At 47.4% G+C, this 113,106-nt stretch overlaps 2 protein-coding genes and 1 long non-coding RNA gene across 56 annotated transcripts; 2 read left to right on the top strand and 1 right to left on the bottom strand.

Annotated features, from left to right (window-relative positions):
• The first annotated feature begins 3,800 nt into the window (after positions 1-3,800).
• On the top strand, positions 3,801-19,036 carry LOC123575511 (uncharacterized). The gene is made up of 2 exons (XR_006700771.3): positions 3,801-4,025; positions 18,914-19,036. It is a non-coding gene; the product is annotated as an uncharacterized lncRNA (long non-coding RNA).
• On the bottom strand, positions 11,956-62,804 carry FBH1 (F-box DNA helicase 1). 33 transcript variants are annotated; one of them, XM_074000927.1, is made up of 23 exons: positions 62,704-62,804; positions 57,843-57,973; positions 49,890-50,192; positions 49,490-49,645; positions 45,949-46,550; positions 43,508-43,638; positions 43,271-43,406; positions 41,470-41,660; positions 38,422-38,514; positions 37,989-38,080; positions 36,689-36,857; positions 35,810-36,032; positions 32,369-32,456; positions 32,200-32,286; positions 31,399-31,535; positions 28,232-28,331; positions 28,020-28,141; positions 25,896-25,971; positions 25,086-25,283; positions 24,119-24,244; positions 22,057-22,163; positions 13,002-13,133; positions 11,956-12,436 (listed from the first exon to the last, which is right to left on the bottom strand). In XM_074000927.1, the coding sequence occupies exons 3-23, from the start codon at positions 49,909-49,911 to the stop codon at positions 12,266-12,268; spliced, it is 3,159 nt and encodes a 1,052-aa protein (XP_073857028.1). In that variant the 5' UTR covers positions 49,912-50,192; positions 57,843-57,973; positions 62,704-62,804; the 3' UTR covers positions 11,956-12,265. The 33 variants fall into 33 exon arrangements, 19 of the variants coding, with proteins under 19 accessions (XP_073857028.1, XP_073857031.1, XP_045255438.2 ...); XM_074000930.1 differs by lacking the exons at positions 49,890-50,192; positions 57,843-57,973 and adding an exon at positions 61,777-61,942; XM_045399503.2 differs by lacking the exons at positions 49,890-50,192; positions 57,843-57,973 and adding an exon at positions 60,127-60,210.
• Positions 62,805-63,149: 345 nt separating this feature from the next.
• On the top strand, positions 63,150-92,738 carry ANKRD16 (ankyrin repeat domain 16). 22 transcript variants are annotated; one of them, XR_012417429.1, is made up of 8 exons: positions 63,150-64,008; positions 64,961-65,181; positions 67,242-67,298; positions 68,650-68,758; positions 69,559-69,720; positions 72,559-72,637; positions 74,946-75,136; positions 83,412-83,604. XR_012417429.1 is itself a non-coding variant. In XM_045399511.3 (8 exons), exons 1-7 carry the CDS (start codon positions 63,695-63,697, stop codon positions 75,101-75,103), a joined length of 1,086 nt encoding a protein of 361 aa, XP_045255446.2. In that variant the 5' UTR covers positions 63,150-63,694; the 3' UTR covers positions 75,104-75,136; positions 92,247-92,738. The 22 variants fall into 22 exon arrangements, 5 of the variants coding, with proteins under 5 accessions (XP_045255446.2, XP_005564628.3, XP_015311003.3 ...); XM_045399511.3 differs by lacking the exon at positions 83,412-83,604 and adding an exon at positions 92,247-92,738 and having other exon boundaries at positions 67,256-67,298; XM_005564571.5 differs by having other exon boundaries at positions 67,256-67,298.
• Positions 92,739-113,106: the final 20,368 nt, after the last annotated feature.

The following is a 113,106-nucleotide window of genomic DNA, read 5'->3' as shown; positions in this document are numbered from 1 at the left end:
TCCCAAGTAACTGCGATTACAAGCGTGCACCACCACACCTGGCTAATTTTTGTATTTTTGGCAGAGACAGCATTTCACCATGTTGACCAGGCTGGTCTCGAACACAGGTGATCCACCCGCCTTGGACTCCCAAAGTGCTGGGATTACAGGCTTGAGTCACCGCAGCTGGCCAAGAAATAAGACTCTTAACTTTCCCCTTTTCATTTTTTTTTTTTTAACCATTTACAACGTTCTTTATTCCCTTGTATAGATGCAGACTTCCATTTTCTTCCTGCCTGTCTAACTTTTTAACATATATCTTGTGGTGTGACTTTCCCTGTTTAAACCCTTCTCCAGACATTAGGAAGTGGGAGAGCAGGGACCAAAAGACACAGGGAAAGGACCCCCGTTTCTGACTTTCCACCCCTGTCGTCCACAAGGACCTCTTCCTCTTGGCTGAGGCTGCCCCCTGCTGGCTCGGAATTGCACAGCGCAGAGCGGAGTCCCGAGTACTGCGGGTTTGCCTCACCACGGGGCTGTGCTCCTTTGAGGCAGGACCAGCCCGACACAAATCACAGCCTCCCCCACACCTCACACTGCCGGGCACTAATCTAAACTCAATGTGTGCATATTTTAGGGAATATTAGGCACTATATTACCCGGGGGTTTAGTTGACACTTTACTCCCCTCAGTGACTGTAAATCCACCCATTCTAATGGCACTGTTCTTAGCTATTCAGGATGAAACACCCACTCCTCTCCTGAAACCTTCCGTCCCTCATCCTGACTCGCAGTTCACAGAGGAAAGTGCCATACCCGAGGTCCTCTGTCAATTACAAGGCTAAAATGCACTAAAAGAATCACCAAGGATGGCAGGGCACAGTGGCTCATGCCTGTAATCCCAGCACTTTGGGAGGCCAAGGCGGGTGGATCACCTGAGGTCAGGAGTCTGGCCAACATGGTGAAACCCCGTCTCCACTAAAAACACAAAAATTAGCCGGCCATGGTGGTGGGCGCCTGTAATCCCAGCTACTTGGGAGGCTGAGGCAGGAGAATCACTTGAACCCTGGGGGTGGAGGTTGCAGTGAGCCGAGATCACACCCCTGCACTCCAGTCTGGGCGACAGAGTGAGACTCCAATTCAACAACAACAACAAAAAACACCAAGGAGAAATGTTCCACACAAAGGAGGAGAAAGAATGGGAATGCAGAATTCCACTGGGGCTCCTCTATCCTGTTGGGGTGCCTTATCACGCACTGACACAGAGGGGCTGACCTCCCCTCTCCCTGCTCCCGCCGCGCGTGGGCACCTGGCCTGGGCGTGGCCTCCAGGGCCTCTCAGCTAGACTACAAAGCTGTTGAATACAGAGAATTAAGAGCACAGTGCTCACAGGGCAGTGCCCAGCAGTGGCCTCAGAAGCACTGACCGGCTGCTGGGCCTCCTGTTCCTGGGCTCTCCAGGCGACTTTGGGTCCTAACCATTTTCCAAACCTAAGCCTCCCATTTCCCGGGACTCTATGAGCCCCTCGTATCTTTCCAATACGTTTCTTTTTTCTTTGTAACAGATTCGGTTTTCATTACTTGTCACTGAAAAGTTCCTAGCTGATATGAAATTCGGTACCAGGAGTGGGTATTGCAAATTATGGAGAAGAGGGGAGATAAGGAACGTCTGCGGTTGGTTATCTGCCTTAGAGAGGAGAGAAAAGAGCAAATGTTCTGATGATATGCAGAGACAGGGACGGAGCAGCCCAGGAAGTTCGGTAATTAGTTCGCCAAGAGGTGCCTGGGATGTCATGCCCGCTGCAAGCCCGGCTCTTGGAGACTGTTGCTTCCATCCTGAGATCGTATGGCTACGAGAAATCTGAGGCCATAGGCGGGTGACTGCTTTTAATGGCGCTGAAAAACTTAGAGAATTAGAAGTTCAAATCTCTAAAGTCTGAATTCAAGCCACAGACTGAAACCTAAAGACTTCCTAGAACAACATGGAATTTCATCCCTTACAGATGCAAGGCCAGGATGTCTGAAAACCCGTCTTAAGAGTCTGAGCCTTTCGCTGGTTGCGGTGGTTCATGCCTGTAATCCCAACACTGTGGGAGGCCAAGGCAGGTGGATCGCTTGAGTCCAGGAGTTCAAGACCAGCCCAAACGACATGGTGGAAACCCTGTCTCTACAAAAAACACGAAAACTATCCAGGTGTGGTGGCATATGCCTGTAGTCCCAGCTACTCAAGAGGCTGAGGTGGGAGAATTGCTTGAGCCCAGGAGGTAGCAGTGAGCCGAGATCATGCCATATAGCACTCCAGCCCGGACAACAGAGGAGACACTGTCTCAAAAAAAAAAAAAAAAAAGAGTCTAAGCTGTCAAGTTGAAGAACATTAGCTGAATCCATGGCCCCAGCAGGTTTCCCAGCTGGAAGGGAGAGCACTGATTGGAGAAGGGTGAGGTTCCTGTACTGGATTAAAAACGTAGTGGGACATTGGGAGGACTGATAGGATCCCCCAACCTCCCTTGCCCTCAGAAGCAGCCCTCTGTTCTGCCTCTGAGTGCTGCAACATTTCCTCCTGCTCGAGGGGTCATCTTGCAAAAGGAAGTCTGTTCTGCTGATGATTTTCTCCCCCTGCCCCTTCCGCATGGGGAGAAAACTTTGCTGAGAATCCCAATTAGACCCTCAGGATCCCAGGATTCAGCCCGTTCAGTGGGAACAACAGCTCCCAAGGCTGGGCTGGGCCCTGCTGCAAGCACCTCCACCCCCACGTCCCACCTGCGGCCTCCTCACAGGCCAAGCCCATAGCCAACGCCCAATGCCCCTGTCCTTCCTTCACAGTCTCCTACAGCCAACTCACCTTCCAGAACCAGATCAAGTTTACCTTCTCCAGGAGCCTCTGTTTTTTCAGTTTTGGGTTTTGTTTTGTTTTGTTTTTTGAGACAGAGTCTCACTCTGTTGCCCAGGCTGGAGTGCAGTGGCACGATCTTGGCTAACTGCACCCTCTGTCTCCCGAGTTCAAGCAATTCTCCTGCCTCAGCTTCCTGAGTAGCTGGGACTACAGGTGCGTGCCACCACGCCCATCTAATTTTTGCATTTTTAGTAGAGACAGGGCTTCACCATGTTGTCCAGGCTGATCTCAAACTCCTGATCTCAAGTGATCCACCCATCTTGGCCTCCCAAAGTGCTGGGATTACAGGCGTGAGCCACCGTACCCAGCCCCAGAGCCTCTGCCAATGACTCAATTATACAAAATCATTTGCCTCTGAGCCTTCATAACACTTATTATCTGCTCTATGCATGTGGCATCTGCAAAATACTGTCTTTGTGCAGTGGAAAGAGGATAGAACTTAAAAGCCTGAGTGTCGAACATCCATTCTACCCTTTGCTGGCCCTGTCACTTGGAGGCACTACGTGCACTGACATTGCCTCGTCTTCGCAGTGGGGATGACGGCACATGCACTCCCTTCCCAGAGGCGTGAGGGTTACAGGAGACCCTGGCGTCAGTCTCTCCCCTCACTAGCCACTAGAGATCCTGACAGTGAAGCCTGGTACTAATCCTCAAGAAGCTCACAGCCTGGTCAAAAAGAGAAGCATACCAGAACAAACACGAAGCAAAACCTTATGCCACAAGCTAGTAGATAATCACAAGCACACACACTAATGGGACACGAGCCCCATAAAGGCAGAGATGGCTCCAAGGCCTGGAGGCTTGAGGAATGCAGGACGTGAGCTGGAAGGATGGGTGGAATTTCAATAAATGGGCAGGGAGCATTCTAAATAGGGGAGGGATGGAGACAAAAACACAAACAGGAAATTGAGCGACATGTTCAGGAAAGACAGAGCATGGCCGCTGGGCAGCCAGGTCAACCGGCGGCAAGGCAGGGGTTGGCCAGGGAAGCACCGCGCCGCCCCTGCACACCCTGCATCCTCGGGTCCTGGGAGGGCTGCTCAGTAACTGGAAGGAAAATGAAACTGAAAAAGAGCAAAGGTCCCGTAGGGCCGTCAGCCCCAAGTCTCCGCTCGGCAAAACCGCTCCCTCCTGGTGGACGCCCTCACCGTGAAGGTCAGTGCTTCTCTTTCCAAAGCTGTGTCTTCATTCCTCTGGGCAGAGAGCCAAGAGTCCTAGTTACAGAAGTGTGTAACTGGGTGCCATGGCTCACCTGCAGTCCCAGCTACTCAGGAGTCTGAGGTGGGAGGATCGCTTGAGCCCAGGAGCGTGAGGCTGCAGTGAGCAGTGATTGCGTGACTGCACTCCAGCCTGGGCGACAGACTGGGATTCTTGTCTCCAAAATAATTTTAAAATGGGGTGTAATCTTCTTGGAGTCAATGCCACCCAGAGGGTACTCAAATTGCTGCCAGCCTTCCTGGGCTGCAGGGGCTGCGGGTATTTTCCAAGTGTTCCGGGAAGGCTTGGTGGCTCCAGAGGCGCCTGAGGGGCCAGCACAGGTGGGGAGCGGAGAAGGAACTCTGGGTGCCCATCCCCGTCCTGAGTGATCACAGCAGCTGCATTTGTTAACTGGAAGTAAAATTAGGCCTAAAGAATTCTATGGCTAAGAACATCTGAAAGCCTTCCATGCTATTAAATATTTATTTTATTGTTCATCCTGGACTCCATAGGCAGATGCTTTAAAAAAAGAAAAGAAAAAAGTGATCTTTTAGAAGAATTCTAACTCCAACTCTTCACATAGCTATGGGTTTGAGATTGAACTTGAGTTTTCATCCAAGCTCTGCTCTGTGATACTGAGCACAGAGGGCCCAGCCCAGTGACTCTTCAGAGCCTGTTTCTTCATCTGCACAAGGCAGCTGTCATCTGCCTCCCAGGTTTGCTGTGGGGACTGAAGGAATTCACATACACAAAGATCCGATAGCATCTACCTTCAGGAGGCTCCTAATAAACATTGACTTCACGTCCTAAATGAGATCTATTTACTTACAGGGTAATCAGCACCTGCCCCTTCCTTCTCGAATACATTCCCACTTTTTTAGGATTTATTCTTTCATCCAGCCGTATGCATCATGGAAAGCTGACCTCATCCCAAGCTCCAGGACATAAAACCCTGATGATTTGAAGCCATTCTTCCTTACAATGATTGGCTTAGGAGTGGGCAGGTCGCCCAGTTCTGACCAACAATATGTGAGTCAGCTGGAGAAGCCTGTGGGAAAGGCTTTCTTGCTCCCGTTCCCAGACAAAACCAGGTCCAGCTGCTTGTTCTCATGGTCCAACAACAAGCTGCAGACAGAGTGGGGAAGAAGGCAGTTGATTTCTGTAGCCAGTTACAGGGAGAAGGTCAGAGTAACTCACCATACTAATTTAAAGTTGTAAGTTTTTTTTTTTCAGTGCTTATATACATTTAAACCATATACCTTTGTGCAGGAGTACACCTCCAAGCTGAGGTATATTCCTCTGTTTAATCTGTCACTAGGGTCTGGGGTCTGGAAAATTACTTCAGAGCCTTGGAACGATTACTTCATTTTTTTCTTACTTGTTTTAGAGACAGGGTCTCACTATGTTGCCCAGGCTGGTCTTTGAACTCCTGGACTCAAGCAATCCTCCCTCAGCCTCCCAAAGTGCTGGGATTGTGGCCGTGAGTCGCTGCTCCTGGCCCAATTACTTCATTTAAAGTGGATCCTGGTACAAGGTGTACAAGAACGCCTCCATTATTTTAATTAAACTCTAAGGTTTGGGAGAAAGCCCAGGCGGGGTCTTAATGGACTTGTTTTTACACTCTAGCCTTTGTCCTAAGGCGCCAGTTTCTCCAATTTTCCATGTTTAACTTGTATATTCCTCAGAGTTATAATAAGGTCTTCCTTCCAAGGGCTGCAGGTGGCTGGCCAGGAGAAGCCTGCCCAGCGACACTGCCCAGCGACGCTGAGGCACCAAACATGAGCAGAGGAGGAAGGAACGCCTGGGAGCAGCTGAGCTGAGCCCCTGCCACCAGCCTCCTCCGCACGCCCGCGGAATCAGCACTTTCTGCTTCCCGCCCCGCCCCTGAGAGTCTTGCTCTGGGGCCACTCACAGCCAATTAAGTGGGGTTGTTGTAAGAGAGTCTAAAATACATGGAGCTGGCCGAGGACGTGGGGCCGACCCCATTGTGTGTGTGTGAGGCCATGATTAAAGTGTTACCTGTCACCAGGTGTCGCCAATTCATGGGGAAGCTCTCTCCATGTGACCTCCAGGCTACTTACTTTTTATTTTATTGTTCATCCTGGACTCCAAAGGCTGATGCTATTTTTTTTTTAATGTGATCCTTTGGAAGAGTTTTAACTACAACTCTTCACTAGTGGTAGTGGAAATACCATGGGTATTAAAAACTAAAGCATTTCCTAATCTGTGGGGTCCAGATTAGGAAGACATGTATTAGGAAAATGATTACTTAAAAAACAAAAAAAAAATTCAGGCAGGGCACAATGGCTCACGCCTGTAATCCCAGCACTTTGGGAGGTTGAGGCAGGTGGATCACCTGAGGTCAGGAGTTCAAGACCAGCCTGGCCAACATGGTGAAACCTCATCTCTACCAAAAATACAAAAATTAGCCGGGTGTGGGGGCACATGGTTGTAATTCCAGCTACTCGGGAGGCTGAGACAGGAGAATCGCTTGAACCCAGGAGGCGGAGGTTGCAGTGAGCGGAGATCTCGCCACTGCACTGCAGGCTGGGTGACAGAGTGAGGCTCCATCTCAAAAAAAAAAAAAAAATCAATCAGAACCACTGAATTGTACATTTAAAAAAGGAAGAAGAGAAAAATTCAGGATGTCAGCACTGTGCTGGCCGCTTCCTGGTGATTTCCTTTAAAAGACGGGCGTAAGGTGACAGAGGCCAGCCTGGAAGTGGACAGGAAACCCCAGCCTTTCCGCTGTGGTCCAACTTGGACTGACGCCCTCATGGCAGCCAGAGAGCCCTGCAGGGTTGAGGCAGGAGTGTGGCCGGGGTGAGTCTTCATTGTAAGACTGCAGGTCCCTCTACATGAGAGCGAGTTGGGCTGGGGCAGAGGCACATAGCAACATACACAACTGGTCCAGGAGGCAGAACGGTGGAGGGTCGCGGGCGGGTGGGTGGTGCGTTCTGAAGGTTGCGTGAAGAGAGCTTCCCAGTGAACTGGCATGAAGAAAAGTATCAGCCGGATGATGGTGCCGTTTCCGGAGGCGGGGAAGGGTGCATGGAGGAGGCAGCAGAGCTCGGAAGGAAGTCAGGGCCTGTGTCTGGGACATGGCAGGGCTGAGATGTCACGAAGACAGCAAATGGAGTGATCGATTGGCAACCTTGGCGTTTGAGCGGGAAGCCCCCGTCCCTCCGTCTAACCTACCTCTCAGGCCAGGCCGCTAGGGATAAAACACACACAGGTCCCCGGTAAGGAGGAACACAGGGGACGGCACCCCCTGGGCCCTCTTGGAGAACCTGTCCTTAAGTAGGCTGGGCAGAGGCAGAGCCCCTGCTGGCTAAGGGACCCCTGCCCCCACACCAACCCAGCTGTGCAGAGGTGCCTTGGTGAGGGGTGTGTGTAGCACCATCTTCATGTCTGGGCAAGGAGCTGGAGGAACCCTGCCTGCCTCGGTTCAGACGTCTCTACCGCTCCCACTCACTGCAAATCTAGAGTGATCAGCTTCCAGGCTCTCAGTGTACCCCACATTGCTAAAGTCAGGGGTTCAGGGTGACTAGGAAGGACTGAAGGCCTGGGGTCAGACGTGAAGATACATGTTAAATTGCTAATAGTCTGATTCTAGAGGTATCAAAGTCCCTTTGTGATCCAGTGAGTTGCTCCCAGACCCAGACCAGACACCACTGCAGGAAGGAAGCTGGGCAGGCAGCGTGACGGTAACCAGCTTCCCAGGCAGGAAGGTCCCATAGGGTTGCTGCACTGCCTTAGGTTGATTAAGCTGTGTCTGAGTCCACCATGTGACGTCTCTGCTCTCAAGCCTGGGCTGCTAAAGGAAAAACACCAACTAAAAGGATGGTGTTTGATTTCAACTGGGAGGGTGCTGCCCAGCACATCTGTGTTTTCCATCACTTTCCACTCCATTACCTTCTATGTCCATCCCAAATGCTCGACCCAGCACTTTGGGAAACTGAGGCAGGAGGGCAGCTTGACCCTAGGAGTTTCAGACCAGCCTGGGCAACAGAGCGAGATCTTATCTCTACAAAAAATCAGCAAAAATTAGCCGGGCATGGTGGCATGCACCTGTAGTCCCAGCTACTTGAGGGACTGAGGTGGGAGGGTCACCTGGGCCTGGAGGTCAAGGCTGCAGTGAACTGTCATTGCACCACTGCACTCCAGCCTGAGTGACAGAGTAAGACCCTGTCTCAAAAAAACAAAATTATTGGGTGAGAGTAACCTAAACTTGTTCCCTTACCACTTACAATGTACCCCTTTCTCCTTCATCTCTCCCGTCCCAATCCTCTCACCTGGCTTCCATCTCTCCTTTCTGAATTTGCTTCCTCTCAACACATAACCCTGCACAAACCTCTCTCAAAAACCCCTCCCTAAGTCCACATCATCCCCTACCCACTTCTTGCCTCTGGCCAGCCTTGCTTCCTGAGTGAGAACTAGTCTACGCAGTGTCCGTATCTTCCCCTCCCACTGGTATTTTACAGTTCTATCACACAGACACATCGTTTAGAGCCAATAGTCATGTAAGACACCTACCAAAAAGCCCCTCCACCTGCCCATTCCCTCTCCCAAAAGGAAACATTTAGAAATCTTTCTGCTGAGTGTCTCAGTGCGTGTTGTCTCTCTGAGATGTCTCTAAATGATGGGCTTGCGTGGGCTTCTGCTTCCATGGTCGAGTTTCAGGCGCTGTAACTGACTTCCTGCCACTGAGGCTGAGATTCGGCTCGTTCACGCCACATGTGCACACAGCTCCTACCTACAGTGCATGCTCACCCTTATGAAGGCCACAAAAGCAGGCACACTCCACTGAGTTGGCGAGGTCGGGGGTCAACTACAGTTCTCTCCTATACAACTTGTTGCCTTCCAGAGGCCTAATCACTGCCTTTTCCCCCCAGGCTATGTCCGCACTCTGTCACCCAGGCTGGAGGTCAGTGGTGCAATCATGGCTCACAGCAGCCTCAACCTCCCAGGCTCAAGCCATCCTCCCACCCCAGTGTCCCAAGGAGCTGGGAACAAGGCATGTGCCACCACGCCTAATTTTTTTTTATTTTTTGTAGAGATGGGGACTGCCTATGAGGCCCAGGCTGGTCTTGAACAATCCTCCCCTCTCAGCTTCCCAAAGTGCTGTGATTACAAGTGTGAGCCACCACGCCTGGCCAATGTGGGCCTATTTTCACCCATTATCCTGAGCATTTAATGAGTCATTTCAATCCAGAAACCCTTACCATCAGTTTCAGGTAATTTTCATAATTTAAAAAAATGTTTCGGCCAGGCGCGCTGGCTCATGCCTGTAATCCCAGCACTTTGGGAGGCCAAGGCAGGCAGATCACAAGGTTGGAAAATTGAGACCATCCTAGCCAACACAGTGAAACTTCATCTCTACTAAAAATGCAAAAAATTAGCCAGGTGTGGTGGCATGCCTGTAGTCCCAGCTTTTCAAGATGCTGAGGCATGAGAATCGCTTGAACCCGGGAGGTGGAGGCTGCAGTGAGCCAAGATCACGCCACTGCACTCCAGCCTGGGCGGCAGAGAGAGATGCCATCTAAAAAAAATTTTTAAATTGACTCTGTTGTCCATTGTCCATTTTCTTTTCCTGCAATTCCCATTTACAGATGCTCAGCTTCTTAAACTGGTTCCCTAGTTTTGTTTTTGTTTTTTAGAGACAGGCTCTCGCTGTCACCGAGGCTGGAGTGCGGTGGCACAATCTCAGCTCACTGCAACCTCCACCTCCCGGGCTCAAGCCATTCTCCAGCCTCCGCCTCCCGAGCAGCTGGGATCACAGTCGCGCGCCACTACACCCAGCTCATTTTTTGTAGATGGGTTTTGCCATGTTGGCCAGGTTGGTCTTGAACTCCCAAGTTCAAAGCGATTCACCTACCTCAGCCTTCCAAAGTGCTGGGATGACAGGCGTGAGCCACCACGTCCAGCCTCTAACTACTTCTCAATCTTTGTTTTTGTTCTACTTTCTAGATTCTCAGCTTATTCTTGTAACAGTTCTACTGGCTTTCTTTCATATTTTTTTCTCCAAATTTTTTTTTTTTTTTTTGAGATGAAGTCTTACTGTGCGTCCCAGGTTCAAGCGATTCTCCTGCCTCAGCCTCCTGAGTAGCTGGGATCACAGGCGCCCACCACCACACCCGGCTAATTTGTGTATTTTTAGTAGAGACAGGGTTTCACCACGTTGGCCCAGGCTGGTCTCGAAATCCTGATCTCAGACGATCCACCCACCTCGGCCTCCCAAAGTGCTGGGATTTCAGGCGCGAGCCACTGCGCCCGGCCCCAAATATTCTTTTATACGTATCTATCCTGCTACTCCATGGAATGCACTACCTCCTCTCATTCTCAGAATGTGTTAAAGATATTTAGATGTTTTCTTCTCCCTGTATAGACAGTTTGCTCCAAGTTGATTCTTCGGTTTTGACCTCTAGCCTTCATCTTAGGGGCCGGGTCATCTTCAGATGTTTGATGCTCCCCAGGATGGCTGCTACCTCCTTCTTGTTGTCTTTGCCCTTAAGGGTTAAAACACACACACACACACACACACACACACACACACACACACACACACAAACCTTTTACTGCCCTTATAGTATGGTTTCAGAAAGAAACCATAAATGAACACACACATCTTAGCCCTCAAATTTTTCACTCACATTTTAGGCCACAGTGGTCGGCTTCTCCCCCTCACTGAAACTGATCAGCTAATGTCAACTGACCTTGACAGTGCCGGTTAAACACCTGCCCACCCTTGTTTATTTGGTCTCTACTGCACTGGATGCTGAAGATCCCCTTTTCCTGGACTCCCCCTCTCCGGAGCTCAGTGGTGCTCCACCATGAGGCTCCTCTGGATCAGCTGTCGCTCTTCTTAAACCCTCTTCCTCTCTTCACCCCAAGCCTCGTGTGTGCCGGCTTTGCTTCTCAGATCTCTGCTCTTCTCATTCTCTATCCTCTCCCGGATTAACTCGGCGAAACCCTTCAAACTGCACCACCACCCACACACCGACAACTCTGAAGTCCCCAGGTCCAGCCAGGCCCTTTGCTGCAGGACAGATGTGTTCACCCAACAGCCTCGTGGATGGTTCCACTCAACATGCTGAAAAACAAACTCATCACTGCGTTTACACAAACCTGCTTTAGTTTCCATTTTCCCTGTCTCAATGAAGACGACCTCTACCACAGAGTGTCCCTGTCATGATCCCAGTACTCCAGAAATCCGACCGATTCTACCTTCTAAACATCGAGAGCAGAAGTTTCCAAACTTAGCATGCATGAGCACCACTTGTCAGGCTTGTTAGGTACCAACAGCTGGGCCTCAACCCTGAAGTTTCTGATCCTGCAGGCCTGATGTGGGGACTGGACATTTTTATTTCTAACAAGTTCCCAGGCGATATTGCCACTGCTTACTGGAATCACACTTTGAGAACCACCAATCCTCACATCCGTTCCCTCCTCACCAGGCCCCACAGGTGCTGTGGTCCAGCCCATCTGGAGTCATTTCTTGCTGAGATTATGATCCTGTTAGCCTTGTAATTTATCTGACCTCCTTAAAACATTATTATTAATTATTATTATTATTATTTTGAGACAGGGTCTCGCTCTGTCACCCAGGCTGGAGTACAGTGAACTGTAAGGTGACCACGGCTCGCAGCCTCAACTTTGAGCTCCAGCAGTCCTCCTGCCTTGGCTGGATTCAGGGCTGGGGCTACAGGCGTGAGCCACTGCTCCCGGCCAAAGTCTCAATTTTGATGCCCCAATTCCCACCCAAGACGTCACGTCTCATGCTCTGCTTCCTGTGTCATGTGAACGGTGACAGTGCTGTAGGAAACAGTAAACGGGAAAAAGGGCAGGCTCAGAACAACAGTGCTGACGCAGTCATCACACAGCGGTGTGCCAGTGCTATGATGCCTGTTTAATTGAAACCTTGTAATAAAAGTTTAAATACATAAAATGTTTTTTTTTTTTATCAAAAGAACATCCCCCACTTCCCCGACCAGATACGTCTGGGGTGGAGGCAAGTGGAGACTGGCTGTCTGTAGGGAGTGGAGAAATGGCAGGTCCAGCTTGGGCTGGTGTCCTCTTCCTCAGAAAGTGCTGTGGGTGAACCCAGAGTCTCAGGGAGCGGGAGCCCCCTCGCTGGCTTTCTTCACGCGGGGTCCTCGGCAAGCTGCTCTGCACTGCGGAGAACGTGCGCCTTGGCCTCAGAAGACGAGGAAGAGCAGAGCCTCGTGCCGGGGCAGCACGATGTTCTCCACGGTGCGCTCCATGGCGCGCACCTGCTCCGGGGAGGCCGTCAGGAACGCCAGGGGCCCGATGCGCTGCTCCGCGCAGGAGTGGCAGAGGTAGCCCCCCTTGTTTTCCTTCCTGTTGCTCTGTGGTGATGGACAAGAAAGAGAGCTAAGGAGAACCACCAAAGAACATGGATTTTCCAGCAAAAAGCATGGAGTTACATCTGCCCAGGGACAACGCATTTGAATTACAGTTACATCTGCCCATCACAGCTGCCCAGGGACAACGCATTTGAATTCTGATGTTTTCAAAGGGGTGCACACCCTCAGAATAACACCTCCCACAGCACCACCATCTAGGTGGCCTCAACACCCCCAAATTCCCTGAGTGCAGAAACAGCCATTTATCCAGTTGAGATAAACAACCAAGAAAAGCTGTGTTGGGACCCCAGGGAACAGCTCTCCCTCTAAGCGTGTGTCACAACCCAGCCTCCCAGACCTATGGCTTCAGCACGGCCAGGCAGCATCACGTGCCCTGACCTCTGACCCCGGGGCCGACCGCACACTTCTCGTGCCTCTCGTATGAAAAGCCCCTAATAAAGGATCACACAGCTCTCTCTTATCTCCCCACCTACAACGCAGAGAAGCATAAAGCTCACTAGCAAAACTCGCAAATGGCTGAATTAAGTCCCACAGACAGCAGACATACATAGGTGATGGGCAGCTTCTTCATGGTGAGGACGGTGTCGACAGGGATGGCATTGCTGCACTGTCCCACGCAGCAGCGCACCACGCCTGTTTTTAAGACGCTGCTTGTCAGCTCTGCTTGCAAGAAGTACTCCTGAGAAGGAAAGAGTGAGAAAGAGAACCATGGCGATACCTCCGCTAGGGTCTGCTGGGAACACAGTGAGAACCCTTTAGATGCGCTCTAAGTCCCAGAAAGAGAAAAACACCGACTGCCCTGTTCTCCCTTAGTTTCTCTAACTTTTCCCTGCCTCCAAAGCTACCGACAGTCCAACTGACAGTCTGATTGCCTTTTAAATATATATATATATATTTAACGGATAAACATGCAAAACTATTGCCTCTAATGACATTTCCAGAATATTTCTGGATTTTATTTTATGCTAAGGCATCCCCAGCTCAATCTTTAGAAAATTATTTGTATAGTCACATTACAACCCAGGTAGGCAACACAGAGGACCTGAAGAAAACTTGCCCCAAACATCCCTGTACATTTCCACCGTCCCGTGTACTGGCTGTGCTAGTGAGCAAATGATACCCTCGCTAAGCCTGTCTTTATCCATAAATGCAGATGGCACGGTGCCAGCTAAAGGTGGCTGCTAAGGAGAAGACACCCCTCAATTCATGCAAGGCACTCATGCCTGGCAGGAAAGGAGCACCCAGAGGAAGCGCTAGTGACCTCCCGGGCTGGAAACACCACAAGGACAGGGCACTGTCAGCTTCGCTGCTGCCCCGTGGGGCTCCACGTCACCGGCTGATCCGCTAGCAGGACCGCACACACCTGCTGCCCAGCAAAGGACAGTTTCGTATTTTCTGGATTACGACCAGCTACTGATCTAATTATTCTACAATCTGTGTCCTACATTTTGATTTCTTTGGTCTTTACTCTTAGAGGGCCTGCCTACTAGGTATGAAAAAGAACCGAAAACCACCATGCAAACAATCAAGTTATGGCCAACAAGTACTAACAGCTGACGAAGTGAAATCATGTCTGAAGTCACAGATTTTGCGGAAGTCCCTTCGACTGTCATCTCCATTTCCTTCCCCAGGGACAGCCAGGACCATGAACCTGGCGAGGTGCCTCCAACCCACTGTGAAATAGCTTCTTGTTTACACACGTGTCCAAGGACACAGGTCTCCTTTTACAGGTGTCTATTTACATGAATGTTCCACTTCTGGCTTCCTCCTCACCTAGTTGTTCTAAAATGCTGTAGGGGACTCAGTCACAGCACTCTCTTGTATTTTATTTACCCATTCCCTTGCTGTGGTTACTCGGTTGTTTCCAAACTACTTCCAACAATGCAACAATGAACATCCTTGTACCTGACTCCCTGTCCACTCCAGAAGTTTCTCCAGGGCTGGGCTCTCAAACCGTTTTTGATGCAGTTACCATTATAATGCTATACACATATAATGCTATTCCACACATATGGAAGAAAAGTTTCACAAAACATGATTTAACCTAACATGCAGTGTTCTCTGATTTCTTTAGATTTTATGCCATTTCACTCTTTTTAAGCCTCTCATAACCCACTAGATTAACTGTTTTTATTTATATAAATTTAAGGGATAGGGGTCACACCTGTAGTCCCAGCACTTTGGGAGACTGAGGTGGGAGGATCGCTTGAGCCCAGGAGTTCGAGATCAGCCTGGGCAATACGGCAAAACCCTGTCTCTACCAAAAATACAAAAATTAGCCAGGCATAGTGGTGCACACCTGTAGTCTCAGCTTCTGGGGAGGCTGAGGTTACAGTGAGCTGAGATTGTGCCACCGCACTCCAGCCTGGGCAACAGAGCAAGACCCTATATCTAAACAAACAAACAAAAAGAATCTAAGATTCTGTGAGACCAAGAAGCTGTCTTTGGCCAGATGTAGTGGCTCAAGCCTGTAATCTCAGCACTTTGGGAGGCCGAGGCGAACTGATCACTTGAGGTCAGAAGTTTGAGACCAGCCTGGTCAATATGGGTGAAACCCCATCTCTACTAAAAATACAAAAATTAGCCAGGCATGGTAGTGCACGCCTGTAATCTCAGCTACTCTGAGGCTGAGGCCTGAGAATCATTTGAGCCCGGGAGGCGGTGAGCCGAGCAAGATGGCACCATTGCACTCTAGCCTGGGCTACAGAGGGAGACTCCGTCACAGAAAAAAAAAAAGCTGTCTTTGAAACATAACTTCATGTCACTTAACACCTCAACAATGTAATAATTTCCTTCACTTTCCCAAAACTTAAAGAAACAAATGAACAAAACGGCTTCTGGTGATTCTATTAGCTGTATTTTCTAAGGGGAGGGGTCAGAGAAAAAGAAGGTTGCCCTGTTCTTGGGAGATGAAGAGACAGCATTCTAGGCAGCACAGGAAGCAATGGCTCGCTTTTTATCTCCAAAACACCCCCACCCACGGCTTCACTATTTTCAACACGCTTTCCTAGCCCCTGAACTACTGCCCAACTCGGGATCTTCATTATCCCCATGGCCTTCCCTCCTGGACAGACTGAATTCAACACTTCTAAAACAGAATATCCCCAAATTTATTCACAGGCTGTGATCAACAACAACAAAAAAGGCCGGACATGGTGGCTTACGCCAGTAATCCCATGGGAGGCTGAGGCAGGTGGATCACTTTAAGTCAGGAGTTCGAGACCAGCCTGGCCAACATGGTGAAACTTCGTCTCTACCAAAAAAAAAAAAAAAAAAAAAACCAAAAAAAAAATTAGGCAGGTATGGTGGTGCACACCTGTACTACCAGTTACTGGGGAGGCTGAGACAGGAGAACCACTTGAACCCCAGGAAGCAGAGGTTGCAGTGAGCCAAGATCATACCACTGCCCTCCAGCCTGGGCGACACAGTGAGACTCTTGTTTTTTTTGTTGTTGTTGGTTTGCTTGTTTTTTAAAAAGCAGAGTGCATCCACCTCTCACAAGGTCTTAAAGCCTTAAAAAATCTGTTCCCATAAATAAACAGATTTTCTGCGACTTCCTCGCAGGACGCCTGAGGCCAGACAGCCCAGCCCAGTCTCAGTAACCCGGAAGTATTTCTCTAGATTCTGTATTCTTTTCTTCTCTGGGGAAAACAAAATGTACGCAGCAACCAACTGACAACCTTCCAATTAGCTTTAAAAAGTCTACTTCGCTTTTTGTTTTTGTTTTTTGAGACAGAGTCTCGCTTTGTTGCCCAGACTGAAGTGCAGTGGCACGATCTCAGCCTACTGCAACCTCTGCCTCCCGGTTCAAGTGATTCTCCCGCCTCACCCTCCTGAGTAGCTGGGATTACAGGCATACGCCACTACGCCTAGCTAATTTTTGTATTTTTAGTAGAGACAGGGTTTCACCATGTTGGTCAGGCTGGTCTTGAACTCCTGACATCAAGTGATCCGCCCTACTAAGCATCCCAAAGTGCTGGGATTACAGGTGTGAGCTACTGCACTGGGCCTATTTCACTCTTATGCATACAACTGGTGGAACTCTAAAGTGGTAACAATCTCCATGAAGAAATTGGCCATATCTAGAAAAGTCACACTTGGCCAGGTGCAGTGGCTCATCCCTGTAATCCTAGCACTTTGGGAGGCCGAGGCAGGGCGGATCACTTGAGCTCATGAGTTCAAGAAGAGCCTAGGCAACAGGCAAAACCCCGTCTCTACAAAAAAATACAGAATTAGCCAGGTGTGGTGACACATGCCTGTAGTCCCAGCTGCTCGGGAGGCTGAGGTGGGAGGATGGCTTGAGCCTGGGAGGCGGAGGTTGCAGTGAGCCAAGATTGTGCCGCCATTCTCCAGCCTGGGTGACAGAGCCAGACCTTGTCTCAAAAACAAAACAAAACAAAAACAAAACAACAACTGAAAAGTCACACTTGCATTTATCTTTATCCAGCAATTCCACTTCTAGAAATGCATGCTGAAGATGCACTGGCAAAAACATAAATGACCTGTGCATAAGATTGTGCAATGCGGCATTATTAATGAAAGCAAAAGGCTGGAAGTGACCATGTCCATGAGCGAGGATGGCATAAATCACGGTGCATCAACACAGAACACTACGCAGCTGATGAAAGGGCGAGAGAGCTCTGTGAGCTGATAAAGAGGGATTTCTTCATTTGGGTAGGACAATAAATAAAAGAATAAAAGGCCAAAAAATAAAAGAGTAAAAAATAAATAAAAGAGTGATTCCCATGAGTGCTTCTAAGTGACAAAGCAAAGTACACAACAGTGTATCTGAAATGCTACCTTTTGTGGAAAAGGAGAATACGAAAATACCTACGAATTTGCTAATACTTGCATAAAGAAACACTGAAGGATTAATCGCTAATTGTTGAAAATAACTACCAATGGTGGAGGCAGAGAACAGTCTGAAGTGAAGAGGGGGTAATGAGACTTCTCTCAGCACAAAGTTTTGACTTTGTTTTGTTTTGTTTTTTGTTTTTGTTTTTTGATACAGGGTCTCACTCTGTAACCCAGGCTGGAGTGCAGTGGCGCAATCTCAGCTCGCTGCAATCTCTGCCTCCTGGGTTCAAGCAATTCTCCCACCTCAGCCTCCCAAGTAGCTGGGGCTACAGGTGTGCACCACCACGACTAGCTAATTTTTCTGTATTTTTTGGTAGAGACAGGGTTTCGCCATGTTGGCCAGGCTGATCTCTAACTCCTGACTTCAAGTGATCTGCCTGCCTCAGCCCTGCAAAGTGCTGGGATTACAGGAGTGAGCCACCATGCTCAGGCACAAGGTTTTGACTTTGAAAACATTAACAGGCCTTACACATCAAAAAAGACCACTAAATCAAAAAGAAGCAAAGCAATCTCTGTAGATATTATAAATAAAATACATTTCTAACTGCAAATTAAGTTGGTAATAAAACCACAAAAGCAAAAAGGACTTACTTTAAGTAGCTTCAGAACATGATAAATAAATCATTAATGGAGAAATGGAGCTGTTAGGAAATCTTCAAGTCCAGTCAGTATTCCATTAATACCGGCATTATTTTGAAGATTATTTTTAAATACATGGAATAGTATCAATAAGTAATTAATAAATACTGTTATGAACCAAGATTTCAGTGTATGAGAAAAGATTCAAGTGTAAGAAAAGTAAAATTCCTTTTGTGTTAAATGTGAACTAGATTATGGAACACAATTCATGAGGGCTGAATGTGTTAAGGGCTAAAGCCTCTGATAATGCAGATACAGTGCAGTTTTTGAAACCCAGGAGAATGAAGAGAACATGTGTAAAAAGTATCATTTTTCAGCACTTACTGATGGCAGTGCATACCTGGTTAAAAAATAAATAACAAAGGCGCAGCTGTGCAACAAAGCAAGGTAGTGCCTATCTGTTGAGATGGCAGTTACCCTCAGAAAGCGGGGGCGGTGGGGGGGTGCTACGATGGCCAGGGGCCACCAGGACAGCTCTGTGATGGCTAGCAGATCCCATCTTCTCATCTGGTGGATGCTCGCAACATCATCATTTTAAACTGCATTATGCTGTTTTTTATATTTGTGTTATATTTAACAACAAAATATTGAAATTTGCCTGGTGTCACACCTGTAATCCCAGAACTTTGGGAGGCTGAGGCGGGAGGATCACTTAAGCCCAGGAGTTCAAGACCAGCCTGGGCAACATAGTGAGACACTGTCTCTACAAAACAAAAGAACAAACAAACAAACAAACACCAGCCAGGTGTGATGGTGCACGTCTGTGTTCCCAGCTACTTGGGAGGCTGAGGTGGGAGGACTGAGCCTAAGCCCAGGAGGTTGAGGCTGTAGTGAGCCATGATCGTGCCACTGCACTAAAGCCTGGGCAACAGAGTGAGGCCCTGTCTCTTTCAAACAAAGTTTAAAAACTGGGATTGGAATTATCAGTATGAATCACTGGTTTTTTTCTTTCTTTTCAAAAAGACACATTTCCTAGCTGTGCCTCTTCAAAAGATGAGCAATCAGCATCACTAACAGTGAAAAACCAACCCGCTCCCGGGAGCCTCCTTATGTGGCAAAGCACACAGCCCGCTCCGGCCTGTGGAGGTAAGCCTGCCAGAGACGCAGGCTTGAATCTAATCAAGCCTCGACAGCTAACTTCCAGTTACTGGAAAGCCAGGACAGGCAATGGCAGAACAAGTTACACAACCACGCCAGGAAGCAAACTAAGAATGGGAACGCTCTATAGGATGAATGAGCCAGTTTCTGCAATGAGACAAGAGCATGGGAGAAGTGGGGAGGGAGTCCTGCACAGCTCTCTATTAAGTAACTTAAGAGACAAGCAATCAAATGTTGGTTTGGACTCTGACTTGAACAAATCAACTGTAAAAAAGCATTTCTGAGACAATCATAAAAGCATAAGTATGGATTGGGTAGTAGAGGCCACATATTGTAATATAAAATATGAAAATGGCACGGTAGTTATGGAAAAAAAAAGTACCTATTTCTTGGAGATGTGTACATATAGGTATATGTACATGAGTATTTGTATATGAGTGTTCAGTGTGTTGCTTTCTTTACTTTTTAATGTCTTAAAATTTTCATAAGCAAAAATGAAAAGTCCCGTGTAGCCCATGTTTGTGAGATGGTATCACTGCTCGGTAATACCCTGCACACTTCTACCAATTGACAACATGGTTTTGTTACAGGCCTGACCACTTCTGTAACACGACTTCCATGAGAAAACCATACTAGAGGGTCTAAAAAAGCACTTATAAATCAAAGTTTATGCAAAAATGTTTGTATAGGTAGAGTTCATTTGTACATAATGATTTATTATGCTTAACTCCTGGGGATACTGGTTTAGAGATTTTTTAAGGTCACACTTTTCTTTAAACCAGAGGTCAGCAAAGTACACATGGGCCACATCCAAACAATGCCCGTTTCTGTGAATCCATTTTATTGGAACACAGCCACACTTGTTCGCTAATGTACTGTCAACAGGGACTCTCGCATTACAGCAGCGGGGCTGGGTAGCTGCAACAGAGATCATGTGACTTACACAGCCTGAAATCTTTGCTGCCTGGCCCTTTGCAGAAAAGTCTACAGACGATCCATGTGCCAGTAAAGATGCAACCAAAGAAAAAGGGCTTCAGTTCTAAGCTCTGACACTTAAGCTGTTGCACTCAGTGAAGCCCAGGTAAAAAGCTGCTTTGGGAAAAATGCATCAGATTTCAAATTCTGGAAACATTCCTATGGCCAAGTCAGTCTACCTAACAGAGGCCTGGAGGAAAAATGACAAAGGAGACACAAAAAATGTGATAAATATGCAAGCTAATCAGTTTTATGCAAGAAGCTTCTGCCCTCTGATGAGTCATTGTAGAGTATTTATTTGCAAAGCTTCTCCCTTTTAAGTTTTGATATTATCTTCCTCAAAAATGTGAAGAGAAATCCTATTTGTTCACTTTCTTGTCCGTCTCCCCACCTGGATGGGCTCTATGGGGGCAGGAATTTCCCTGCCCACTGTTATGCCCCAGTACCCAGAAAGGTGCTTGGCAAGTGTTAGGCCCTCGATAAATATTCCATTATGAGCATCAGGGATCTACTACACTTAATACCTCTGAGAGTTGAATATCATTTACTCAAAAGTGGTGACCGCCCACCCTGCCTGCACCCTGTGGTTCAACCCCAGAGCACGTACGGCAGTACGGCATGGCTCACCCCATGACAGTAGGCAATATGGAACTGAGAATAAACCATCCTGCTACACACAATCTTTGTTTTGGAGACAGCTAAGCAAGAAAGAGTATTTATATTAACTTTTACACTTAAGTTTTAGGTTTCAGGCTTAAATATCTTGGGTTCAGGGAGAGATGGACTAAGTAGTAACTATTAGCTCAAATTTCTGTTCTAGTTTCTGATGGGTTGAAAAGACTAAATGGTTTATACTCCAGCTGTTTAGGCAGAAAAAGAGATAAAAATAAGTAGAGTGTGAGAAGGTGGTGTGTGGGAAGGGTAAAGAGTGAGTGCTGACCAGCTCACTTTTCCACATGTCTGTGACAAAGGCCAGGTACCTGAACACTTACTCTCCCCGGCAACGATGTGTTCTTCTGGAAAGTCTATTGGTAGCAGCAGCAGATGCCATTTCAAAACGGACTAGAGTGAGAGGGAGGAAGGCTGGGTGCACAAAACCTTCCTGGCATTTTTTCCCTATGAATATTGAGTATAGGGGCCAAGCAAGGTGGCTAACACCTGTAACTCCAGCACTTTGGGAGGCTGAGGCAGAAGGATCACGTTAGCCAGGAGTTCGAGATCAGCCTGGGCAATATAGCAAGAACCCATCTCTAGAAAAAAAATTAAAAACTAGTCAGGTGTGGTGGCATGCGCCTGTAGTCCCAGTGACTCAGGAGGCTGAGGTAAGATAATCACTTAAGCCCAGGAGTTTGACGAGGTTACAGTGAGTGATGACTGTGCCACTGCACTCCAGCCTGGGTGACACAGTGAGATCCTGTCTCAGACCAAAAAAAAAAAAAAAAAGAACTAATTGAGTAAGGGAGAAATTAAGAAATACATGACCACTGCCGGTATCTTTTTTTTGAGACAGAGTCTCGCTCTGTCGCCCAGGTTAGAATGCAGTGACGCCATCTTGGGTCCCTGCAACCTCTGCCTCCCAGGTTCAAGTGATTCTCCTGCCTCAGCCTCCCGAGTAGCTGGAATTACAAATGCACACCACCACACCTGGCTAATTTTTGTATTTTTAGTAGAGAAGGGGTTTCACCATGTTGGCCAGGCTGGTCTCAAACCCCTGACCTCAAGTGATCCGCCCGCCTCAGCCTCTCAAAGTGCTGGGATTACAGGCGTGAGCCACTGTGCCTGGCCCACTGCTGGTATCTTAAACAGAGTTTTTTAAACTGAATTAGGAAATGACTTAGAAAAGAACCACATTTTTGTTTCCTTGGTTAGAACACTTCTTATACTGGTCGTCGGCCTTTGCACATGCAAGCAGCGTTTCTCTTCCAACCGAGGATCCTGATCCGAAGGCCTCTGAAGGCTCCAGGTCAGCCCCTCATGCAGACTAAATAACATTCAATGGCATCAAGTTAGCTCATGCTGCCCGTTCCACTTACCCCAGCCAAAGTCAAAATGTTTTCCAATGATTTGGTCATGATGAGACGTTTCTTGGCTCGAGTTACTGCAACATACAGTAAATTCCATTCATCCTCAGAAAATGACTCTAAACAAAGTAAAGGGGAAAAAATTCAACTAAAAAGCCTTACAAAAGCTTACAAAACCTTATGTCTCATCTAAATGTTTACTAGCCCCCATCCATTCCCTGCAGAAAACCACTCAACATTTGTTGGCTGTAAATACAAAATTTTCCTACAAATGCCAGTTCCAAAAACAAACCAAATCCCAGCAGACTAGTGGCACAAAATACTGGGTTTTATTTAGTCCTGCTACGTAAATCCTGGGAATGTGTTAATTGGTTATTCGACACCCACAATGTGCCAGATGGCTGTTTACAGTCATTATGCCAGTTCTCACAAAAAACCCATGAGACAGCTGGGGAAACCGAGGCTTAGACAGGTTAAGTCACTCCTACAAACAAGACCTTGGCTAATCAAGGGCCTGGGAGCTGGACCGAGTCTGCTTGTCTCCTTCCATTTCTTTACACTGCCTCTGGACTACCAGACTCCCATTTGGAAATGCCTGACACTGTCACGGGACAACAAGGAAGACACACAGGTGTGCTGTGTGCTGTGTGTCTGTGCTGCCCAACCGCACATCTCATCTCCCATCTCGATTCACCACACAATGGCAGGAACTCAACAAAGAGCAGCAGATCCAACGGCGTGCAAAAAGCTGCGGAACTGTACACTTTGGATGGGGGGGTTGTGTGGCATGTAAATTACATGTTCCCCAAAAAATTACATTTGTAAACATGTAAACCAGAAGGGCGAAAAAGGTGGTACTATAGTAAACTTCTCCATGGCCGCCTCCCTTCCTCTCTCCACTCCAAATCATGTTCTATATTCGCCAGCAGTCACGAATGCTGTGGTTTCCATTTTCAGCATGCCAATGTGTGCTAGGCCCCAAATTTCCAACCTACAGTTAACAGACAGCTTTGTTTGTTTGTACATAAATTTCAAACGGTTTTATCCTAAGATTTAAAATCAAAGCAAAAGCACTGATGCTCAGAGTACAAATTTATTACAAAGCAGCCTTGAGTACAAATTTATTACAAAGCAGACAAGGCCAGGCATGGTGGCTCACACCTATAATCCCAGCACTTTGGGAGACCGAGGCGGGTGGATCACCTGAGGTCAGGAGATCGAGACCAGCCTGGCCAAAGTGGCGAAACCCCGTCTCTACTAAAAAACAAAAATTAGCCGGGCATGGTGGCACGCGCCTGTAGTCCCAACTACTCTGAGGCAGGAGAATCGCTTGAACCCGGAAGGTGGACATTGCAGTGAGCCGAGATCGTACCACTGCGCTTCAGCCTGGGTGACAGAGTGAGACTCCATCTCAAAATAATAATAACAACAACAATAGCAACAACAACAACAAAGCAGACAAATGTCTGTGGTGGCTCACGCCTGCAATCCCAACACTTTGGGAGGCTGATGTGGGAGGATTGCTTGAGCCCAGGAGTTTGAGACCAGCCTGAGCAACATAGTGAGACCCCCGTCTGTACCAAAAAAACAAAAAACAAAAAAAAAAACAGACAAATGATACAGAATGCTTACTACTTCTCCTTTTGTGACTTTCTTATCTCTTTAATAAATGAAGAGGAATTAATTAAAGGAATTACTTGGTAAGCAAGTAAACTATACGTTAAAGCTTTCATGAGGCTGGAGACTCAAAGCCTGATGGTGAAAAACCTGGAGCTGAGAGCAGCGTGGGGCTCACAGGTGGAGCTGAGAGCAGCGCGGGGCTCACAGGGCCACCACAAACATCATCACCCCACACGCAGCCCCCAGAGGGGTGCGCCTTGGGGAAGTTTTGTTTTTTAAAAAACCACAGTATAAGAATCAAAAGTTTAAGACTAGGAGGTGTTTTGTGGTTTTGTTTTTCCAGAAGTGCCCTACCAGGAGGCCACAGCATCCAACAAACAACAAGGCAGTGAAAAGGAACAATTCAGTCACCACTCACTACAACAGCACCTGACACTACCCGGCCACCTCTTACCAACTCTGAAGTGGGGAAGCTGGGGCAGGTTATGCCGGGCACAAGGCACTTTCACAAAATCATCCAAAACATGCACAGTGTCAAACTCCAGACCTTTGGCTTTGTGCACAGTGCCCAGAATGTACTCTAGGATAAAAACACAGCACACGTTAGACGGGGCTTCAAAGGCAAAGAAACGAGATGACAAAAACATACATGCTTCCCACTTGACTCTGAACTCAAACAGTTCTTGCCTAAGCGCAGTTTTGTGGGAAAAGGGGGAAAGAGGAAACAACTGTCGGGAACAGAAAAAAGAAAAAGACGAGGAGAGAAGTTGAAAATTAGTTGCAGGAGTTAGTGCCTCTCAGAATCACACCCCAGAGGCCAGAGTGGCTCTACCCACCCTCTGGATCTAACACATGAAGGGACAGAGCCCAGAAAAGGGCTGCACGGCTTGCCTGACATTACACGTGGCAGACCTGGGACTAGAAAATCCCATTCTATGGGCTTGAAAGTAGAACAGAAATAAAGAGCCCCTGAGGAAGAACCAGAACCCTGCTCCCCTCTCCCTTAAGCAATAAAGCCATCTTTGCTCAAAGATATTTCACACAGGGAAGAAAACAGCAGAAGAGGCCAGGCGCGGTGGCTCACATCTGTAATTCCAGCACTTTGGGAGGTCGAGGTGGGTGGATTACCTGAGGTTGGGAGTTCGAGACCAGCCTGGCCAACATGGCGAGACTCCATCTCTACTAAAAATACAAAAACTAGCCAGGCGTGGTGGCGGGGGCCTGTAGTCCCAGCTCCTCAGGAGGCTGAGGCAGAAGAATTGCTTGAACCCAGGAGGGGGACACTGCAGTGAGCCAAGATCATGCCACTGCACTCCAGCCTGGGCAACAGAGCAAGACTCTGTCTCAAAACAAAAAAAAACAGCAGCAGACCATCTGCTCCTCCTCTTAGGGGGAAGGTAAAAACCAACTGTTTCCCTTACCTGCAAAGTCCAAATCTTCTATATGGCATTTTTCTATCCTTTGCACCAGCTCTGGAATCCTGATGTTATACTTTTCAACAACTGCAATCTTGGCTTCGAGCTCCTTGTCCTCAGCAGCGGTCACATACCTCTTGAAGCCACTAAAGCCTTCTTTGTGCACCCATCTTCTGATAAATCTGTCTTTAATGACGAGGTTTTCTAAGGAGAACACACGCACAGGTTAAGGTGACACAAGCTCCACTCACAGATGGTGGCAGGTACTGCATGTTCCTAAGCAGCCGCACAAGAGCGGACGGTCTTAAAGTGGGGAGACCCAGGTTCCAGGCCTGACTGCATCACTAACTCGCTGTGTGTCCCTGGGCAAGTCAATGCAGTGCGGTGGCCTCTCCGTCTCCGACTGAGGAGCAAAACCCTAGGCTCAAGATCCTCACCTACTTCACAGGGATTTGAAATAGCGCAGTCAACAGGAAAAGAAAAGCGCTCTAGAAATGTCTGACACTATCACTTGGGGCCCACGTGGAAGTGTACAACGTATAAAGTGGCCCAGGCAGACAGAAAGATGCAGGGGAAGACAGCCTATGGGACCAGTGTTGGAAAGAGACTGAGGCTCCTGTGGGGAGGATCTGGAAAAGTCTGTCAGTATCTATGAAAACAGGAGGCCTGAGGCACCCCCCTCTTCATGGGAAGAGAGCTCTAGCTCTCCCTTCTCTGGAGGGAAACGAGTCCCTGACTCAGACCGGGCCTGCTTCTTTCTCGTCCCTGTCCCTTGGGTGCTTCCTTCCAATGCACCAAGGCCAGGCGGGTACTCACGTTTCCTCCGTTCTTCCTCTGGCTGAAGAAGGATCCAAATATCAATGATTCTGTCCAATCCAAATGATTTAATCCCCTGAAAAAGTTTTTTGGTGGGATTTTTGTTTTTTTGTTGTGTTTTGTTTTGCTTGTTGTTGCTTTAACAAAACAAAATAAAGCAAATACAGGGATGGGGTTTTGAAATGAGATGGTTTCTTGGAAATGGATCTTGAGTTACACCCAAAGCACAGGCGGCAAGCAGGAAACTTCATGAAGCAGAAAGCGCGAGGCTGCCACGTGGCCTGAACACTCCCAGGGACCACATTCTAAGATACCGCTGCTACCTCAAACTCCTCCTACTCTTTTTAAAAAGGCAAGATCTATAGCTGCACGCTGCTTTCGCATCAATAAAAAGGCAAGTTAAGCACCTTCCAGGAACATGAGACGATTCTAAAGAATGCAAACAGTGCCTGAATACAAAGTGCTTGGCATGCACATTTACCACTGTTTCTTGTGAGAAAAGAACTACAGGCTGGGCACGGTGGCTCACACCTGTAATCCCCGCATTTTGGGAGGCTGAGGTGGGTGGATTACTTGAGGCCAGGAGTTCAAGACCAGCCTGGCCAACATAGTGAAACCCGTCTCTACCAAAAATACAAAAATTAGCCGGTAAACATGTAAACATTAGCCGGCAGACACCTATAGTCTTAGCTAGTCAGGAGGCCAAGGCACGAGAATCTCTCAAACTGGGAGGTGGAGGTTACAGCGAACCGAGATCCCGCCATCGCACTCCAGCCTGGGTGACAGAGCAAGACTCTGTCTCAAAAAAAAAGAAACTACAGAATGTCTCTAGGTCCAGATTCTTCTACATTTTAACAGGTCAGCTCCTGGAGGAGACAGCCTGACTGTGCCCTGTTTAGCCCAGATCTACGCTAAGCACTGGCTGGGCTCTGGCACTCACACAGCACCAGGCCCCATACAGAAGACAGATACGACCAGGGCCTCACACTCCAAGGGCTTGACATCTTTTAGGGAGGGACACGTAAAACACTCACATAAAACAGCGGACAGAATAACACAGTTGACATTATAACCCACAATCAGATGTGTGGTCACGTGTAATGACACATGGTACAGGTGATAAGTGGATTTAAGAGAGGTAGAGAGAACCACTTGCTTTACATCATGCCAGTGTGGATGATATTCCAAAAATACTACTCTCTTACAACAATGACTATGGCTAAATTATGTTATTATTTACCACACCAAATACTACAAGGTCATTAAAACAGTAATGAAGGAAAATATGCCTATGTGTTGAGTGAAAAACAGCATCCATTTCTAGGTACCCTATACTTGCAATTATGCAAAAATACACATCTATAAGGACAAAGACAAAAATAGCAAAAATGAGAACTATAATATGAAATACTGGGATTATGTGTTCTTTTTTAGGTTCCAAAATTTCTATACCATTGTTATATAGTCTTTATAAATAAACTTAAAACATCTTTTGATTAGGATTCATTGCTATATTCATTGAGTGCCTAATGCATAGTAGGCTCTTGAAAACATTTCCATAAATGAATGAGGGAATATCTTTTTGTCATATAACTTTGCTTCAGGGTTAAAAATGCTGTAAACATGCCACTGAATCCTTCTAACTCCCTGTGAAACAGGTAAGGCAAGGCATTATTTTACCTCAGAGTGGAGAGAATGAGGCACACAGAAGCTGTGACTTGCCCCCAGCCACACGCGGTTAGTGACCAGTCAGAACTAGAGCCTATGTGTGTACTCCGCGTGTTGTCAGCTCAGCTGTTCTCACACTAACGACAACACACAACCAGAAAAGCTTCCAGTAACCCGCGGCCTCACTGGCATTGTCAAGGGAAGAAGGGCATTCATTGTTTAAAGAGTGGAAACTAAGGTCCCCAGCCCTTCTTGTGTCTGCCTTTCCAGGAATGTTTCACTGTCATAATCGGAATGGCCTGGGATACAGACCAGCCATGGTGCAGCCCGGTGGAAAGAGTCAAAAACCCAAATGCTTTCTTGCATGATAATCCCAATGAGGGCGAACATTTTCACTGGGTATGTTCATCTACAACGTTTCTGTGCATCAAGTGGTCAACAGAAATGTACTCTTACCCCAATCAAATGTATCCTTGAAGGGACTTCCCCTTCCGTCACCCGTACGGCCTCATCAAACACGTTGGCGTTGGTCCGGGACAACAAGGCCACTTGCCCCTTTGCGTCACCTCTAATGCCACCTTTAGGGAGAGAGCACAAACTCTATGGCAAATCGAAATAAAGACGAAAACTTTTGTAACATAAAAGAGAAAAGTAACTCAAAGCCTTACTCTGATGGTTTCCTCCAACCAAAGTCTTTTTCCTGACTCTCTTGCAAACATCCAAGATAGTAGCTCCCACATAAGCTATTTCAACACCAAACCGAAAACTCTGGAAAACAGCAAGACAGAGGGAGTCAGAAGCCCGCCCTGCAGTGTGTCCGTGCGTTTCCATCACTGCCACCACAGCCCGGGCAGGCCAGACCCGACAAGTTCTTCCTGACCCCCCGCACGGAAAGCGAACTTCACAGGCTCACTTTCTAGGCCCTTCACAACCCGGCAGTCTTTATTTTCCGTTATTCTCAACACAAATAGTAAAGTTTTCTTTTAAGCAAATCTACCCTTTTCTCCAAATCAAATCTAGTGAAGTCTAAATCATACAAAAGATTAAGATAGGGTAAGGAGGGCTTCTCCCCTTGCCTTTGAGATCCCTCTCCACACTACCTTTAAAACCACTGCCCTGCACCAACCAGCCATGGCAGAAGCACTAGCACCTGCACATTGCCCACGCTGCCCTGCCTCAGCCCACGCTGCTTTCTGTCTGACTTGCATCTACCAAAGTCACTTCCTAACCTTCAAAACTCAGCCCAAGACCCTGCTTCCTTCACCCCTCCAGCTGACAAGGTATCATTCTTCCCTACACTCAGAGTGTGTATGGCCTGTTTTCATGCACACACAACTTCAGGTGCTTTGGTGAATAGCAAATGAAAACTAGACTTTAAACAAACACTACTTTGTTACTATATAACTACTCTGAGTGAACCATAACTGAAATTATAACATAAATATCCATGAGTTCATATTTAGATAAATGATTGAATATTTAAATAGATGGGATAGAAGAAACAAATCTCCTTTGCAGAAGAATTCCAAATAATTTATGAAGATTCGTGGACACTTACTCCTTGAGTGTATAGAGACTTCCTTCCAAAGCATCCAGTAGGGAAAGGATGAAAAAAAAGAGGAACTCTACAGTGGAGAAACCTGACAAACACTACATCAGCCAGGTGGTCAAGGTCAACCTCAAGTCATGAGCCATGGTGACAGCATGCACCTCGACAGCATGTGATGAAAATGGAGCTTCACCTCTGTGGTCTTCCTCCCAGAACCCAGAACTCTAGCCTAACCATGAGAAAAGACATTAGACAAATCCCAGCACAGGGGCAGCCTACAAATGCCTAACTGGAACTTCTGGAAACTGTGAAAGTCACATCAGAAATAGAGAAAGTCTGAGCAACTGTCACAGCCAAGAAGAGCCTCATGACACATGGCTACATGTAATGTGGGATCCTGGATGGGATCCTGAAGTCACAAAAGACATTATTTCAAAACTAAGGAAATGCAAATGAACCATGGACTTCAGCCTATTAATAATGTATCAATGTTGGTTCATTATCGTGACAAGTGTTCCACATGAATATAAGACGATAAGATGTTAGTAATGGGAAACTGAGTACAGGACATATGAGAACTCTCCTCTCGATTTTTCTGGAAATCTGAAACTATTCTAAAAAAATATTGTCTATTAAAAGAACAAAACACTTCTGCACTGATGCTACCCTAAATCACCACAGCAGCAGGAGCTCAAGGGAAGCGTAACAGAGGCAACTACGGAACTTTCAATAACATCACAAAACACAGCACAGTTGATACTTTCATCCAAGTGAGACATCTCTTCTTTTTTTTTTAAGAGACGGAGTCTTGCTCTGTCGCCCAGGGTGGAGTGCAGTGGCGCGATCTCGGCTCACTGCAAGCTCCACCTCCCAGGTTCGCGCCATTCTCCTACCTCAGTCTCTGGAGTAGCTGGGACTACAGGCGCCCGCCACAGCACCCAGCTAATTTTCTATATTTTTAGTAGAGACAGGGTTTCACCATGTTAGCCAGGATGGTCTCGATCTCCTGACCTCATGATCCGCCTGCCTCGGCCTCCCAAAGTGCTGGGATTACAGGCGTGAGCCACCATGCCCGGCCGAGACATCTCTTCTAAGTAGAAATGAGTTTCTTAAAAGCAGTGGTTCTCAAACTTCTGGTCTCAGGATGCTTCACAATTAAAAATCACACTTAAAAAGCCTCCAAAGAGCTTTTATTTACGTGAGCTCTATCTATCTATATTTATCATATTAGAAATTTTAATTCATTTAAAAATAACGATTCAAAACTATTTTTTTTTAAAGACAGAGTCTCACTGTGTCGCCCAGGCTGGAGTACAATGGTGCAATCTCGGCTCACTGCAACCTCTACCTCCTGGGTTCAAGTGATTCTCCTGCCTCAGCCTCTCGAGTAGCTGACACTACAGGCGTGAGCCACCACGCCTGGCTAATTTTTGTATTTTTAGTAGAGACAGGGTTTTACCATGTTGGCCAGGCTGGTATTGAACTCCTGACCTCAAGTGATCTGTCCTTCTTGGCCTCCCAAAATGCTGGGATTACAGGCATAAGCCACCATGCCCAGCCAAAAGCCTCTTATGTGACGACATCAAGAACATATTTTTTGAAATATATTTCCCAGAACAAAGAAAAAAATTCACCAAGAAGAATGGCACCATGTTCCATTTTTGCAAATCTCTTCCATGCCTGGCGTAACAGAAGACTGCTGGCTTCCTGTGTTCACATCTGCATTGTCTGCTGTGATATGCTGTCTTGGTTGACACACATGAAGAAAATTCAACCCCACGCAGACATGTGATTGGAAAGGAAGGCGCGCATAATAAACTTTTCGCATAATCGAGGACACTGTGAGTTGTCATGTTCATTATGGGAGAGTTTGCCAAAATTTTAATTTCACTTGAAAGCAAAGATGTTATTTTTGACAACAAACACTGTCAGTTATTTTCCCTGAAGTCGCAGCTTGTTTCATTCGTCTTTGAAAAAGTGCCAAATACACAAGTCTGAACAACCAGCGCTGGTCTAACAACTGTTCTAAGCACAAACATACAAGGCGGCAGCAGCCGTCAGTTCACAGTTCAGCCGCAGCAGCTCTTCCTCAGATGACCGCTGTGCACGCACCTCTTATGAAAACAGTCTGACTTGGCAGACCCCGAAAACCACACTTTGAGAACCACTACTTAGAAGCAAGGATTTGCTAGCTCTGGTGAGCCTGGCATACCACCTTGCACAGGGCCCAGCACGTAAGACACTGGGAGGGAGAAGAAATGGCTCCGATGCAGAGCGTGCACTTACCTGCGTGAGATAGAAGACGTGGGTGTGGGGCACTGTGAACAGGGCGTTGACCGCACCCCGGAAGGTATAGATCTGCTGGTGCGGGTCCCCTACAAAGATTTTCCCACATGGCTGAGACAGAACTATGTTCATGATAGCTGTAACCAATGAGAGGAAAAGTGAGAAACCTTGAGGCCTCCACCCCAGGCAGCAAAAAGAAAAGGACAAAACACTTCCGTGAAGCTAAGCCAGGGCACCCTGGACCTCAAGGTCGCCTTTTCCTGCAGGACAGGCACACTCCATCAAAAGCAGCTATTTTATAATGGACAAAAGAAACAGTTTCTGGTCCTAGGAATGCAGATTATGTTTCGCCCTGGATGAACTGTTGGAACCTAAGAAAACAACACAGGCAAATCTAAAATGAGGCAAATTGTCTTTAATGTTACAGCACTCGAAACTGACCTACAAAGTCAGACTCATTAACACTGTCTGTTCTCTCTTAGCCACTTGAGAAACAAACAACACAAGCTTTTCCCTCTCAATGGACGATCTCTTCCCACTGAGCATGAATCTAGGTCCCTATCGTCTGCGGGTCTACAACTTGGTCAACATGTTAAGAATAACCTAAGTAAAACCTATGGTGACAGAGAAATCTGCTTGGGTGAGGGCAAGGGGCAGCCTGAAATCCTAAGGTGATTAAGAAGATCCTCTTCTTTATCACAAATAAGAATAATCAACTTAGTTCACACAGGTGTCCTCTTACATAATCATAGTGCTGTTTCTACGTATTTGAGACTACTGATGTCCTGAACAGCGTATCACCTGGTGTGCAGTCCTGAGCCTCATCCACAAAGATGGCGTCAAAAGAGGCCAGCAAAGGCTTACTCAGCTGCCAGAGTTTCAAGTAGCCTAAAATAAGGAGAGAGGCAGGAGTTGTAACTCCAGGAAGGCAGTCCCACTTGCCAGTCCCCGCCATCCGGCAGCTGCCTACCGTCATGAGTCATCTGGTACGCCTCTTCTGTGCACTCCCCCAGCTTCCGCATGTTATCCCAGAGGCGGCTTGCTTCAAGGACACCATTCTAGGAAGGAAGGTATATGGTAACCCAGAGTTTGAGACCCTGGCAAAGGCAGCACCCTGCAGTCACACTTTCAATTCCTATACAGCAGTGGAGCCAGGGCATCATCACAGAAGGGGGACCGCAGGCACCTCCCTAACCTCCTGGGTCTCCTCAACAGCCTCTCCACGCCACAGAGGGTCTCCAGTGCTGAGACAGGAAGCAGCCGGGCCATGCCACGCCCATGACAGGGCAGAGGTCACAACAGTTAGGTGAACCAGAAAAGGCCAAATTGTTTTTCTAGATTTATGACTGATTCTTAATTCATAAAAACAATGGCAAATGAAAAAGACTTGATAAAAAGAAGAAACAGACTTTCCCAGTAGCAAAATCTACTCCATAGAACCAATAACCCAAGAAAATCAGAAGAGAGATTCCAGCCTTCAGTTAAGATCAGACTTGAGGTCCAGAAACCCCAGTGACAAGCTCTTATAAACTCAGGCAGGTCGTTCCATGTCTGCCTTCTCGTTAAATGGGAGGACTATTCTGAGGCTTAAGTGAGATGGTCACCGGTATCCTCCACAGGAGAAAATATCCAACAATTCACAGCCATCCCCATGGGCCCACAGCCTCACCCTCCCACCCTCAACCTCCTACGAACAGCTCTGAAAAAGTGAAAGAAGAAATAATGCTGTCCCATACTCCCTGTTTCCCCATCCTCAGATCCCAAACACTTCCCATTTCCCCCATCCTCAGATCCCGAACACTTCCCCTGTTCCCCATCCTCAGATCCCTAACACTTCCCACTTCCCCCATCCTCAGATCCCTAACACTTCCCACTTCCCCCATCCTCAGATCCCTAACACTATCCCTGTTCCCCATCCTCAGATCCCTAACACTATCCCTGTTCCCCATCCTCAGATCCCTAACACTTCCCATTTCCCCCATCCTCAGATCCCTAACACTTCCCGTTTCCCCCATCCTCAGATCCCTAACACTTTCCGTTTCCCCCATCCTCAGATCCCTAACACTTCCCATTTCCCCCATCCTCAGATCCCTAACAGTTCCCGTTTCCCCCATCCTCAGATCCCTAACACTTCCCGTTTCCCATCCTCAGATCCCTAACACTTTCCCTGTTCCCCATCCTCAGATCCCTAACACTTCCCCTGTTTCCCCATCCTCAGATCCCTAACACTTCCCATTTCCCCATCCTCAGATCCCCAACACTTCCCCTGTTCCCCATCCTCAGATCCCTAACACTTCCCCTGTTCCCCATCCTCAGATCCTTAACACTTCCCCTGTTTACCCATCCTCAGATCCCTAACACTTCCCCTGTTTCCCCATCCTCAGATCCCTAATACTTCCCCTGTTCCCCAATCCTCAGATCCCCAACACTTGCCCTGTTCCCCTATCCTCAGATCCCTAATACTTCCCGTTTCCCCCATCCTCAGATCCCTAACACTTCCCATTTTGCCCATCCTCAGATCCCTAACACTTTCCGTTTCCCCCATCCTCAGATCCCTAACACTTCCCATTTCCCCCCTCCTCAGATCCCTAACACTTCCCACTTCCCCCATCCTCAGATCCCTAATACTTCCTGTTTCCCCATCCTCAGATCCCTAACACTTCCCGTTTCCCCATCCTCAGATCCCTAACACTTCCCATTTCCCCCAACCTCAGATCCCTAACACTTCCCGTTTCCCCATCCTCAGATCCCTAACACTTCCCGTTTCCCCATCCTCAGATCCCTAACACTTCCCATTTCCCCATCCTCAGATCCCTAACACTTCCCATTTCCCCATCCTCAGATCCCTAACACTTCCCGTTTCCCCCAACCTCAGATCCCTAACACTTCCCGTTTCCCCATCCTCAGATCCCTAACACTTCCCCCGTTCCCCATCCTCAGATCCCTAACACTTCCCGTTTCCCCATCCTCAGATCCCTAACACTTCCCCTGTTCCCCATCCTCAGATCCCTAACACTTCCCCTGTTTCCCCATCCTCAGATCCCTAACATTTCCCGTTTCCCCATCCTCAGATCCCTAATACTTCCCCTGTTCCCCTATCCTCAGATCCCCAACACTTCCCCTGCTCCCCTATCCTCAGATCCCTAACACTTCCCGTTTCCCCATCCTCAGATCCCTAACACTTCCCATTTCCCCCATCCTCAGATCCCTAACACTTCCCGTTTCCCCATCCTCAGATCCCCAACACTTCCTGTTTCCCCTATCCTCAGATCCCTAACACTTCCCGTTTCCCCATCCTTAGATCCCTAACACTTCCCATTTCCCCCAACCTCAGATCCCTAACACTTCCCGTTTCCCCATCCTCAGATCCCTAACACTTCCCCTGTTCCCCATCCTCAGATCCCTAACACTTCCCGTTTCCCCATCCTCAGATCCCTAACATTTCCCGTTTCCCCATCCTCAGATCCCTAATACTTCCCCTGTTCCCCTATCCTCAGATCCCCAACACTTCCCGTTCCCCTATCCTCAGATCCCTAACACTTCCCGTTTCCCCATCCTCAGATCCCTAACACTTCCCATTTCCCCCATCCTCAGATCCCTAACACTTCCCGTTTCCCCATCCTCAGATCCCCAACACTTCCCGTTTCCCCCATCCTCAGATCCCTAACACTTTCCGTTTCCCCCATCCTCAGATCCCTAACACTTCCCGTTTCCCCATCCTCAGATCCCTAACACTTCCCATTTCCCCCATCCTCAGATCCCTAATACTTCCTCTATTCCCCTATCCTCAGATCCCTAACACTTTCCGTTTCCCCATCCTCAGATCCCTAACACTTCCCATTTCCCCCATCCTCAGATCCCTAACACTTCCCGTTTCCCCATCCTCAGATCCCCAACACTTCCCGTTTCCCCCATCCTCAGATCCCTAACACTTTCCGTTTCCCCATCCTCAGATCCCTAACACTTCCCGTTTCCCCATCCTCAGATCCCTAACACTTCCCATTTCCCCCATCCTCAGATCCCTAATACTTCCTCTATTCCCCTATCCTCAGATCCCTAACACTTTCCGTTTCCCCATCCTCAGATCCCTAACACTTCCCATTTCCCCCATCCTCAGATCCCTAACACTTCCCGTTTCCCCATCCTCAGATCCCCAACACTTCCCGTTTCCCCCATCCTCAGATCCCTAACACTTTCCGTTTCCCCCATCCTCAGATCCCTAACACTTCCCGTTTCCCCATCCTCAGATCCCTAACACTTCCCATTTCCCCCATCCTCAGATCCCTAATACTTCCTCTATTCCCCTATCCTCAGATCCCTAACACTTTCCGTTTCCCCATCCTCAGATCCCTAACACTTCCTGTTTCCCCCATTCTCAGATCCCTAACACTTCATACACTTAGACACTCACCAGTTTTTCACTCTGCTCAACCATGACTCTCTGTCCTTGGCTGTTCTTACACCAAATAGGCACGTGATCAATGGTCAGCTCTTCGTCAGCGGAGGCAAAGAAGTTCTCCAGAGTCTTACACACGAGCTTGGCTCTTATGAATCCACCCTTCCCTTCAGCAAGGACGGAGTTGACCATGAAAGGTGTTAACTTGAAGAGATTCAACTTCTTCTTCGACTGGTACCTGCAATACCCATCCCCAATGAACAGCACGTGGCTTTCCTGGCTCGGTGCTATTTAACATCTCCTCCACTCTAACGTCACCAGGAGGTAGCTTCAAGTGCCACGCACAGGCGAGACCAAATGTTTTAAAGCAAGAAAGTTCTGCATGGTCCTTTTCTGACTGGAAACCGCTTTCAGGACTCCCATGTACCAAACCAGAAGAGGAACCAGCTTACAGCAGACACGGCTATTCCACCATGAAGCTGGGCTCCAGGAGGTCCCCAGAGGGACACTCGGAGTTCCCTGATGCCTCTACATCCAGGAGACCTGAGGCAAGTGTGCCTCGGACAAGTCTTCCTCACTCCCTTCCAAGGAAAGCCTACAACTGATCAGGATTTGTGAGACTGAACTTTAAGCGAGTAATTCTGACTTTCTGTGCCTCAGTTCCATGACAACACCCCTCTCGGCAAGACGGCATTATATGTAAACAATATGTTGCTACAGGATAAAAGTACAAAAGACTAAACCTATGTTTTTATTTCCTGCCTGTAAGTGGAGATAACAGCGCTACACTTCTCAGGGTCACTGTGGTGTAAGTTCACATGTAATCGTCAGGGGAAAACAGTAAGACGCGGCCGTGCCAGCAGCAACGGCGCCACTAGTGACAGCAGTACTCACTTCCGCCCTATGTGCCCGTAGGCCATGGAATGGAAGGTTTTGCAGATGACGTTGCTGGGGAAGACGCGTTCGGCCTGCTTTGCGATGCTCTTGTTGAACGTCACATACAGAAACCTGCTCTGAGACCACTTCTCTGCGTACTTGACCAGGGTTGAGGTCTTCCCAGTACCTGGGGAAGCCAGGAGGAAAGGAGGTGACCCTCTGACCAGACAAGACATGCCCAGGGATCCCCAATCAGGCCTTGTCCAGGCTTATCACACCTCTGTCTTGACAGCAGGACAGTGACAAGTTTTTCAGTGCTGATAAAAGTAGTGCCACAAAAAGAGCAGCAGATTCGAAGCTGGGTGAAGGCGGGCTGGGATCTTAGCTCAGGTAGGCTCCAGCCTAGGGACAAAGGACAGGCGGACCCCTTGACCTCATGAGCTTCAGTTTGCTTCTCAGAAATAAGTGGGTATCCCTTAGAGGTAGGGTTCCTGAGGGCAAAAATGCCCCTCAGGACAGGAGGCGAGGGTTAGGGAGGGGAAAGCATGTCTCCGGAGAGAGGCAAGTCCAGCTTTGAATTCTGCCTCCACCACGAATCCACTTATTCAACCTGGGGCAAGGCTCTCTGTGCTTCAATTTCTTCCTCTATAAAATAAGAATAACTAAGCAACCTCATGGAATGCTATCAGGATCAGCACCATGCCAGGCACACTGCAGGCATTTAATACATTGTCGTTGTTGTTAGCAGGGTATTTAGCCACAAAAGGAGCAGGAAGGGATTACAGGTAGAAAAAAATAGCAAATAGCATGAGCAAAGGCTGTGATGAAAGAATAAGCAAGTACTTCAGGAGGCTGTAAGTGGATCGGTGTGGCTGACTGAGGCAGGATAATTGTAGATAATATATTTATGAATGTACGTTAAAACTGAATCCAAGGCAGACCCTCTAGATGTCACCCCACAAAACTAGGGAGTTACTGAAACCCTGGGCTGGAGATGAACATGCCCTCCCTCTCCAGAAGCCGTCAGTGCCTCAGCAAACATCACAATGCTGGGCTCAATCCCGGGGGCATCTACCCCACCAACTAACTGCTGTGAACGACCCGTCAACAGGAATTCTACTGTGGATGTTCATGGAGTGGTCCGGGGAAGCAAGGATTCCTTGGTCAATTGCTTTTGAGATTGATTATTTGATCTGTTATCAAATGGTTAGTTGGATGACCTATCAGAGCAAAGATGCCCTGGCGGGTAGCGGGAAGGGGCTGTAGGGAGAAAAGGCGGAAAACCACCGCCTGGGGAGCCTGATGTGGGCGCCCTCACCTGCAAACGCCATGATTTTCACCACCTGGAGAGGTTCCATCTTATGATTCAGAATCAGCTGTTGTTCATGCGTAAGTTGGATGGTTTTCTTGCTATAATCATGACAGAAGAGAAATGAGAAAAACAGAAAGACATGAAAAGTCCAGGGGATGGATAGGCTGTCCAAAAACCAAACAGACAAATACGATATACAAAAGCTGACCAGAAAAAGGCCTCCCCTTACGGGAATAAAAATGTTCTAAAGCTAGATTATAATGCTGACGCACACTCAGGCAATTTCACTGAATTGCACTCTTAGGATGGGTGAATTTTACGCAATGCACATTATGCCTCAATGACGTTGCTAAAGTGAAGCGAAACATCTCCCTCCCTAAGTATAAGGAAGAGTCAAGGACAGAAGACAAAACACATGCTGACCGACATATACACATACCCTGGCCAGACAGATGGCTCCTCTTTAACTTTTGTGGCCTGAGTGCAGGAATTCTCCTGAAGATATAGGCAATAGAAAATGTTGTAGTGAATCCTAACAGAAAAAAAAGTAGATTTAGAAAGTTTCAAATTCAAGTCACAATCTGTATCTTATTTTTCCTCAGATGGATTTAAACTCCTTCCCATTTCTAAAAAGAAAATACCTACCACCATTTAATGGAAAAAAGAAAGAAAAGGATTTAAATATATCTATGGCTGGCAAAGCATTCTCAGATAACACAGTCCTGGGAAAGGTGTAGTTTCTATGTATATCACCAAGAGGAGGAAGAGACCAGGACAGGCTCTTCAGGGAATGACGGGCACCAGCGGTGACTTTAAGAGCTAAACAACCAGAAAAGCTGTAAGGACCAGTGGAAGGCAAAGGGAAACACTGCTCCTAGCACTGAGACTCTTGTTTGAATGATACTCACTATACCTGCGGATAAAAACACCAGCCTCTTTCTAAACCTCAGTGGCTCTGCTGTCTACTTCTTATGACATGACATTGCTTTAGAAGCATGAACGCATTCTATCTTTTAAGGTCCCAAGAAAAGGGACTACGCTACGGATAACAAGATCTGATTACTAAGGACCTGAAAACAACAGCCTCCAAGTCACCAAGAGGGACCAAAGATGACAAAGTTCAATCAGCAGAGGCACAGGACATTGTCAGACTCGTCAGACTCAGCTGGCACATGCCATTCCAAAGCCTCTCCAAATCTCCTCTCGACTGTGGGGGAGACCAGGGGGTGAGCCTGGACTCACTCCCCCAACAATCGAGTGCACTGCTCCCCACCCCCAGAGCGAGAAGAGCCTGTCTCCAAGCCTCGACCTCTCCACTGCTCCCCACCCCCAGAGCGAGAAGAGCCTGTCTCCAAGCCTCGACCTCTCCAATGCAACAAATACCTTTAATAATCCAACATTTCACATGTGATTATATTATCTCCCAGAAAAAACAGGAAGACACATAGAAACGCAACAAAGATCAACATACATACTGCCATGGACTGAAGTGCGTCCCTTGAAAGTCCCGTGTTGAAGCGCTACCCAATGTGGTGTGTGCAATAAGGAAGTAGTTAATGTTAGGTGAGAGTACAAGGGCAGGGCCCTGATCCAGAGGCATTAGGGTCCTCCTAAGAGGAGATGCCAGAGTGTTCTCTCCACCCTGTGGGGATGCGGCAAGAAGGCAGCCATCAGCAAACTCTTGGACACTTCTGGGGAATCTTGTTCCCTCCTGGTACCTTGCCACTGATGCCTGGGCACCAGTCACTCCCCTGGTGCCACCAGCCACCTTCCTCTCGGGGCTTGCAACTTCCAGGGGCCAGTCTCCCTGGAGAAGGCACCCCCTCCCCCGCCCCACCCCCGACGGTTTCTGCTTCTCCAGGATGGCTGCACAGTCGAGCTACCTGTCCCCATCACTCCAACTCAGGGACAAGGCCCTCCCCAGCTGCCCAGCACACCCTGAGTTTTAGTCTACATTTTTTTTTTTTTAGAGCCTCACTCTGTCGCTCAGGTTGGAGTACAGTGGAATGATCTCGTCTCACTGCAGGCTCTGCCTCCTGGGTTCAAGTGATTTTCGTGCCTTAGCCTCCCGAGTAACCGGGGAATAGAGACACGCACCACCAAAAATTTCCGGCTAATTTTTTTTTTTTTTTTTAAGACGGAGTCTCACTCTGTCGCCCAGGCTGGAGTGCGGTGGCCAGATCTCGGCTCACTGCAAGCTCCGCCTCCTGGGTTTACGCCATTCTCCTGCCTCAGCCTCCCGAGTACCTGGGACTACAGGCGCCCGCCACCTCGCCTGGCTAGTTTTTTTGTATTTTTTAGTAGAGACAGGGTTTCACCGTGTTAGCTAGGATGATCTCGATCTCCTGACCTCGTGATCCGCCCGCCTCGGCCTCCCAAAGTGCTGGGATTACAGGCTTGAGCCCAACGCACCCGGCCTAATTTTTGTATTTTTAATAGAGATGGGGTTTCTCCTTGGTGGCCAGGCTGGTCTTTAGCTCCTGGCCTCAAGCGAACTGCCTGCCTCGCCTCCCGAAGTGCTGGATTACAGGTGTGAGCCACCGAGCCTGGCTTTATTCTACCTTCTAATCCGGGCCTATAAGATCCCTCAACTGCTCCTGTCCGTCCTTCACAATCTTGTGTTCCCTCCCACCCTTGCCATACTGCACTTTTTCTCTTCCTCACATGTCCCAAGTTCATTCCCATCTTCAGGCCCTTAAGGCATCTACACCTTCTCCTAAACTGCTCTCCCCATAGTTGTGAAACGGCGGCTCCTCCTCCACACTCAGGTTTCACTCAGACACTACCTGCTCAGAGAAGCTTTTTCCACCCCTCTAAAGCAGCATTCCCCCCATAGCACTCTGTTCTAGTTTCTCTGCAGTGCTCATTACTCACTAAAATGCCTTTTCACACATTCACTTACACAGGACCTGTCTTCCCTCACTAGATCAGGAATCTGCTCTAAGCTGTGGACCGGCTCGTGGACAACTATCGGACATGCACAGGTGTTCAGTGTTTGTCAGATGCACACGACTCCCCAGGCACTCCCCACCCTGCTGAGGAAACCATCGGGGCCCCTGTGAATCAGCAGCCCACACGCAACAGCCTCTCCCACGTGATAAGAGGGACGAGTCTTCTCCATCCCACAAGTGGGAAACGGAGGAAGCAGAGCCTAACATTTTCCTAGGGAAGTGAGGCCACAGGTGAGTAAGGAAGGCTTCTCTTGGCGAGGGGCTTCCCCTAAGGCTGCAGGACCCATGATGGTAAAATCGGCCTTGGTGGTATCTTGCAGCCACCTAGAACTGTACGTTCATAACGCACTCTTACCAGCCTTTCCACATCAAACTCTCCACCCCTGGCTCCTGCAGAAGATGACACTGAGGTGGAGCAGGGTGGGTCCCACAGCCTGCCGCCTGCTAATACCGCTAAGTGGCAGGGCTGGACCTGCTGCCGCATCTGGGACTCTCCCGTTATCACAGCATCCCCTCCCCTCCTCCCGGGGCATTACCTATTGCTGATGTTAATCCCCTTCTCCCTCATGGCGTAGAGAAGCACGGCTATGCAGTACAGGGTCTCGGTGACATCTGGCATGGTCACCGTGGAGCTGGGTCTCCGGAGGCAGAAGAGCAGTTGCTGGATGTCATTCACACTGCTGGAGAGGAGCACCACAGCCGCCACCAGGGCCCAGACGTTGACACCCTGCAAGCCAGGTGCACAGGGAAGGAGGGACAGCCCAAACACAGGCCATGGTTAATACGAATCACAGCAGGAAGGAGCCGAGCCGGGGGTCCAGCTGCTGGCTACAGACTGTCTGGATTGAATCCAAATTTTCCAAGTGGTATTTGGGAAACAGAGGAGCCCTTCCGTTCGCCCTGGACTCCTTCTCATCACTTTCGGATTTGAGATCTTAGTTTTCTTTAATTAAATAACATGGATGAAGTATCTAACATAGAACCTTGGATAGAGAGACAGTCTAAAAATATGAGCTCCCTGTCATCTCACCACCCTACTCTCCAGGCCACGGGGGCTCTCAGGCCCATAACGTTTGGCGGGGCCAGAGAAAAACAGCCAGCAGGGGGCGCCCACCCAAGAGGCAAGAGAGACGCAGACACAGGAGAGGGCTGCTCGCAGGCTGTAGGGGAAATAAAGTCTGGCAATTCTCCAGCATGATGGTGTTAACTTGCTATTTATTATTAGTAATAACTTTTCATGGTAAGTTAAATAAATATGAAATTACGGAAAGTTTATTCTGTGAAGACAGCATGCTCCTCTTAGCAATGTCTCCATAAATGTTCACTTACACAGAAAGTTAATAGTGGACACAGGTTTTTTGTTTTTTTGAGATGAAGTCTCACTCTCACACAGGCTGGAGTGCAGTTGCACGATCTCAGCTCACTGCAACCTCCGCTGGCCAGGTTCAAGCAATTTTCTTGTCTCAGCCTCCAGAGTAGCCATGACTACAGGTACATGCCACCATGCTCGGCTAATTTTTTTATTTTTGGTAGAGACAGGGCTTCACCATGTTGGCCAGGCTGGTCTTGAACTCCTGACCTCAGGTGATCCACCCACCTTGGCCCCCCAAAGTGCTGGGATAACAGGTGTGAGCCACCACACCCAGCCTTTACCATTCTTAAGTTACTACACGTCTCTGTGTTAAAGAACACATTCCAAGAAAGGAATGTCCCATCCCCTCTCACTTCAACCATCCTATGAAAGAAGACCCACTCCACCATCATCAGCAATCATCTTCTTCAAGATAAAGAGAAATGCAGTTGCCTGGGTTCCCAGCGCTCTGTGGCCAGCAAAACACACGCAGAGGTTGCACGTAGCCTCGAAGATTAAATCTGGGAACCCCTGAACTGGAAGACGAGCAACAGGGCTGAGATTCAAGGAGACTGAGGGTTATTTCCAGCTTCTCATTACTTCATTGTGTGACTATAGCAAGACCCTTAATTTTTCTGTCCCTTTCAAATAAGCCAAGTTGTCAATAATGGGGTGGGCTGTCTTGTAAAGAAATCCTATTATTAAAAGTGTTCAGAGGCTAAATGACCACTTTTCAGAAATATTTCAGAGAGGATTCCTCAACCAAATGGGAAATCAGACTAAATGATTTTTTAAAATTTCCTCTAAATCTAAGACTCTATAATTATATGGCCTTTTATTTCTCCATTGGGAACGATGACAACATGAATGCTTCAAAGCATTCAGAGATTAAATACAGATATTAAAAATAAATATAAAGTCATCCTCAATTGAAGCTTCCTCCAGTGAAATAAGATGCCGCCTTCTCCCGCAGCCTCCAGACCTACCCCGGCAGCAGTGTAGAGGTCAGGGAGGTGTTGCCGCACACACGCCTCAGCCTCAGGGAGGAGGGGGTGGTCCCTCAGACTCCACAGCACCCTCTCGGGATCCACACTCGGGGAGCACTTAGTGGTGGCCGTGTATCTGTAAGACATTCATGGGAGAGGCCATCAGTAGGGTGACCATAAGCACTGATGTACAAGGAAGACTTCAAAGACGCCTTCCTTACAACAGGTGAAGCTCACCGTATGAGGTTCAGCACACACAGGTCTGACTCCTTTTCTATGCCACAGTTAGACAGGATGCCGTCCACTTTGCTGACAGCTTGCTCTTCGTTCATCAGGTATCGATGGTACAGCTTCTTCCAAGGAACGAACTATGTAGTTAAAAAACAAAATAACATGAGGCAAAGGCCATTAGAAAGCAGATTAATGAGGTAGGCAGATCACCTGAGGTCAGAAGTTCGAGACCAGCCTGGCCAACATGGCAAAGCCCTGTCTTTACTGAAAAAACAATAGAAAAATTAGCCAGGCATGGTGGCATACGCCTGTAGTCCCAGCTACTCAGGAAGCTGAGGCAGGAGAATCACTTGAACCCGGGAGGCGGAGGTTACAGTAAGCCAAGATCAAGCCACTGCAGTGCACGTTAGCCTGGGTGATAGAGTAAGACTCCATCTCAGGAAAAAAAAAAAAAAAAAAAAAAAAAAAAGAAAGAAAGAAAAAAAGCAGATTAAACCACAAACATAGAGATAACCTTTTACCAGTGAAAAGCAATCACAGCTCACAATTCAAAAGCCAGGCAAATCAGCCAGAAATGGTACAGACATTTTTATTGGAAACTAGGAGAACTGGGTCTTGATCTTGGTTCTAACACTAACTTGTTATAGTTATAGAATCTGGGAAAAGCTATAGCTTCAGTTTCCCTATCTGAAACATTAGTACACATAGCTCAGAGTTTCAATGAGAACAAAATAATATGAGAGCTGTGGCTCTACCAATATCAGACAAAACAGATTTTAAGTCAATTTTGTCTGTTAAATACTGTTATAAGAGACAAAGGACATAACAAAAGGGTCAATTCACCAAGAAGGTACAATAACTATAAATATATATGCAGCAAACATTAGAGCTCCTAAATATAGGAAACAACCCCTGACAGAACCAAAGGTAGAAACAAACAGCAACACAATAACAGAAGGAGATTTCAACACCGCCATTTCAATGATGAATGGAACAACCAGACAGAAGATAAATAAGGAAACAGAGGATCTGAACAACACTATGGACTAAGTGGGCTGAACAAACATATACAGAATACTCCACCTAACAACAGCAAAATATACGTTCCTCTCAAGGACACTTGAAACATTCTCCAGGATAGATCACCCTTTAGGCCACCAAACAAGTTTCAACAAACTTAAAAACCACTGAAGTTATTATACAAAGTTTCTTTTTAAATCACAATGGAATGTAACCAGAAATCAACAGCAGAAGGAAAACTGAAAAACCCACAAATACATGGAAATTAAACAACATACTCTTGGCCAGGCACTGTGGTTTATGCCTATAATCCCTGCACTTTGGGAGGCTAAGACAGGCGAATCACTTGAGGCCAGGAGTTTGAGACCATCCTGGACTACAAGGTGAAACCCCATCTCTCCTAAAAATACAAAAGTTAGCCGCGCATGGTGGCGCGTGTCTGTAATCCCAGCTGCTTGGGAGGCTGAGGCACAAGAATCACTTGAACTCAGGAGGTGGAGATTGAAGTGAGCCAAAATCAAGCCACTGCACTCCAGCCTGGGTGACAGAGACTCTGTCTCAAAACAAAACAGAAACAAACAAACAAAAAACCACATTCTTAAAACAACCAATGGGTCAAAGAAGAAATCACAAAGAAAATTAGAAAATATCTTGAGACAAATGAAAATGAAAACATAACATAGCAAAACTTATGAAACGCAATGAATGCTGTTGTGCTGTTTTAAGAGAGCGGTTTATAGCTATAAATGCTTACATTAAAACAAACAAACAAACAAACAAAAACGGGCTGGACGTAGTGGCTCACGCCTGTAATCCCAGCAGTTGGGAGGCTGATGGCAGGCAGATCACTTGAAGTTAGGAGTTTCAGAGACCAGCCTGGCCAACGTGGTAAAACCCCGTCTCTACTGAAAATACAAAAATTAGCCAGGTGTGGTGGTGCACACCTGTAATCCCAGCTGCTGGGGAGGCTGAGGCAGGAGAATCACTTGAACCCAGAAGGCAGAGGTTGCAGTGAGTCGAGATCGTGCCACTGCCCTTCAGCCTGGGTGACAGCAGGAAACTCTGTCTCAAAAAAAAAAAAGAAAAACACGAAGTCAAGGGAGATATGAGGAAGGAACCCTCCAGGTGGGCGGCGTGGGAGGATGAGAGCAACCCAGGGAGGGGAAGGAATGTGCAGTCTGTGGTCAGGACACAGCAGATGAGCTGTAGATGGAACCCAGGGAAGCCGTGTTGAGTGGAAGTGAGCAAAGAGGCTGGAGTCATAGGGTGGGGCAGACACGGAAGGCCTTAAATGCCTCTAAGGAGTTTGAATGTCTTCTGAAGGCAAATGGAAACCATTTCTGAAAAGATCCTCTGATTAGAAGCATACATTAAGCAAAGTTACATGCTTTTAGAGGAAACATCTCCCAACTCCAGCACTCACTCACCAGAGGGTCACTGATGATCTCCCTCCACAGGTGGCACACCAAGCTCAGGTTCCAATAGAGGTCTTCCACCGGGAGGAAGGCAAACACGTGCCTCAGGACCTCACTAGGCAGGCTACAAATGTGGCTTGGTGCTTCCTGGCAGGGCAAGGTCCCAAGAAGCCCATAGTATGAGTCAGGAATGGGATCAGGACCCATGTCCCCAGCATCTTGGTCGGTTTCTCCAGACTCCTCAGAGAGTCGAGACGTACTGTCCTCTGCTTCTTGCCTGGCCTCCCTAGGCCTTGTGCATGGCACAATCAAATGGTGCCGCGGAGCTTTCTTAGAAACTCCATCCCACCGGCTGGTTCCGGTAGCCTGGTTACTCTCTTCCTCAGAGGACCGAGACCGCTTCCTGGAGGGCGGGGCAGACCCTGATGAGCCCAGCCATGCTTCTCCACTGCCTTCCTGAGGCAGTGCACAGCTGCTCTCTGCAGGAAAGATCATGTCACCCTCAGAGTCCTGACAGCTGTCCTGGCCAACAGAATTGCTTTTGGCCATGTCATTGGTGCACGGCCGCTTGCCTGCTAGGAAGAACTCAGGGATACATCTTTGACGTCCCTGACCTGTAGAGATAACCCAAACAGGATGGACAAGAAATGAACGATGACTGTTGACCTGCTATTAACCCAAATAAGACACACTAATTTTCAATTATCTATGTTAACAGAGGAAAGAGATAAAAACACATGTATGGGCCAGCTGATTATATAAATAACTAATTCAAACGATATTTATATTTGGCTCTATCATATAACCAGACACACATTTGCAAAGAGACAGAGACCAGTCTTCGCATGGTGTGATGGCCAACAATACTCCCTGCAGTAAATACAAGTACAGAGAAACAGGCTACGCAGGGAACATCTGAATGTACAGACAAAAAGGAGGTGACTGCTCACAACCACACCACCACTCACAAAGTGCCCCGCTCCCACTCACAACAGAAAGCCTACATGTGCTTAAGCAGAAATTCACATGCTTGGGGTTATCAGGATTCTGAAAATCTCACTCTTCTCATTTGACAGTGCTAAAACTTTTATTTTTATTTCTTTTTTATTTATGTATTTATTTATTTTTGAGATGGAGTCTCGCTCTGTTGCCCAGGCTGGAGTGCAGTGGCATGATCTTGGCTCACTGCAACCTCCACCTCCCAGGTTCAATCTATTCTCCTGCCTCAGCCTCCCAAGTAGCTGGGACTATAGGCGTATGCCACCATGCCTGGCTAATTTTTGTATTTTAGTAGAGATGGAGTTTTGCCGTGTTGGCCAGGCTGGCCTAGAATTCCTGACCTCAAGTAACCCACTCGCCTCGGCCTCCCAAAGTGCTGGGATTACAGGTGTGAGCCACTGTGCCCAGCTTTTATTCATATTTCTTCCTGTGAAGGTGACACATTAATTTATTTTAAAATAAAAAGGCAGGACTCAGATTTCTCTTTATAGTATTAGAATGGTACCTAATCTCTTCTACATGTTTGTTCAGTGAGCATTTACTAAGCACCAATGATTCTGAGACAAATGTAAAGTGAAAAATGGTTACATTTCCTGACCTCACAGGTTTTTCAGGAACATAGGGAAGCCTAAATGGTGATTTCATACATCCCACAGCATTTTCAAACTCATAAAAATAATTTTTAAATGCCAAAGAAGTAAACACCTTATCAATAATACATAGTTCCTTTCTAAATGGCTGTAACCAAAATACTCACTTTGGAAGAGAATGGACTGAAACTTGGTTTAGCCTTGAACAAAATTTATGAAACTGAAACAGATATTTTTCTATATTAGTAAAAAATATATATATATGTGTAAAACTGTTAACTCTTTCTTGGGCAATTTGATAGAAACCCAGAGTTTTCACATCACTATTACTACAGGTTAAATCCATATGATCAGGGTTAAATCCTAAAAATTTCTTTTTTAAAAAATATCATTATTATTATTTTAAATAGAGACGGGGTCTCACCATGTTGCCCAGGCTGATCTGGCACTTCTGGGCTCAAGCAATTCTCCCACTTCAACCTCCCAAAGTACTGGGATTACAAATAAGGCATGAGCTACTGCTCCCAGCCAAATCCTGGTATCTTCCAATTGTTGAATCCAGTCACACCCACAGTCATTGAGACCTTACCACCTGCTCAGGGCCACCTCACAAGTCCTTGTCAGTAAAGAACTCAAAATAGAGAAGAAACAGACTTCTGTATATGGAACAAACTCAGTATCAAACAGGATATAAGTAAGTTTCAAACTGCCTCATAGAGTTGGTTATAGTAGCTCCCACAGCAGGAAACATACAATAGTTAAAGACAACCAGGCTGGGAGAGGTGGCTCGCACCTGTAATCCTGGCAGTTTGAGAGGCGGAAGCAGGTGGGTCTCTTGAGCCCAGGAGTTTGAGACCAGCCTGGGCAACATAGCAAAACCCTGTCTCTACAAAAAAAAAAAAAAAAATACAAAAATTAGCTGGGCATGGTGGCACGTGCCTGTAAGTCCCAGCTACTTGGGAGGCTGAGGTGACAGGCAGAGGCTGCAGTGAGCTGAAAAGGTGCCACTGCACTCCTGGATGACAGAGCAAGACCCTGCCTCAAAAAAAAAAAAAAAAAAAAAAAAAAAAAGGACAACCAGATAATATTTGAGTTGGATTCTGAAATTAGTTGTATCAAAGGGAAATAAGGCAATCTAGATTTATTAACTAAAGTAGGAATTCATTTGGTACCTAGGGGGGACATTCCAGTTGATTCAGCAGAGATAAAACCTGAAGTCAAGGAGCAGGGTTACTGTAGTAGTCCAGGTACTAGGTGACAAAGAGCTCAGGATGAAGGAACATTTTGGAGGAAAAATAATGACACATGGACCTAGTGACAGATTGGACAGAGAAGATGAACAAAGAGTCAACTAATCTCAATGTTTCTGGATTGGAATAGGAGTGACACTGGCCCATGTCTTCTATCACTTTACACAAGCTAATAGGATTCATTCCATCACACTTTTCCGGAGCTTTTAGGAACTATGATAATAGGACAGAATTTTCATGGAAAACTCAGCGGGGTGCAGTGGCTCACGCCTATAATCCCAGTACTTTGAGAGGCCGAGGCGGATGGATCACCTGAGGTCAGGAGTTCGAGACCAGCCTGACCAACATGGAGAAACCCCGTCTCTACTAAAAAAAAACAAAATTAGCTGGGGATGGTGGCATGCACCTGTAATCCCAGCTACTCAGGAGGCTGAGGCAGGAGAATCACTTGAACCCAGGAGGCAGAGGTTGCAGTGAGTTGAGATTGCACCATTGCACTCCAGCCTGGGCAACAAGAGTGAAACTCCGTCTCAAAAAAAAAAAAAAAAAAAATTTTTTTTTCATGGAAAAGTCACAAATAATAAAGTGTCAAGCTATTGCATCAAGACTACAAAGTCACAGCAGCAACATTTATAAATACTTTTAAACTAGGAGATATTCAAAGGACCCACACACTACAGGTTTTGAAATGCAAGAGTTTTGGAGGAGACATACCCCTACTCCCTCTTTTTGTTCTGGGTTTAGGATAGAGACCATGGTTCGGATCTCTGTTTGTCCATCTCTGACCGAAGGGCTGGGTCACAGCCAAGTGACTCCGAGCCAAATGCTGGCAGTCGATGGCAGTAAGATGCTTCCGCTTAAACCGTCTCACTGTTTCATACCAGCAGGTAGAAGAAAGGGGATATTCATTAGTTATCGCAGATTCTACAAGCTAGCCAACACATTATACTCATGTTTCTGTATAGTGACACAATTTTGTCAACACCCCAGCCAACCCTTCCCCCTTCCCCTTGCCCACCAACTTTGTCCTTTCCGTTTCTTAGCGTTTTTCTTTCTTAGAATTGAAGAATCCTAAGTGACATTTTAAGATCTTAAGATTTTTTTTTCTACTTACACTTTCTAGAAGCTTTGGTCATGAAATGCTCATTTAAGAAAAAGTTGTGGCTGGGTGCACTGGCTCACGCCTGTAATCCCAGAACTTTGGGAGGCGGAGGTGGGTGGATCACTTGAGGCCAGGAGTTGGAGATCGGCCTGGCCAACGTGGCAAAACCCTCTCTCTACTAAAAATACAAAAATTAGCTGGGCCTTGTGGTGCAGGACTGCAATGCTAGCTACTCAGGAGGCTGAGGCGAAACAGTAGCTTGAACCCAAGAGGTGGACGTTGCAGTGAGCCAAGATCGCACTACTGCACTGCAATCTGGGCAACACAGCAAAAAAAGAAGTTGTCATTAGTGGATATACTGAGGTTTGGCATCTTTTCCTTAACTTTATCCAGGCCATTTATATTTTTTTTATAATAATCAAAAGTATTTAAGAATAGGCTATTTTTTTTAATAACAAAAAACTTTTATAACTTTTTTTGTTAAATTGTTAAAATTTTTTAATTATAGTAAAAAGCACATAACATGAAAAGCACATAACTAGAAGCAAAACATCGTGATAATACAGGCTGCAATTTCCCTGAGAGAAGGACCAAAGGGCACACATCTCTCAGCTCCCCCGAGCACCTCAGTATTGAGAACAGACTTGAAAGGACAACAGCGACTCCCCCAGCCCCAAATGCAAGAGAAGCCAATTCCTTTTCAGGACCTTTAGAGGAGAAAACTTCGTATCTTCCCTTAGCAAAACACTACAGCAGCAATTAAGCCTAGAATTTTGTTTCAACGGTTCTGAAATACTTGGTTTTGTAGTACTCATCTTCTTTCAGGTAATTCTTGTCCATGTGTAACCAAGATTCTCCATGCTTCTGCATCTGTTCCTGCATGTGGCATTAAACATGCAGTAACAGATGCAGAAGCCTCCTTATGGCATTAGACACTAAAATATAAAGATGTACTTCTTAAAAATAAAAAGTAGGCCAGGTGCAGTGGCTCATGCCTGTAAGCCCAGCACTTTGAGAGGCCAAGGCAGGTGGTTCACTTGAGGTCTAGAGTTCACGACCAGACTGGCAACACGGTGAAACCCCATCTCTACTAATAATATAAAGATCAGCCAGGTGTGGTGGCAGGCACCTGTAATCCCAGCTGTTCAGGAGGCTGAGGCCCAAGAATCACTTGAACCCGGGAGGTGGAGGTTGCAGTGACCCAAGATTGTGCCATTGCACTCCAGCCTGGACAACAGAGTAAAACTCTATCACAAAAAAAAAAAAAAAAAAAAAAAAAAAGAATTAAAGTTAGCCTTTATAGGAGATGGTCAAAAGAGAATAAAATCAGGTTCTATCGGTATCATATTTTCACAGGTCCTAAAAATACTCCACTAGGCTGGGCACAGTGTCTCACACCTGTAATTCCAGCACTTTGGGAGGCTGAGGCGGGTGGATCACGTGACGTCAGGAGTTCAAGACCAGCCTGGCCAACATAGTGAAACCCCGTCTCTATTAAAAATAGAAAAAATTAGCTGGGCATGGTGGCATGCGCCCAGGAGGCTGAGGCAGGAGAATCGCTTGAACGCGGAAGGCAGAGGTTGCAGTGAGCCGAGGTCATGCCATTGCACTCCAGCCAGGGCAACAAGAGCGAAACTCCGTTTCAAAAAAAAAAGAATACTCCACCACTAAACTACGGTATCAAATGCCAGAATCTCACTCAACATTTCTTTTCTTTCTTCTTTTTTTGAAACCGAGTCTCCCTCTGTTGCTTAGGCTAGAGTGCAGTGACACAATCTTGGCTCACTGCAACCTTCACCTCTTAAGTTCAAGTGATCTTCTTGCCCCGGCCTCCCAAGTAGCTGGGACTACAGGCCCCCGCCACCACACCCAGCTAACTTTTGTATCTTTAGTAGAGACAGGGTTTTACCATGTTGGCCAGGCTGGTCTCAAACTCCTGGCCTCAAGTGATCCGCCCACCTTGGCCTCCCAAAGTACTAGGATTACAGATGTGAGCCACTGTGCCCAGCTCAACATTTCCTTTAAGCTTGAAAATACATAAAACCAAGACCCCAGTGAGTTTAGTTGATACCGTTTACAATATTTTCTCATTATTCCTCCCTAGCTAATTCAGAAATCACACTTCCAAATTTCAGTTAACTTTTTCAAGGTTTAATAGCAGCTTTTTAAAAAAAACTTCATATTTTAAGACTTTTCCAAAATCAATTCAACACACAAAACCAGTTCTGCGAGCCCCTCGGAAAGGATGCTGGAGATCTTCTAACCACCTGACCTTAGAAGCTGGGTGCAACTCCACAAGTGTCAGGCCCCAGCACGCACAAATGCGCTCACTCTCACGAAGCAGCACAGCACAGCACGGTGAGTGGGCGGAGGGCCTGGCAAGAGAGCTGGGCTGGTGCCCTCAGCTGGCCACTTGGTAGCTCTATGGCTTCAGGGCACTTCAGGTCTCTAAGTCTGATAGGTCTACGGCCATCCCACCCTGAACGTGCATGATCTCGTCTAAGTCTGAGAGGTGTCACCAGGAACAGATGAGAAAAAATGCTCAAAACTGTCTGTCAAATTATCCAACTGCAGGCACACAAACTTACCTGTTCCCTCTATTTAACGAGGTTTATGTGAGTAGCTTGCATAAGACGTTGAAGTATCTTTCAAATTATAAAGATGCCGCCTAATAGCAAAGCAGGAAGTGTACTAGCAGCCCAATTACAGCCAATTCTGTATTACTGGAAACACCCTTCTAAACTAACCAGTAACATGGCTCGCTTATTATGGACAGAAAACCAAACACCCCTCCACTTTGATGGTTTTGTGCTGGTTTGTGCTGGTTCTGTAATGTTGCTGACCAGTTTATCTAGAGTAAAACAACAGCACATCGTCTTATTCACACAGTAACAAACTATGAATGTGAAGTGTTTCTACATTAAAAACCAAATTTGAAGTTTTCTACATTGGAAAGAAAACATAAAGTCTTATTGTTCTCTTTTTAAAAAATAAGACATTAAATTTTATTTCCTCTGTTCAAAACCCTTCGTATTACAAATATATCCCAAGGACTATTTTGCCTGAATGGGGACCTCTGGGCATATCGGCAAAAGAAATACGGGACAGCAGCAACATGGCTTCTAGAACACCCGAAAATCCTGGGTGAGGTGTCCCGCACACGGCTCAACAGCAGGAGTGGCTGCAGGATTCCCAGCAGCAAATCCACAGGCCCTACAGATCCAAGAGACTGGACTCATGCCTGCTTTTCTCTCTCCTCAAACAGTCCCAATTGCTTCAGAGCTGGTCAGTACAGTATCTATAATTAGAACTGGAGACACTATGTGTCCTGCTGAAGGGTAAGGAAAAAAGGAAAAAATAAAATAAAATAAATAACTGGAGACACTCACTAAAGAAAGTTACCAATAGTGAATATCTCACTTAAATAGGAGGTGAACATCTACTGCCAAACTGGCCTGCAGAGGAAAAGCTTTCATGGATAAAATCATGAAGGAAAAAAAAAAAATCACAAAGCAGCAAGATCAACGTCAAACCACTCAAATCTGAGACCCGGGACCTCAGGCCAGCTGCAGGCCTGCTTAGCTGAATGGTGTGTCAGGTCCCAGAAGGCTTCTGAAAGTCAATGAAAAGGCACATAACCAGCGAGAAAATTAGGCTCAGTTGAAGGGTCTGACGCCCACCCAAATCTATGACGGCCTTCTACACTTGGCTTTTGGAAATAGCTACAAACAGAGGCTGGCAGATTTGTATAGAAGAGGTACTTACACATGCAGGGTGAACCCTGGAACGTTTTTCGTGAAGTATGTAAGAATGGCTTTATTGAAGCCTTCTGCAGCCACCTCACTGTAACAACAGTGCATTGATAATGACCATCAACTATAGGGAGATGTCTCAATCAAATGCCTGAGAGTCAAAAAGACAGTACGCATGCCCCAAGGTAAGCAGCTAGCCCACCTTGTTCACTGCCGTAACTCTGTATGTAGACAGCGTGGAGCCAGACACATAGTCTGTGCCATGGATTCAATGTTCATGTTCCTGAAAATCCACACACTGAAATCCTCACCCCCAAGGTGATGGCATGAAGAGGTGGGGCTCTGGGCCAGGCATGGTGGCTCACGCCTGTAATCCCAGCACTTTGAGAGGCCAAGGCAGGTGGATCACTTGAGGTCTAGAGTTCAAGACCATCCTGGCAACACGGTGAAACCCCATCTTTCCTAAAAATATAAAAATTAGCCAGGTGTGGTGGCAGGCACCTGTAACCCCAGCTACTCAGGAGGCTGAGGCCCCAGAATCACTTGAACCTGGGAGGTGGAGGCTGCAGTGACCCAAGATTGTGCCACTGCACTCCAGCCTGGGCAATGGAGAGAGACTGTGTCTCAAAAAAAAAAAAAAAAAAAAGTGGGATTCTAGGAAGTGATAAGGTCACGAGGGTGAAGTCCCCACAAACGGGATTAGTGCCCTTATAAGCGAGGTCCCAGAGAGCTCCCTTACTCCTGCCAACATATGAGGACACAAAGAGAAGGTGCCGTCTATGAACCAGGAAGCGGCCCTCACCAGACACCAAATCTGCTGGCACCTTGATCTTGGACTTCCAGCCTCCACATCTGGGAGAGACAGACTTCTGCTTATAAGCGGCCCAGTTATGGTATTTTGTTATACCAGCCCGAATGGACTGAGGCAGCACACGTTCTGTGAATACTGAGTGGGTCAAGGAGGGTGAGGAGCAGGGAGAAGAGTTCAGCTGGGAGGTCCAGGAGCCTATACTCTAATCCCTAGGCATATATTGTAGAACTGCTCCCACAGGGAGACCTCCCTGGTACCTCACAACAGACTGATGACAGAACATCAAAAATGTTCAGTCCCAAAAGGAACTGCTTTGGAAAAGGTAATATGAACATGATAGATTTTTATTTATGTATTTATCTCAGAAAATACATCTGAATCCAAAATGCTTGTTGCAAAGATTAAGTGTTTGCAAAAATCCAACAAAGACACAGGAGTAACAGAAAGCGCTAATGGGAGCGTTGGAACACTGTGTTCTGCTTCGAGGGAGTTCCAGTATATTCCAGTATGTTCTGGCATGAAGCCCCCCTGGGAGGAGTTAAGGTTCAGCCCTGGGGGAGGGGCGCTTAGACTGGCGATCTGGCCTCTGTGCACTAAGACGAGTAACCTATATCACATATCTGGAATGGCGTTACCAGCCATAGCTTGGCTGGGGGAAGAGCTGGTACTTTCATTGGATTTTTATTAACACTTTTATTGGATCCCCCACCCCTTGGACTTATTGGATATATGTATCAAAAATCACTTTACTGACGTCAGCTGGAGGTCAGGAAAACTAAACTGTATCTCTGGCTTCAGAGACAGATGCTGTGATGCCCTGAACTGGGAGTCAGGAGCCCTGTGTCCACCTCCTGCGCAAGAGCCCTGTGTCCACCTCCTCTGCAATTGCAGGCATTACACTTAATGTTCCCTTAAAGCCCCTCCGAGGCTGTGGGGTGCAGGAGAAGACCCACACTTGGCAGGTATATTCATCGCCAAAGCCTTGCTTATGAAAATGAGGATTATAATAACCTGCCACGCTGAATTCAGAGAATGAGACAATATATATGCAAGTACTCGAGCCACTCACATTGAGGGTGACAACACCTATCTCTAAATCTATGTCAACACCTAGCAACAGAAGCGTCAGAAGAACTGTGTGACTACCACACCAATCTGAGTGTCTCCTAAATCTGAGGCACATCAGTTTTGTTTTAACAGCATTAATGTTCTTGCTAAATGGTTAAAAATAAAACCAAAACACTACACTGGAATTCTAATCACCCTTCTATTCTGTTCTTCCTAATATACCTTTTTAAAAAGCAGTTCAAAAATAATTTTATCAAAATAAAGATGCTCAAATGCTACTTCTTCCATAAAAATCCTCCTTCCCTGAGTCACCCAAAGCTCATGGTATGCCTCCCTCCCTACATAGCAAGTGCACTTTACACCTCCCATAAAGGGCATTTACTGTTAGAAGCTGCTTGTGATTCTTTAGGGAGTGAAGTTATCTGTTGTGAACAACCACAGATAAAGGGAAGCTGTGTCTAAACTAGGGGTTCTTGTGGGTGCAGAGAGATTAGAATCACTTATGGGGCTTTGCAAACTCTACAAGGCCCCCAGAGTTGTTGAAATTGGTCTCCCACACACCAAATTGGGCATCTGTGCCCCCACCCTTGGACACTGTCTTCCACAATTACCAACAGAAACGTGTTAGAGCCCTCAGGTGTCACGGCAGAAAAACCAGAACATACACAAACCATTTTGTCAAATGAATATTCCCCAGGCTTAAGTAAGCTCATTCCCACACTGCCTTTTCTGAGACGGCTTTCTAACTGTGTGACTTCTCTGTCCTCCATCCCAGGGGTCCCCATTCTAGGACCCACCTCTTTGATAACCCTCAGCTTTTAGCCCTACCTCAGCAATTCCTGGCCTTTGCTGACTTCGAAGTGGTCAGATGTGGAGTTTAGCCCTCCACCACCCCTCAAATCTCTTCACCTTGATGACAGCCTATCCCCTTCCAGCCCACGCTGACCCACTCCACGCCCTGGTGAGGTCCCCGATGGAGAGGAGACCCTTATCAGTCTCCCCTGAATGAGTCCTTACAAGAACTCTACTACTGGGAACTGAAAGGAAGGAACCACGTCTATCCCCTCATCCCTCTAAGTGCACAAGCGGGAAACAAGAGACACTCCCGCACTCACGGAACGAGAACTGCGTGTCTGCCACTCCTCTCCTATGCTTTCGTTTGCCTGCCTTCTTTTTTTAATCTTCTTTATTGAAAACAACTTACAAAACAAGTCACAGAAAGTGAAACTGAGTGTTTCAGGTTTTGCTGCAAAGCATGTTGTTGCTCTTCTCCCTGAGCACACAGCCAGGCCATACTTCCCCGTCCTGTGTGCAGGTGGACGTTGCCTTATCGCCGGCTGCCAGCCAATGCAGTGGGAACAGCAGCAGTGCACACCTCTTCCAGACCTGCCCTTCACTCTTCTCCTCTTCCTCTTAACTGGGAAGCTGATTCCCAGGACATCCTTAGAAGCCGGGTGTTCGAAATAGAAGAGCCTCCAGCAGCCTCAATCCTCAGACTACTGCTTTAAAGAGAACCCTCCCCACACCTACACACACAAACTCCAACCACCACCATGACCTGCAGCCTCCTTAGATTGCTATGGGATTGAAAAATAAACTTCTACTGTGAGGCCATTACATGTCTGGATCTATTTGTTAATGCAGCAAAGCTTACCCTAACCATTCAGGATCATTTGAAATGGATACCAAATAATTTCCTTTCTTCCCCTACCTTTACTAGTCAGCATTCATACCAAAAGGTCCTTTAAAACTTATAGATTACAGACCTAAATGGACAAGATGAAGACAATAAGTACTTAGAATTCCTGGAAGGAAAAAATTGTTATTAAATAATTGCTTTTAGGCCGGGCGCGGTGGCTCAAGCCTGTAATCCCAGCACTTTGGGAGGCCGAGACGGGCGGATCACGAGGTCAGGAGATTGAGACCATCCTGGCTAACACAGTGAAACCCCGTCTCTACTAAAAAATACAAAAAACTAGCCGGGCGAGGTGGCGGGCGCCTGTAGTCCCAGCTACTCGGGAGGCTGAGGCAGGAGAATGGCGTGAACCCGGGAGACGGAGCTTGCAGTGAGCCGAGATCCGGCCACTGCACTCCAGCCTGGGCGACAGAGCGAGACTCCGTCTCCAGAAAAAAAAAAAATAAAAATAATAATAATAATAATAATAATTGCTTTTAAAAAAAATCAATTTGACTCTCTAGTACAAGATACCTGACTGGAGAAACTGCTATAATACCATACCCAACTTTAACAAATATCCACAGAGGGTAGTGTTGCCCTCTGGACAATTTCGGAGTCAGCTAACCACCCTGGTCAGTTTCCCACACGCCTCTTACTTTCAGGGTGCTCCATGAAGATCAGCAAGTGGGCACTTGTCCTCTGGCATCTCCTGTGGAGATGGCCCAGGGGTCCTGCAATGTGGCCCATTATCACAATGACTCAGGCACTCCACAGGTCCAATGGCAGCCTGTGAAATGGGAATGGCCCAGTTTCAACAGTTAACTGTGTTATCTCTCAACTCCAGCACCATAAAAGTATTCACTCAAGGCAGGAAGCACTTCGCAGGAATAAAACCACCCCACACATCCGAGATACTTGTAACAATTCTTTGGCTAAGTGTGCATTTAACATGTCTTATACAAATTATTGTTTTAATATAATTGCGATGTATTACATTTTATATTAGTAACAATTATTTGTATAAGTCTGTATTTAATACATCTTCCATCCCAGACTAAAAGCTCTCTGTTCTAGTGGGAAGGAGTACAGAGGTACTTACACTCAGCATGCAACATACATTGCTTCATAAATAATTGCTGATTAAACGAATAAATGCACAGCTGCAGCACTTCTTCTACAGTGTAGGCTGTCTTCCTTGGTTTTGAAGCTCTCCACTATCCGATAGCTCCTAAGTGCTTTACAGCTTTTGCAGTTCTTTCCTATATTCTCATTTGAGCCTCAAAGCAATCCTATAATTGTGCCATGATTAAACTGGGGCTCCGGGAGGACTCGCCTGAATTCATCTCGTAGCTCATGAGTGACGGCGCCAATGCAAGAACCCGGGTCTCCTGACTCCCCTAGTCCAGTGCACTTCCTACGGTGATATTCTTTTCTCTGCATCTAGAAACCTTGAAAGCAGCTTCTGAAAACCTCAAGTTTAATTTCCATATTACATTTTTAAAAAAATCATTGTGAAATGTCAGAACCAAAGAAATTGAAAAGTATTTGGAAAACATAACTATAAGGAAAATACCACTAAATGCCATAGACCTGAAATGGAAAAACTTCAAAATATTGTGTCCCCATTAGCTCTAAAAGAAACAAATACAGAAAGCAAGCAAAATAGAGCTCCAGCTCCTTTCCCGGGTATTCACTGACGCACAGCCAGGCTACCACAGCCTGCTTCTCCAGAAATCCACAAGTTCCCAGGTAGTAAGCTCAATCTCCCCGGGATCCTCTCACATCTGAGACACCTATGACTCCCTTGGAGACAGCACTCGTGTATGACAGCCAACAAGGATGGGCGGGGCTTTCCAGTCTATGTTTTTCCTAAGGAAAGGAAGGAATGTGTGAAAAACATGAGAAAGATCACTACTTATGGTCTAGAATATAATTTTATATATTTGAAGGGTTTTTTCTACAGTCAATTCATTCCACAACTACTTTTACGTATCTGCTATGTCTCAGATTCATTATAAACTCTGTGAGGGCTTTGTCTTGTGGTATCCTTGGTGTTAAATGCTATTTTAGACATTAGTGATACAAAACTGAATAAGCCTACCCATAAGGCGGCTACCAAAACAAACACAAGTTACTAAACATCAAGCAATATAACAACCACATAAATGCATGCATGAAGTGTTGTGATAGTAAAGAAACGTAAACAGAGTTAGGCAAGTTGAAAAAGGCTTTATGAAGAGTTGAGCCTTGAAAGAATTGTGGGATTCAGTAAGGCGGAAGAAAACAATGTGTGCAAAAATACAGAGGCATGTGGCAGGAAAGCTGGGCTTCATCAAAACAAGAGGTTCCCTGATGAGGAATGACAGGAGACAAGGCTGGAAAAGGAATTTGGAGCCACAGACTACAAAAGTCCTTACACATAATGATAAAGAAACTGGGCTTCAAAAAAAGAAACTGGACTTTATCCAGTAGGAGCTTCAAGATATCATCCAATTATTATTATTATTATTTTTTTTTTTGAGACGGAGGCTCACTCTGTCTGTGGTCCAGGCTGGGGTGCAGTGGCACAATCTCCACTCACTGCAACCTCTGCCTCTCAGGTTCAAGTGATTCTCCTGCTTCAGCCTCCCCAGTAGCTGCAACTACAGGTGCATGCCGCCACACCCAGCTAATTTTTTGTATTTTAGTAGTAGAGATAGGGTTTCACCGCGTTGCCCAGGCTGGCCTAGAACTCCTGAGCTCAGGGATTCCACCCGCCTTGGCCTCCCAAAGTGGTAGGATTACAGGCGTCAGCCACCACACCCGGCCTCATCCAATTTTTAAAGCAGGGTCATTACACAATCAAATTTACACTTTAGGGCAGTGACTCGGGAAAGAGGATAGAAGGTGGAGAGACATGGAGATTGTCAGGAAAACAAGTCAGAAAGCCCCCATACCAACCTATATGAGAGCTGGCAAAGGCCTGAGAGCAGCAGACCCTGGGCAGAGGACAGGTGAGTAAGAGCATAGCTTTGTTTGACAAGACTGAAAGAGAAACATAAAAGATAAAAAGCAACAAGGATAACTGGCATTTCTAGTAGAATGTTAAAAAAGATGTTAATGTCATTAACCATGTTAAGGAATAAAAGACAAACAGTGTTTGTGTTTTAATCACTTCTTCCTCCCGGAGTGAGAGGGAGGCCGAAAGTCCCAGTTTTAAAAATAATTTTTTAAGTTATCTGTGGAATACCATGTTTATGCTCCAGGAGGTCCTCTGAAATCTGAGACTGGTCTTCAAAAGGCATGTGAATGACAGTTACAGATATAAGATTTGAGATGCTTTCTAAAAGTAGGTAATTTCACAGCCAGAAAGGCAAAGACAGAATCCAAATTCAGTTTCCAAATAAAATCAGCCTACGAGGGATAGAGGAATGAGACAAGCAGAGAAACGATGATGGCAACAAACCCAAAATTGGAATTCTAAATCTAATACCAATAGTGGTGTCCACACACACTCACAAATCAGGAAACCTGTCAAATGATCAGTGTACCGATGGGCATGCTGAATAGCATACTCATGAAAAACAACAGGAGGAAAAGGAAAGCGAGACAGGGAGCAAGTCAGTGCCAATGACCATTATGTGTGTTGTGACAGTAAAGGCCAGACCACAACCTCCAAAAGCCTGCACAAAAGAAATGAGCAGCCCAACTGGAAAACAGCAAGACCCAGGAAACAGCTCCATCCATTAGCTTACTGTTCAGATCCCACCCCTCTAGACCAAGCTTTTGCCCCAGAAAATTACAGGAGTTGCGGGACAGATTCACATACATTATCATTTAGTTATCCAAAGGGGGATACAGACCAAAATAAGTTCATAGAGAAGACAGAAGAGGCAAACTGAATGTGCAACACCAATGAAGTAACCAATTATCCTGGGTTCAAATATTCCAACCTAGCCAGGCATGGTGGCTCACATCTGTAATCCCAGCATTTGGGAGACTGAGCTGGGTGAATCACTTGAGGCCAGGAGTTTAAAGACCAGCCTGGCCAACATGGTGAAACCCTGTCTCTACTAAAAATACAAAAAAATACAAAAAAATCAGCCAAGCATGGTGGCACACGCCTGTAATCTCAGCTACTTGGGAGGTTAAGGCAGGAGAATCACTTGAACCCAGGAGGCAGAGGTTGCAGTAAGCCGAGATCGTGTCACTGCACTCCAGCATGAGCAACAGAGCAAGACTCTGTCTCAAAAATATATATATATTCCAACCTATTGTGAACCCATGTATCTCAACTATGTTTAAAAAACAGGGAAACTAGAGACGTAATGCAAGAGAAGATAGAGTCATCTGAAACTAGGAGGGTGGTGGGGGTAAAAGCAAAAAGTATGAAACTACCAGATGCCTCAACTTCCAATTTGCACTAACTTCAACGGCAGCAGTCAGAACCTTGCTTGGCACGCCCTACACTTTTGTGCATTTCAAACAACTTTTATGCCTTTTTCTTTTTTTTTTTTTTTTTGAGTGACAAGGCACGATAGAACAATAACCTCAGCAAAGCTGACACTTGGACTAGTTCTGTCTCCAGCGGCTTATCCGCATCACTGTTACCTTAACGAAACTCAATCTGCTCAGGAGTAAAACGGACTTATCTTCATAGGCCCATTCCAGAAGTCTTTTCATTTATCTCCGCTCATTTTACCACAGGGGCAGACGCTGACGGACGCTCACCACATGCTACCATCCTGCTTTCCAGAAGACTTTATCACCTGTAATTCTGTAAGAAAGTCACTGACTTCCTTAGGCCTCCACTTCCCCACCTGTAAAACCCTACTGATGCCTTACACGGTTGTCTTTGGACCACAAAGTGCAATAAAAAATGTAAATGGTACTCGTTTTTAGGCCTGGCAAATAGGAGCGACTCCCATTCTACTCCCTAAAGGAATTGAAAACACGGAGAGGTTAAGTGACTGGCACCTAATCAGATTGGGTAAGGAACCCAATACCTACTGATCTCTTCCATCACCCACAGCCTACCCAGCTCTCGCCGTGCCCTCCACCAGCGCCAGACCTCCCATATCGCCTTAGGCTTCCCATGCTCAGGTGAGGGACAGAGAGGCTACCGATGACACAGGGGCAGAGGGCAGCGAAAAATGACTTGCCCAAGGTCAAAACGTCACAGTAGACGGGAAAGCTGGCCTGCCAGCAGCCGAGCCCACGTCCTCGCGCGTGCCCCTCCAGCCCCGAGGACCCACACGCTGAGCCTTCTTGGCCTTGGGGGGCAGCGCGGGGGCCGCTCCCGAACGAGCTCAGTGAGCGCCCTGGCCTCCCCCACGCACCCCCGCCGTGCCCTCCACCTGCCCACGGCCCGGGTGGCAGAGCCCCCACGCCCGCGCTTGCCCGAGCCCAGCCTCGCGCCCCCCGGACCCCCGCTGCCCCACCCCGGGCCCGGACCCCCAGCGCAGGACACCGAAGGTTAAGTTTTCCACACGGCGGAGCCCCTCCCACACTCCCTGCCACGTCTGCTGCCTCACGCACTGTGGCGCTCCGGACCCGGGCCCCGCCGCCGCCGCCGCCGCCGCCGGGCCCGCGCCGCCGGCCGCCCAGCCCAGCGTCCCCCAGCAGCTAGCTCCTCCTCTGGCCGGGACCTGGAACCCGAGACGCCCGCCGACTTCCTCCGCGAGCTCCGCCCCGCCGCAGTCCCGGGAAGCGCCCGCCGCCGGAGCCAGACAGACGGCCATTGTGACCAATCGGGACACGAGACCGGAGGGGGCGTGCTGACAGACGGCCCCTAAGGCCAATCGAAATGCGCAATCGATGGGGGCGCGGCCACTGCTACCGGGCCACGCCCCATCTGCGCTTCCGCTCGGGCCGGGGCGGAGCGGGGAAACTTTCCCAGAGTTCCTTCGAGCTGCCTGGGTTCCCGCGGAGTCGCGGCTGTCGAAGGGCGGGGACTGGGGCGGAGCGCAGGAACGCCGGTCCCCAGTGGCTGGAGGCTAGGGCGGCCCTGAGGACGCGCGTGGGGCAGGTCACGCTTGGCCCGGCTGCCTCAGGAGCCACCCTGCCCGGTGCGGGGCGAGGCTGTGCGCGCCCTGCCGGACCCTCCGCTTCGGGTCTTTGCGGTGTAACGGCGCGTCCCACTCCTTCACGTGTTCAGTCCTGAATCGGCCCCGGCAGCTCCAGGACGGCGGACTCGAGTACTCTCGGATCCCCAGGCCCCTCCGCGCTCACCCCGGACCGCCCCGCCCCTGAAGAAAAACCGCCCGGTGCCCGGGACCGCGGCTTCTCCCATGCGGGGCAGGCCGGGGTTGTGAGGGGCCAGCCGGCCTGCGGACTAGGCCGGGGGCGTGAGGAGGCAGGTCTGCCGGGGACAAGGCCGGGGGCGTGAGAGGCGATTCTGCCGGGTCCGGGGCGCGCGGGGCAGGTTGCGCGAAGAGGCGGAAAGTTCCACTCGCCCTCGGCCTCTCCCTGCCCGGCCGCCGGTGTCCCGCCCGCCGCCGTCCCGCACAGCCTGGCCCGACCCGCGGCGATGGCCCAGCCTGGGGACCCGCGGCGCCTCTACAGGCTGGTGCAGGAGGGCCGGCTGCGCGCCCTGCAGGAGGAGCTGCAGGCGGCCGGGGGCTGCCCGGGGCCAGCCGGGGAGACCCTCCTGCACTGCGCCGCGCGCCACGGGCATCGGGACGTGCTAGCCTATCTGGCCGAGGCCTGGGGCATGGACATCGAGGCCACCAATCGAGACTACAAGAGGCCTCTGCACGAGGCGGCCTCCATGGGCCACCGAGACTGCGTGCGCTACCTGCTGGGCCGGGGGGCAGCGGTCGACTGCCTGAAGAAGGCCGACTGGTAGGTGTGGAGACACCCAGCCTCGTCTCTACCCGCAGAGTCGTAGCGAGTTCCTTGTGCTTCTCCATCCCCTCGGACACCATAGCTATTTTCAGCTCCTAGTCTCACCCCAGGCCTGCCCAGCGGCAGGGACCTCCTGCCCAACTTTCCCTTAAAACGCAGTTGACCTGCAGAGTCTGTCGTTCTTGCCCTTGTTGGTTAACTGACCCGGCCAGTCACCTCCCTTTCTAGAGCACAGAATAATGTAGAATATAACCAAACAGAATGTTACCAAACAATGAAGTGTGTGCACTGTACAGATAGCTCCTGGATGCGACGTTCTGGAGACATTTAGCTCAGTTACTTCTGCATCAATGCATGGTTTCAGTTGACATTGCTCCAATCAATATCCAGAATTCCTGAGTTATTCACGCACTTGTGTGTGTAGAGCACTGTGCAGCTGTATCACATACGTGCAGCCTTGGATAACCACCACAGTCAAACCACACCATCACACAAGCCAATTGCATTTCATTTGTTAGATTGACGCTGATTTCAGTACTCACTAGGTCAGGTTCGTTAGAGGGTGTGAACCTCTTTAGGAACATGGGGAAGTACGTCTTCCCCACTGGGGCAGGGGAATAGACCCGGTTGTTTTGAGGGTTGTCTGTGGGTTTTCTTAGCTCTGCCCCAATTCACTGCTCTCCTGTGAACTAGCTCATAAGCAGCTTTGTCTCCCAGGCACCCTCTCCTCTAGGTACACATTCGTTACAATCATTTTCCCCTTATTATTTCTCCCAGGGTCCTCACAGAAGGCACAGAGGTCGCCGGTCAAAGCTGTTTCCTGCCTGCCAGAGCCCCAACCCTCTAGGTTTCCTATCTGTGCCAAGGTTGTGTGTGTTTTGAAGACCTGGCCCCTGGCTTCTAATGTCTCAGCTGCTTCCATCTGACAGCTTCTCCTGGTTGGCCTTAGGACTCCTCTGATGATGGCCTGCACAAGGAAGAACCTGGGGGTGATCCAGGAGCTGGTGGAACATGGCGCCAATCCACTCCTGAAGAACAAAGATGGCTGGAACAGTTTCCACATTGCCAGTCGAGAAGGCGACCCTCTGATCCTCCAGTACCTGCTCACTGTTTGCCCAGATGCCTGGAAGACAGAGAGCAAAATTAGAAGGACTCCTCTGCACACTGCAGGTACAGCCTACAGCTCTGCAGGCGTGCAGTACACACATGTGGCTGCTTCACCCAGCACTGCCCAACCTCATCTTGTTCAGGTTACCTTCTGGGGAAAAGAGGATTTTGGAAAACAGAAGGCAGAGAATAAGAACATCTGGGTGGAGGAGGGGGTGGGGGGTGCGCAGGTGCAGTGGCTCACGCCTGTAATCCCAACACTTTGGGATGCTGGAGGCAGGTGGATCACCTGAGGTCAGGAGTTCAAGACCAGTCTGGCCAACATGGTGAAACCCCATCTCTACTAAAAATACAAAAATTAGCCGGGCATGGTTGCGGCTCCCTGTAATCCCAGCTACTCGGGAGCTCTAGAGTCTGAGGCCAGAGAATGACTTGAACCCAGGAGGCAGAGGTAGTACTGAGCGAAGATTGCACTACATTACACTACAGCCTGGGCAATAAGAGCAAACCTCCATCTCAAAAAAGAAGAGCATTTAGGGGCCTTTTGGCATATAATCAATTTCTAAAACTAACATAACTTGGCTAGCATGCTGTTGTATTAGTTTATTTTTCGTATGTATCTGTGTTATCCTCCCTAGATTATTTGCCCATGAGCTGGTTCTGTGGTACATAGTCTTTGGCCTTGGGCAAGGAAATCAGTCTCTCTCTTGAGCAAGTTTCCTCATCCACCAAATAATGTCAGTGATGGTATGTCTCAGGGTTGTGGTAGAGTTTAAAGAGCGTGATGTATGTAAATCCTTTAGAAGATGCTTGGCACATAGCACGAAGTAACTGGTTAGTGCTATTTTCTTTATCATGTTTACATCGTTACTCTTGAAGGAGGGAAATATATGTCCTCATAGCCTTAGTAACACCTACCATAGTGCTATACATTTAAATAAATATAGTACTCATAATTAAATGCCTTGGCCCAATAACATCTAATGTAAATTTGGGTTACAGTTTTTATTATTTGGAGTAGTGATTCTTAACTCTGAATTAGCTATTTGTAGATTATTTTAAATTAGTAAAAAGTTTCTATTTGCTCATTTGTTTGAAGAAAGTAAAAAGAAAAGCAATTAGTAAAAAGTAAAACTACTGTAATTTCAGAAATTAGATATTAAGGAGCTCAAGAGTCTAGATAAAAAAATTCAGAAAATAACTTGTAGCTTTCTAGATAGTACACTGATTAGGATACAGGGCTTTTAGTTTCTCTAAAAATCATCACTTGTGACATTTTATAGTGTTGCTTTTTGTTTTTTGTTTTTTGGTTTTTTTTTGACAGGGTCATGCTCTGCCGCCCAGGCTGGAATATAGTGGTGTGATCTCGGCTCACTGCAACCTCTGCCTTGTAGGTTCAAGTGATTCACGTGCCTAAGTCTCCTGAGTAGCTGGGATTACTGGCGCGTGCCACCACGCCCAGCTAATTTTCATATTTTTAGTAGAGACGGGTTTAACCATGTTGGCCAGGCTGGTCTCGAACTCCTGACCTCAGGTGATCCACCCACCTCGGCCCCCCAAAGTGCTGGGATTACAGGCATGAGCCACAGTTGGCAATTAGGGACCAAGGAATCCTTTCTAAAGCTTTGCAAGTAAGTAGAAAACTTTTTTTTAGCTCATAAATTATTTGACCAGTTTCTCCCCTGGAGAAACAATCAGCACTCCATCATTCACCCAAAGTAGGGGAAGACAAATAGTCATAACCTTTGAGTATAGTTACTTTTGGTAGGGGAATTAAATCCAGGCTATTTTGTCATGGATTACTATTACAATATTTTGCATTTCCTGGGCAAAAATGGACTAGCCTTGGGGATTCGCAGCACAGAAGCGTAAGTTTAGGATTGAAAGTTTCCCGTGAAAGTGCACGTAAAGATAAGATAATCAAGTGTTGACTGCATACATATAAAGTGAAAACATTATTGTTTACCACTTTATCCAGTTAAATATTTATTTGTGTAGGGCAGTAACAGTGTACCCTATTTAATGACTCCTTCTTGTAAGCTATCACTAATAGAATGGGGCAGAGAGCAAAGCGAGGAGGCAGGAAGTATTTTATGTGTGCACTATAAAGCTCTAATTGTCAGCTTTCTCCTCCCAGCAATGCATGGCCATTTAGAGGCAGTCAAGGTGCTTCTTAAGAGGTAAGAACAATACAACAAGTTGGGGAAAATATTTGCTAACTATGACAAAGAGTTATTATCAGTGCTACGTAAAGAGCTCAGACACATTTTTAAGAAAGAAATTAGGCTTTCAAAAGAAAAATAAACAAAAGACATAAGCAGTTAAAGAATATAAAAAATAAAGATCTGGGGAAATGTTTTCAGTGGCAAAATCATCCATTTTTCTATTTTTTTCAACAAGCATTTATACAAATTCATTTAGCGCTTAATATAAAGTAAGCCCTGTACCAGGTGCGGGGGCCACAACAGAACAAGACACATGTAGTTTCTACCCTCCTGGAACTCACAGACTGGCAGGAAAGACGCACCATGAAGGAGTCCCGAAAGTCCGGTGTGCATTACAAGGACTTGCAGGATCCTTACAGAACAAATAATGGGAAGACCCAATTTGGCTTAAGAGTAAAGAATCTCAGCGCCAGTGTTTAAGCTGTGACCTGAAGGAGAAAAAGAAATTAGCTGAAAGCGGGAGGCAAGGGAGCATTCCAGACAGCAATAACAGCACCCACGGATGCTCCCAGCCAGGAAAACGTGTGGTAGATTGAAGAAACCGAAAGACGCCTAGAATATGCTGAAGCCTGAACATTGAAGGGGAGGGTGAATGCTATCAGCCACATTGAGGATTTTCCCTTTTTTTTTTTTTTTTTTTTTTAAGTTTTTGAGATGGAGTTTCCCTCTTGTTGCCCAGACTGGACTGCAGCGGCGCAATCTCAGCTCACTGCAACCTCCACCTCCCAGGCTCAAGCGATTCTCCTGCCTCAACCTCTTAAGTAGCTGGGATTGCAGGTGCACACCACCACACCCAGCTAATTTTTTATATTTTTGGTAGAGACAGGGTTTCACCATGTTGGCCAGGCTGGTCTTGAACTCCTGACCTCAGGTGATCCACCCACCTCGGTCTCCCAAAGTGCTGGGATTACAGTCGTGAGCCACCGTGCCCAGCTTGGACACAGATGTCTTAAATATTTTGGCTGTGGAATTGAGGGATGGGGGTAATCAATTGATTAGGAAGGATGAGAGAAAGGTAGTGGCAAGGGATGACTTCAGGGCCTCTGGTGCAGGAAGCTGAAGAGACCAAGTGCTGTCAAATGGGATGGAGAAGGTTAGAGGAACAACGGGTCTGCTGGGGAAGACTATCATGCTCCTGAAGGCTTAGTGCTCAGTTCGGACACTGAGGTGGGGGAGAATAGAGAGAGCTCCACGCTCACAGGCCATTTCCACACATGCAGTCCACCTGCAGATGATCAGGTGTCAACTGTCCCTTGGGTTTGAGGTGGTGAATTTTCTCAGCTCTTACTTGGGGTTTTGGCTCTAGGTGCCAATATGAACCAGACTACAGAGACAACTGTGGCGTCACCCCCTTGATGGATGCAATCCAGTGTGGTCACATCGATGTCGCTAGGCTGCTCCTTGATGAACATGGGGTATAAAAATGGTTGTGTTTTTATTCTTTTGGTTCTTCTTACACATTTTAGGTCACAGGATAAACAGAGCACATCGTTGCTCAGATCCCAGGTTCCATTCTCCAGCCCTTCCAAACTCTCTCTGCGACTTGGTGACCTCTTTAAGCACCAGTGTTCCCATCTGTAAAATGGAGAGAAATTTAGTTTCTTCAGAAAGTTGTAGGAGGATTAAATAATATAATATACATAAAGCAGTTGGCAAAATATTCAGTAAATGGTAGCTGTTTTATAGCAATAATAACAACAAATTGTCTCTGCTGAGAGTGCTTTTGGCACCATAGCCTGGAACATTGAATCATAACCATCTTTTTGATTAGAGAGCCCTTTTTTGAGAGCAGGGCACGATGGCTCATGCCTGTAATCCCAGCACTTTGGGAGGCCAAAGCAGGTGGGTAACCTAAGGTCAGGAATTTGAAACTAGCCTGGCCAGCATGTTAAAACCCATCTCTACTGAAAATATAAAAATTAGCCAGGTGTAGTGGCACACACCTGAGGCTGAGGCAGGAGACTTGGTTGAATGAAGGAGATGGAGGTTGCAGTGAGCCAAGATTGCACCACTGCACTCTAGCCTGAGCAACAGAGTGAGACTTTGTCTCAAAAAAAAAAGAGTCCTTTGAGGATGAGACAAAAGCTACATATCCTCCACCCAGAGAGCTATCCGTAAACAGCTCAGTGTTGCTGAAGCGCCAGCAGGTGCCCAGATCTGAGTTGCCCTGTTTCTTATCTTTGACCTTTGCTCCTTTCTCTCCTCTGCCCACTAGGCTTGCCTTTCAGCAGAAGACAGCCTGGGTGCCCACGCTCTGCACAGGGCAGCTGTCACAGGGCAGAACAAAGCCATCCGATTCTTGGTCTCTGAACTTGGCATCGATGTAGATGTGAGAGCCACATCAACCCACCTCACAGCACTTCATTATGCAGCTAAGGTTTGTTACTTCTTACAACATTGTCCCAGCTTCCCCGAGGCTTGCCTTACTCCATTGATGGGTAGCTCCGTAGCCTGGTTTCTTTGGCCCCATCTCTGTGGAGGAAATTGCCCATGATATTCTTCTGAAATGGTCAGGATTCTGAAGCAGTTTATCTCTTCAAACAGAAACCTAACTTGAATTTGTTTCTAGGCAAAAACTTACTTAAAAAAAAAACTTTTACTCCATAAAGTGCCTCCCCGCTCACACACAGGTTTTTGTTTTCAGGAATAATGTTATTTGAAGCCATAAATACCCATTGTATGAAATTCTTGGCTCTCCGTTCTTATACTGGATTCCAGAAGTTAAGAACTCTTCAGCCAGGGCAAGAGAATTGCATTTACTAGGCTCTCTGGGGTGTGAAATATTGAAGATAAACAAACATTTTCAGTGGAAAAGTAGCTATTTTAAATGCTAGGAGCATTTTGCATATTATCCTTAACATTATCTATTGGCTCTATGCCTTTACTTATTTTTTGTTTTTTTGTTTATTTGTTTTTGTTTTTGCTTTTGTTTTGAGATGGAGTCTTGCTCTGTTGCCCAGGCTGGATTACAGGTGCGTGCCACCATGCCTGGCTAATTTTTGTATTCTTAGTAGAGACGGAGTTTCACCATGTTGGCCAGGCTGGTCTTGAACTCTTGACCTCATGATCCACCCACCTCGGCCTTCCAAAGTGCTGGGATTACAGGTGTAAGCCACTACGCCTGGCCTACTTGTTTTTCTAATCAATTACATTCTCCTGCCTGATGTCTTGCTTTCGAGCAGCTGGGTAGATACACATGGATGTGCTCTGTGGCCACAGGGTCCTCCCATAGGAAGAGTGAACCTGGAACCTTAATTGTAGTCTCATCACATAGTAGCAGACTAACTGGCTAGACAAAGAGTGTATAAATTATTTCATAGGCCGAGCGTGGTGACTCACTCCTGTAATCCCAGCACTTTGGGAGGCCGAGGCAGGTGGATCATGAGGTCAGGAGATCAAGACCATCCTGGCTAACATGGTGAAACCCCATCTCTACTAAAAATACAAAAAATTAGCTGGACATGGTGACAGGTGCCTGTAGTCCCAGCTACTAGGAAGGCTGAGATAGGAGAATGGCATGAACCTGGGAGAAGGAGCTTGCAGGGAGCCGAGATCGCGGCCACTGCACTCCAGCCTGGGCAACAGAGCAAGAAAAAAAAAAAAAGATCAAGACCATCCTGGCCAACATGGTGAAACCCTGTCTCTGCTAAAAAACTTACAAAAAAATTTAGGCTGGGTGTGGTGACGCATGCCGGTAGTCCCAGCAACTAAGGAGGCTGAGGCAGAAGGATCACTTGAACCCAGGAGGGAGAGGTTGCAGTGAGCCAAGATCATGCCACTGCACCCCACCCAGACTACATCTCAAGACTACATCTCAAATATATATATTTATTTATTTTATAAATAATATTTTATTTTACAAAATATAATAATTCCTACTAGCTGTAATAGGAATTCCCATTTATGAGAGGTTATGATCTTTTCTAGTTTATCTGTGCCCTAAAGATTTTAACGAAGGGCCGGGCGCAGTGGCTCAAGCCTGTAATCCCAGCACTTTGGGAGGCCGAGACGGGCGGATCACGAGGTCAGGAGATCCAGACCTCCTGGCTAACACGGTGAAACCCCGTCTCTACTAAAAAATACAAAAAACTAGCCGGGCGAAGTGGCGGGCACCTGTAGTCCCAGCTACTCGGGAGGCTGAGGCAGGAGAATGGCGTAAACCCGGGAGGCGGAGCTTGCAGTGAGCTGAGATCCGGCCACTGCACTCCAGCCTGGGCGACAGAGCCAGACTCAGTCTCAAAAAAAAAAAAAAAAAAAAAAAAGATTTTAACGAAGAGTGTATTTGCTTGGGAAATTTTAGAGTTTTGGGGTTCTGTATAAATCACAAGATTTGTACTGCTCACAATGATGGAAACTAACTGCATTGGGTCAGTAATTTGGCCCACAGAGTTGATCATCTATATTCTAATAATTAAATGTCACCAAAATGTTTATTTAATGATTTATACTAGAATTGAGAATGATACACTATCTTACTTTAGATATGAAAATTTGGCCAGTCACAGTGGCTCACACCTCTAATCCCAACACTTTGGGAGGCTGAGGTGGGAGGATCCCTTGAGCCCAGGAGTTTGCAATCAGTCTGGACAACATAGTGAGACTTTGTCTCTACAAAAAAAAAAGAATAAATTAGGGGAAAAAAGATATGAAAATTCACTTTTAGCAGTTGACTGTTTTAGAAAAGGTGCCTAATGTATGTTAGAGTCTGGGTTTAAAGTGTGAAAGGAAAATAAAAACTTAAGATCCCCAAGTCACTCTGCCAAAAGAAAAAAAAATTAAACTGAAAGCTGAGTCATACGGAAAGCTGCCTTTCCTTTTGTTCCTAAGCAGATAGCTACAGATAAAGGGTTAAATATTTCCACAGGTAGCTACTTTATATTCACCTTATCTTATGTAAAGTGCCAATTTACTGAGCAGAAGGAGATATTTAATGTATCATTGCCTATTCCCCCCACCTACTCCTTTTATCCTGCAGCGTGGATTCAGTAATGTGACCGTACCCTCCCCTCCTTTTCACTCCAGCCCTCTTCCCCTTTAAATATTGAAGCCCTCAAAATCATCTTTGGAGAGAGACACAGATCTGTCTCTCGGGTATGTCCTTAACCTTGGCAAAATAAACTTCTAAATTGATTGAGGCCTGTCTCAGATACTTTTTGGTTTGCAAAAGGTTTTCTTTTATCCCCCTCACAGTGATAACAAATTTGTTTCAATTCAGGAAGGACATACAAGTACAATTCAGACTCTCTTATCCTTGGGAGCTGACATCAATTCTAAAGATGAAAAAAATCGATCAGGTACCGTTTAATTTTGTATATGCCTTGGAAATTAGTAAACTGAGTATAACCAATACACTTTTATATTTAAAACATTGATTTTATATTCTTCCTTTTTTTTTTTTTTTTTGTGGTGGTTTTTTTTTTTTTTTTTTTTTTTTTGAGACGGAGTCTCGCTGTGTCACCCAGGCTGGAGTGCAGTGGCCGGATCTCAGCTCACTGCAAGCTCTGCCTCCTGGGTTTTTACGCCATTCTCCTGCCTCAGCCTCCCGAGTAGCCGGGACTACAGGCGCCCGCCACCTCGCCCGGCTAGTTTTTTGTATTTTTTAGTAGAGACGGGGTTTCACCGTGTTAGCCAGGATGGTCTCGAACTCCTGACCTCATGATCCGCCCGTCTCGGCCTCCCAAAGTGCTGGGATTACAGGCTTCAGCCACCGCGCCCGGCCGTGTGGTGGTATTGTTGAGACAGAGTTTCCCTCTGTTGCCCAGGCTGGAGTGCAGTGGCGCACCATTTCAGCTCACTGCAACGTGCATCTCCTGGCTCAAGTGATTCTCGTGCCTCAGCCTCCTGAGTAGCTGGAATTACAGGCATGCACCACGATGCCTGGCCAATTTTTATATTTTTAGTACAGACAGGGTTTCCCTGTGTTGGCCAGGCTAGTCTTGAACTCCTGACCTCAAACAATCTACCTGCCTTGGCCTCCCAAAGTGCTGGGATTACAGGCATGAGCCACTGCGACCAGCCTTAATATTATTCTTCTAATAGCTCAGCTACTTTTCCTTAAAATATCTGTTTCTCTTCATATAATTGTTATTATAGCAGTGATGATGACTGCCACTCATTACAACTGCTGTTGTTAACCTTTGTTATTATTTTAAACCATAACAATATATGCGTCATAAAAGCAGTTTCTTTCTAATCCATGATGACACTTGCTAGCCAGGTATTGTATCAGTTCTTCGCAGGTCATCCATTTTGGAGTATATTTAGGAACTATATTCACTATTATTTTTTTTTTATTTAGAATATTCAGAAACATTCTGAGAGCGAATTCTTTAGACTGGGACTTTAAAATAAACCCTCTAACATTTTGTGAGCCAAAGACCATCTTGCAAGGGTTTAGTGGAATCTTTTTTTTTTTTTTTTTTTTGTCACGCTGTTACCCAGTCGGGAGGGTAGTGGCATGGTCTTGGCTCACTGCAACCTCTGCCTCCCAAGTTCAAGCGATTCTTCTGCCTCCCAAGTAGCTGGGACTACGGGTGCCCACCACCATGCCCAGCCAATTTTTGTATTTTTAGTAGAGACAAGGTTTCACCATGTTGGCCAGGCTGGTCTCAAACTCCTGACCTCAAGTGATCTGCCCACCTCGGCCTCCCAAAGTGCAGGGATTACAGGTATGAGCCACTGCACTTGGCCTAGTGAGATCTTTCTGATGCTTCAAAGACTTGCAGGAACCTACCTAGTCCCTCTAGGGCTGGAAAGGGCAGCTGCTCTGCCCAGGAAGGGACACCGCTTCTCTGCTGGAGGGAAGGCAGCAGAACCACCAGTGCCCCTGAACTCAGCACACCAGGAACCTCAGTATTGATTTCTATACCCAGAGTGGGAAGCTTGTTCAACAGTGTTTTTTTGGTTACATGATTATTTGTGGTGATAGTTTTATTTACAAAGCAAATTCAATAAACCTTTTAGAAAGTTTTTTGTACCATTTTAAGTGTGTTTCTAGAGCATTCCGGAGTATGGAGAGGATGTCTCCTATATCTTGTTAACTTGCTCTGTTGCTTCTTGTTTTAGATCAGTTTCTTTTTCTTTTTCTTTTTCTTTTTCTTTTTTTTGAGACAGTCTTGCTCTGTCACCCAGGCTGGAGTGCAGTGCTTACTGCAACCTCCACCTCCCAGGTTCAAGTGATTTTCCTGCCTCAGCCTCCTGAGTAGCTGGGATTACAAGCACGCACCACCACGCCTGGCTAATTTTTTAATTTTAGTAGAGATGGGGTTTCACCATGTTGGTCAGGCTGGTTTCACACTCTTGACCTCGTGATCTGCCCACCTCAGCCTCCCAAAGTGCTGGGATTACAGGCGTGAGCCACCGCGCCCGGCCTAGATCAATTTCTTAAATCCTCTCTAACTGGTTTTGTTATCTTTAAAACTATTTTCAACCCAATCAGGTTAAAAAGAAAAATATTTTGATCTAGTGTAGGTGAAGTTGTGAAAATGAATTATGGAAGATATTGAAAGAATCGATATTCTTATTGGGCACTATCAACTCACAAGGTCAGTATTGCTCCAGGGGTTGTGTTTTTAAGTCCACATGATTTTTGTCACCCCTCAGCCCTGCATCTGGCCTGTGCAGGTCAGCATTTGGCCTGTGCCAAGTTTCTCCTACAGTCGGGACTAAAGGATTCTGAAGACGTCACGGGCACCCTGGCTCAGCAGCTCCCAAGGAGAGCAGATGTCCTTCAGGGCTCTGGCCACAGCGCAATGACATAAGGATGTTTCCAAGAGGAGGCAATAAAGCGCATGGTAATTCATACCCTGCTTCTTAAGTCAGTCACAGATTCAGCGAAACGAGTTGGAAGCCAGTTTTCCATCTCCTCCTCTTCCTCCCTTCCCTCCTCCTGCATGTTCCCCTCCTGCTGAGGAGTTCCCAGTGATCAGGGGGCTGAATTCCCAGCTCCATGACAGGCACATTATGGAGTCCTGGGCACAGTCATAATCTTCCCGTAGTCCATATTTCACTGTTTGTATTCTTAAAGTAGAATAGATAATGTTTGTGAGATCAGATTGTGGGATCCTTAGAGAAGCACGCACCATGCATGAATATAATGAATATAATATAGTATGCACACTTTCACAAATATATGAAATATAATAACTGCTGCATGGTAAGGCTATGATAATAATAACAAAAATATCACATACATTGCTATTAACTTGAGCCATAAAATGTAGTTGACCTGTTTAATTTCTTCCTTCATAAGCTTTTACTTGGCCATTACAATGGTTCACTTTTGGTTTCGTAGCCAAGAAGGACATACTTATAATCTGTTTACACAGGCATTTACAAGAAATTAATAAAGATTTTGATATATTCTAAGCACTGCTCGTTAAGCTATCAAGTTTTAATCTTGAGGGTTTTTGTTTGTTTTAATAGATAAATTCAGTATTGGCCCCCTTCAAGTAATAAATACATGTAGAAAATGTAACTAAGGACCAGGCATGGTGGCCTGTGCCTGTAATCTCAGCACTTCGGGAGGCTGAGGCAGACAGATCACTTGAGGCCAGGAGTTCAAGACCAGCCTGGCCAACATGATAAAACCTCATCTCTACCAAAAATACAAAAATTAGCCAGGTGTGCTGGTGCATGCCTGTAGGCCCAGCTACCAGGGAGGCTGAGGCCCGAGAATTGCCTGAACCCAGCCGACAGAGGTTGCAGTGAGCCGAGATTGCGCCACTGCACTCCAGCCTGGGCAACGGAGCGAGACTCCGTCTCAAAAAAAGAAAGAAAATGTAACTAAGATATTTACAAAATTTCTGTTAAACTGAGTTGAAGAATGGGGTTTTGTCTTTAAAACCCATTTTCTGTCCTGTGCCGTCCACTCACAGAAGCCTCTGACTGTTAAGGAATGAAACACTTGACATTTAGCTTTAAAAGATATTGTAGCCTCTTAAATGGAGTAAAGATAGGATGAGTCCTCAGGGATTTAGATTCTTTTTCTACATTTTTCCTTTTCTTTTCCTTTTTTGATCCTTTTCTCTGAATTGCAAAGAATAATTATTATTTTAGATCAGGCTTCTTAATCATTATATGCATCAGTCGCAAGCAACATTGAACCCTCTTGTTGAGTGTGATCCAGCAAGTGCTTATTGCACACCCACCTTATTCTCAGTGTTGGGCTCGGTTTGGCACAGAGCAAGAATTTCCTGTTCGTCTTAATTATTCCCAGATGGTATCAGCAGATTCCTGTTTCTAACCACCAAATCAGTGTTCTGGTAGAAACACTCCTGTCTTGTGACCTCTAAATTACACACACTCTCCATCTGCACTGATTTGAGATGAGTTACCACTTTCCTGTTGTTCCAGAGATGCCTGCATCAATGCCCTCTGGGGCTGAAGATGGTTCTGTTATGTGGATATTTCACGTGTACAGATGGGACTGAAAGATCAGTCTGGGGCTGCCCTCTTTCCCCTCAGCACACACATGAGCAGCTTTGCGTTTGCAGCAGCTGCATGCACTATCAGTTTCCATTTGGCTTTGCTTCTGCCCTTACAAACAGCTTATGATGACAACACAGCATATTACACTGTTGTCCCCGGTTTTCCGAGATTCCATGCACCTTTGTAATAGAAACCATGGTTACCGGATGCCACTGCTGAAACTACTAGACACCCAGAGATGGCAGTGATTATAAGAACATTAATCGTGGGTTGGGCATGGTAGCTCATGCCTGTAATCCCAGCACTTTGGGAGGCCGAGGCAGGTGGATCACCTGAGGTCAGGAGTTCAAGACCTGCCTGGCCAACATGGTGAAACCCCATCTCTTCTAAAAATATGAAAATTAGCCCGGCATGGTGGCATGCACCTGTAATCCCAGCTACTTGGGAGGCTGAGGCAGGAGAATCACTTTAACCCAGGAGGGGGAGCTTGCAGTGAGCCAAGATCGTGCCACTGTACTCCAGCCTGGGCGACAAGAGCGAGACTCCATCTCAAAACAAAACAAAATTACCCTGGCATGGTGGCAGTCGCCTGTAATCCCAGCTACTTGGGAGGCTAAGGCAGAAGAATCGCTTGAACCTGGGAGGCAGAGGTTGCAGTGAGCCGAGATTGCACCACTGCACTCCAGCCTGGGTGACAGAGCGAGACTCCATCTCAAAAAAAAAAAAAAAAAAAATTGCAGCAAAGAGAGTAGCAATAATAGAATAATAACCAGATGTTTCCGTAACAATAATATATGAAGAATGCTCTGACAATGATGATAATATTTTTCTATTACTCCCTGATTATAGTTACTTTCCTCACCTCCTTTGGGTCTTTACCTACAAGCCACCTTCTCAGTGAGGCCTGCCCAGGCCACCCTATCTAAAATTGTATCCTTTCTTCAACATTTGATATCTTCTTTCCCCAATTTATTTTTTCTTCTTAGCATTTGCTATTAGCAAATGTACCATATAATTTATTTATTTTGTTCATTGTTTTTCTCCCCCACTGGTATGCAGGCTCCTTGGACTGATTTTTGTCTTTTAAATTTAAAAGTATTATATAGTTAATGAATGTGCGATAAAAGCCCTTTGTGTGCATCGAGCACTTACTATATGCAAGATAGTGCTAAACCCTTACCTAGATTGTCTCATTTTGTCCTCTGACTCTTGCACCCTGCAGCCCCTTCTCATTGTTATTCCCTCTGGAGCATCTTTTCCCATACACACGTTCAGGAAGAGTCTCTACTTGATACCCTCAGTTGGTAGGCACCACCCACCCCCCTGCAGTCCTGCGTCATTGTTGCTGCTCTGTGCAGACTCTTCCTTTCAGATACCAGCGACGTCCTAATTGCCATATCAAGTGATGTACTTTTAGCCCTTAGGTTACTGACCCTTTCAGTTCACTTACTGATCACTGCCCCCTTCTGGAGTCTTGCCACATGCAATATGCACTCCTGGATTTTTCCTTCTGCCTTTTCCATCTCTGCCTCTGCACTCCTCTGTCAGGCCGACCCTCCATGCTCATGTGTACCAGCTTCTGTCTCCAGCATCTCCCTCATTCTGGGTTTTCTCTTGAAGCATTGTTGTCCAGGACTCGGGTTTCAGCGACACCCTAATGTCAGTAACACTCAGATCTCTCTAGCCCTTACTTTCCACCACCTGTTTACATTTCTGCATGGATGTTCTGAGGCCGTCTCATATTCAGTTTATTCAAAACCCAGCCTTCCCCACAACCCACTGACGTACAGGCCTGCATTCCTGCCTTGGTTGATGGCACCACAGCTCACCCCACCGTGTTGGAAAACTGGGGGTCAGTCGTGACTGCTCCCTCTTCGGGGGTCCCTGCGGAGGCCTGCTGCTGGGCGGCTCTCTAATCTGCCTGTTCCACACCATCCCTACTGTCACTCCTAGAGAGTGGCAGCCATGTCTTAAACATGCCTCTCCACATCCTCAAATCCACCCTCCACACGGCTGCCAGGGCGTTCTCACTAATGTGACCAAGGGCATTGATTGCCAATTGTGGCTTAACGTGCCTCCCAGAGCACGTACTACACTTTTGCCAGGATTTCTGATTGCCTCAACTAACGCCCAGTTCTGCCAGGGCTATCAGCTGGTCCTAAAAGCACACCCGCTCCCATGGTGAGTGTGTGTTATTAAAAGAAGCTCAATCAAAGCAGAAGTCTCGGCCGGGCGCGGTGGCTCACGCCTGTAATCCCAGTATTATGGGAGGCCGAGGCGGGCAGATCACGAGGTCAGGAGATCGAGACCATCCTGGCCAACATGGTGAAATCCCATCTGTACTAAAAATACAAAAATTAGCTGGGCGTGGTGGCACACGCCTGTAATCCCAGCAACTTGGGAGGCTGAGGCAGGAGAATCGCTGGAACCCCGGAGTCGGAGGTTGCAGTGAGCCAAGATCGCCACTGCACTCCAGCCTGGCAACAGAGTGAGACCCCGCCTCAAAAAAAAAGTCGCTGAAAAGAGATGGAAAGAGGTAAAAGTTGTAATGACTTGAAAATAGCGAGGACCGGCCGGGCGCGGTGGCTCAAGCCTGTAATCCCAGCACTTTGGGAGGCCGAGACGGGCGGATCACGAGGTCAGGAGATCGAGAGCATCCTGGCTAACACCGTGAAACCCCGTCTCTACTAAAAATACAAAAAACTAGCCGGGCGAGGTGGCGGGCGCCTGTAGTCCCAGCTACTCTGGAGGCTGAGGCAGGAGAATGGCGTAAACCCGGGAGGCGGAGCTTGCAGTGAGCTGAGATCCAGCCACTGCACTCCAGCCCGGGCTACAGAGCAAGACTCCGTCTCAAAAAAAAAAAAAAAAAGAAAGAAAATAGCGAGGACCTAACATATATTACCACAACAATTTATACCAGAAAATACACAAGACAAGATGGAAAGGATCACAGAATGGAAACGAGATGGCAAGTCAGGCTAAAGCCTGAGGGAACTATAGGGAGGGTGCTCAGACAGTGAGAAGAGGGAGGAGCAAGCACTGAATTGAATTTAACCTGGGACGTTGCTAGAATTCACCAGCAGGTGGCAGACCAGAAAAATGTCCCTTTTAATCTCTGACTTTTGTTTGTAAAGCCTATTGTAAAATACAGAAGATAGTAAAGGAGAAAACAAAAATAATCTATAGTTCCATCAGCCAGATGGAACCACTCTTATTTCCCCTTAGTCTTTCAAAATGCATATAGGGCTGAGCACAGTGGCCCATACCTATAATCCCAGCACTTTGGGAGGCCGAGGCAGGCCTTGAGGTCAGGAGTTCGAGACTAGCCTGGCTAACATGGTGAAACCCCATCTCTACTAAACATACAAAAAGTGGCCAGCCATCCTGGGCACGGTGGCTCACGCCTGTAATCCTAGCACTTTAGGAGGCCGAGGCAGGCGGATCATGGTGTCTGGAGATCGAGACCATCCTGGCTAACACAGTGAAACCCTGTCTCTACTAAAAATACAAAAAAGTTAGCTGGGCGTGGTGGTATGTGTCTATAGTTCCAGCTACTTGGGAGGCTGAGGCAGGAGAATTGCTTGTATCCAGGAGGCGGAGGTTGCAGTGAGCTGAGATCATGCCACTGCACTCCAGCCTGGGCAACAGAGCAAGACTCCATCTCCAAAAAAAAAAAAAAAATTTAGCCGGGTGTGGTGGGGCACGCCTGTAGTCCCAGCTACTTGGGAGGCTGAGGCATAGAATCGCTTGAACCCAGGAGGCAGAGGCTGCAGTGAGCCGAGATCACACCGCTGCACTCCAACCTTGGCAAGAGAGTGAGACTCCGTCCAAGAAATAAAAAATAAAATGTGGGGCCAGGTGCAGTGGCTCACACCTGCAATCCCAGCGCTTTGGGAGGCCAAGGAGGGCAGATCACGAGGTCAGGAGATTGAGACCATCTTGGCTGACACAGTGAAACCCCATCTCTACTAAAAATAGAAAAAATTAGCCAGGTGTGGTGGCGGGCACCTGTAGTCCCAGCTACTCAGGAGGCTGAGGCAGGAGAATGGCATGAACCCAGGAAGCAGAGCTTGCAGTGAGCCGAGATTGCACCACTGCACTGCAGCCTGGGCAACAAAGTGAGACTGTCTCAAAATAAATGAATAAAAAATAAATAAAATGCATACAGTTGAGCTGATGCTGTATATGCAGTTTTTCACTTAACTTTGTTTATTCATTTTGGAGACAGTCTTGCTCTGTCACCCAGGCGGGGGTGCAGTGGCACAATCTCAGCTCACTGCAGCCTGCATCTCCTGAGTTCAAGCAATTCTCATACCTCAGCCTCCTATGTAGCTGGGATTACAGGCGCCCTCCACCACGCCTGGCTAATTTTTGTATTTTTAGTAGAGACAGGGTTTCACTATTTTGACCAGGCTGGTCTCGAACTCCTGACCTCGAGTGATCGGCCCACCTCAGCCTCCCAAAGTGCTAGGTTTACAGGTGTGAGCACTATGCTTGGCTCTCTAACTTTACATTACAAGCAAATCCTAATGCTCTTTAAAACTTTGTGAATGTCGTGTTTCATGGCCGTCTTATGCTCCATCGTATTGCTGTCCGTATTGAGTCGTGTGTGTTGCCTCTTTCGTTGGTTTCCATTTTGTTTTTAAGATGTAGACAGAGTAATCAGTAGAGCTCTGTCAAATTCAACTGGAGGCAAGGGTGGCAGGTTGAGGACAGAAACGGCTGTTGGATTTGATTACCCGAGGTTGGGCCGCGCGAGTGGGTGGGAGACATGGGCTGCACGGGGACCTGAGCAACTCTGCGCCCTTGGCTGCGTTGTGTGATGAAGGAAAGGAAAGAAGAAAGCGGTTTGACAGGACAGTAGTTTTCTCCGAGAGGATGAGTGAGGGGATGAGCGTGTGGCATGTTTACAGACTGGGAAATGAGCCCAGAGAGGGAGGAAGCCAGCAGGGAGGAAGGGAGGGCTCTGTGGGAAGGCCCTTCGGAAGTCGTGGAAAGTAGGCTTAGAAGCCCTTGGGAAGCTCAGTTCCAGATGAAGAAGGAGCATTTCCTTCTCAGAGGCATGGAGGAAAGAAGCAGGGCAAGGAGGAAGAAGAAGTCCAAGGCAGAGCCCACATGGGTGCCTCATTGAATGCCAGTATCTTGGAGGGTGGGGGATTTGTGGAGCACGTTCAATGGATAATAATGTAGACTTATATTTGGCAGTTTTTACACTTTTTAAAATTATACTCTTTCAGTTGGAAAGAGTGATGTGATTTTTTGTTTGTTTGTTTTGTTTTTGAGACAGAGTCTAGCTATGTTGCCCAGGCTGGAGTGCAGTGGTGCGATCTCGGCTCACAGCAACCTCCACCTCCCGGGTTCAAGCGATTCTCCTGCCTCAGCCTCCTGAGTAGCTGGGATTACAGGCACGCGCCTCCACACCCGGCTAATTTTTCTATTTTTAGTAGAGACGGGGTTTCTCCATGTTGCTCAGGCTGGTCTCGAACTCCCGACCTCAGGTGATCCACCCACCTTGGCCTCCCAAAGTGCTAGGATTACAGGTGTGAGCCACCACGCCCGGCCACGTGACGTGATTTTTATCAAGAATGAAACGAGATGGGAGTGAGGGCTGGCCACTGCCAATCCTGGTAATGACAGGGACTTGATTGGCCTGTGTGATTAACCTACCCTGCGGCATTCGCAGAACCTGCCTCCCTCCACCGTGCTGAAAACGTGATTGACTTGATACTGAGGACAGGCCTGGGCGCTCCTGGGAAAGCACGGGGAGTGGATGCATTTATGAGCCCATGCCCTGTGCAGCTTCTGGCCTGAGCACAGCAACAGGAGGGGCCTGCAGGCATTTTGACCAACATGACACCTCTCCTGGCTTCACCATAAGTGAACCAGGTCTCTTGTTCCCTCTTCCTACTCTGGAAGGCCCAACGCATCCTCAAGGGGAGTGACACCATGGGGGTATTTGAAACAACATTTTAAAAATAGCAATGGCTGGGCACCGTGGCTCACCCCTGTAATCCCAACACTTTGGGAGGCCAAGGCAGGCGGATCACTTGAGGTCAGGAGTTTGAGACCAGCCTGGGCAACATGGTGAGACCCTGCCTCTACAAAAAATACAAAAAATTAGCTGGGCGTGGTGTGCCTGTAGTCCCAGCTACTAAGGAAGCTGAGGTGGGAGAATTGCTTGAGCCCAGGAGGTCAAGACTGCAGTGAGCTATGATTGCACTACTGTATTCCAGCCTGGGTGACAGAGCAAAACCCTGTTTCAAAAAAAAAAAAAAGCAGTAGGGAGGGAATGAGGGCTGGCTGGTGCCCAGGTAGAGTCGCAGGGAGGAGAGGCCCAGAGCCAAAGCTTACCTCACTGTGTGGGTGCACTGGGGGCCTCTGCAAAGCTGATCTCACCGCATGGGTGCACTGGGGGCCTCTGTGAAGGGGTCAGTGAGGAGCTGGACAAAGAGCAGGTTTGAGAGAGAATGGGAAGGCAGGACCTGGAGCTGGAAAATGAAGCAGTGGAGAGGGATGTGGATCGATGTTTTTTGTTTCTTTTTTTAATGGAGCAGATTTTTTTTTAATGTTTTTTTAATGTTTCTTTTTTTAATGTTTTTTTAATGTTTCTTTTAATGTTTCTTTTTTTAATGTTTACAGATTGCTGAGAAAATGGTCCAACAGACAGGAAGTGAGGAGGAGGAATGAGTCTAATGTCCCTATGAAGCATCTAGAGTCTTGTTAAAATGCAGATTCCTTCAAATGTAGGAATCCTGAAAAAAAGAAAAATGCAGATTCTCAGAGGGAGAGAGTCCAGGGGTGTGGGGGCCAGTCAATAAAACTATCTACTGGATACCATGTTGTCTGAGTGATGCGATCCTTACTGCAGACCTCAGCATCACATGATATACACAGGCAACAAACCTGCACATGTATCCCCTATATTTAAAATAAAAGTTGAAATTAGAAACTTTTAAAGATGCAGATTCCCACCCACCCACCCCTCCGCCCCGGCAACCCCCAGCTGCTTCCAGCTAGTTCCCAGGGGCGGCCATGGCTGCTGCATTGAATAGCTTCTTGTGCACAAGGGCAAATATTCGTGTTTGCCCTGCCAGTTCCTCTCCAGCCTCAAGAGGGAAAGCCAAGCAGAAGGGCGCTGAGCAGGAGCTGAGGTACTTGGTGCTGGGAGACACCGAGCTGTCTTCTAGGTGCTTGGACTCTTCAGTGAAATAGGAACGCAGGTGATTGACCGAGAGTGAGGACACAGTATAAGAGGTCTGAGGAGTTAGCGAAGGATGTGAAATAGTCCGTTAGGGAAGCAAAGGTCTGGGCAGTGCTTCTCAGGCCCCCACCTTGCTGGAGACAGGTGGCTGGGCAGCCCCAGAGGGTTGGGCCTGTAGGTCCAGGGTGGAGTCTAGGAATTTGCATTTCTTTTGTTCTTTTCCTTTTTGTGATGGTTTTACTGAGGTATAATTGGTACACAAAGCTGCACATCCTTGATATGTACAGTTAATTCAGACATATTTGTGCACCTAGGAAACTATCACCACAGCCAAGGCAGTAAACACATCCCTCACCTCCAAAAACAGGATATCCAATCTTTTGGCTCCCCTGGGGCACATTGGAAGAAAAATAATTGTCTTGGGCCACACATAAACTACACTATCACTAAGGATAGCTGATGAGCTTTAAAAAAAAGAAAAGCGCAAAAAATCTCAATGTTTTAAGAAAGTTTACAAATTTGGGTTGGGCCGCATTCAAAGCCACCTGGGCCACAAGTTGTACAAACTTGTCCAAAAGTTTCTTCTCACCCCTTCACTTTTTTTGTCTTTTTGTGGTATTGTGTCTGGAATTTATTCCTTCTGGTGGGTTCTTGGTCTTGCTGACTTCAAGAATGAAGCCACAGATCTCACAGTGTTACAGTCTTAAAGATGGCATGTCCAGAGTTGTACATTCCTCCTGGTGGGTTCGTGGTCTTGCTGACTTCAGGAATGAAGCCGCAGACCCTCGCGGTGAGTGTTACAGCTCTTAAAGGTGGCGTGGACCCAAAGAATGAGCAGCAGCAAGATTTATTATGACGAGTGAAAGAACAAAGCTTCCACAGCATGGAAGGGGACCAGAGTGGGTTGCTGCTGCTGTCTGGGGGTGGCCAGCTTTTATTTTTCCCTTATTTGTCCCCGCCCACATCCTGCTGATTGGTTCATTTTACAGAGTGCTGATAGGTGCGTTTATAAGCCTTTAGCTAGACACAAAGCGCTGATTGGTGCATTTTTAGATTGCTGATTGGTGCATTTACAATCCATCAGCTAGACACACAGCATTGATTGGTGCATTTTTTACAGAGTGCTGATTGGTGCATTTACAATCCTTTAGCTAGACAAAAAACTTCTCTTTCTAGAGTCCCCACTTGACCCAGGAAGTCCAGCTGGCGTCACCTCTCAATCCGCCCTCTGAACAGGACACCCCAGCTGCTGTTGGAAATTGGGCAATGACCACTCTAGCTACTTCCTGTTGGATAGGGGTGACAAAGGGGCCCTGCAGTTGTAGTGTCCTCCAAAGGGGATCCCTTTAGGCCAGACAAAGGGCCAGCGGGTTGGTCCAGGGGTCCTCAGTAGAAGTTGTTAGTTGAGCTCATTTGGGGTTCCATTTGTAAGACCATCTGTAGCTTGATGGCCTCAATCCTAGAGGAAATAAATTTGACAAGGAGGTTAAAAATACAGTGCCTGGGCCGGGCGCGGTGGCTCAAGCCTGTAATGCCAGCACTTTGGGAGGCCGAGGCGGGTGGATCACGAGGTCAGGAGATCGAGACTATCCTGGCTAACATGGTGAAACCCCGTCTCTACTAAAAATACAAAAAAAAAAACTAGCCGGGCGTGGTGGCGGGCGCCTGTAGTCTCAGCTACTTGGGAGGCTGAGGCGGGAGAATGGCGTGAACCTGGGAGGCAGAGCTTGCAGTGAGCCGAGATCACGCCACTGCACTCCAGCCTGGGAGACACAGCGAGACTCCGTCTCAAAAAAAAAAAAAAAAAAAAATACAGTGCCTGAAGGTGAGTAATAGCAAGCTGGCTCCCCTAGAAAGGGGAGAAGTCATGTCACCCAACTCCAGAGGTTGGTATAAGAGTTTGAAAGGCATTGTCTGATTTCAGAAGCCTTTTCCTGTAAACACCAGGCGGCATCTCGTACTGTCCCTGACTGGTTAGTGTAAAAGCAACACTCTTCCCCTAAGAAGGTGCAGAGTCCTCCTTTCTCAGCAGTGAGGAGGTCTAGGCCTCAGTGGTTTTGGAGAGTCACTGTCGCCAAAGAGTCTATTTGGGATTGTAGTTACTATTCTTACTGGATAGATTTTATTATTTCTTGCAAACTGGGAAATCCTGTGAAAGTGTGTGGTAGTAGGATAATGAAGTAGATAAATCTGCTATTCTGGTTCCTGTAGCAGTGGCCATTCCTAACCCTATAAGTAAGGGTATTAGTTGTATGGCTCTGAGCTGAAGGAGTTGAGCTTGGAGGGGCATTGATAGGGTCTGATTTCCATAAGATTAGAAGTTAGGATAATACTTCTTACACTGTTAACTTTTAGCAAACTTTCCTTTTGTTGAAAAACTTATAAGTTTGGGATTTTAATTTTTCTTTGCTATTAATAAAACCTCGTTCAGTCCATAGTAACTTAGAATTGGTATAGATGGCTCCTTCCTGATTCTGTAAGTACTTTAAAGTTTGGCTGAGTGCAAACAGCTCCCACTTTTGAGCAGAGTAATTATTAGGCAATTTTCCTAACTGCTTCTACAAGAGTTTCCTTATCACTTACTGAATACCCGTTGTGTCTTTTTTCCTTAATCTCTGGGGAGGAACCACAGGGGAGGAACCATCTATCATCCTGTCCTGAAGGGAGTTCCTCCTAGGTCCGGTTGGACCTTTGTATGGTAATTAGTTAAGATTTAGATCCCTTGTGAGGAAACCTGCTGGGTTAATGATTTTTGATAGGAAGGCAATGGGTTGTCAGTGGCCTCAGTGCTTTCAGGCTACGCCCTTGCTTACACTGAAAACAAGGTGGTATTGGAGTGTTGTAGGGTAACAGAGAAGACCTTCAATTATCAATTATAGGTTTTAAATTTACCCTGGCTTTTAAAGGAATAGAGGACACTGTTTTTTCTTTACTACTTCCATCTCTCTTTCCTTCTCTTTGACTTCTTTGTCTCCCTCTCTCCTTCTGACTCCCTCTTTGTCTGTCTCTTCCTCTCTTTCTTGACTTTCTTTCTCTCTCTCTCTCTGACTCTTCTTTTTCTGTCTCTTCCTCTCTCTCCTCTCTTTGACTTTCTGCCTCTCTGTCGCTTCCTCTCTCTGTCTCCCTTTTTGACTCCTTCTTTGTCTCTGTCTCTTCCTCCCTCTCTCTCTCTGTCTCTTTCTCTCTTTCCTTTCTGCTGGTCTTTCCCTGCCTCTTCCAGCCGCTTATGCTGCTGTTCTCCCCTCTCCTTCCCCTTTTTGATGGCTTCGGCAGCGTAAGACCGCCACCTCCTTGGGTTTTTGCACTGCATGCAGTAACTCCGTGATTTCCTTGTGGTATTTAATGGGGGCTCCCCAGAGGTTAGGAACCCCCTTTCTTTCCATATTGCAGCATGGGCATGTAGGATTAGATAAGCATACTTGCTCTCTGTATACACATTTATTCTTTTTCACTTTCCCAGTTCTAAGGCTCGGGTAAGTGCCACCAGATCTGCTAACTGGGCGCTGCACCCTGGGGGAAGTGGCTTACTTTCAAGTAAGGTTACATCATTAACTATGGCATAACCTGCCCTTCGTATCCCATTCTCCACAAATGAACTTTCATCGGTATATAGGTTAAGGTCAGGATTAACTAAGGGGACTTCTAAGAGATCCTCCCAGGTGGCATAAGTCTGGACTATAATTTGTTGGCAGTCATGCTCGATTGGTTCCCTATCCTCTGGGAGAAAAGTGGCAGGGTTGAGGGCCACACACATACGTATTTGAAGCACTGGTCCCTCAAGGAGTAGTGCCTGGTATCTAAGTAGGTGGTTGTCTGATAGCCATAAACTTCCTTTGGCACCTGGTATGCCATTACATCATGAGTGGTGCAGACAGTGAGATCCTTTCCTTGTATTATTTTGATAGCCACTGACACTAAGATGGCCACCGCCGCAACTACCGGTAAACAGTGAGGCCAGCCTTTTGCTATTACATCAATTTCCTTACTTAGGTATGCCACTGGTTGTGGGGTTGTCCCACGAGTCTGAGTAAGGACCCCAAGAGCTATTCCTGCTCTCTCAGTGATGTATAAAGAGAAGTGTTGTCCTGTGGGGAGGCTTAAGGCTGGAGCTTGAGTTTGTTCCTTCCAATGCCCAGACTTCAGGGTTGATTTCCTCCTCAAGCAGGGGACAACAAATAGGTAACTTGTCCCCCATATTCATGTAGATAATAGCTTCAGCTTTGGCTAATATATCCCTCTCTAATAAGGGTATGGGACTTTCAGGCATAGCAAGAAAATCATGTGAAAAGAGCAAAGTCTCCCAATTACAACTGAGGAGGTGGGAGAAATACCTGGTTATAGGCCGTCCCAAGATTCCTTGGATGGTAACAGACCTTGAGGACAGCTGTCCGGGACAGGAGATTAACACTGAGAAAGCCACGCCAGTGGCCAGGAGGAAGTCGATTTCCTGGCCCTCAAAATGTACCCTGGGCTCAGTGAGAGTGATGACATGAGCTGGCGCTTGCCCCGGGCACTCTCAGTCCTGTTGTTGGATCATCTGGTTGAGGGCTTCTGGCCCGGAGAACCTTTGTCCTCTGGGGCAGTGCACCTTCCGGTGATTGCCTCAGCATAGTGGACATGGGCGAGGGGGCAGCTTGTTTCTTGTTGGACAATCTTTTTTAAGGTGTCCTTGCAAGCCACACTGGTAACGAGCCCTACCAGGTGATGGCCTGCTCCATTTTCTGTCCTCTCTGAACCACGAAGGTTTATTTGTCTAAGGGCCATGACTAAGGCTGCAGCCTTTCTCTGATCTCGCTTTTCCTTTTCGGCCTGTTCCTCTCGGTCCCTATTATAGAACATCAAGGTTGCCAGGTTTAATAAAATGCCTCCAGATTTTGTTCAGGGCCCCGGGCTCGCTTTTGGAGCTTTCTCCTGATATCTGTGGCTGACTGGATAATAAACTTATCTTTTAGGATCAATTGACCCTCGAGTGAGTCGGGTGACAGGGGAGTATATTTTCTTTTTTTTTTTTTGAGACGGAGTCTCACTCTGCTGCCCAGGCTAGAGTGCAGTGGCCGGATCTCAGCTCACTGCAAGCTCCGCCTCCCGGGTTTACGCCATTCTCCTGCCTCAGCCTCCCGAGTAGCTGGGACTACAGGCGCCCGCCACGTCGCCCGGCTAGTTTTTTGTATTTTTTTAGTAGAGACGGGGTTTCACCGTGTTAGCCAGGATGGTCTCGATCTCCCGACCTCGTGATCCGCCCGTCTCGGCCTCCCAAAGTGCTGGGATTACAGGCTTGAGCCACCGCGCCCGGCCCGGGGAGTATATTTTCTTAAGGCCTCCCTTAGTCGCTCGAGGAAGGCAGAAGGATTTTCTTCCTTTCCCTGAGTTATGGTGGACATCATCAAATAATTCATAGGCTTTTTCCTAATTCTCCTTAGTCCTTCTAGAACACAGATCAGCAGATGTTTATGACTCCAGTCCCCATGATCTGAGTCGAGGTCCCAGTGGGGATCCATACTGGGGACGGCTTGCTGACCAGTAGGGAATTTGTCCCTTTCTTCAGCTGTCATTCTGTCATTTACTTGACTAAGATACTGAAACTAGGCCGCATAAAACTTAGAAACTAGGCCTCATAAAAAAGAACTTAAAAAAATTAACACCTGGTGGCTCTGGATAGGGTCCCACCCTGCCTCAATAGGGTCCCACCCTGATAGGGTCCCACCCTGCCAATTCCGGGAAACAACCTCATGGGATCCCACCCTGCCAATTCCGGGGGTCCCACCCTGCCTCGAAGTTCCCGGAATCAACAACTCCAGAAAAAAAAAACCTCATAAGGTCCTGCTCTAACCAATTAGCATAAGACACCTTGCTCAGGCCATAGCTAGACCCAATCATTTTGCACCTTAAGCTTTGTTTGAATTTCGCGCCATAAGCTGTGTTTGAACTTGTGTTTGCCTATATAAACAGCCTGTAACAAGCAGTCGGGGTCCCAGGGCCAACTTAGAGCTTGGGACCCTAGCGCGCTAGTAATAAATAACTCTCTGCTGTGAATCTCGTGTCGGTGATCCTTCGCGGCGACCCCTGCCCAGGAAGGAATCGACAGTTCGGTTCCAACAATACCAGGTATCTCCAAACTCTCGGGCTGCAGCCAAAGCCGCATTCTTTTCATTAAAGGCCAGGGTTTGATCTAATGACATCTCTCTAAGTGAGATTGAAGGTTTGCCCTAGACACTGTAAGACATCTATGTACCTATCGGGATCATCTGAAAACTTCCCCAGGTCTACCTTGATCTGCTTTAAATCAGAGAGGGAGAAGGGGACATGTACCTGGGTTGGGCCAAATTCCCCTCCCACTACAGCTTGAAGGGGACATAACCGATAGTGGGGGTGGGGGAGGTTGTGGTCCCTTGGAGATTTCTTTGCTTGTTTCCTTCTGGGCGGGCGAGATTAGAGGAGGCTTATCATTAATAGGGGAGCTATAGGGAAGCTAGGATATGGAGGTCAGCTGAGAGGTCCTCTTGTGGGATGTAAATTGCAAGCTTTGCATAGTTGTGGATTCTCCTTCGATGAAAAGAAAACTTGGACATAAGTATTTCACTCCATCTGCCGTCCCTCTTACAGAAAAGGTCAAGCTGCAGGATAGTATTGTAATTCATACTTCCCTCAGGTGGCCATTTTTCACCATCAGAGAGAGAATACTGGGGCCAGGCTGTAGTGCAGAAAAAAATGAGCTGCCTCTTTTTCAGGGTTTGTGGGTCAAATTGGTCCCAGTGTAGGATGCATTTCAAGGGTGAGCCTGTTGATGCCTGAGTGTTTCCCATTGGGGTCACCAAAATGTGTCCAGAATTTATTCCTTCTGGTGTGTTCTTGGTCTCGCTGACTTCAAGAATGAAGCCGCGGACCTCGCGGTGAGTGTTACAGTCTTAAAGATGGCGCATCTAGAGTTCGTTCCTCCCAGTGGGTTCGTGGTCTTGCTGACTTCAGGAAGCCACAGACCCTCACCACGAGTGTTACAGCTCTTAAAGTTGGCACAGACCCAAAGAGTGAGCAGCAGCAAGATTTATTATGAAAAGCGAAAGAACAAAGCTTCCACAGCGTGGGAGGGGACCCGAGTGGGTTGCTGCTGCTGGCTGGGGGTGACCAGCTTTTATTCTCTTATTTGTCCCCACCCACGTCCTGCAGATTGGTCCATTTTACAGAGTGCTGATTGGTGCGTTTACAATCCTTTAGACACAAAGCACTGATGGGTGCTTTTTTTTTTTTTTTTTTTTTTGAGACGGAGTCTCGCTCTGTCGCCCAGGCTGGAGTGCAGTGGCGGGATCTCAGCTCACTGCAAGCTCCGCCTCCCGGGTTTACGCCATTCTCCGGCCTCAGCCTCCCGAGTAGCTGGGACTACAGGCGCCGGCCACCTCGCCCGTCTAGTTTTTTTTGTATTTTTTTAGTAGAGACGGGGTTTCACCGCTTTAGCCAGGATGGTCTCGATCTCCTGACCTCGTGATCCGCCCGTCTCGGCCTCCCAGAGTGCTGGGATTACAGGCTTGAGCCACCGCGCCCGGCAACATTTTTACAGAGTTCTGATTGGTGCATTTACAATCCTTTAGCTAGACAGAAAAGTTCTCCAAGTCCCCACTGGACCCAGGAAGTCCAGCTGGCTTCACCTCTCAGTATGAACCTTTAATATGAGCTCTGCCTTCTAACTTTGTGAGCGCACAGCACAGTAACATTCACTGCAGGCCTCGTGCTGCCCACCCATCTGGAGGACTGATTCTTCTGGCACAGGGGAAACGATCTGAATTGAGGGCAGCTCCCCTTTCCCTCTCCTATGGGATCTGCTTGTCTCCCAAGTTCCCAGGTAATGCTGGTGTGGACACTGCATTGGGGAGGCCTCGTGTTGAAAGCCCATGGAGTCAGGGACATGGCAGTATCACCGGCTGTATGGGGCAGCTGAGGGTCCACGGTCCCTCAGCTGCTCCGGGACAGTAGGTGGAAAGTCAGAATTCACTAAGATGGGGACTTTTCCAGGCAAACAAAGCAGAAGGGTCGTTTAGCACAGTGTCTGGTACGGGGGAAATGCCCAAAACAAACAGCTTGTTACTATCTAGCGCCAGCCTCACCTTCCCTCCTGCCTTCCAACCGCGCATGGGACCCTCCCTCTCTGACTGTGCAGCATGTAGAGCCAGGGCCTGTGGCCAGCAGCCCTGAGTCCAGCTGTGGGGACTTGCGCTAGCTGCTTGCCCTCTCTGAGCTTCAGTTTCATCTGTAAACTAAGATGATAATAACTTTCTTCACAGAGTTGCCGGGAGCCTGAGCACCTTTTGCTTTTCGGCTCAGAGAAGGCAAAGTGCAACTTGCTTCAGTCATCCTGAACCTGAGTTCAACCGACTGCTGCCGCCTATGACCCCAGTGAGATCCAAGTCGTATATCTGAGGTGTGTCAGTGGCGAAGTCGGTGCCACATCTGCACTGGCCCCCAAGGTCAGCTCCCTAGGTCTGTCTCCAAAAATGGTTGCTGATGACATCACCAACCATTGACTGGAAGAGTCTGAGGATGACAGTGAAACTGACCAGCCACAACAGACAGGCCCAGACTGAGGTGGTGCCTTCTGCCTCTGCCCTGATCGTCACAACCTTCGGGAACCACCAACAGACAGAAAGAAACACAAAAACATGAAACACAGTGGAAGCACCACTTTTGAGGAGATTGTCAACATTGCCCAACAGATGCAGCACCAGTCTTTAGCCAGAGAACTCTCTGGAACCATTAAAGAATTCCTGGGGGCTGGGCGCGGTGGCTCATGCCTGTAATCCCAGCACTTTGGGAGGCTGAGGCGAGAGGATCGAGAGAGATCGAGACCGTCCTGGCTAACACGGTGAAACCCCATCTCTACTAAAAATACAAAAAAATTACCTGGGCGTGGTGGCGGGTGCGGGTAATCCCAGCTACTCGGGAGGCTGAGGCAGGAGAATGGCGTGAACCCCAGAGGCGGAGCTTGTAGTGAGCGGAGATCGCGCCACTGCACTCCAGCCTGGGTGACAGAGCGAGACTCCCTCTCAAAAAAAAAAAAAAAAAAAAAAAAAAAGAATTCCTGGTCATGGACTGCCCAGTCTGTGAGCTGCAATGTTCATGGTATCACAGATGATACCAACAGTGAAGCAGTGGTTAAAGAGTGAAAAGGAAAATATTTTCACAAAGGGTTATCTGATAACCAAAAAAATAAATAAATAAAAAAGACATTGCATCTAAGCCACTTAGCACCGTGTCTGGCATGTAATAAATAATAAATGTCAATGATTCTCAAAGAACCCAGGAGTAGAAAAAGCATTTAATAAAAATTAGCTCTTGGCATAATCTCTTCATCCTCGCCCAGCAGAGCCTCAGACGTCTTCCAGATTCACAAAAATTAATTTCTCCACCCCTGTTCCTGCTTTGCACTTTGTAGCAATTACCACATGGTTTGTCTAATGTTAGAACTATTTATATAAGTGGTAGTCAAGGCCACTGAGTCATGCATCCCTGGAGGTCAGTTACTATTTATTTTTTTGAGACAGAGTGGCTCTGTCGCCCAGGCTGGAGTGCAGTGGTACAATCTCGGCTCAGTGCAACCTCCACCCCCTGGGTTCAAGTGATTCTTCTGCCTCAGCCTTCCAAGTAGCTGGAATTATAGGCTCCCACCACCGCGCTCTGCTGATTTTTGTATTTTTAGTAGAGACTGGGTTTTGCCATGTTGACCAGGTGGGTCTCAAACTCGTGACCTCAGGTGATCCACTTGTCTCGGCCTCCCAAAGTGCTGGGATTACAGGTGTGAGCCACTGCACCCAGCCTGAGTCAGTTACTATATCTTACCTTACAAACCCCAGAAGGCTGCACACAGCTCCTGCACGTGGTACACCTTCAAGGAATTACCCATGGATTTGAATAAGGTTATATATGATGTAACACTCATGTGCTTTATTTCATTTTTAGTGAGTTTATATTCTAAAATATTTACTCCTGGTGAAAAATAATTCAGACAGTACAAATAAAGATTATTCCAAATAGGATCATATAATACTCTTGCAACTTTTTAAACTGAGTGCATTGTTTCTCATTAGTTCTTTTTGTTTTGTTATTTTCATGTTCTCATTAGTTCTTAACAATCTACCTCATTCTTTTTAACTTTGCATAATGTTGCATTCTTTCTGACATTCCATCTTTCAGATGTGCCACAATCTTTCTAAGCTGTTCCCTGGTTCTGGACATTGTAGGACATTCTAGGGTTTTTTAAGTTATTATAAAGAGCAGTGGCATGGATACATCTTTGTGTCCTTCTGGGAATGACTGAAAGATAGATTCCTAGAAGCGGATCAGAGGATCTGTCCCTTTTTTTAGGTTGCCAACTGTATCAGTTACAGTTCAGTTAGCAGCGACTAGCATTCACTGCAGCCAGCTTATGCAGGAGGAGATTTGTTACAGGGTCCTGATGGTGCACAGAATTGTCAGGAAGGCTGGAAAACAAATCTCGTTGAACTTTCAGGGACGGTATCAAGGGCTGTACTTCAGACCTGGGCCTCAAAAAGAAGTTCCTTTTCAATCAGGAAAATCTTTGCCAGTCTAGGAAGCTGCTGCCTCCGCTTCCAACTCCAGAAGCTTGCTGTCTTCATCTGCTGCAGTCGAGAGGCCAAAATGATCAGAACGCTGCACAGAAAATCATTTGCAGCCATTGTTAGTGGAAGCAGAAATACGGCTTTCGCTTCTGCCTTCCGAAACTCAAGCAATTAGCAGAATCCAAGTCACATCTCAAAATCCGAACCTACGGGAGCCCGGGGCATGTAGCTGGTAACTTCCCTGTGTCTGCAGTGTGGGGCTCACATGCCCAGGAGGCTGGGATGGGTCTCGAGCGCCACAGACATCCACGTCACTCGCTTTTGCCAAGGTTTCTTCCCAGGCATACCCATCACCAAAGCTGTGTGGTATCACTCCTTTTTTTTTTTTTTTTTTTTTTGAGACGGAGTCTCACTCTGTCGTCCAGGCTGAAGTGCTGGGGCGCAATCTCAGCTCACTGCAACCTCCGTCACCTGGGTTCAAGTGATTCTCCTGCCTCAGCCTCCCAAGTAGCTGGGATTACAGGTGCCCACCACCACCCCCGGCTGATTTTTTTGTATTTTTAGTAGAGATGGGTTTCACCATGTTGGCCAGGCTGGTCTCAAACTCCTGACCTCAGGTGATCCACCCGCCTTGGCCTCCCAAAGTACTGGGCTTACAGGTGTGAGCCACTGTGCCCAGCCACGGTTATCACACTTTTAATGGCCACTAACTTGAGATAATACTTCATGATTTTAATTTTGCATTTCTTTTCTTTTTTTTTTTTTTTTTAAGAGGCAGGGTCCTGCTCTGTTACCCAGACTGGTGTGCAGTGGTGTGACCATAGCTCACTGCAGCCTCGACCTCCTGGGCTCAAGCAATCCTCCCTTCTCAGCTTCCTGAGCAGCTGGGACCACAAGCACGCACCAGCTCACCCAGCTAATTTTTAAAATTTTTGTAGAGATCCCACTTTTGTAGGGTGTCTCACTGTGTTGGCCAGGCTGGTCTCGAACTCCTGGCCTTAAGCAATCCTTTCACCTTGGCCTCCCAAAGTGTTGGGATTACAGGCATATGCCACCACACCTGGCCTTGCATTTCTTAATCAAACTGAAGATCTTTAGATTTGTTTTTTGGCCATTATAGCTCTTTTTCCTATTTTACCTGTATCAGTTAGCTGTTACTAAATGACAGATCACCCCAAAGCTCAGTGGGTTGAAACAGGAGTCTGTAGGGCATCTGGGTGGCTTTGCTGCTTGCAGCTGGGCTCACTCCTGTGTCCCGTCAGCTAGTGGGTTGCTGAGCTGGTATAGGATGGCCTTGGGTGGATCAAGCTGGCTCTGCTCCCCATGGTCTCTCCATCAGGCTAGCCCAGGCTGATTTTCATGACAGTGGCAGAGATTCAAGAGAGGAAAGAGACTTGAATGTGTTTTCCAGTCTCAGCTCTGTTTGTGTAGATGCTTCCATCCCATTGGCCAAAGCAAGGCATGGTCATGCCCAGAATTAGTGTAGGGGGGCAGAACCCACAGGACTGGACACAGAGGCCATTGACTGGGGTCATTAATGAAACCAGTTCTTGCGTTATCTTTTGACCACTGTTTTGTCTTGTTGATTTTTAAGAGTCCTTTTTATATTGAGTTAATTAGCTCTACACATAACTTCAAATAATGACAGTAAAATTTGGGTTATACATTTATAAGTGAAAAAAAAAAGCAGACTGCAGCACAGCAGAAATAATCCCCTTTATAGCTCCTTAAAAAAAAAAAGGCTCTTGTGAATCAATACAAGCAAACACAGGCACTAACTAAAATGCTGGGAGTGGGATGGCACAGATTCCTTGGATATAATAGGACGTTTCTATTTAGATTATAGTATGTGGTACTTTTAAAGCAGCTCTCAGAGTTCTAGAGCTTCCACCTCTAGGCAGGCTCCTCCTGCCCCTTGAACACAGAGCCCTGGGTCTACCACATCCTCTCCTATCTTCCAGCTGATACAGACTTAGATAATTCCATTTTGTGATTTAATATTAGATGGTGGCGGGGCGCGGTGGCTGAGGCCTGTAATCCCAGCACTTTGGGAGGCCGAAGTGGGTGGATCACGAGGTCAGGAGATCGAGACCATCCTGGGTAACATGGTGAAACCCCGTCTCTATTAAAAATACAAAAACTTAGCTGGGTGTGATGGCGGGCGCCTGTAGTCCCAGCTACTTGGGAGGCTGAGGCAGGAGAATGGTGTGAACCCGGGAGGCGGAGCTTGCAGTGAGCCGAGATCCCGCCACCGCACCCCAGCCTGGGCGACAGAGCCAGACTCCATCTCAAAACAAACCAACCAACCAAAAAAAATTAGATGGAGGTGGGGTGGCTCACGCCTGTAATCCCGGCACTTTGGGAGGCTGAGGCTGGAGGCTGCCTTGAGCCCAGGAGTTCACGGCTGCAGTGAGCTATGATCACACCACTGCACTCCAGCCTAGGTGACTGAGTGAGACCTTGTCTCTAAATAAAGACCAAAAAATAACAACGGATTAAACCAAAGTATTTTCTTTCCCACATAAGAGTCTGGGCATAGCCAACTACAGATGAGCTCAACCAGCCCCACGTGTCAGCCCCCCAGGCTCCTTCTGCTGGTTGTTCTGCTGTCCTGAGTAGGTTGACCTTTTCCATTGGTCCACGATTGCTCCCCAACCTGTGGTGGGGAACAGAATGAAGGGGAGGGCTCGGCGCAGTGGCTCACACCTGTAATCCCATCACTCTGGGAGGCTGAGGCAGGTGGATCACTTGAGGCCAGGAGTTCAAGACCAGCCTGGCCAACATGGTAAAACCCTGTCTCTACTAAAAATACAAAAATTAGGCTGGGCATGGTGGCTCACACCTGTACTCCCAGCACTTTGGGAGGGCAAGGTGGGCGGATCACCTGAGGTTGGGAGTTGGAGACCAGCCTGACCAACATGGAGAAACCCCGTCTCTACTAAAAATACAGAATCAGGCAGGCACAGTGGCGCATGCCTGTAGTTCCAGCTACTCGGGAGGCTGAGGCAGGAGAATCGCCTGAACCTGGGAGGCGGAGGTTGCAGTGAGCCAAGATCGTGCCATTGCACTCCAGCCTGGGCACCAAGAGCGAAACTCTGTCTCAAAACAAACAAAAATTAGCTGGACATAGCGGCACACACCTCTATTCCCAACTACTCGGGAGATTGAGGCAGGAGAATCACTTGAACCTGGGAGGCAGAGGTTACAGTGAGCTGAGATTGCATCTCTGCACTCCAGTCTGGGAGACAGTGAGACCCTGTCTCAAAAAAAAAAAAAAAAAAAAAAAGAATGAAGGGGAAGCCACGCATGCCCCCTTTTTTTCAGAAGGCACATAGATCATTTCTGTTCACATCCTACTGACCATAGATCAGTCACATGACTGCTAGAAGAAAATTGAAATTTAGGGACGGTACAGGGCTTTGCCATATGCCCTTATCAGAGGTGCCTTCCTTGAGACTATTTGGGGACAATGATCCGTGCAAGTCTGCTGCTGTCCCCAGCCTTCCCCCAACACACACATTCCTTAACCTTAGATTTTAAAGTTTTAGAGGCCAGAGAGCAAATCCACTTATTTATAGACATGCAGTTGTAAGGGACATGAGAACAATCTGTGAAGATGGCATTCGGAGCAGAGAACATGTAGGGTGTTAGTCCCCCGCAATGACGCTCCAAGTGACCTCATGCAGGTCACACTCCCTCTGCCTCTCAGTGTCCTGGTAAATGATGAGCCAAATGGCGCCTCCTTCCCAGATTTACTGTGAGGATTAACTGAGTTGGCGTGTGTCAGATCCCGGTCCAGGGCCAGCCGATGCTGAAGTCCGAGGGGAGTGGGTGGATGAGCAGATAAGCAGATACGAGGATTAACTGAGTTGGCGTGTGTCAGATCCCGGTCCAGGGCCAGCCGATGCTGAAGTCCGAGGGGAGTGGGTGGATGAGCAGATAAGCAGATACGCTTTTGGGCAGGGGGGCCTAGGCAGGTGAATATGGTTTTATTCAGCAGCAGTTCTCATCAGTGGCTTTTCATTAGCAGCTTACTCACATTAGCTCTCTCGCCCTGTCCACCTTTACCTCGGCTATTTGCTTCCACTCTGTGGCTCCTGCGACCCCCACGCCTGCAGCTGCACAGCCGGCTCTCCCTTGCCGTCAGGGTCAGCGGCTTAACTCTTTCTTTCTCTGGCACAAGCAAGCAGAGCTGTGTCCTGGCTCTCTCCTGTCTGTCTACAAGATGGACAGTTTTGGCTGTCTCCCTTTCACTGGGCACAAGCACAACCACCACATCAAGCCACGTCGAGCCGAGCCGAACCTCAAGAGCACCTGTATAGCGTCAGCGGGGCAGTTATACCTTTTACAGACAATAGTGCCTTAGAGCCAAGTATGAACTTACACAAACAGGTTATGTAACAAGTGGAGGTGTGCGCCTGTGCACCAAACTCCCTGAGTCGTGCAGGCCTGGATATCTGCCTTGGCCTCTACCTTGACCAAAGCACATCCAGGTACCTTATGGTGCCTTACAGTGTGCATGATGCTTGGCCAAGCACACGCACCCAACACACGTGAGCCATTGTTAGTAACAGTAGCACCAGGTGAGCCTCTTTGACTTAATGGACTGAGTCATCAAAGGCGAATGAAAATCATCAAGTCAGCATCAGTCCAAGACTAAGAAGAGCTCAACTGAAGAAAGCAGTGAGACAAGCACCATTTATAGCCCTTTTTCCTACTGTTCTCTTTCTCCTTCCCTCCCTGGGGATGTATGTCCTTAGCCCTTGGGTGCCTCCATTGTCTTTATCAAAAAGAACACTAGATTTCAGTCTTCATTTCATGTTAATGAAAGTTTCAAATTTTATCAATCCCTGAGTTGTCTGCTTTTTTTTTTTTTTTTTTTTTTTTTAGGCAGGATTTCACTGTCACTCAGGCTGGATTGCAAGGGCGTGATCTCGGCTCACTGCAGCCTCTGACTCATGAGTTCAAGCGATCATCCTACCTCAGCCTCCCAAGTAGCTGGGACCACAGGCATGCACCACCATACCTAGCTAATTATTTTTGTATTTTTTTAGTAGAGACCGGATTTCACCCTGTTGCCCAGGCTGGTCTCAAACTCCTGGGCTCAAGTGATCTGCCCACCTCAGCCTCCCAAAGATATGAGCCACCATGCCCAGCCAATTGTCTGCATTTTATCAAGGATCAAATTATTAAACCAAAAGAATGAAGCTTTCAATATGAAATGCATGCATCATTAAAAATGTAAAGAAGTATTTTCAAAAATGTATTCTAACTGGGCCTTCCTTCATATCTTTATTTGTATTTGTTTTTTGTTTTGAGACATAGTCTTTCTGTGTCACCCAGGCTGGAGTGCATGGCACGACCTCGGTTCACTGCAACCTCCGCCTCCTGGGTTCAAGCCATTCTCATGTCTCAGCCTCCTGAGAAGCTGGTATTACAGGTGTGTGCCACCACGCCCAGCTAATTTTTGTATTTTTAGTAGAGACAGGATTTCACCATGTTGGACAGGCTGGTCTCAAAATCCTGGCCTCAAGTGATCCGCCCGCCTCAGCTTCCAAAGTGCTGGAATTACAGGCGCGAGCCACCGTGCCCAGTCTGTATCTTTATATTTGTTTTTTTTTTGTTTTGTTTTGTTTTTTTTTTTTGAGATGGAGTTTCGCTCTTGTTGCCCAGGTTGGAGTGCAATGACACAATCTCGGCTCATTGCAACCTCTGCCTCCTGGGTTCAAGGAATTCTCCTGCCTCAGCCTCCTGAGTAGCTGGGATTACAAGCACCTGCCACCACGCCCAGATGATTTTGCATTTTCAGTAGAGACGGGATTTCACTATGTTGGTCAGGCTGATCTCAAACTCCCGACCTCGGGTGAGCCATCCCCTCGGCTTCCCAAAGTGCTGAGATTACAGGTGTGAGCCATCACACCCGGATGGGTCTTTATAATTTTTTTATAATTAAGACATTTTCTGTCCCTTTCATGGCTACATCTTGTTAATTCAAGTTCTATTCAGCATCTCAAATAGGTCCACTTTCAGCAAGCCCCCCAACCACCACCAGGCAAGCTCCAGTCATGGTCCTCTTGTTCCAGGTACTGTGGCTGCACAGCAGATTACTCCCAAATCTAGCTGTGTAAAGCAGCCCTTTGTCATGTTCACGGATTCTATGGCTAGGAATTCAGACAGGGTCCAGCAGTGATGGCTTGTCTCTGCTCCCCGGGATTGGGGATTGCCACTAGAAGATTTGAAGGCTGAAATCAGCCATGTCTGGCAGATGCTGCTGGCTGACAACCTCAGTTCCTCCTCATGTGGGCCTCTCCCTGGGTCTCTCCATGTCGGCTGGTGTGAGCTGAGAGAGAGAGAGGGAGGCAGAGCCTGGCAAGGCCATATTGCCTGTCATAGCCTAACTTACTTTTTTATTTATTTACTTATTTATTGAGACAGGGTCTCGCTCTGTTCCAGGCTGGAGTGCAGTGGCACAATCTCAGCTCACTGTAACCTCTGCCTCCCTGGTTCAAGCAATTCTCCTGCCTCAACCTTCCAAGTAGCTGGAACTACAGACACGTGCCACCAAGCTTGGCTAATTTTTTTTTTTTTTTGTATTTTTAGTAGAGATGGAGTTTCACCATTTTGCCCAGGCTGGTCTTGAACTCCTGACCTCAGGTGATCTACCCACCTTGGCCTCCCAAAGTGCTGGGATTACATGAGTGAGCTACAGTGCCCAGCCTCATAGCCTCATAGCCTAGCTTTGGAACCCACATGGCATGTGGTTCTATAGTGAAGTGGTTATCACATCTGCTTTACACACAGAAGGTCCTGGGTTCAAGTCGTGGTGGAACCATGGTGAGGTCTACTATTTTCTCACCTGTAGTCCCAACATCCTTGGGATGCTGAGGCAGGAGAATCACTTGTACCCAGACGCAGACATTGCAGTGAGCTGAGATCTGGTGAAACTCTGTCTCCACAAAAAAAAAAAAAAAGAAAGAAAGTCATACAGTGTCCCTTTGCCACATTCATTTGTCAAGGCAGTCAAAAAGTCTTGCCGGCGGTTCAAGGGGAGGGAAGTAGACTCTACCTCTTGATGGGAGCGGTAAAGTTCTGCAAGAAGAGGTGGGAGTGGAAATGTGGGAGCACCTTTCAGACATGGGCTCTGCCATGTTTCTCTTTCCTGAGTTACTGGAATGGCCTCATCACTGGCCTTGCTACTTACACTTTTTTTTTTTTTTTTTTGAGATGGAGTTTTGCTCTTGTTACCCAGGCTGGAGTATGATGGCATTATCTCAGCTCACTGCAACTTCCACCTCCTGGTTTCTCCATGTTGGTCAGGCTGTTCTCGAACTCCCCACCTCAGGTGATCTGCCCTCCTCGGCCTCCCAAAGTGCTGGGAGTATAGGCGTGAGCCACCGTGCCCAGTCCCACTTTGTTGTTGTTGTTATTGTTTTTTTTTTTTTTTTTTTTTTTTTTGAGACGGAGTCTCGCTGTGTCTCCCAGGCTGGAGTGCAGTGGCGTGATCTCGGCTCACTGCAAGCTCCGCCTCCCGGGTTCACGCCATTCTCCCGCCTCAGCCTCCCAAGTAGCTGAGACTACAGGCGCCCGCCACCACGCCCGGCTAGTTTTTTGTATTTTTAGTAGAGACGGGGTTTCACCATGTTAGCCAGGATAGATTATTGTTTTTGAGATAGAGTCTCGCTTTGTCACCAGGCTGGAGTGCAGTGGTGTGATTTCGGCTCACCTCTACCTCCGCCTCCTGGGTTCAAGTGATTCTCCTGCCTCAGCCTCCCGAGTAGCGGGGATTACAGGCACCTGCCACCATGCCTGGCTAATTTTTGTATATTTTTTAGTAGAGGTGGGGTCACCATGTTGGCCAGACTTGTCTTGAACTCCTGACCTAAAGTGATCCGCCCGCCTCAGCCTCCCAAAGTGCTGGGATTACAGGCGTGAGCCACCACACCCAGCCTACTTCTACTTTTGTACTTCCCTTTCTGTGGCTCTCACAGAGCAGCCTGGGAAAACCAGAAACAGATTAGCTTGTGCCCTTCCCTGACTCTTACTTCTCAGGGTCGAACCACCAAGGAAGCCAGGCGGACAGCCCAGTCTCTTGCCACAGACGCCTCTCACTCAACCTTTCTTCACGCCCCAGGCCTCCTTTCAGTTCCTCAAACAAAACAGACCAAGCCAATTTCCTTCCACCTCAGTGTCTTCCTGGAAATGTCTTTTCTCGACTTATCATGAGTTTGATTCCTGTTCATTCTTCTTGCCCCAGCCTAAATGTCTCTCCCTGGACAGGCACCATCGCTGATTCCGCTCTAAAAACCCTTCCTGAACTCCTGTCACGTCACTTGTGCCAACGTGGATGAAGCTGCAGAATGTGACGTTAGGGTGAGGCAAGCCAGGCACGGAGAGACAAACACTGTAAGATCTCACTCATATGTGGCCTCTAAAAACAACAAACCTGGCGAGGCACAGTGACTCACGCCTGTAATCCCAGCACTTTGGGAGGCTGAGGTGGGCAGATCATGAGGTCAAGAGTTCAAGACCAACCTGACCAACATGGTGAAACCCCGACTCTACTAAAAATACCAAAATTAGCCGGGCGTGATGGCACACACCTCTAATCCCAGCTACTCAGGAGGCTGAGGCAGTAGAATCTCTTGAACCCGGGAGGTGGAGGTTGCAGTGAGCCGAGATCGTGCCATTGCACTCCAGCCTGAGCGGCAGAGGGAGACTCTGTCTCAAAAAAAAAAAAAAAAAAAAAAAAAAAAACGCCACAGGGCTCTGGGTGGTAAAGGATAGGTTGGCAGAATGGATGGACGGCACCAGAGAGCTCTGTGTTTAAATCACAGCCTGGCCTGGCGTGGTGGCTCAAGCCTATAATCCCAACACTTTGGGAGGCCTAGTAGGGAGGATCATTTGAGCCCAAGAGTTCGAGACCAGCCTGGGCAACACAGTAAGACCCTGTCTCTACAAAAACTTTTACAATTAGGCCAGGTGCGGTGGCTCACACCTGTAATCCCAGCACTTTAGGAGGCTGAGGTGGGGAGATCACCTGAGGTCAGGAGTTTGAGACCAGCCTGGCCAAAATGGTGAAACCCTGTCTCTACTAAAAATACAAAAAGTAGCTGGGCATGGTGGTGCCCGCCTGTAATCCCAGCTGCTCCGGAGGCTGAGGCAGGGGAATCGCTTGAACCTGTGAGGTAGAGGTTGCAGTGAGCCGAGATCGCACCATTGCACTCCAGCCTGGCAACAGAGCAAGACTCTGTCTCAAAACAAAAATTCGCTGGGCATAATGGTGTGTGCTTGTAGTCCCAGCTACTCAGGAGGCTAAGGAGGAAGGATCACCTGAGGCCAGGAAGTTGAGGCTGCAGTGAGCTAAGATCGTGCCACTGCATTCCAGCCTGGGGTGACAGGAGTGAGACCCTGTGTCCAAAAACTAATAATAAACAAATAAATCACAGCCCAGGTGGATTAGCCCCTTACCTTCAATCTTCTCTCTTGTAAAAAGGTCACTATACCTACCTTGCCACGTGGCTATGAGAGGAAAGCCTGGCACAGAGAAGGTACATGATGACAAGTCATTACTGTAGTATTATTTTGTTTGTAATCTGTCATTAAAGGTAATTCCGTGGCTTGCTGGTAGGGGGGGTCTTAGTTTACCCAATAGGAACATGGAACAGTAGTATCAGATTATTTTGTATCTTAGATTTAAGACCTACGCGGGCAAGGTGGGTCATGGCTATAATCCCAGCACTTTGGGAGGCCAAGGCGGGTGGATCACCTGAGGTCAGGAGTTCAAGACTGGCCTGGCCAAAATGGCGAAATCGTGTCCCTACTAAAAATAAGCCGGATGCGGTGGCATGCGCCTATAGTCCCAGCTACTCGGCAGTCTGAGGCAGGAGGATTGCTTAAAGGCAGGAAGCGGAGGTTCCAGTGAGCCGAGATTGTGCCGCCACACTCCAGCCTGGTGACATAGCGAGACTCCATCTCAAAAAAAAAAAAAAAAAAAAAAATGATTTAAGACCTAAAACCGTCCAATGTAGTTGAGGCTCAACAAAGCTCAGTGACTTGTCTGAGATCACATAGATGAGGATCCTAAAATACACCTGGCCCCCTGCCCTCTTAGTAAACAGAGTGTCACCTTCTCACACTGTCACCTGGACCATTTTGACATAAAGAGATCAGGCTGCGTTTGCAACTTCTTTCAAAGAGTTGGGAAATTTTCTTTCTGCCTCTTAAATATCAGTGACGATTATGCCTAGACCGGAATTTTAATTTCCCATTCCAGTTTCCTGAAGAGAGTACAGTGAAAGAAGAGAGTACAGTGAAAGAAAACTCTAGAAATTTACTGACCTTTTCTCATTGGCTTGACGCCATGCTTGACTTCTCAGTGGGGCTGAATTTCCCCTCTGGGTCTGACTCACATTTTCCAACACACAAAGCACCCCGTTCAATAACAACCAGACACTTGTACTGTTCCATATCAATCTGGACCAAAAGTGGGTTGCTAATGACAATGAACAAATCACCGGCAAGGACCACATTTTCCCCTGCGTTGTTTTTCAGTTTTCAACTTGGTTTCATTTTGCCATGACCAAAGAACTTGCTGGCCAGGCATGGTGGCTCACACCTGTAATCCCAGCACTTTGGGAGGCTGAGGTGAGCAGATCGCTTGAGCCCAGGAGTTCGAGACCAGCCTAGGCAACACGGCGAAACCCTGTCTGTGCAAAAAATACAAAAATTAGCTGTGCGTGGTGGGCTTGCCTCTAGTTCCATCTCCTTGGGAGGCTGAGGTGGGAGGATTGCTTGAGTCCAGGAGGTAGAGGTTGCACTGAGCTGATATTGTGTCACTACCCTCTAGCCCAAGTGACAGAGCAAGACCCTGTCTAAAAAAAAAAACAGAGGCCAGGTGTGGTGGCCCACACCTGTAATCCCAGCACTTTGGGAGGCGGAGGCAGGTGGATGGATCACTTGAAGTCAGGAGTTTGAGAGCAGCCTGGACAATATGGCGAAACCCCGTCTCTACTAAAAATACAAAAATTAGCTGGGCGTGGTGGCGGCCGCCTGTAATCCCAGCTACTCAAGAGGCTGAGGCAGGAGAATTGCTTGAGCCTGGGTAACAGAAGATGCAGTGAGCTGAGACTGCACCACTGCACTCCAGCCTGGGTGACAAGAGTAAGACTTCATTGCAAAAAAAAAAAAAAAAAATGCGGGGGCCAGGCCCAGTGGCTCACATCTGTAATCCCAGCACTTTGGGAGGCCAAGACAGGTGGATCACGTGAGGTCAGGAGTTCGAGACCAGCCTGGCCAACATGGTGAAACCCTGTCTCTACTAAAAATACAGGCCGGGCGCGGTGGCTCAAGCCTGTAATCCCAGCACTTTGGGAGGCCGAGGAGGGTGGATCACGAGGTCAGGAGATCGAGACCATCCTGGCTAACATGATGAAACCCCGTCTCTACTAAAAATACAAAAAAAAAAAAAACTAGCCAGGCGTGGTGGCGGGCGCCTGTAGTCCCAGCTACTCGGAGGCTGAGGCGGGAGAATGGCGTGAACCCGGGAGGTGGAGCTTGCAGTGAACCGAGATCGCGCCACTGCACTCCAGCCTGGGTGACAGAGCGAGACTCCGTCTCAAAAAAAATAAAAAAATAAAAAAATAAAAAATAAAAAATAAAAATACAAAAATTAGCCAGGCATGGTGACAGGTGCCTGTAATCCCAGCTACTCAGGAAGCTGAGACAGGAGAATCACTTGAACCCAGGAGGCGGACGTTGCGGTGAGCTGAGATCACACCATTGCACTCCAGTCTGGGCCACAGAGCGAGACTCCATTAAAAAAAAAAAAAAAAGAACTAGTCTGGGTGTGGTGGTTCACACCTGTAATCCCAACACTTTGGGAGGCTGAGGTGGGCGGATGGCCTCAGCTCAGGAGTTCAAGACCAGCCTGGACAACATGGTACAACCCCATCTCTACTAAATATACAAAAATTAGCCTGGCATGGTGGTATACACCTGTAGTCCCGGCTACTCGGGAGGCTGAGATGGGAGAATCGCCTGAACCTGGGAGGCAGAGGTTGCAGTGAGCCGAGATCACACCAGTGCACTCCAGACTCGGTGACAGAGCGAGACTCTGTCTCAAAAAAAAAAAGAAAAAAAGATGGGAGGCCGAGGCGGGTGGATCACGAGGTCAGAAGATCGAGACCATCCTGGCTAACACGGTGAAACCCCGTCTCTGCTAAAAATACAAAAAACTAGCCGGGCGTGGTGGCGGGCGCCTGTAGTCCCAGCTACTCGGGAGGCTGAGACAGGAGAATGGCGTGAACCCGGGAGGTGGAGCTTGCAGTGAGCGGAGATCGCACCACTGCACTCCAGTCTGGGCGATGAGCAAGACTCAATCTCAAAAAAAAAAAAAAAAAAGAAGTTACTAAAGAGGCTGAAATGGCAGTGAGCCAGCAGCAGACCCTGAGCTCTTGGGACTATAGATCTACATGGTCAGCTCTTCACTGCCTGGGTTAATTTATCTTTACCGTAGTTTTCCAAGTGACAGGAGTGGTCAAGGAGAGAAGCAACTGACAGTGACATGAATTCACCCCTCAGACGTCCCCAGCTCTGTGACCTATTGCAACACCCTCGACCAATTTATTTTGTTGGCTTTTCCCGTCTGCCAGCATCCAAAAATGAGACAAGCTGAAATAAGAACTCCTGCCAGGCCTTAGGGGTAAATAATAATTTCCTCTTTTCACCCAAAGATGAAGTGGTCCACTTCACAGGCAAATCATTTTGCAGGCTTTCAGAGAGGTCTTTCAACGTGTTTCACCCACAAACATCTGGGACCAGCTCTTCTTCTTTACAAGTTATTTTCAGCAAGCAGCAAAATACTATTCTGTAGCATAGCACTTCCACCAGGCACATTTCAGGCTGCCTGTGTCGCCACAGGGCAAATGACTACACAGATTGTCCTCCTGGGCAGATAGGCAAGGAAAGATCTTCAATGATATGTTATATAACAAATGGAATGCCTGTTCCTATAGTGAGGCTCAAAACTACCTTAGATCAAAATTAGACCAGGTGTATGGTTTTTCTTTTTCGGGACACTGTCTCACTCTGTTGGCCAGGCTGGAGTTCAGTGGTGCAATTACGGCTCACAGCATCCTCGACCTCTGGGGCTCAAGCAATACTCCTGCTTCAGCCTCCTCAGTAGCTGGAACTACAGGCGCATGCCACTGTACCTGGCTAATTTTTTTGATTTTTAGTAGAGACGGGGTTTCCGTATGTTGCCCAGGATGGTCTTGAACTCCCAAGCTCACTCAATCCTCCCGCCTCAGCCTTCCAAAGTGTGGGGATTACAGGCATGAGCCACTGTGCCTGGCTTGAGGTTTATGATTTAGAGTATGTATTTAGAGCAAATATTGTAAAAGGTGGTCCCTCAAGAAAAAAAGAAATCAGAGTCTCTTTGTTTGCTTCTGTCTCCAAAGAGGGAAGAGCAAAAGTCCTGAGCGACGTGGCTCCTTTGGGCCGAGCTTCGTGGAAGATGAGGAGATCATTAGAAACCACCGACTTGAAAATGGGGGTTTCCTAGGACAATCAAGACTCACATTTGACTTTTTTTTTTTTTTTTAAGATATGAGAGCTTCTTATTTTATCTCCTCTGAAGTTAGTCAGTATTCTTTCTGACTACAAAACACAGCTAAACTGTATGTGTGTGTGTGTGTGTATATATATATATGTGTATATATATATAGCTTCTGTCCCCCTACACAGAAAGGAGAGAAGAGAGAAGGAGAGCAGGAAATTATTACTTATGCAGATGAAAATAGTCAGCTGGGAGATTTCACATTTTCACTTAGCGGAGAGCGGGGAGGAGCTATTTTGATAGTATAGCTTCTCTTTCCATGGTGAAAGATAGATAACTTCTTCGAAGCTAAAACAAAGCTAAATACAGTTCTGGTTTAAAATTTAATGTGTGTAAGCCTCAACTTTATCACAAGTTCCAAGATTTAGATTTTAAAATAAAACCACCCAAAAAAGACAGCTAAAATAAGTGACTTACAGTTTTTTGTTTTGTTTTGTTCTGTTTGAGACAGGGTCTCACTCTGTTGCCCAGGCTGGAGTGCGGTGGTGCGATCTTGGCTAACTGCAGCCGCCACCTCCTGAGTTCAAGCAATTCTCCCACCTCGGCCTCCTGAGTAGCTGGGACTACAGGCATGCACCACCATACCCGGCCAATTCTTTTGTATTTTTAGTAGCAGCGTGTTTCACCATGTTGACCAGGCTGGTCTTGAACTTCTGTCCTCTGGTGATCTACCTACCTCGGCCTCCCAAATTGCTGGGATTACAGGCATGAGCCACTGCGCCCAGCTGAGCATCTTTGCATGAGCTCATTGACCATTTACATATCTTGCTTAGAGAAATGTCTCTTCAGATTCTTTGCCTATTTTTAATTGTGTTTTTTGTCTTTTTGTTTGTTTTTGAGACAGTCTCCCTCTGTGACCCAGGCTGGAGTGCAGTGGTGCTATCTTGGCTCACTGCAACCTCTGCCTCCCGGGTTCAAGAGAGTACAGCCTCCTGAGTAGCTGGGATTACAGGTGTGCACCACCATGCTGGGCTAATTTTTGTATTTTTAGTAGAGACAGGGGTTTCACCATGTTGGTCAGGCTGGTCTCGAGCTCCTGACCTCGTGATCTGCCTACCTTGGCCTCCCAAAGTGCTGGGATTACAGGCGTGAGCCACCACGCCCGGCCCTACATTATCTTTTTTTTTTTTTTTGAGATGGAGTCTCGCTCTGTAGCCCAGGCTGGAGTGCAGTGGCCAGATCTCAGCTCACTGCAAGCTCCGCCTCCCGGGTTCACGCCATTCTCCTGGCTCAGCCTCCCGAGTAGCTGGGACTACAGGCGCCCGCCACCTCACCCGGCTAGTTTTTTGTATTTTTTAGTAGAGACGGGGTTTCACCGTGTTAGCCAGGATGGTCTCGATCTCCTGACCTCGTGATCCACCCGTCTCGGCCTCCCAAAGTGCTGGGATTACAGGCTTGAGCCACCGCGCCCGGCCTATCTTTTTAATATTGAATTGTAAGCCTTCTGGAAGCTTTTCCTCTTTCCTCCCTTTCTTCATTCTTTAATGTTTTTCTCACTGAAAGAGCACTCAAAAGGAAGCTAAAACACAGTGCCTGAGCTCAAGGCTCTCACAGTCTAACGGAGGTGAGAAATACCAAAGAAGGAGCAATTTGTGTCAGGGATGGGGGATCCGGTTGGGCTTCACAGAAGATGAAATAATCTGGGTCTGTGTCCCCACCAAATCTCACGTTGAATTGTAATCCCCAGTGTTGGAGGTGGGGCGTGGTGGGAGGTGTTTGGGTCATGGGGTTGGATCCCTCACAGTAATGAGTTGTCATGAGATCTGGTTGTTCAAAAACGCGCCCCCCGCCACCGCTCCCTCTCCCGCCATGTCAGTTGCCTGCTGCCCTTCGTCTTCCGCCATGATTGGAAGCTTCCCGAAGCCTCCCCAGAAGCTGTTGCCGGTGCTATGCTACCTGTACAGCCTGCAGAACCGTGAGCCAATTGAACCTTGTTTTTTACAAATTATGCAGTCTCAGATATTTCTTTATAGCAATGAGAGAACAGACTAATACAGAAGACAGCACCATGAGTTGGAGAAGAGCATTCCAGCTCACGCCAGGGCCTCTGGGGCGTCCTACTCTTGATCTTCTTTGATATGTATACATGAAGGGGACAGTGGCAGAAACACCTTCAATGAATTTGTGCTCTTGGAGTCACCTTTACATCAATTCAAGGGGGAAATGCCATGATTAAGCCATTCGCTAAGTAAAGCTGTCAAATAGCAGCTTCTGGTGCAGGTAGACCAGGCAGTCATATTTGGTGATTTAGGGGCTGTGCGAAGACCCCGCCCCTACCTTAAAAAATCTATCCAAATCACTGCCATCTCTACAAATATACGACAGCTGCCACAGAAACCTCTTATTTTTGCTCTGGAGGGATAATGCCTCCAGTAACTGGTTTATTTATAGGGCCAGCTTATTGAACTTACAGTTTATTTATTTATTTTTATTTGTTTGTTTGATTTTTGTTATTGTTGTTTTTTGGAGTTACAGTTTAAAAACCAGTAACTCAGACGTTTGAATCCTGCCCCACCACTAACCAGCTTTTTGCCTTGGCCAATCCCAATCTCTCTGATCAGTGCCCTTATCTGTACAATGGATTTAGTAACACCTGCTCTATGCAGTAATTACAAGGGTTAAAAGAATCCATGCACGTCAAATACCTGGGCAGTGCTTGGCCAACATAGAATCCCCAAACAGTTTGAGTCTGTGTCACGAAGCTCTGACAGCACAGGGCACTGATGCACAGAAAGGGTGACATTGTGTTAGTGAAGGGGTGTGATTGACAGGCGGGGTCTGGTGTTTATTTGGGGCACCAGAGAGGGAGTCTCCCATCGAGGAAGGAAATGCCAGAAATAAAGGGGCAACAACGGGGCGTGAGGGTGAGGACATGGCCCGCGTCACCAGGGCAGTTATGGTGCTGAAGCCTTGCTGTATGTCCTCCTGCCCAGTCACCTGCAGCGAGTGAGACCTTCCAGGGCCGCGTGACATGAACCGTGGGAACAGCACCTCCACTATGCTGTGCCTGACTTTCCAAGGGATTTTCAGGAGAGCTTTGGACAAAGCATGGAGGCAGGAATCCTAGAAAAATCTAAATGAAGGCTCCAGAGCCACTGGCCTCCCCACTTTCTGCAGCAGGACCTAGGTGGAGCCCGGTGCCCACAGACCCCCCAGACAGGACACGAGGTGCCCCGCGAGGTGGAAATACATCTTCTTCCTGCCTCCCAGTGCAGCAGGGAAGCACTGACTTCCCAGCTGCTTTAGCCACACACAATGGCACCTCTGTTCCTGGCCAGTGAGCTTGCTGCCTCCAGGGACACTGCCCAGGCCCATCGTGGCCATGCCGGGAACATGCAGCCCTTTGATAATCGCCCTTTATCCCGGCCTCTAAATCAAAGCTGCAAACATACTGACAACTCCAGCAAATGCAACTGATGCTTTCAGGTCTGACCCTGAAATGAAGACCCACCTCCGTGGGGAGAAGCACACGCCTCTCTGGGCTGTAGGCTGGAAGGAAACAGGAACTGTGGGCCCTGCACACAGCTGCACTCGCTGGGGCAGTTCAGACTCATATCCCCAGGGGGATCCAAGTTATCCAGAACAGCGTTCCTGACCCCCAGAGGGGTGAGTCACCCCGGCCCACCTTTCCACATGCTGTGTGCAGCCTCTGGACGACTTCAGATGCCTTGTTGTTTTTTACGGAGGTGAAATTCAAGTAACGTAAAATGAATCATTTAAAGAGAAAAATTCAGGCCGGGTGCAGTGGCTCGCACCTGTAATCCCAGCATTTTGGGAGACCAAGGTGGGAGGATCATTTGAGCCCAGGAGTTTGAGACCAGCCTGGACAACATAGTGAGATGCTGTCCCCCAAAAAAGAAAAAAAATTAGCCGGGCATAGTAGTGTGCACCTGTGTTCCCAGCTACTCCGGAGGCTGAGGTGGGAGGATGGCTTAACCTGGGGGTGCAGGTTGAGGCTGCAATGAGTTATGAATGTCCCACTGCACTCCCAGCCTGGGTAACAGAGAGAGACCCTGTCTCAAAAAAAAGTAAAAATAAAATAAAATATAATGAAGAATTCAGTGACATTTAAAACATTCAGTGCTCTGCAGGCACCACCGCTATCTAGCTCCAAAGTGTTCTCCTCACCCCAAATACAGTCACTCTCCATTCTCCCCTCCCAGCCTGTGTGACGACAACGTGCCAGGGACTGTGCTCAGGGCAGAGGCAGAGTGGTCAACACAGCAGCTGCAGTCCCTGCCAACGTGGGGTCCAGTCTAACGTGACATCCAGATACAAAACAACTGGAAATGGCACCCGTTACAGGAGCCTATGACAGAAGTGCTAAGCGGGGCCCCGGCGCAGTGGCTCACGCCTGTAATCCCAACACTTTAGGAGGCCGAGAAGGGTCAGGGGTTCAAGACCAGCCTGGCCAACATGGTGAAACTCGGTCTGTACTAAAAATACAAAAATTAGCCAGGCGTGGTGGCCCACACCTTTAATCCCAGCTGCTCAGGAGGCTGAGGCAGGAGAATCACTTGAACCCAGGAGGCAGAGGTTGCAGTGAACCAAGATCGTGCCACTGCACTCCAGCTTGGGCAACAAAGCAAGACTCCGTCTCAAAAAAAAAAGAAAAAAAAAGAAAAAGAAAAAAAAGTGCTGAGCGGGTCCAAGCTCAGAGTTCCCATACGGTGCTCTGCTGAGGTGGGCTTCGCAGGCATCCCCCTTCTCCAGATGAACAAACTGGAATCTCGAGAGGTTAAATACCTTGCTCAAGGTTAGACCACCAATAAATGGCAGTTGGGATTCAAACAAAGGTCCCTGCGGCATCCACCAAGTTGCTTTCTGTCTCTACGGATTTAATTATTCTGTACATATCATATCAACGGACTTACACAATATGTGACCTTTTGTGTCTGGCTTCTGTTACTTATTTTAATATTGCAAAGGTTCATCCACGATGTAGCATACTTC

The sequence above is a fragment of the Macaca fascicularis genome, chromosome 9, assembly GCF_037993035.2.
Source record: "Macaca fascicularis isolate 582-1 chromosome 9, T2T-MFA8v1.1".
Lineage (NCBI taxonomy): Eukaryota > Metazoa > Chordata > Mammalia > Primates > Cercopithecidae > Macaca > Macaca fascicularis.
The sequence above is the reverse complement of the archived record's forward strand: the minus strand, read 5'-3'. Positions and strand labels throughout refer to the sequence as shown.

What these genes read in the sequence shown, in the direction of transcription:
- ANKRD16 (XM_045399511.3), top strand. Translation starts at nt 63,695, where the DNA reads ATGGCCCAGCCTGGGGACCCGCGGCGCCTCTACAGGCTGGTGCAGGAG. An exon ending in TGCCTGAAGAAGGCCGACTG is followed by an intron (nt 64,009 to 64,960) that starts GTAGGTGTGGAG and finishes GGTTGGCCTTAG; the next exon opens with GACTCCTCTGATGATGGCCT. An exon ending in CACTTCATTATGCAGCTAAG is followed by an intron (nt 69,721 to 72,558) that starts GTTTGTTACTTC and finishes GTTTCAATTCAG; the next exon opens with GAAGGACATACAAGTACAAT.
- FBH1 (XM_065520251.1), bottom strand. Translation starts at nt 57,933, where the DNA reads ATGGGCCACATTGCAGGACCCCTGGGCCATCTCCACAGGAGATGCCAG. An exon ending in CTTCATGGAGCACCCTGAAA is followed by an intron (nt 49,646 to 57,842) that starts GTAAGAGGCGTG and finishes GGTATGAAACAG; the next exon opens with TGAGACGGTTTAAGCGGAAG. An exon ending in GGTTGGAGGAAACCATCAGA is followed by an intron (nt 28,142 to 28,231) that starts GTAAGGCTTTGA and finishes CTCTCCCTAAAG; the next exon opens with GTGGCATTAGAGGTGACGCA.